Source organism: Danio rerio, chromosome 23 (assembly GCF_052040795.2).
Source record: "Danio rerio strain M-AB ecotype USA chromosome 23, GRCz13ab, whole genome shotgun sequence".
Classification (NCBI taxonomy): domain Eukaryota; kingdom Metazoa; phylum Chordata; class Actinopteri; order Cypriniformes; family Danionidae; genus Danio; species Danio rerio.
In genome coordinates this window covers 21,233,593-21,377,771 of record NC_141043.1, presented here as the reverse complement: position 1 = coordinate 21,377,771, position 144,179 = coordinate 21,233,593, and the positions used below count along the sequence as shown (strand labels likewise).

General features: G+C 37.0%; 1 protein-coding gene and 1 long non-coding RNA gene across 5 annotated transcripts; one reads left to right on the top strand and one right to left on the bottom strand.

The window, feature by feature from the left end:
- Positions 1–30,337: 30,337 nt before the first annotated feature.
- Positions 30,338–122,208, bottom strand: LOC141380478 (uncharacterized). Its single transcript, XR_015523415.1, has 4 exons — positions 121,937–122,208; positions 116,766–116,870; positions 34,328–34,545; positions 30,338–30,813 (listed from the first exon to the last, which is right to left on the bottom strand). It is a non-coding gene; the product is annotated as an uncharacterized LOC141380478 (long non-coding RNA).
- tafa1a (TAFA chemokine like family member 1a) lies at positions 33,388–143,267 on the top strand. 4 transcript variants are annotated; one of them, XM_087304987.1, is made up of 6 exons: positions 33,388–33,759; positions 34,354–34,483; positions 125,903–126,040; positions 139,510–139,634; positions 142,345–142,420; positions 142,664–143,267. In XM_087304987.1, the coding sequence occupies exons 2-5, from the start codon at positions 34,366–34,368 to the stop codon at positions 142,369–142,371; spliced, it is 408 nt and encodes a 135-aa protein (XP_087161113.1). In that variant the 5' UTR covers positions 33,388–33,759; positions 34,354–34,365; the 3' UTR covers positions 142,372–142,420; positions 142,664–143,267. The 4 variants fall into 4 exon arrangements, with proteins under 4 accessions (XP_087161113.1, XP_087161112.1, NP_001373487.1 ...); NM_001386558.1 differs by having other exon boundaries at positions 33,402–33,759; positions 125,900–126,040; positions 142,664–143,265; XM_087304986.1 differs by lacking the exon at positions 142,345–142,420.
- Positions 143,268–144,179: the final 912 nt, after the last annotated feature.

The following is a 144,179-nucleotide window of genomic DNA, read 5'->3' as shown; positions in this document are numbered from 1 at the left end:
CAATTATAGGCCCAAACACGTTTAACTGTGGTTCCTGGTCGACTATTATCCTGCCTAAAAATTGCAGATCCTGCGATGTGTCTACTGCAGATGTGCACATTGTGATATTTATGTTGAAGCAATATATTGTGCAGCCCTATTTAGTCTTAAGGTAACAGATAAAAGAATGCCATATTTGTCAAACTGCTCAGGTTTTCCTTTTAAAAACTACCCAATTGGAAATCATATCTCTGAGCCATAGTTTACATGTGGGAGCATTTTCTTTCCTAAAACTATGCATTAAAAAATAAATAAATAAAAGTATGGAATCCAGCAGTAACTGCACCCTAGAAATCTTAAAAAGCACTTCAACAATTCTATTCAAGTAGCTCTGTATCTTGGAGCAAAAAATAAAACTGGAAACTATGGGACAGATCGGCATCTACTGAATAACATTTGTCACAAAGAGTTAAGACAGTTTGGAAATTTCGATGACGTTTTTGAATATTGTAGTCTTTTCAAATTCAAAATTTAAATAAAAAGAAAATGGGACAACCATAGGAATTTGCCTTTGGTAAGACATACAATACGAAGAAAGGAAAGGAAAACAACCAACACCGCACTACAACACACGTTTAAAATAATAAACATCAGACTGAAGCAGGTCGCACACCAGAAGCGCCGCTCGGCGACACGCTGCACAGCGCCACTCGTTTCGGCAGCTGTCTGCGGTGCCCAGCTATGAATAAAGACACTGTTCATGATTCTGCCTCGCCACAGAGTGACATCCAATTAGTTTAATTTCAAATAGCATGTATATGTGCGCATCCGGTGTGTGACGCCCTTTAGAGCACAAGACCCTGACAGTACCGTGTGTCCTTATTTCAAATAGTAATTGCAGTAGAAATAAAATAATTATTTTACTTTTTTCTTGCCAATTAAATTCTAAAATGACAACCTGACAAAAGGAAAAAAATTGATTAAGTGTTTGTTAATGTCCTTAAAACGTGTCTGCCACATTGCTTCTGAAAGTTACACTCCTAGTTCTTTCTCCCATTTTTCCTTAAAGGGCACCTATGGTGAAAAATCTACCTTTCAAGCTGTTTGGACAGACATGTGTGTATATATAGTGTATAGACCGTCATATTGGGGTGATATAAACACACACAGTCTTTTTATTTCAATTTAACAACATAAAAACGGTGGACCAATTGGAACGGTTTTCAGGCCGACTGCAACTTCACAAAGGAGAGCGCCCGCCAATATTGATTGACAGCCTCGGGTCACGATACTCTCCTCAGTTTCTTGTTTCAAGTCTGCGTTTTTCAGCGTGTGAGTCAAAGCGATATCACTAAAGGAACACCCTTGCTCTATTTTTAGATGAAAGGCTCATTGGGCTCAACACAAGATCAATATTCTCCATATTATCGCTCTAATCAGAATTATTGCTTGTACCTTTTGCGTGGCGAGGCGGTGTGCATTTGGGAGTTCCGGGTGTGGATTTCTGTCAGGGTGCATGAGGCGGAGCTTCGGGTTGGCGGCCGCGGCGCCGTTGTGTTTGCGCTAGTGGAGGCCTGTGTTTGGAGTTCTGGAATGCGTGGCACGACGATTCGGGACACTTCATGTTTCTCCAGCGCCTCTGAGAGTGTCTGGGGTGGCGTGTCGCGGCGCATTCAGTGCCTCAGTCAAAGTTAATTCAGTGTGTGTCGTTATCAGTCTTGGTATACAAGCTCGGCACTTGTACACCAAGATTTTACAAACTATACAAAGACACAAATGATTTTGTACTCTCTGCTTGGTCTGTGTCCGAGTCGTACATGTATGGCTGAATGCTGAGCCTAGCTTAGCTTAGCTTCCCTTTCTCTGTCTGTCAGCCTGTCTGTTGCAAACACAGAGCGTGTGAGCTTTTGGCTCTGCTCCCTTGTTATGTTGGGCGGCAAGCCAAAACAAATTTTCATGTGAATCAACACACCCCCTAAAACAGCAAACTGTGTAAACGCCCCCAACATGACACTTTTTAAAACATTATAATAAAAACATCTAAACTGTGTGTTGAACTGAACCTAAACTGGCACACTCAGAAGAATCATAATATTAATATTAAATCATAAAAAGGGGTAAACTATGTGCCCTTTAAGAAACCTTATGGAGGGAGAAGTAACAGATTGTACACTGTAGAAAAGCTTGCCAACAGTTTTTACTTCCACACAACGTGATTCCCCCCCCCCCCCCCCAATGTATTCTAAATGTCCAGAACATCTGAAAAGCACTCTAGAGACTGTATTTCACTCGGAGGAAAGGCATGACTTCCAGTCCGATGACATCATCAAAACATCTCCTGTACGCCAAACAGTGTTGACGTGTCCCTGTCCACTCTATCTGATCTTAAAATGTCACTTAGACCTCTTACACGCTCACATCACTTTGAGACTTTCACTTTTGCAGGCCTCTTAAAACCCATTTAGACGAGAGTCAAAGTGAGATGGGTAAAAACTAACTCAACTTCAAAGGACACCCAATGGTGTAACAAACATCCTCCTCAAAGCTCTTCTCGGAGTGGCACGACATGCAACAGTCCTTACCACTTTCTATAGCCTGCACCCAAATAATATTAGTTGTATTAGTATTGTTCATAAACATACTGTTTATTTATGTCATCCTGTTCTAACTTAATGCCAGCATCAAAGCCATCTCAGAATGCTTTAGACCTAAACTGCATTGCGTTGTCTTGTCCTTGTTGCCTAGTACATGTGTAATGACAATAAAGTTGAATCTAATCTAATCTAATTTAATTTACAACAGGTACAGTTGAAGTCAAAATAATTAAAAATCTTTAAAATGTTTTTTCTTTTTTAAATATTTTGCAAATGATGTTTAACAGAGCAAAGAAATTTTCATGTCTGATAATATATATACTATAGATACTATATACACACACTATAGTGTATAGTAGACTATATATATACACACACACACACACACATATATATATATATATATACGTATACATTTATATATATATAAAGGTCTACATTATTAGCCCCTTTAAGCTATATATATATATATATATATATATATATATATATATATATATATATATATATATATATATATATATATATATATATATATATATATATATATATAGCTCTTAATAAATATCCATATGATTAAAAAGACACCTTGCAAAAGCTTGATCATACCTAGATTTAAAATAAGTAAAAAACATTCTTACACTAGAATTTAGTTCGCAATACATACAAAGTTTGTAACAACATTATTAGCGCTGTTAACTGTATTTTTTAATCAAATATTTCCCAAATGCTAAATTTTTTATCACATTTTTCAACATAATAGTTTTAATAAACATATTTTTAATTCATTTTGTCCCACGATGACAGTACATACATTTTAATAGTTATTTTGCAAGATACCCGTATTCCGCCTAAAGAGAAATGTAAAGCCTTAACTGGGCTAATTAGGCTAACTAGGCAAAAAGGTTAATTAGGCAAGTCATTGGGCAACTGCGGTCTTTTTTGTAGACAAAAAAATAAAAATTACATTTTTTTTTCAACATCATCCCAAATGATGTTTAACAGAGCAAGAAAATTTTCACAGTATTTTCTAATATTGTTCTTGTGGAGAAAGTCTTATTTGTTTTATTTCGGCTAGAATAAAAGTAGTTTTTAATGTTAAAATAACTGAAAAATATGTAGTAAAATATTATTTACTGTCATCATGGCAAAGATAAAATAAATCACTTATTAGAAATAAGTTATTAAAACTATTATGTTTAGAAATGGGCTCTGCATTAAACAGAAATAAACAGGGGGCTAATAATTCTGACTTCAACTGTATATATACTGAGACATTCCAAGCACAGGTTGGGTCTTCCTGACGTGGCAGAGTTCCTCACAGCTCAAATACACATCTCTGCCATTTGCTTACAGTAACCATGTGCTCTTCACCATACACAATTCATCTGCTCGTGATCTTTTCACATTAACTTGTCATGTGTTGTGTCATTTGACAGTTTATGACTTCAGCATTGTAGTGATGAAATCAACAGATGATATATATCAATATACAATCTATTTACTGCTGTTGAGTCATGGCCTGAGGAGAGTATGTTCCCAGCAAACACACGAGCCTCAACGTAACGACCTTCCTACAATGTTGTTCCAACCTTGTAAAAAGGTTGAGGCTCTACGGTGTTGCCAAAGGTTGTCACAACGATGTCATAATGTAACGTCGTTACTTTAGGTTGTGGCATGGACGACCACTGTACAACATTTACTAGTCATCAATGAATCCGTTTAAATTTCAACAAACTATTCAGCATCTCATTCAACAACGACTGAGAAGTGGTGAGTATTGCTTCATTTCTTCTTGATAAATAAGTCATCAGTGGTCATTTGTGTAGTCCGGTTGTGTCAAGCTCTGATATGTCCTCTTGTTCACTGCCTATTTTGACGGGGCTGCTGTGGATCCATCTCTGAATTTGATTCTCTGTTGCATTTCTTTCTCTGACTGCTTTCTCCTTACCAACAACTACACCAGGTCTTCGGCTGCGCTCTCCGGTCTGCTGTATTCTCCAGTCCAGAACTTCAACGTAGTGTCTGCATTTTAATTAATTAAATTTTTTTTTTATATTTAATGCTTTTTTGTTAATTCTCTTGTTTGTTTACCTTCTCAATTTACATTTTAATTCAGCCTAACCATTGAGATTAATTATATATAGTTAATTATTTAATATAATCTGAACTTTATTTGATATGGTTTGCTTATAATAAGATGTGTACTGTCTGTATTAAATGTTGTGAAATATATATTAAAATGTTAGATCATATTTGTGTGGCCTTTTTACACTTCAAAGCTTATTACTGACAAAATTAATACTGCTCATCCTGTATTCTAGCCAGGAAAAAAATCATTTTTATGTGTAGTAAGAACGTCTCTCACAGTTGCTGAATGTCACACGACAACGTTGCTACAGCCTTCATATGTCTTCGATTTCTATGTTGTACCAATGTAGCGAGCACGTAAGTAGCGAAGTTGCCTTTAAAAAAATGCAACTTTGTACAGATATCGCTACAAATTAAAGGTGTTTGTTGGGTTAATGTTCTTCTCCCGCACTTTATCTCCTCAACTTTGATTTCTTGTTCAGCTAGATTTGGGGGTTTGGTATTCCACTGATGTTTGACAATGCTTTGCTCGGAGTATAAGAAGGAAAGGTAATTGTTGATCGGGAAGAATGGCTTTTATCTGCTTCTCCCGCACACCGGTGTGTAGCCTCATATGCTAACAAAGGCGGTTTTACTGTCTTTGTTGCTCAGCAGTTCATATGTTACAGTTAATTTTCTCTATACAGTATGTAAGTTTGTTTCATTATACTGTCTGTATAATTAAACATGTAACTTAATAAACAACTTTGTCTGCTTTAAGGTGATATAGTCAGATAAATAAATGATTTAAACACGCCATCCTTCATCTTCATTCTGTTTTCGATTATTGGTTCAGAATAGCAGCGTAAGCTTCAACATAAATTTATTTATTTATTTAATCAGGGGGCTAATATATATATATATATATATATATATATATATATATATATATATATATATATATATATATATATATATATATATATATATATATAGCTAAAAACACTATTCAAAATAAAAAAATACTTAAATTCTAAATTAACTTTGCTCTTGTAAACTTATATACATATATAAATATTTGAAAGAAATTCACAGGAGGACTGATATTTTTTCTTCAACTGTAGCTTAATTTTGTGATATTCACATCATTTCAATTGCCACATATCACCAAGTTTATTTTCCAAAACTAAATCTATGACTGAAAGTAAACATTTGCTATGTCGACCAATTTGGCATCGTACGATGTCTAATGTGAAACATTGCGATGGAAGATGGCTTTGTCTTCGTAGGCGTTGGTGAATCAATTATTTCTGAACAATTCATTAATACATAACAAATTAATTATTTGTAGTTTACCGTCTCAACTACCTGACCCACATGGTCTTTGTTTTATCCATAAAAAAATCATAAATAAATAAAGATAAGTTACACACAATTTACCACCTGTCAATCACGTTTTCAGCAGGACTCTGGCATGAATAGGCAGAGAGATCTGTGTCGTTATGATGGCGTCGACAATTTTGGTTGGTAAAAAAGGTGCACAAACAATAGCAACCAACCAACAATATTTGAGGTTTTCACTTAAATTACTAAGTACAAGCGTGAAAGCGAAAGATTGAAGCAGTGTACTGACGCTATGAAACGTTACCTGATTCAAAAGGTCGAAGAGTCGTTAGACAGAGACAAGATAAATTAAATATTACGTTTAACAACTATAGCGAGACGCGATCCAGCGGTACATCCTGCTGTAGCTCAGAGTCAGACACGCGCATAGCCTGCACTGCAGCGCATGACAGAGTGAACGTGTGGTCATGTGACGTGGGTTTTCAGCGGTATAGTGTGGAAGGAGGGCTTTTCAGAAATGCTAGATGAAACGCCAGTTTGAATGTGGATAATTTTTTTTTCTAAAAAGGCATTTTAAAATTAATATGTATTATTGTAAACGGGGCCTGGGTGTGTTTCTTTGCGAGGGGGTTGCTGCTTTGAAGGAGGTGGGGTGGAGGATCGCCATGCCAGCTCAGCATCGTGATGTTTATCGTCCATCAGTGATGGACAATTGCATCATCTATCAATCCAACCCTACACACAACTATCAACGACTGTCACAAAACATTTTTATTAACTAAAAAAAAAATTGTGCTTAAAAATGTATAAACAATTACTATGGCTGTTTTATTTGTGGTTTTGTACATCATTCAAGCACATGTTTGTTTTAAGCTGTTTCAAACTGTTTAAATGTATGAACATCAGGCAAAATTGTAAACTAGGAATGTTTAAAAATACATTGTCTTTATTTTTAATAAACTTTATGTTATTTCATTTTTTTTGTTTACTTTTGTCAATTTAAGTTGCAGTATTACAAAGTGGGTTTCATAAAAGTTAACTAAGCTATAATTGCTAAAAATAAAACTGGATCTAAATATATAAAAAGAAAAAAGAAATGTGTTCACAAAGTAAAACCTAAATCATTAAGAAAAGTATTGATGAAACAAACTAAAACCAAACTGAAATGTACAGCAAATTTATCTGTAATTGCAATAAAAAAAAAAAAACTAAATTAGAAATCCGAAATAACCTAGCATGTGAACGTAATAAGAGTTTGATATGCATGGTGGAATGAAATATTTGAGGTTGAGTGCCTCATAAACACACAGTATGGCTTGTATGAAAGGTGATATTGCGGCAGAAGCGGCTGATAGTGCGTCTGATTTAAGGTTCATTAGTGTGGAGCTGGAGCAGATGCTCTCTCTGGAGATGTTGATCAGCATTCTGGAGTGAGACTCTACAGTCATATTCCATTCCATCTGCCTGCTTCTGTCTTTCAGCTGCAAATGGAGCACCGAGGTCCATTAATTCCCACATAACTGCTCCGCGCATTCAGATGCTCTGGAAGAAGGACATCCATTGTGGACTGTCCATTAAAGCGCATTATCTGTGCCAGTCTAAAGTGACAGCAGTGGAGGGACTCGCTAGCAAGAATGAAGCAATGTAGTGTGACGTGATATGAGCTGGAAAACTCTTTTGGAAACAGGACGGGATGAGATGGACTTTGACTCGGAGGCATGATTGGTGGAGCAGATGCGAGACTCTACAACAGTTTACCCTCAGCACTGGGATTGGTTCAATGATATGATGCTTTTTTTTGGCAGGAGATTAAATAGTTTAAATTACAATTATATTTACAATTACTGCAAAAGCACTTCAAAAAGCACTTTAAATCACTTGAGTGTTGCATTGTATAAATGGTATGAAAAGCCGGAGTAATATTTATTTATTTATTTAAATGAAAAACTACCATGATGATATGTTGTAATTATGGTGGCTTCTTCTGCTTCTGAGACTAATTTTAAAGTTTATCTCCTCTTAAGCCTTTCAAGCTACATCCTTCAAACTTTCATCAAACCTTCAAACTGATCTGACTCAGATTGCTATCTTTTCCAACTGATCCGACTTTTGGTTTTTCCAAAAAATGATCCAGAAAATCCTCAAAAATTCCATTGACTTAACCTTGAATCGACATTTGTGAGGTAATACCTCTGCATCAGATGCAAGAATGACCTCATTTAGTCTATCTCAGTCTAAACACCGATGACCTTACTAGCCACTCCCTAGTAAGTAATTTCAGCAACCCTAGCAACTGTCCCATAGACTGAATAGCTGTTCTAATGCCTCATTAAGCGTCAACGCTTGACAGAGGGCGTGTCTGAAGTTGGGGCTGACGCGATCGCCATAGCAGCGTCAGCCAATAAAATTAGTCAGCAATCGGCTACTGTCTGAACTGGTGTCTTTGCATACAGCAATCTGACTGGCTGATGTTTGCGGTGAGTGCGGTGAATGGTAAGTGTTGACGGCGTAACACATAATTCTAAAATCCTACTGACATGCTAATCTTGCTAGAAATATGCTAGCAACATGCTAGTCTTGCTAATTCATCCTAATGCAGGCTAGAACCATGGTAATTTGTGCTAGCAACATGTTAACAGCATGCTACATAATTCATGTTGGAATCATGCTAACAACATGCTAATTTATACTAGAAACATGCTAACAACATGCTATTTTATGTTGTTTCCATGGTAACAACATGCTAACAGCATGCTACGTAATTCATGTTGGAATCATCCTAATAAAATGCTCATTCATGCAAGAAACATGTTAATTACATGCTAATCCATGCCAGAATCATGCTAGTTACATGCTAATTCATGCTAGAGTCATGCTAGAAACATGCTAACAATATACGAAATCATGTTGGAATCATGCTAAACACAAGCAAATTTATGCTAGAAGCATGCTAACATGCTAATTTATGTTGGAATTATGCTAACAACATGCTAATTCATGCTAACAACATGTTAATTCATGATAGAAACATGGTATTTACATGCTAATTTGTGCTAACAACATGCTAATTCATGTTGGAATCTTGCTAACAACTTGGTAGAAACATGCTAATTACATGCTAACTCATGTTGGAATAATGCTAGTTACATACTAGAATCATGCTAAGAACATGTTAATAATTTATGTTAGAAACATGCTAATTTTATAATTTTAACTTTTTATTTTTATTTTTTAAAAACTTTTGTTTATAGCAGTGATTACAAAAGTGGGGATCTGGACCCTCGGAAGGGTTACAGGATAAGGGGTTCCCTTGGTGATTTCCAAAAGTCAAATAAATTTTATTAAGCTATTTGAATTATCATATTTTATCCACAGCCCACAGAAGATAAAAATAGTAGTTAATAGTTACATAAAAAAGCAACAACATGCAAAACAAGCCATCAGCCATTTTCATAGAATTGGTGTGTTTACATTAGATTAACAACACCGCAATAGCGCCTGCTGCAGCAGATTGATTTTATAGCACCAGGTTAAACTTTCTGACTCCTTTCTGGCAATCAAGTACATTCAAATAAATACAGGCCACAACTGAACATTGAGGATGATCTCTGAGTGGTGGTCTCCAAAATTAAATCAAGAATAGACTTTGTGCCCACCAGTCTCTTTAGCTGAGGTTAATATTAAATTACAAAAATTTTAACAAAATTGCAATAAAATACAAATTAATAAGCGAATTAACAAATGACTATAAAAATGATATGATTGTTAGACTTTTTTGTGTTATTGTGTGTTACTTTTGTTTGTGTCATTATGCTTATGTTTATATAGGCCTATTATTGTATGTGCAAAGTTTGTATATTTACAACTACAGTGCCTCCAAGAAATGTGGAGGTCACAAGTCACTGGCATTATTATTTTGAGGGTTGCAGGCTGAAACGTTTGGGAACCCTTTGTGCCTTTTTTGTTTCATTCCGTACTGACAACATAAGACAAAATAGAGCTTCATCAAGAGTAAGAATTTTACAGTCACTAGTTTTGTGGTTCTGCTTTTTCTGTAAGATTTGTTAATAATTGGATAATTTACCAATTAACATTAGACAGAGTCCTACCTTTAGCACAGTTCAAGCTGTATTTGAAATGCTGGTTAAAAATTGGAAAAATCCCCATTAGAAGATTGAAAGGGGAAAATTTTTAGGAAACTGCATTGGCATAATATTTGATTATTATTCCGCAAATAACACAACAGAAATATTATAATTAACCAAGAAAAATCACAAGGTCAAAACAACAAAAAGAGCATATTAGACAATTTACACGACTGTTCAGGCAATAAAATGTCATATAGAATATAAAATATGTTGTACATTCCATTAAAAACATTTTGATTAATGTGTATAATCACTATGATTTACTTAAATACTCCAAATACCAGTTCTGTCTATTTAAATCTAAATGGCATGGCTACAAATATGTAGTCTTTTACACTCAAATGTCAATGTGTTCTTGATGCAATGTCAGTGTTACTGTGAATCTCGTCATAAGCATTTAAATGCCCAATTCCCCCCTGGTGTAATTGTGCACATGACAATTAAATGACCCTTTCCTGAAAAGTCCTGCTTAAAAAAAACTACTGTTTTTGATGCTTACACACACATGACATTTCTAAAGTATCTAAACCTTCCCAAATCTTTCTTTAAAGCATATGCCATAACCACAATGAGCCTAAAGGGTACATTCCCACAAACTAGATTTTTAAACAATCTTTCCCTTTTTTCGCCCCTCACGGACACCCCTATTTGTCATTGACCCGATTGCGCGGGATTCATTGTGCTCTATTTCCTCTGCGTGACCAAATACCGATTCACTGCCTGTGGGAACACGAGCAAAAGGACAAAGTGTAATGCTTTATTAACGTACGGCATGTGCTCACACTCTTCTCTTTGACATTGCAACCAATTAGAGCTCACAATAGCATGTATATGTGGAGCTGTCCACTCGAATGTGGTGCTAAAAGTGCTGCTGTCCGTGGTGCTGAAGAAGATCTCCAGCCAGCACTAGCAAAAATGCCCATTGACAATCACTCCAAAAAACTCATCCGATCCATCATCCATCACATATTTGCCCTTGGCTTATCACTACTCCTCAAGTCCTCATTCGCCCCAAGCCCTCTTCCATCTTCCTCTCTCTTTACATCAAGTCGCTCTCATCCTTTCTCAGACACCACTTGTCAGTGAGATTTGCTGTGTGGTGGGACGAGTGTGTGTGTGCAAGGCCCACAGGGTATCTATCCCTCCATTGAGAGATCAGAGCAGGTGCCAGATGCCTGGAGCTCATAAAAAAAGAACATCTTGCTTTTTAGCTCACCTTCAGCTTCTCGGTGCCCACACATATCCGGTTAACTCACTTACTGCACACTGCACACTACATTCGCATTGGCACGCGGTTGCAGGATTCTTGTCTCACGCGTCATGTGGCGTGAGCGAGTCTCAAGGCTGCTTTATGTCGCTCATAATGCTGTTTGACAGAGGTCTTGAGTTCATGAACACAGCATTCTTATGCCACACAAAGTACAAAGCCACTTCAGGATAAACGGCGATTTATCATTTGTCAGCAGACTGTGCTTTAACGTATGGTGTGTGAGCAGACGAGATATTCAAACGTGTTACATTATTTAACCAAGCCCTCTTGACCCAAACACGCTCAGTAAGACACGACGCGCAGATATGAGATGTTTAATCAGATTTTGCCTCATAGACGGCTGCTTAGGTGACTGTCGTTTCTATTTGAATTCACCTGTCGTCTACAGACTTCCATAATGAATATAAAGTAGTGAATATGTAGAGAAGAATGGATTCAGATGGATGACGTCCACATGGAGAGTGAAATACAAATATATAACCAATGCAAATCCCTGACATACTGTACCAATAAAAATATGGGTAGTTCCACTTTTATTTGTCACATACAGAGTCATAGACAGTATGATATGCAGTGAAGTGCTTACACAACCACTCATGACCTTAAAAATAATAACATCAACAAAAGTAATAATAATTACAATCTACATTTGGAGAAATACACTGCAAAAAATGCTTTTCTTACTTAGATTTTTTTGTCTTGTTTCTAGTCCAAAATATCTAAAAGTTCTCAAATCAAGAAGCATTTTCTACACATGCAAAACATTTTGTCTTGTTTGAAGAAATAATATGCCAAAAGTTTTTTCTTAAATTAAGAAAATTAATCTGCCAATGGAGTAAGCAAAATAATCTCATCACAAATTGAATAACAAGATTATTTTGCTTACCCCATTGGCAGATTATTTTGCTTGATTTAAGGTAAAACTCACTTCCTTTTGGCTTAATATTTCTTAAAACAAGACAAAATGTTTTGGTTGTCTAGAATACATACATTTACATACATGTAAATCTAACAGCACTGTAAAAAAAAATATGATCAATTAGTCAATCAGTTAGATAAAACTAACCATATGATTTTGTTGGCTAGTTTTGTGGTAAACATTTAATCTGTGCATGTCATTAAGAAAAAAAAGTTTGCCCTTCTAATTCTCAAATTCTCAGATTATGAGATTTTGAGCTAATGGGTATGGCTAACATACTCAACCGCGCTGATTCAACTGTCAGGTTTGCCAACAAACCGAAATAGTGAGCAGGAGGTGTTTAAACATAAAACACAATTTATGTTTAAAGCTAGGAATATTACTTTCGAAATGCATAGAATTTTATTTTGAAGAAAGACATGGGGGCATAATCTGAGAGATAAACAATATTTTAGGAGGCTGACAACTTAAAAATGTGTGTAGTGTATGTCTTTATGTGGTGTGAAATTATGGAACAGTCTAGAACAGATTCGTAAACCATGTCCAAGTATTAATCAATTTAAAATGTTGTAAACACATATATTATTAAAGGAATATAATGATTAACAGAGGTGATTTTAAAAATATGGAAAATGTATAAAAAAACATAACATATATATATTTGTTAAAGAAACATGTTGATGAATAGAAGTGATTAAAAAAGACGAGAAACGAAGAACGGTATGATGAAATTTCAGTTAATGGCTGTTTGAAATACTATGCTTTTCTGGAGTCTATGTTATAAAATGTACAAATGGTAAATTAACCATATAATATGCCATTCATTCATTCATTCATTCATTCATTCATTCATTCATTTTCTTTTTGGCTTAGTCCCTTTATTAATCTAGGGTCACCTCAGCGGAATGAACCACCAACTTATCCAGCATATGTTTTAAACAGCGGAGGCCCTTCCAGCTGCAACCCATCACTGGGAAACACCCATGCCCTTCGGTTTCCCCCACAGTCCAAAGACATGCGGCATAGGTGAATTAAAAAAATAAATAAATTGGCGTATGAGTGTGAATGAGTGTGTATGGATGTTTACCAGTACTGGGTTGCAGCTGTAAGAGCATTCGCTGTGTAAAACATATGGTGAATACGTTGGCGGTTCATTCTGCTGTGGCAACCCCTAATAAATAAAGAGACTAAGCCGAAGCAAAATTAATGAATAAATAAATCAAATCAAATATAGTGCTATTTATTTTATATTATATTATGAATAATAACATTTTTGGACTTGTCAGACTTTTTGGATATTTTCAATAAATAGCTGTCACACCAAATCATAACAAAACTTAATTTTATAGTGGCTCTAAAAAAAATTCAATTTCCAAAATTAGTACAGGTGCATGTCATGGGCTTCACAAGCTTCTGTCACATTTTGAATGGGGTCACACCAGAGGGCATAGTTTTTAATGAAAAAATATCTGAAGTTCTGCTTTTAGACCCACCTTTGGACAGTTTTGAGAGTTGTTCCAAAAATATAAAACATGTAATAACACTGCGGGTTTATAACAAGGGGTCCATGGAAGACAAAGAAATGTTTAACCATTTACTGCATTTGAAAATTATTTATATACATTTTTGCCATGTGTGACAGTGAAAACAACGCGCAAATGCAACAACCCATATATACAGTACTCTCTAATTGAACATATGAACTGCAAAGACGTTTGGAGGAAAGAGAGAAGCTGTTTTTTTCCGCCTGTCATTAGTAATCTCTTCAGGGCAGGTATAGGAGAAGTCACTGATGGGAGGATCGGCTGAGAGACAGACTGTATTAGAGGTGAGATAGTGTATCTGGCAGGCTCACGGTGAAATGTAACTGTCAGCCATTAGAAAGAATCAGAGGAGAGAGATTTGTGCTCATGAGATAATGAGTTTCAATCTAATTCCGTTCCATACAGAAATATTCTCATACCACTGACATTCAATTCTCCCACAAGCGGCGGAAGTATTGACGTACGCGTTTCCTTTGATTTCCCTTTTGTTAAAATCCACATCAATCACACCCCGAAAGGTGTAAATATTTAAAAGTTTCACAGCGCTCATTATGAAAAGCCTGCTTTATCAGCACTAAAGCACATTTCTGTTTCTCTCTCTCTATCAAACGCCTCAAGTTCTCTAGTTTTCTTCAAACTCTGCTTGTGGGATTTGTCTTACATGGTCCCTTGGTTTTGCTGAAATGTCTCTATTTCAGTGTAACCCAAAGAATAACATCTTGATTTTGCATTCCCTCAGCTGTATCCTGGTGCTCTGTCTCTAAACACTCCTCCCATAGATAACAAAGGAATCAGGAGAGATGCTGATGCGGTGTTATCTCAGCGTGTTTATCTTCCTGAAATCACTGAAGTGCTGCTCTCAAAGAAAAGCTTCAGAAAGGAAACACTAGCAATTCAGGAGCTCAGAGATTTTAGAACCGTTCACAATTATTTATATTTTATTGATATCTATTTAATTTATAATAGGCTAAAGCACTGAAGGGGTGTAAGAGAGGATTGTTTCCATCCTAATTTGGCTTTCGGAGGGCATTCACCACATGTAAAAATTTGTGAAAATCTGTACACTAAGGCCCGATGCCAATTCTACCCTTTAGCCCTTTCTATTACCCCTCATTTTGCGCGTTCACATGGAGGGGTAGGGGTGTCCCAATTCTCTTTACTTGAAGACATAGTGCTAAGGGAAGGACTATATGGCCCTTGAAACTGAGATTTTTCAGGACCACATTTGAAACTAAGGGGTAAGAAAATTTCCCAGAATACACCACCTACAACGGCAGCATGGCAGCACACGGAAGTCAGGAGATGCACAAATTAGTATTTTCTGTTAGTATTAAGACTTTAAAACCTCACCTCGACATGCCATAGGCTGCTTGCAGCATGATGGACACCTCAAACCATGAATCAGGTGATCGCGATCACCATAAGGTCCAATCATTTCAGCGACGTACTGCCATAGCTATTTGTATAGAACTTACGATACCAGCTACAACTTTAGTCAGGCAAAAACATAGAACATAAACAGAAAGAAGAAGCAGAGTGGGAGCGCATGAAAAGAAGAAAAGCCCTGGCCATAGAAGCAGAAAAATGCAGCAAAATCACAACTAGGTTTGCGACCAAGGGAGCAGGTTGGTCAGAATCCAGCACATTTACAGTTAAAGTCATAATTATTAGCACCCCTGAGTTATTAGCCCCCCTGTTTATTTTTTCCCAATATTTTGTTGAACAGAGAGAAGATTTTGACAACACATTTCTAAACATAATAGATTTAATAATTCATCTCCAATAACTGATTTATTTTATCTTTGCCATGATGAGAGTAAATAATATTAGACTAGATATTTTTCAAGACACTTCTATTCAGCTTGAAATGACATTTAAAGGTTTAACTAGGTTAATTAGGTTTACTAGGCGGGTTAGGGTAATTAGGCAAGTTATTGTATAATGATGGTTTGTTCTGTAGACTATCGGAAAAAAAATATAGCTTAAAAGGGCTAATAATTTTGACCTTAAAACGGCTTTAAAAAATTAATAACTGCTTTTATTCTAGCAAAATAAAACAAATAACAATTTCTTCAGAAGAAAACATATTATCAGACATACTGTGAAAATTTCCTCGGTCTGTTAAACAACATTTGGGAGATATTTAAAAAAGAATAAAATTCAAAGGGGGGCTAATAATTCTGACTTCAACTGTATATAATCAGTTGGCAGATTTCCGGGAGATTATCCTTCATTTGCGGGCATCCGGGAGTCTCTGTGCATTTGCGAACACTCCCGCAACTTCTGAGAGACTTGGGATGTCTGGACTGGACTAGAAAAATTGTTTCTACTTTATAATTAATGTTCTTTAATCACAGCAATACAACTTTACAATGAGTGCAATTGTTTGTATTCAATACTATTGAATACAATTCAATAATATTGTTATTATAATTATCCAATTTCCATATCTGCAATGCCTGTATTATTATTATTATTATTATTATTATTATTATTATTATTATTATTATTATTATTTTTGTAGTCCACTTAGAATCCAACTTGGAAATAAGTTTTTTCTTTATTGGCATGAATCGTTTTAAAATTCAAATGCCATTAACCTGCCTGTGTTTTAATTTCTGTTGTAATTATGGCTGTCAAGCCAGGATCTTGATAGTTTATTGTGAGTATGTTGTTTACATGAAGAAATCTGTGTTACAAGTTAAACAAAAATTCGATAAACAATTATATTTTGAATTTAAATAGTTTTTGTCTTGAGTTTACATTAATTTTACATTTGAATAGCCAAAATTACACAATTCAGTATTTTAAATGTGATTAATAGCGATTATTTTTCCAAAAAAGTGTGATTAATTTGTTAATTTTTTTAATCGATTGACAAGCACTAGTTTTAATAGATTCATGAAATACATTTCCATTGAGGTGACAGCAGTGTTTATGTTGTCAAGACGACTACAGAGAACTTTTTTTAAAGATGGAGGAAAGACTAGTAGTTGCTGTTTCAAGTTATCCAGAGCTTAACAAATCTTGAATATCAGAATATTATTAAATATTCCAATTATAACAACATTGACAGCAACACTCGTGTACAATACCCAGCTGATTCAGTTGTTTCCTAGTGACATAAAAAAAGAGCACCGTGCTTCTTTTTTTCTTGTCAACAAAAAAAGCAGTGAGGTGCACCTGATGTTTTTTTAAGTTAAAGCAAGTTCGATGTTAATGGCTCCTAAAAGTGCAATGCATATTTATTAACTCGCAGGATGGTAACACGAGCAACCACACATGCCAACAGACGTATTTTGACAAAGAAGCAAAATGAAAAAAGGATATTGCTGGTCACAGTTTGACACAGACGATCTGTCCTGGATTTGCGTCATAACCTTAACAATTAGGCTATTGATTATTTACTGTACAACCAACAAACTGACCTTTTTTTCTATTTGGAAAATTACACTTATTTATAGTTCTTATAATATATAAATTTTTAAAATAGCCTTCATAACCTACGAATCAAACAAATCCAAAGATTTTCTTGATTTTTGCATAATGACAACTCTGCACCAAACTGAGGTAGAGGTCCGCTGACTAGATTTCTGCGGCGCGGGAATAAATTTCCGACTAAAGCGCGGGAGCGGTCGGTAACTGATTTAACTGTGGACAGGAGCAGGCGGTCTAGCAATATCGCTCCCGACTCCCGAGCGAGCAAGCACGCATATGTATGTGTGTGAATGAGATAGCATGATGCTGTTTAGCTTGTTTGTTATGCGTGCGCGAATGAAAGAGAGAGACCTTTGTCTGTGTGGATCGGGCACGGCAGGTAGAAAACGGGGCTAGTTGGGCAGCGGGACAATAAATGCTGAACATAAGCGGGATCGGTCGGGTTCGGGCTAAAACCTGGCGGGAACGGGATTCAAAATTTAGTCCCGCGCAGATCTCTAAACTGAAAAAAATTGTTATATGCTATAGTAGCCTATACTTTACAAAAAGTCACCATATGAGCTTTTGTCATTGTCTTTCATCACACGCAGCGCGAGCACATGAACCGCGAGTGAGATAGGAAATAAGCAAGCTCTACAGAGAGGAAACAAGCTCTACAGTAAAACCAGACTCTCAAGACACAATCTTTAAAATAATGACTTCTTTTAAAAATGTTGACAGAGGTTTGTGATGTAAGAATAACAGCAGAGAATTAATTAAATGCATTTTTTTAGTGGAGCGATCGATTTGAGGTAGTGAGCTATTTTTATTTGACGAAAGAAATGACATATGATTGAACAAACAGCCTATGCTGGTTCTTAAAAAAGCATTCTGTCAGTGTTTTTGCTTTTGTAATCTAATTTTGTAATTTTAGTGAATATATTTAAATATCAACAAATTTTTTTCTTTTTATGTAGTTTAATTTTGTTTCTATGCAGTTGGAAACACTGCAGGTGCGTGAACAGAACAGGGGCCTCATGTATGAAGACTTGCGCTGAAATCATACTAAAACATTGCGTACGAACAAAGCTGTAGATGTGCGTAAAAAATTTAGATGTATGAAACACTGCGTACGCTGAACCCCACGCATATTCTCTTTGTACATCTGAATGAACGTGAAACTGAGTGCAACATGCACGAACTTTGAACAGAATGTGACCTGGAGGTGCAGCTTTCGGAGGTAGACTGGAGAAAAACAGTGTTATTGCAAGTTTGTCCTCCGGAATTAATAACAAAAGAAAAAAATTGAGTGGGAGAGTTTAGATGATGCAGTTAACACAGTTGGGTCTGAACATCGCACTGAGTGGATTAAAAAAGAAATAGAATGATTTATAGGTGTAAAATTTTGCAGTGTCTTTAGCAGCGTGAGTGGCGTAGCTCGTAAACACATTCTGTTTTGACACGTTCGAGCATGAACTCGGTTCGAATCCAGCGTCTGATGAACTCTTTTTTCCCCCCACTACATATCAGATTTTGCCTATACTCTTCATCATGAGGAAGATAAGTAGGAATCATTAATAAGTCTGTGCATCATATTTTATTTGCACATTTATTGAATGGAAATGTTTCTGATTCACGTATGCAAATTCATCTTCAAATGGTGCCTTTATAGCAATGTGTGTGCAGAAGATTGCTCCGATTACTTTGGGAAAAATGGTGACCGCTGCAAATTGAGCTTCGATGTTTGGCTGGTCAACTGCATAGTACGGAAACCTTATATACCTGCTAGACATGCAGATAAACCCAATTCATACAGCTGCTATTGCACAGCTAAAAGACACTTTGTAGGAGACTGCCTCTAGGAGTCGCCAATGGAAATAAAACAGACACACACAAGAAATGTGCGTACGCCAGGCATGAAGTTGGCGTGGACCAACGCACATTCACACATCTATTTCATTGTTAGTAAATCCAAACGTGAGCGATTCTGAGCGTGAAACCTGGCGTACGCAAAGTTTTTGTACGTACGCAGCGTTGATACATGAGGCCCCAGATCTTCTGTTGTTAATATGTTCTTTATGCTGCTGTTCACATGTTCAAATAAGTCAGTATTTTAAAATGTAATATTTAATGTGTCAGACACAAAATAGACAAGTCATTTATTTATTTTTTTTAAATAAAAAATTATTTAATATTAATCTGACCAGTTAACAGTTAATATTAGGTTAACGAACGTCGGTTGGCAAAATTAACCAAAATGAGCATTCCTAATTTGGAGCAGCACACCAAGATTAAAAAACTTTCCTATGTCTATTTTGTAAATTGTATAATTTGAAAAAAAAGAATAAATAAACAAACAAATAAACAAACAAATAATAATAATAATAATAATAATAATAAAAGGCACCATCTTAGGCACCATGACCTAAAGAATTCAGAAAATAAATAAATAAATAAATAAAAAATCTACTAAAATGTTTAAAAGCTGTTAAAATCTTTTAAATACTTTTGCCTATTTTTACAAATCTTGCCAGATTGCTTGATTCATCTAAAAAAATATGCAAATTTTCAATAACACTTTATTTTAATTTATAATTTACACTAATAACAAACCATTAACTAAGGCTATTATCTCAGTACACAAGTAGAGAAGTTGGGTTGGGTAGAATCTAGAATATAATTAAACTTTATAACTACTTATATACCGTTATTATCTTAATGATAGGCAGGTAAGTTAAAAGCGTGAATTGTGGCAAAATAAAGTGTTAGCAAATTAAAAAAAATAAATAAATAAATAAATCAACTAAAATCAAACATTTTAAAAAGAAGCAAAAATAGCACTCTCTAATACACTCTGTTAATTAACATGAATATTAAAAGATTGTTACGTAATCCCACTTCATTTATTTACAACACTCACAACATAATAGGCAAGGTTTTACTTCTAATTAGTGCATTGAAAAGCACATTTCCTCCAAACACCTCAAAAACAGTGTTGATTACAATCCCTAAGCACAAAACACTCACCTTTTCTGTGATACACAACCTGATAGCAATGAGCTTGCTTTAAAATGAACAAGAACAAGGAATAAAAAATTACTAGAAACATGTTGCCACTTAAAAACACACCATATGAAAACAATATCTGATAATACCACTATAATTAGTTATCATTCATTCATTCATTCATTTTCTTTCAGCTTAGTCCCTTTATTAATCAGGGATCACCACAGCGAAATTAACCATCTAAATAAATATTATGATTAAACATTTATAAAAATCACAAAATGTTAGGTAGTTTCAAATAAAATACTGCGTAAATGTGTCAAATGTAAGTATGTGATGCTGGTACTTTAATGCTGCTAAAATCTGGAGTCAGTCCAGATTTTATAAAGATAAACCCGATATGATTTAATGTAGTATTATTTAGCTGTAAAAAAAAAAAAAAAAAACGTTCACCCTTATTGCTCGACATCATAACAACATAAATCATTATTCTATGATGAAATGTTTTTTTATAAAACACAGAAAAAAAGGAAGAAAAAGTTAGATTAACGGGGTAATTATTGCTTAAGATGGCTTATAATATTGACCCTAAAATCATTTTAAAAAAATAATAAAACAGCTTTTATTTTAGCCAAAATAAAACAACTAAGACTTTCTGCAGAAGAAAAAAAATATTAAATGAAATACTGTGAATAATTCCTTGCTCTGTTATTTATCATTTGGGAAATAAAAAAAAATAAAAATAAAAAAACACATTCATTGTGACTTCAACTATATATCTTTTATCTCTCTATTTTTATATGTAAAGCACTTTGAGATGCAACTTTTAAAGGTACTATAATAAAATAAAGTTTATTATAATTATTATATCACACAAACATGATAATGTCCATGGGCTTAAATGTCAAAATAACTGAATTGCAGCCTTGAAAACATCTAGAGAAGTGTACTGTTTAAAAGTGTGTTATTTTTATTCTTCCTTTTAGTACTGCCCTTTGGAAAAAACACGTGCACGTTTCCCAGGAGAAAATTAATGAAAAAATTTTAATTGATCTTTAAATTCAAATTTTTAAGCCCTCTTAATGCATTGTCTTTCCTTCTGGAGTTTCAGTGAGCATGTGAACCTTTTTTAACTGTTGTGTTTGAGTCCCTCAATTGTCCTCAGTGTGAGAAGAAGGATCTCAGAATCACAGTCACTGCTGGAAAGGTTTCAAATATGCAAAAGATGCTGGAAAACTGAAGACTCTGCAGGACATGGAGGATGTTTTTTTTTCTAAAGAACAGCAGGCGTTTCAACCGTTCGGAACAAAGAAGGGACTCGAAATCATAAGGTAACCATATACAGTATTAAAAACCATGGTGCTATTTAAATAATTGTAGCATTTATTGCCTTGTGAACTACATGCAAACATCTTTTATGTAAAATATCTTACTCAGGACAGGACTAAATAAATAAAAAAACATGCATTTTGTATGATCGCTCTAATTTTGTTAAAATTATTCACAGATGCTGTAAGAGATAAAACAGGACATCCAGTAGATTATAAAATTTTATAGTAAAATACTGCTAGATATACAGTTTTCATTTTTTTTTCTTTCCTCTTCAAGTTGTTAAAACTGATTGCATTATTTTAAAATGTTTTGCTGCTGCATTTTTTACGGAAAGGTTATGGCAGGGGTATCAAAATTCGGTTCTGGTGGGCTAGTGTTCGAGAGCAGAGGTTCCCAAATCTTTTTATTCCGGGACCCACATAGGCAAGTAATTCAATCTCAAGACCCACCATAATATTTTGATATGGAAAAATTTTTAAAAAATGTATCCAAAAATATTGGCTCATGTCATTCGTTCTTTCAGTTCTTCGCAAAATAAAAAATCCTGAACAATGTCAGTTGAGTCCATGTACCTGACATAAGCCCGCAATTGTGCACTTTTTGCAACATCTGTGCTTATGTTAAGATGTAGAGCAAATGCAGCACTACTGCAAATTTTTTCACTTGTTTGTTTGCGTAAGACATTTTTCAGTACGCCATTAACTGTATTCTCAGAAAGTGGAACTTTAGCTTTCTTTATTACAGCATCTTTACCCAGCATTTCCTCAACGATGTCTATGCAGGCCGGCAGCAGAACCTCCTCTCCTATGGTGTGTGGGTTTTTGGATTTTACAATTCGATATGCAAAAAATGAGGCTTAAAGTGCTTTTTGTGGGGTGCTGGCTATAACTGGAATCATTTTTTGTTGACAAAGATACTCACAATGTTTTAGAAAAGAATATGATCGACCTTTGTTGACATGAAGAATGTTTTGTTGTCAGGTGCAGTTTAGGATTTGTGGATTTCATGCTAGCACTTGCAAGCTTTTCTAAGCATAAAAGACAACGCGGGACATCCTCACCCTCCGGACCTCTGCCTGCATTAAAAACAAGATCGAGGTAGCACTTATATTTTGCTGTGTGGTTCCTTTTTAGATTTGTTTTGATTTAAAGACATATCAGAAGTCTGCGACACTTTTAGGTTTAAAAGCTTTTCCATTTTACCAAAGGTTTCACGGCTGTGGTCATGAATGCTGTATGTTAATGACGTAGACACATGACATTTCAACACAAATGAATCAGACTCAGTCATTAATGAATGCTCATTCAGACTGTTTCAGCTCATGTGTTTTAACTTAAATGATTCATTTGAAAAACAGAATCATCTCTGAAGAGTCGTGCACTCATTATCTATTGCTACTTCCGGACGCCTCCTTAAGTCGCTAGAGAGACAGTGAGGGTTCTTTGCATTTGTGACGCGCTGGTGGCTGACAGACACACTGAGCCCAAGATGTTTGAGCAAAACTTTATATATACTTAAAACCTGACAAACAATACAGCAATTTGTGGGTTGAATACCTGTTGTGTATGGAGCCGATTATTGCGTTGTAATGATATATGGTTGTTGCATGTGCTGTTGCGTTGTTGTGGTGCCGTTGCATTGTTGCGGTGCCGTTGCGGTCAACAAAAAATACAACTACCCCATTATCATTCTCTCCTCCTAACACCTGTGTGATTGTGCACGCGCTATATTTGCTATAGCAGGTGCCAGGTATGCCCACGTGACCAAAACATCAAACGTCACTGTGAAACCCAAAACTAATCAGTATACAAATAAACATTATAATTAAATGAAAAGTAATATGGCTCCTATTTACCAGCCCCTAATTATTAGATCAACACATAATAATTATCCAAAATTACAGATAGGAGACATAAATTAAACACACGAAAGTTCACTGTAAAGTCCAACAGTAAAATGTCTATACTTTTTAACAAAAAAAGATTTTTAACTGTAGTTCATATTTAACCAAACTTAGCCTCCTGCAGCAAGCAGACCTTGGTAAAAGGTCTTTTCAAACAGCTGGTTTGTGTTTTAATCCGTACTTGACGAACAAATCCTCTTCGGTCTGAGAAGGTTTGGATCACTCGACCTGTTGGCCAAGAATTTCGAGGAGCTGTGCTGTCCATTATGATCACAAGATCTCCCACAAAGAGGTTTCTTTTAACTCCAACCCATCTCTGACACTTCTGTAGCTGAGGTAAGTATTCCTTAACCCATCTCTTCCAGAATCGATCAGACATGTATTGTACCTGTTTCCACCTCCTATGTGCATACATGTCTGTCGGTTGGAACAACCCTGGGAGTAATGATGGTGAAGTCTTTAACTGCAACAAGTGGTTTGGAGTTAGTGCTTCCAGGTCATTTGGATCCATGGAAGCCTTGGTGATTGGACGGCTGTTGATGATGGCGTGGTGATGAAGCCTTCGGCTCTTAACCTCAAAAGGTCCAAAATAGTCCACTCCCACTCGAGTAAATGGTGGTTCATCTGGGATTATTCTTTCATGTGGCAGGTCTGCCATTCGATGGTAAACTGGCAGAGCATTTAGACGACGAAACATGATGCATTTGGATAGTACTTTCCTTATGGCTACACTGACACCAGTTATCCAGTACTTCTCCCTTAGTTTGGACAGCAAATAGCATATGGTTCCGACCACCATGCCCCACTTTCTGATGGACTTGTCTCAGCAAGAGTTCTGAAATGTGAAGATCCTTTGTCAATATTATAGGGTGTTTAACTTTCACAGGCATAGCCAATCTAAAGAATCGAACACCAACTCTCAGGATTCCATCTTGCAACTGTGGACAGAGCTTATGGAGGTGACTGGATATTTTAATATGTTGCCCTTTCTCCAAACTGGCTAGCTCTTCAGGAAATCTCTGTCCCTGACAGAAATTAATGATGGCAAGGTCAGCACAGTCAAAGTCCTTCACTGTAAGTTTACTGCTTGTCCCCCTTTAAAGTAATCCATGTCCTCTGCCGCTGAGGAGCTCTGCTGTTAATTTTTGTCTGACTGTACAATGGTCTGATGTAAGTGCCTCCTTTTATTTATACAAGACATGAGCCAATCCTTGATCCTCAAGAACCATGCCACTGATTTCTTAAGACGTGTTCAGGAAGAGAAATATTGGATCAGGTAAGTGACTGGATCCTCTTTGAGTGGTGTAACGTTTGTTGCAGCAACATTTTTGATCTGAGGTAAGTGAATGTGTTTTGAAGTAAGACCATGTTTTAATATCCCTATTAGTTGGAATATGTGCACTGGCATAGACTCTTGTGTATAAGCTTTTGGCAGCTCAAGTAAACTGTCTCCTTCTAGTGCCGCAACCTCCAGACCAGATACAATGTTGCTACTCACAACCTTCTCCTGCCCCATGGTTCGTAGGAGAATACGCCCCTTCCTTCCTGTAAGGTGAAGCTTGTGCATCAGGTTCTCTGTACAAAACACTGCAGTGCTCCCTTGGTCCAAGAATGCATAGGTAGTAATAATTTTGCTTTTTTTATGAGATTTTACCTGAACCGGTACTATGGTAGCTTGCAGTCCTCATCACCAGCCCCTGTAAGACCACTTGACACCAGCATGTTGTCAACAGGCACCACCGTGTTCCTCTCAGTCTCATCAGTAACATGTGCAGGTTCCTTATGAAGTATTGTGGGATATTTAAGGTTACACTTTGAACTGGAAATCCTTTTACGGCAATTTTTACTGATGTGTCCTGTACACAAACAGCCAAAACATATACAATTTTCCCTTAAGAAGCCTATCTTTTTAACTTTTGCTATCAAATATCCTCGATCTGGATTTATAAAATGACAGCTCCTCACAAATGATTTAGCATGGCCCCTTGTATATTGCTCCAAAAATTGCAATTGGTCACAGTTGTCATTTGTGTTTTTTCTCAATACTATTCTCAAAAGCTCTGATAAAAGAGTGTTATTTCAGTGGGTCACCATCAAATGTGGGTATTTCTCTTTTTGGTAAAGCTGAAAGCCCCTGTTGCTGCATCAACAGTGTTGTTACCTCATTCTGTTTCTTCATGAGACCAAGAACATAATTTTTGGTTTTTGAATCCATAAAAATATCTATATTGAAATCATGCTGTCCTTGTGAATATTGTGTGTCGATAGAATCCAGGTGGTTTTGCGGAAATAGTGGGACATTGATGTTTGATTGAGTTATATTGTCCAACACTGGAGTAAGCTTGACTTTGGGTTTAGCTCCCGAATGTCTTTCCTTATTTGAATCTGATGGAATAAATTCACCTGCATCAACATTAAGTGGTTGTTTAGACTGTTTTGCTACATAAGAGTTCATCCCATCTGAAACATTTGATGTCATTTTCAAACTTGTTGTTCTGTGTGTTTTAAAAATCTCAAGTTTTGCCTGTTCTCCTCCAGTTTCAGCCTCCAGTTACAATCTTTCTTTCCTTTTATGTAACCGTTACTCCTCTTCTTCCAGAGCATGTCTTTCTTCTAATATTTTTTTCTTCATGGCTAAAGCAGCCAACTCAGCCTGGGCTTTTAAACGTGCAGAGGAGGTTGAAGAACGTTTTGACTGTGATGATTTGTTACTGCTCATGTTTGAGACACTATCACATGGATTAATTTCATCCTTAATTTCAACTTCATGTGATTTTGCAGAAATCACCTTTTCATTCATTTCTATTGCATTCTGTGAAACACCCTGGGTTTGCTCAGTTTCACTGATCCATTGCTCAGTTCGGTTTTGAACACACTGCTGTAATTCATTATGCTTAAAAACCATTCCTTTTGTTTCAAATTCATCCTCAGGAAGTTGAGGCATTAGTTCATCATGTGCATTAACAGCACTCTCACACAATGTGTTTAAAGTCATTAAGCATTGCTTTATTTGAAGGATGTTTGCCTTTTGTTTCATATATTCTTTCATTTTTGGTATCAACCCTTTAATTTTATCAACAGCACGTTTGCGTTCACATTGCAATCTCTCAATTTTATTCAGCAAGGCCTTTTGAGTGAGTTTGCTTTCCTTTTTCTTTCCCGTCTCTTCAACAAAGCACCGGGTACCACCAGTTTGACTCATAGTGACTCTTTTGATTCAGGGTGCTTTAACACCTGTGAATCGATTCAGTTCCGAAACAGAGATTACAATTGTTACATTGTTGCTCTTTGCTCTTGGTGCGGTTTGCTTTCACACTGCAAAGTTTCTAATTGGACCAAAAGAGCTAAAACAAGTCACATGTGAGTAAAGGCTCCTCACATTGGTCAGTGTCAGGGTTTATTTTCCAGAGTCCCGCTCAGCTGTCAGGAGAGGTGGTGGTTTGGTGGTGTTTGACAAGGTGCGCGCGTCGTGTCTGAATAGTGATGAGAGATGCGGTGGGGAGGGGTAAGAAGGGTGCGCGACGTAGCCTATTTGAGGACCGGGAGGGAGACGCGAGATTACCGGGAGATTATCACTCGTTTGCGGGCATCCTGGAGACTCGCGAAACTTCCTGCCCAACTCATAATTCTCTCTTCATATAGCCATATGCCTATTACATAACCATAAAACACTGTGATATAATCGTGCTCGGGTCGTATCGCTTTCTCACTGCAATCAATCCGCTCCAGAGTTCGTTTCAATCGAGCCGGGACAACCTCATTCAAGCAATCTCAGAGCGATTGATTTGGCGCATATCCTAGCGCGATTGCTGGTTTTACATATGCCAAACGAACCGCGCTAACTGGGCAAACGAGACAGGTTCTGAAACAAAAGTGTAGGTGTGAAAGCACCCTCAGTGTTCAGTGAACCGCAACATCCCAACGCAACGTTTTAACATGCTCAAACGATTCAATTCAATTCGATTCAACAGCGGTTCCTGTTCCTTTCAAACAACATCACGGCATCACACAAACAAGCCGCAAAGTGCAGACTTCCTACAGACACCAAAGTAAGTAGCACGACCTCGCGAATCCGATTTGCATTCCAAACAACTTCAACATGCATCAATGACAAACAAATTCCTTATCCACGCATATATGCTCAAATAAACTTATCTGTCCTACGTAAACAAACACATGACATGGCCCATTTGGTTTGCAAATTGCTTCACTTACTTGGCGTCTTCTTGATTTGCCTGTGCGCTGATTTTGCAAGTGACGCTTTTCCTGATAAGATGCCGTTTTTGTTGACAAAATATTGCGACTTCCTGATTCCTCCTTAAGTTGCTAGAGAGACAGTGAGGGTCCTTTGCATTTGTGACGCGCTGGTGGCTGACAGACACACTGAGTCCAAGATGTTTGAGCAAAACTTTATATATACTTAAAACCTGACAAACAATACAGCAATTTGTGGGTTGAATACCTGTTGTGCATGGAGCTGATTATAGCGTTGTAGTGATATATGGTTGTTGCTTTTGCCGTTGCGGTCAACAAAAAATACGACTACCCCACTATCATTCTCTCCTCCTAACACCTGTGTGATTGTGCACATGCTTTATTTGCTCTATGCCCATGTGACGAAAACATCAAACGTCACTGTGAAACCCAAAACTATTCAATATACAAATAAACATTATAATTAAATAAAAAGTAATATGGCTCCTGTAATATCGTACTGTTTTGATTCATTCATTCATTCATTCATTTTCTTGTCGGATTAATCCCTTTATTAATCAGGGGTCGCCACAGTGGAATGAACCGCCAACTTATCCAGCAAGTTTTTACGCAGCGGATGCCCTTCCAGCCGCAACCCATCTCTGGGAAACATTTACTCACACATTCACTCATGCACTATGGACAATTTAGCCTACCCAATTCACCTGTTCCACATGTCTTTGGACTGTGGGGGAAACCGGAGCACCCGGAGGAAACCCACGCGAAGGCAGGGAGAACATGCAAACTCCACACAGAAACACCAACTGAGCCGAGGTTTGAACCAGCGACCTTCTTGCTGTGAGGTGACAGCACTACCTACTGCGCCACTGCCTCGCCCTGTTTTGATTCACCGTAACTTAAAATATAGCTGCAACTAAGTGACGCTGTGCGACTCGCCTTTCCTTACTGTGCATACAGTTTGAAAACCCCTGTCCTTGAGACTTTAGTTCCAACCCTAATCAAACCCTAACCACACCTAAACCAGCCAATCAAGCTCTTACTAGACATACTTAAAACTTCCTGGCAGATGTGTTTAAGCAAGTTGGAGCTAATCTCAGCAGGACTCCGGCCCTCCAGGACAGAGTTTGGACATACTTGGTATGGCATTCACAGCTGCTCAGTTTAACCAGAAATATTGCAGATTTCCTAACAGGAAATGCAATGATCATAAGCAAATTGTGTACACAAACGCAAGCATCTCTTGGTTAAATTTTCAGTGAGTCGGAGAGGGTTTAAATAATTAAATGTTCCAGAAGAGAATGAATGGAGCAGGACTAAAGAACAGTTTGATTCACATTCTGAAAAGATTTGAATTTCACTTTCTAAAATGAGCCCAAACTGTTTAAGACATTGCTATAAAACCCATTTCACAGTTACATCTGGGTGAACTTGTACATCAGGCTTAAAAGGGAGTAAGTAAGAAACATTAAGACTTCAGCACACAGTGTTCTTGTACTCTCCAGCTTGTCCAAAAAAAAAAAAAAAAATTAACTCTAACTTTGCAAGAAAAGCAGAGAAATCTCCAGCTGGCAGAGAGTGGCTGAAGGTCTCAGTTCAGACAGTTTGAAGAGTCCTGACAGATCTACTCTACTCTACTCAAGTGTATGCAGCTGCTGCTATTGAAAAGACAAAATCCACTCAGGGAAACGCAGGCTTTCTGTAGATCCCTGTTATTGAGAAGCAGCAGAAGTGACTGGTGTTTAGTGGGAGGAATATCGGCAGGTGGAAGGGATCGGGCCATGAGGGGAGGCAGTAGGCAGGCTGAGTAGGAGCTCTCTATATGGGAGTGATGCCTTCAGTGCATTTAGTGCATTCTTCAGCTTGTACTGTAGATTTTACAATTCCACATATGGAAAACTGTAAATATATCTGTATAAATGTATATTATTACTATATATACACACACACACTATTATACTGTATATATACATACAGAATTTATTAACCATTCTGATTTATTATTCCACTGTATATTTATTTTCCCAATTTCTAATAGGAAAAAATTTGAACACATTTCTAAACATAATAGTTTTATTAACTAATTTCTAATAACTTTTAATTACTTTTTTTAATTACTTTTATCTTTGCCATGATGACAGTAAATAAAATATTACTAGATATTTTTAAAGATACTAGTATTCAGCATTAAGTGCAATTTAGTAGCTTAAATAGGTTAATTAGGTTTTAAGTAATTGTAGAAGGATGTTTTGTTCTGTAGAAAACTGAACACATTTTGCTCAAGAGGGCTAATAATATTGACCTTAAAATGGTTTGCAAAAATTAAAAACTGCTTTTATTCTAGCCAAAATAAAACAAATAAGACTTTCTCCAAAAGAAAAAAATATTGTAGGAGATCTTGTGAAAAATTCCTTGCTCTATTAAACATCATTTGGGACATATTTAAAAAAAAAAAAAAAAACTTACAGGAGGGCTAATACTTTTGACTTCGTAATAATCACGTAGTATAGTATATCAAAATATACAGTATGAATATACCAAAAAAATTAATAGTTGATAATAATAATAATAATAAATATTAGGAACATACCAATGTATTAGCTGTCAATATTTATCACCCGATGTTGGATTCATTTATTGTCATAATTGCAATAATAAGATTAAGGCTGACACTGTTAGTTAATTACAGGGAGAAAATGAGCTGCACATTTTTAAAAAATCCAACATTTATCTCAGAGTAAAATAATTAAATTCTTGCAAAAACAATTTCACAAGAAAGCAAAAGACACTTGCATGTTTCCCAGGAGATAAATAGTGAAAAATGTACCTTGATCTTTAAATTCAAAAAGTTTTCAAGCCCTCCTAATGCATTGTCTTTCCTTGTAGAGCTTCAGCGAGCATGTGAACCTTTTTTGACAGTTGTGTTTCAGTCCCTCAATTGTCCTCAGTGTGAGAAGAAGGATCTCAAAATCACAGCCACTGCTGGAAAGGTTTCAAATATGCAAAAGATGCTGAAAAACTGAAGACTCTGCAGGACATGGATGTTTTTTTTCCAAAGAACAGCAGGCGTTTCAACTGTTCAGAACAAAGAAGGGACTCGATCAGGTATTCACATACAGCATTAAAAAAACAATAATTCAAAAACAATTCAATAAAAAATAACCTAAATATACCCAGTACAAAATAACATATCTGGACGACCAAAGAAGCTGAATGCACTTTAATGAGTTTTCTAGAGCAGCAAATTTTAGAATTTACGTACAGCAACAGCACTGGCTTAATTTCTTAACATTCTTAAATAATTAAGTTGTATTATAAGTCAAACAAAAGTTACTGTTGCTATAAAAAATATTCAATAGCAAAAAAAAAAAAAAAGACTTCAGTTTAATGTCTCATCCGAAAAACAGCGCTCACCGAGCAGTATAGAGTCCCCATCCATATACAGGGTTGTTAGGACCCACACAGATCACAAGCTGAGCACCCCCTGCTGATCTTACTAACTTCACTTCTGGCAGCAACCTAGCTTTCCCATGGGGTCCCCAATCCAGGTACCGACCAGGCGCAGCCCCGCTTAGCTTCAGTGGGCGACAATGTGAGAGTTGCAGAAGCTATACACATACACTCACCGGCCACATTATAAGTTATACCTTACTAGTACCGCTTTGTGCATAGATTTAAAAAGGTCTGAAAAATATTACCCAGAGATTTTGGTCCATATTGACATGATAGCATCACGCAGTTGCTGCAGATTTGTCAGCTGCACATCTATGATGTGAATCCCCTGTTCCACCACATCCCAAAGGTGCTCTATTGGATTGGGATCTGATGACTGTGAAGGTCATTTGAGAACAGAGAACTCATTGTCGTGTTTAAGAATGAATGAAAACTGAGATTCCAGTCTGAGAAGATTCGCCCTTTATGACATAACGCATTATCCTGCTGGAAGTAGCCATCAGAAAATGGGAATGTTGTGGTCATAAAGGGACTCAGCAACAATACTCAGGTAGGCTGTGGTATTGACAATGCTCAGTTGGTTCTAATGGGCCCAAAGAGTGCCAAAAAGTAATCCCCCACACTATTACACCACCAGCAGCAGCCTGAAACGCTGATGCAAGGCAGGATGGATCCATGCTTTTTCACCCTACCATCTGAATGTTGCAGCAGAAATCGAGAATGATCAGACCAGGCTAAATTTTTCCGATCTTCTATTGTCCAATTTTGGTGAGCCTGTGTAAATTGTAACCTCGGTTTCCTGTTCTTAGCTGACAGGAGTGGCACTTTGTGTGATCTTCCACTGCTGTAACCCATCTGCCTCAAGGTTTCAGTGCATTTAGAAATGCTCTTCTGTATAACTCATTTGTAATGAGTGGTGATCTGAGTTACTGTTGCCGTTCTATCAGATCAAAGCAGTCTGGCCATTGTCCTCTGACCTTTGGCATCAACAAGGTATATGCACCCACAGAACAGCCGCTCACTGGATATTTTCTCTTTTTTTTTTGGACCATTCTCTGTAAACCTTAGAGATGGTTGTATGTGAATATCTCAGTAGATCAGCAGTTTCTGAAATACTTAGACCAGCCGGTCTGACAGCAACAACCATGCCACGTTCAAAGTCACTTAAATCACCTTTCATTCCCATTCTGATGCTCGGTTTGAACTGCAGCAAATCATTTTGACCATGTCTACGTTGCTGCCATGTGATTGGCTGATAAGAAATTTGCGTTAACAAGCAGTTGAACAGTACCTAATAAGGAGACAGATGAGTAATTTTTTATAGTAAATATAGTAAATGGAAGTAAAACTATTACAATATAGATTTAAATATGTAATTATACATACATATTATTACTTTATTTCCATTCCAATCTGTTTTGTACTGTTTGCAATAATTGGTATTTTGCTGGTAAAATTCAACAAATTGGTTATCTTCATATATTTTTGTAAATTACATTTGTTAAATATATTGCGACACAACAAAAAAACAATAAATTTTCTAATCTAAAGATGAAATTGATTTCGAGCATAAATGCCAATTAAACTCTACAAAAACAAGTAATAGTTTTTTTTTTTTTTGTTTACACAGTATATATTAGGTATGCTATCTTGAGGATGGCTTGATTTAAGGAAAAAATACCCTGCAAGGGTGTTTTTTGTGCATTGTTTTTGTTGTGCAAAACAGTGTAGCTCCTGCAATTTGTTGGTGACAAGCAGGTGACTCCAGGTCTGTCAAGGTCTGAAGCTCAATTACAAGCTGAGGATAGAAGAGGCTTAAAAACCGGCGAGTTCCCAGATCACAACCACAATCTGTTTGCGTGCCGAGAGAAAAATATTGAATCCTCGGCTGCTTGAGGGGAGGATTTGTGTTGCACAAGAAAAAAGAAAAAGAAAAAAAAGTTAGTGATAAATGTCAGTTCACCATCACCTATTCGGAGCGATATATTAAGATACAAATGCCCGGCATCATTTCCCAAGTTTCCAGCGATTGCTCCATCAAGGCAGGTTTTAGATGAGAGATCACGTACAGCTGGAAGCCAAGAGCTCTCGTGTACTGGGAGAAATTATTACGCGCAAGAGGGGGAGAAGGAGAAAGATGGAGTGAGGGACTAAGAGAAAGAGACAGAGAGAAAGAGATGAAATGAGGGAGAGAGAGAGAGAGAGAGAGAGGGAGGGAGAGAGTGTGTGTGAGAGAGAGAGTACCGCCCTTCAGTTGTGTTTAAATGTGAAGCGGAAAATCATCTCTGTGGCTCAGGGGAGTGAAGAGGCGATTCTAGTGTTAGATGAGCGGGTTTGCCGTGCTTTAAATCAGAGCGCTCTTTCTTTCTCTCTCTCTCTCTCCTTCGCTCTTTGTTTGTCCTGCACTGTCCCTGATTTCAGCTTCAGGCATCAAAGTGAGAAGACAGAAGAACTGAGAGTTTCTACAAGACAGCAATACCTGGACGAAAGGATATCCGGACACCTCACAATGAATGGATTGAGGACAAAGTGTTGAGTTTTACATACAGCTGTCCCTGGACGATACAGGTAGATATTTCTATGTTTTAGCTTTGTTTATCAACATATTTCTGACATAATGCATGGAATTTTTATTTTTGTTTTATTATTGTTATTATTATTTTCCCTCTGCATGAATACTTTAAGTCTAATCTGGCTTTTGGTGATTTTTATACCCTGTTACGCATGCGGCAAGACCAAACGCATGGCTCTTTTCATAAGTTCTCCAGACGCTTTTGTAGTTTTACAGCCTGGCATTCAGGTTCAGAATGCGCTGTGTGGAAGTGTAAAGAAAATGTGGCTGCTTAGTCATAACTCTCACATTCAGTTTGAATAGGCAATTGAAGCTACAGAAATTGGAAAACAGACTGTCAGGTAGCTGAAGAAACTAATTGGCACTTTCATCGCTAAACGTGGCCTATCTGACAAACTAAAGAGCTAAACGGTCGATATGAAGTCTGGAGCCGTGAAAAATTTCTGTCACACTCACATAATGTCTGATTTTAGATTCAATTAAAAACTATTTCAGATGTGAATGTGCCCACAGCATTTGCGTAAGTAACAGTGAGTTTGAAAGGAGAGAGTGTGTGTTGCTGACCGTTGACGCTCTCTTTGTGTCTTCAGAGGAGTGTTGGGATGTCGTGGCTGCTGTGGGTTTGGGTCAGTCTGACAGTCCTGCTGATGTGTGAGGGCACTTTCTATGAGACCATCCAGCAGCACCTGGCACCGCCTGGAACCAACATACAGATCCTCGGTGAGTCCTTCCTTCTGCCCATCTACTACAACGCCACGCCGGCTTGATTCTCACTTCAGTCTCTGAGGAGGGAAATGTTTAAGTGTGCAATATCTTAGGAGCAATTAATTTAACATGGATTAAATCAAGTTTTATCCACTACTTCAGGTCACACTTTAAACACCGGAAAAATGTAGCCTATTTCTCTTATTTTATTTTCATTTCGTTATGTTGGATGCTTTCATTCTATCCTGCCTTAGTTGTAGGCTTTTTTTTGTGAGGCTTTTTAAAATCTTTATTTTTATTATTGCCAATGTGTATAGGTTTCTAACTAGAGTCTTAAAACTTCCCCGACTTCATGGATTGTCATGTAGACTGATTATTATGTAAAGGTTATTTCATAGATAATGAAAAGAATGTGACATTTACTTGCATTCCTGAGAGCTTCTCTTCTGTTCTTTGACATATGAAATAAATGCTTATACAATAATCACGCTGAAAGTACCCCACAGTACTGTTATGTCAACATGTCATCAAAAGTAATGGGTTTAATTCAAATGGTTTTCACAAATCTACACTGTGAAAAAAAGTAATTAGTTGACTAATTTTTTCATTAGTTGAAAAAAAGACTAAATCCTTAGATTTCCCTTTTCTTGAAAAAGTGAGTAAACACTTGCTTTAAAATACGCAAATTAACTGTGCATAAACTTATAGATTATATTAACTCAACTTAAAAGTTTTGAGTTACAACAGGTTTTGCTTTTTATAGAGTACTGTAGGTTGCTAGATAGAGAATATAGCAGCCAATTTATATGTTGGGGATGAAGATTAATAATTAAATATAAAAGTCTGGTGTGTCAGAGGAAGAGAAGACTTAAAGATGCAATAAAATGAAGAATTTACTAAAGATAGTTTGCGGTTTTAATGGCAGAAGGGCTTCACACTCATGCTGAGTTCGCAGGCTGATCTGACTTACAGTAACACAGCAATTATACTCTTTACACAAGACCAGAAATGGCGTAATTCAGGTAAAAAGTTCTGATTGGTTAAAGCAAAGAATAACAATTGTAAATATGTACGTCAATGCAGAGTTGTATCTAAGTACAGATATGTATGGAGTCATGGTTCTTTGGGGTCAGGCCGAACCAGAACTATTCACAGCTGATCCTAGCTGACCCCTCTGCCGCATATACAAGGTCTACATAGTCTATGGTGTAAAATAAACTTCATAATCAACAGCATATTTCAACACCCCACTGCACTGAAAAACATAATTCAAAGATAATTCCTTGGATTTACTAAAATTTTAAAGTGGTTGTAAAAAAATATTTTTTGCTGAATTTAAACAAACAAATTAAGTTGAACATTACTAAATGTAATTTATCTATTTAAATTTAACACATTACTTGTTTGCATCATTTTTTTTAGTGTGGTCACAATGCTGATGAATCGCAGAGCTGTTGCATACTATGCTATGACAAAATTCTTAACTGTGGTCTTCTCACTGCTGTCATTTTTGTTGCACTGTATAAAATGCTGGGTTCCACACAATTAATTTGTGTTTGGACAACTTGAAGGGATTGAGTAAGCCTAATGGTTTTAGCAAATTTAGGTAGATTGAACATAAAACAATTAAGTTGTTCCAAAAAACTCAAAATTCGTGTTGTTAGAGCTCTACTTATATACATAGTTTTTTGAGCGTGTGTTTATCTGGTTTGTTGTGTTATTGAGAGGAGTTACGTTCACTTATTCTTCTAAATGTTACACTCAGCAGCATTGACACCATCTGGACATTCATTATCCATTCATAATCACTGCAAAGCTATTTGCAATTTCAGTTTACTTCTAATTAAACAATGAAAAGAATTTGCCTTGATTGCTGTATGCTGTTGCATTGAATCATGTTCAGTTTTTTAAAGGTTACGAATGTTCGCAAGCACAAGCAATAGGTTGATGGGTGCAGTTCACTTAATGACCACCAGTGTCACTAACAACAATTGATTTTAATTTCTTTAAATATATAGCTTAAAAAGAAAATAATGTCACTAACAAAGCAAATATTTTGCTTTCTCAGGAATATGTGAAAAGTGTACCTTTAATGTAAATCAAGTGGCTTAAATACTTCAAACTTGTTTTGTACTTTAGCTAAAGGATTAGGTCAAATTAAATGTTAATAAAATCTAAAATTAAATTTTCTGGAAAGATGAAATCTCTTATAAAATGAGCAGACTTAACTGAGGCTTTCATCGACATATAACAATCAAATACATGAAGCACACCAAATATCTCTCTTACAGGTTTTTATTCATAAAGCAAGCATGTTTGAGCTTATTTATTGCTTAAGCTTAGATTTTTTTTCTGAGCAAGACACTGTGTCTATCATTGATTTTTACAGAAGACCAATTTAAATGTTAATCAGTGTAATAGTGGTTTATATACCAAATAATTTACATATTTACTGTAAAGTAGCAAGAAAAATTTGATGACATTTTAAAAGTCTAGTTTTAAGGATCATAGTACAGCACCAAAAAACTCATTAATTGTAAATTTTGTTTCTTCATGCTCTGCCATTATCCTTAAACTACAGGAATTAACTCATTTGTCTATAAGAACAAGAAATGTATCATATTTGATGTATGGTCTATGATCCTGTATTCAGTACACATATAATTGTATTTTTGTTTGAATGAAGAATGACATAAGCAGGATATAATATAATATAATATAATATAATATAATATAATATAATATAATATAATATAATATAATATAATATAATATAATATAATATAATATAATATAATATAAGCGCAACGTAGTGGCACAGTAGGTAGTGCTGTCACCTCACAGCAAGAAGGTCGCTGGTTCGAACCTCAGCTCAGTTGGCGATTCTGTGTGGAGTTTGCATGTTCTCCCTGCGTTCACGTGGGTTTCCTCTGGGTGCTCCGGTTTCCCCCACAGTCCAAAGACATGTGGTACAGGTGAATTAGGTAGGCTATTAGGTAGGCTACATTGTCCGTAGTGTGTGTGTGTGTGTGTTGGTGTGTTGGTGTGTGTGTGTGTGAGATGGGTTGCGGCTGGAAGGGCATCCGCTGCATAAAAACATGTTGGATAAATTGGCGGTTCATTCCGCTGTGGTGACCCCGGATTAATAAAGGGACTAAGCTGACAAGAAAATTAATAATTAATTCATATAATATAATATAATCTTATAATATATAATATTATATAATTAATTTATTATATAAATAAATAAATAAATAAATAAATAATATAATTCACTTGGAAAAGCTATTTTTAGAAACTAAATTGAAGGATGGCCCGAATATGTTTGTATTTATGTATGTGTGTACAGTATGTACAGTACATAATATTTAACTATAATATTTGACACTTCTATAGAGTTTAAAGTTACTTTTAAAGAATTAACTAGGTTAATTAGGTTTACCAGGCAGCTTAGGGTAATTAGGCATCATTGTATAACGATGGTTTGTTCTGTAGACTATCAGAAAAAAATATAGCTTAGAGGGGCTAATAATTTTGTCCTTAAAATGGTGTTTAAAATTTTTTAAAACTGCTTTTATTATAGCTGAAATAAAACAAATACGCCTTTTTCCTGAATAAAAAAATATTATCAGACATACTGTGAAAATTTCCTTGCTCGGTTAAACATCATTTGGGAAATATTTCTATCTATCTAGCTACTTCTGCCATTAAACTACTGTACATTGGTTAAGATTTTAAGCAAAAGTTTGTTAGACATTAAAACAAAATCAATGTTTAATTGACTTCTCAGGGGTGCAGCTCAGAATCATGATGCATAGAAAATATGTATTTTTAACACATTGCTTCTGCACATGATGTTGCTGCAGGACCCAGTTTTGGACATTTATCAAGTGGAAACCCAACACAGTACCAAAACAGTTTTGAAGACTTCTAACTCTTGGGAGCCAATAATTCACTGCACACAACACACTGTGTTTGGTTTTTAATGAAGTCTGGGTCTTATTTTTTGAAGTTTGCATAGATCTGTTCATGCTTTGAGGAAAGGGGATGTCAGGAAACTCCTAATTTGGCTAGCTTCCACCTACTGTAACCGACAGATGAATTTGCACCAAAATACTGTATCACAGTAGTACTAGAGACTTTTTTGACATCAACAACAAAATATGTAAGACGAATTTCCCCTATCCTATTAAAAGTTGAAAAAACTCTTTGTTATGCTATTCTATCTTTGCACTTTTTGACATTAATTGTTTCTAGTTAGTTTTTTTCTTAGTCAGGACATGCCTGCAACCCACCAACTGAGAACCATTGCTCTCTGACCTCATGGTTAAGCAGGTTTACAGAAACTATAATCAGCTTGTTAATGTGATATGAAAAAAAAAATACTAAAGATCTACCTCAAAATTACCAATGTTTAAACATAAAGAGACATGTAAGCAACTAAAAAGACCACCCATCATACAGGTAGTAAAAATCAGTCCATTTCAAACATCAGGTCAAAAGAATATCATGCTTTTTCAGAACGTAATTCTATAATAAACACTGTTCATCAAATACCTCAACATACTGGGGTGGTTTTAAGGTTCGCCTCAAATGAAACTGAGCACAAATGCTTCTGGTAACCTCACACCTTGGAATGAGAGGGCTAAAAGCAATCTGAGACCGCACCACTTACCTTAACTAATCTTGCTAGAGGCACTTTACTGGGATTGAATCCTGAATTGGAATTGATTTTATTGTACATACTATAGGACAATTATAGAGGTACATGCTATTCTTGATTCAAAGCAGAAGCTGGAGATTTGCCTCTGTTGACAATAAATGCTTTGACTACTTAAATCTGACCGATTTGACTTCAGTGCCACTCAGGACATAAACAGAGTAACATTAGTAAAGCTAGTCCTGATTAAACAATTGAGCCCCAGCTGAGAGTCTTATAAGAGCACAATGATATTGGTAACGATCACATGCTCATGCTAAATGGAGGGATATACTGAATGATGGCCCACCAGAACTGAGCACAACCCCCCTGATCTGAATATCACAGCAGATAAACAAACTGCACAGACTGGGCTTTTATGAGCTTTGGCGACATTATATAAAATTCACATTTGGTTCTGGATGGAATGAATGGACAGGGATTACGTTTTAAGTGTCCATATGTTCTCTCATAAGATCAACAATACTGAGGCATTTAAGCCTCTGTTTACATCTTGCGTTAAAATAAATCACTGTCAATCTGATCACAAGTGGACAAAGCTATTACTCTATACATACAGGTAAAGAGAGTCTAAAATATTCAGATTGTGTCCATTTGTGTTTAACTAGAGGCAGTTAAAACACATCTGATTGGATTGCTTTCATAGTGCAAATACTCATGTGGTTAAATGCATTTAAACAGCCACAAAATATAATTTACTTTCTTTCTATTAACCAGAACCATAATGTAAAAGAGTGCACCAAAACAGGGAACTTTGAAGCATTGTACAAAAACACATACAAACCTAATCAAATCCACATCCTTTTCATTGGCTTGCATTTCCACACCTTCGTAACAAATCACATAACATGAGTCCATTCATTTGATAGTGCTTGTGAATAAGGCAGGCCAATATGGCCAACACTGGCTGATTGGAAATACAGGATTCAGCCAACACTTTTGTGAATCTACATATACGGACTTAAACATTTGTGTGACTGCAATTCCTAGGTAATACTAACACTACGGGCAGTTTGATGTCAGCAATTTTTGGTATTTTACATATTATTGATGAACGCAGTAATATTTTCACGCAGTTCTTTGCACAACACCAAATAAATACCACAAAACTTAAAGGATCACGAAACTCCAAAATTCATTTTTTGAGATGTTGATAGTTTTGTAAATGTCCCATGTTGCTAAAAACATTATTAGGACAAATTCCTAATTTGTAAAGGGCAAATTCATTCTTCCAGTTTAAAATAAATTTTTGAGCAACAGCACGGTGATGAGATCATTGTGTTCCAGCGTGGGGATTGGCTGTCTGTACAAAGTGACGACATTGAGTTTTCAGCACATCTATTCATCAATTCATGATAAAAACTTGTTTCGAACCAATCAGCTCGCTCTATTGTGAACGAGATGCAACTTCATTAATATGCATGACATAGCTTCACAGATGTCTGTTTTACACCACAAGCATAAGCAGAGCGTGTTTTTTTGGAGTCCATGTTAACAAATTCGAGCTTTCGTACTGCATGCAGAAGCAGCGCGTCAGCACGAGACATGAGCGTCGCTAAAACAGCAGTGCCGCAATAGTTATGGTGCTGTGTCTATTTTGATAATGACCAAAACACATTGAATGACAGTAAAAAGTATTTATTTATTTTTTACAATTTTACCCAATAAATGCATCAATAATATCCACAGTTTTTTTAACTTAAAGGGCACCTATTCTGTCGGCCTGTCGGGGTGCACGCGGCGGAGCTTCGGGTCAGCGGCTCGGCGCTGCGTGGATTTCTGTCGGGGTCAGCGGCTTGGCGCGGTGCCGGTATGTTTGCCCTGGTGGAGGCTTATGTTTGGAGTTCTGGAATGCGTGGCGCGACGATTCGGAACACTTCATGTTTTAAAGACACAAATGATTTTGTACTCTCTGCTTGGTCTGTGTCCGACTCGTACATGTACGGCTGAATGCTCATCCTAGCTTAGCTTAGCTTAGCTCTCTGTCTGTCAGCCTGTCTGCTGCAAACACAGAGCGTAGGAGCTCTTGGCTCCGCCCACTTGTTACGTTGGGTGGGAAGCCAAAACTGTGATGCAACACGCCCCTAAGACAGCAAACTGTGTAAACGCCCACAACATGACACTTTTTAACACATTATAATAAAACATCTGAACTGTGTGTTGAACTGAACCTAAACTGGTACACTCAGAAGAACCATAATATTAATAATAAATAATAAAAAGGGTTAAACTATGTGCCCTTTAATAAAACTAATAAAACAGCAACAAAAATTATTTGGGGTCGAACTGAAAAACTAATTTTTATTTTTATTTTTTTAAAGATTTATTTTTTGGCATTTTTTGACTTTATTGGATAGGACAGTATTGAGACAGGAAGCAAAGATTGAGTGATGGGGGTAGTGTAGGGAAATGTCCTCAAGCAGGGAATTAAACTCAGAACACCCTTACGTGCTACTGCACCATACGTTGGCACGCTAATCACTAGGCTATTCAGTTGACACAAAACCAAATTTAAAACAATTTTAGTATTAGTTTAAGTTGCACACAAGTTTGATCATGTTTAAATATCATTATAACCATTTTTATAAATATGAGTATAACTATTGGCCTAAATCATCCTGACAATCAAAAACAAAATTACATGATATCACAGGTGATTGTCTTCTGACTGAGTATACCTTAAAAGACATGAGTGACACTCCTCATAGAGCGTGAGAAGCAAGCGGTTCTTTAGGATCTATATAATTTGTAAAATAAAGACTTGCAGGTTAAGGAAACAGCATAGGAGGAAGTTGCTGCGGGCCTTGGTGCAGATAAAAAGTAAAAAAAAAAAGTGTATTTATATATAGATAGATACATAGGTAACTAGATAGAATAGAGAGAGATAGATTGGTCTGTGCAAAAGCTGCTGATCCGCTGCGTGCTGCTGACGCAGCTGGTGTAAAAGTCAAACACCTGTGCACTGTTTCTGCTCTCCATACATGCTGTGCATGCACTGGTCACACTTGCGATGTGAAACAGACATTACAGTGATCAAAGAGATGTCACAATGTGTTGCCAAATGTAATTCAAACAAGTAGATAAAAGTTATCAGTGTTGGTTTATAAATGTGCCGCAACAAAGGTTTTGTTTCTATTTCCAACTTGCGTGTGGACCCAAATGTGTGGATTACAGTGGTCTGCTAACACAAGACAAAAATATGTTTTTAAGGAACATTTTTTTTACCCGAGAGCTTTTCTAATCTGGAAATGGTGAAATCCGGGTTTGCCAGTCATCTTCTTTTAAAAAAAGATGTGGTTTCAGTTAGTGTTCATTGTCCTGGCTCTACAAATTTGTTAAGTCTGTGATCAATGTTTTTTGTTTATGTTTATTCAGATTGCAAAGTTAGTTAGTATCATCAGCAGAACTTTTTCAGTATTTAAAGACATACCTTAGTCAAAATGATTTAGTAACTGAGTTTACAGTAATATTCAATTAAATTCAATTCACCTTTATTTGTATAACGCTTTTACAATGTAGATTGTGTCAAAGCAGCTTCATATAAAAGATCGTAGTAAATTGAAACAGTGTAGTTCAGTTATTAGTGTTTAAGTTCAGTTCAGTTCAGTTCTGTGTGGTTTAATAATCACTACTGAGGGTCTAAACCATTGAGGGCAAATCTATCGATGCGTAGCTCTACCGATCCCAAACTATGCAAGCTAGTATCAACAGCGGAGAGGGAAAAAAAAACATTACAAATTGGCGAAAGTGAAGAAAAAAAACCTTGAGAGAAACCAGACTATCACTGCACTATTATGGACTGAAAATCCTCCACTTCCACAGAGCTCTCTGATTCATTGTAAATGCTGCTCTCCGAATCACTGTCTATCTGCCCTGCATCTGTGTTTGTGTTGCCGGTGTGAAAATCAGCTGTAGTGCACGTGATGAAAATCCCCTTTTCAAACCCTTCCCTCTTTCACCACTCAACACTCTTACCTAAACAAAGCTGGATTCCACCACTTTCCTGACTTCTTTCAGACTAGAGGTGTGAAAACACCCTGTTGAGACAGGGGAGGTTTCATAGCCCTTTAAAAGTGTCTATGATTTATATGATTTATATGTTTGCCTCTCGTAGACAGTGTCCCTTAGTGAATGTACTGTATCATCTTAAATCATTTCTATGAGTATTTTACATTTGGTGAAAATGTAGGCTGAGACATACTGGCTTGAAAATGGCCAATAAAATAATATCTCAGTATTTTGGGATAGAAATGCGATAGCCTTTATGATGTAAATGTTTTTATCTATAAAAATGCATTTGACTAATTTTCTCTTTAAATCCTGCCCAACGTTGTCAAACAAAGCAATGTTCATTTTAAAGGCTGTTAATGTAATTGATGTATCTATATGTAAGCTATGCTGCAAAAGCTTAAAATCTTATGATGTTTACTTTACATCTAAACAGACAAAATGAAACTATATGAAAATTTATTTGATCACCACGTTACAATAATCTACAAAAGTACATTTGAAAACACTACACTCAAACACAAAAAGTACAGCAGCCTATCTGTCAGCAGTACACATAACTATGTCTTACAAGTTACTTTAAAGCCTTCATAAATAGCATTACTCATGTTTAGGACAAATAGGATTATGCACTTTCTCCGCAGCAGCTCACTGTGTTCTCTGCTATTCTTCAGATGCGCTTATAGAAAAATGTTGTATATTGATATAAATGGAATTGTTTACAAAAAAATATATATTTATATATAGTACAAACTCGCTATACTGGCCTGTTGTACTCGTGCATCACACTGAGCGCTGCACTGAAAGTGATGTAGAGCGGAATGAAATATATTAGAAGGGTCTTAAGCACAAGTGGTCACAAGAGACGCATTTGACTGCATGTTAATACCAGGGGGAAACAGTAATGGATTCCAGCATAACACCTATGACTGGATCGTTGAAAAAGCATCTTATGGAAAATAAGATACTTCTTGAATAATTGTGAAAAGCAGTGCAAAATAAATATTATTACACACAAAGTATAAATTTGCATCTACATTAGGTATGCACAGCTTTTCATTTGAATGTGTGAGGACACATGCACACTATAAAAAAATCATCTTTGACCAGAGTCTGTGTATTTCTCCAAAAGATTATGAGCAATAAAATATATGTACAAAATATTTAGTCATTTATCGAGTCTATATATTTCATTCTTCATGCATAATCAAGGGTTCACATATAGTGAGCATTTGGCAAGCTGTTTTGACATTTAGGGCTCTATTTTGAGGATCCATGCGTGAAGTGCAAAGCGCAGGGCGCAAACATATTAAGGGCATGTCAGAATCCACTTTTGCTAATATAAGGATGGAAAACTTAAAACGACTTTTGCGCCAAGCTGAAACTAGCAAACAACAATTGTGTCGTGCCTTGCGCCACATTGCACCGGGTGTATGATAGGGCCCTTAATCTATAACCTGTACTAATGTTACTAGTGTTTATTGTTTACATACTAGTATCTTTTCCATTGAGTACTTATTCATTAAATACTAATGCCTATTCTTTAGATACTTAGATACTTATTAAATAGATACTGGTACCAATTTATTAGATACTAGTAACTATTTAATTATACAGATATTAGTACAATTCTTATTTTACTAGTCAGTTTTGCTTTTTTACTCATCTTATGTTATGAATGGTCGAAACGGAAGAGTTGATTTTAATTAAACATTTTAGTACTAGTAGAAAGTAAAATTTCAAACAAATACTAGTATAAGTTATAGTACATTCTAGTACACATTTATTATACTAGTAGTTATACTGTATAACCAGTACTAGTATAATAAATGTGTAGTAGAATCTTTTATATAAGTTGTAGTATCTTCATAAGTACTCATATATAACTAATAAGCTCTATATATATTAAATAGATACTATTATCTAATGAATAACTACTATAAGTACTAGTATCTATTAATTGGGTAGAAGTCTTTAATTAATAGACGCTACCTAATGATTAAGTACTAGTACATAAAAATATGTACTAATCCCAGCTGGAATACATATAGTCAAAACTGATTAGTTATCTCAATGACAGATCCCAGAGAAGGCAATGGAAATTTTTTTTAAATTGTTACTAGTAACAAAACAAGTAATAGTATCTAATAAATAAGAACTAGTTTCTATTTAATAAGAATTAGTATCGAACGAATAAGTACCTGTATCCATTAAATAAATACTAAATTATAATGAATAAGTAATAGCAGGGCTTAATTTGTACTTGAATTAGCCAGATCCGGTACCTCTATAATCTGATACAGCACCTAATTTTTCCGATCACGCCCGCCCTCTTCACTTTCGTCTGCAACACCTCTCCTTACTTTGGTAACATGCCAGATTCATTACCCCGATTTGTTCCGGGACCTTGCAACTTACAAATTAAGCACTAAGTACTGATATGTAATGAATAAGTACTAGTATCTATATAATAGGTACTAGTATTTAATAAAAAGAACTAGTGTCTAATGAGTAAGCACTAGTATATTTTTAAAAAGCGCTATTATCTAAAGAATAGGCATTAGTATCTAATGAATACATTTTTATGGAAACGATACTGGAAGGGCATCCGCTGTGTTAAACATATGCTGAATAAGTTCCACTGTGGCGACCCCACATTAATAAAGGGACAAAGCCAAAAAGTAAATGAATGAATGAATGAATGAATGAATGAATGAATGAATGAATGAATGAATGAATGAATGAATGAATGAATGAATGAATGAATGAATGAAAATGATACTAGTATCTAAATAATAAGCACTAATAACATGAAAAGAGATATTCGTTTGGGCTATAGATTAAATGTCAAAACGGCTTGCTATAGTGAGCATGACAATTCTATACTATACTAATTCTACTTTATTCTATACTATACTAATTCTACTTTATACCCCTTCACCTACCCCTAAAAAATAGTACACAAATAGTGTCGACATATTCAAGGCATATGAAAACAATGGCTGTGTCTGGAAACTTTAAAATGTCTTCGAAGGCAGAATTCTAAGATAGGATGATCCAGACATATCTGAATCCAAATTCTACCTCACTTCCTCTCTTTAGGGAGGTTCCTCCTTCTGATTGAATTTCAAAAGCTTCACAGATTTCGACCTTCACTTCCCTCAATATCCCACAATTCTGCGTTTTTTTTATTTTTGATTGTTCGGATGAAAAAGGTCTTGAAGCATCACTCATATATAAAATATCATATGCAACATCTATTTTAAAATATTGCAAAAATACTTGCTTTCCTATTTATCATCACATGTTGTAATTAGAAATATATACAGGGGTTGCACAATGATATTTAAACACCTGGAATTAGACAATAATTCATTAGTATGGTGTAGGGTCTCTTCACTTTCATGTTCATTAAATCACTCTGTCACCAGTCTTGATGTGTGTATTGTTGCGTTATCATCCTGATATTATATCTCCTCCAAAATGGTGTGGTAGTCCATGGCAGTGACGTGCCCATCTAGCACAAGTATTGGGTCTAGGGAATGACATGATATTGCAGCCCAAACCATCACTGATCCACCCCATTACTTTACTCTGGGCAAGTAGCAGTCTGAGTGGTATGCTTCTTTGGGGCTTCTCCACAACATAACTCTCTCAGATATGGGAGAGACATGAAGGTGTCATCAGAGATCAATACATTTTCCACACTGTCCACAGCCTAAGATTTTCTCACCATTAAAACTGACGATGGCTCAAGAGACCAAACGCTTGGCTATAGCAGTCCAACTATGTATATTGACCCTGTAGAACTCTCGTTGAACAGTTTTGGGGAAAACAGGAAAGTTGAGGTGCACATTTAATTCTGCAGTTGGGCAGCTGTGGTTTAATGTTTTTGAACACAATCTGGTTTAGCACTCAAGCATCCCTTTCAGACAGCTTCCCATATGTCACCAATAATTTTCTGTGCATTGCAATATTTTAAGCAAAACTGTGCTGTTACCACTTAAATGTTGTTAATTAAACCTTTAAGGAGCAGTGACACTTCACTTTCCAACCCATAGACTTTTATTTGGGCATGTGAACGCAACAGACCAGAAACGCAAGCTCATATGACAAGTTTCATAAGTCACTGCATTGCAAAATGACCTGCGAAATCGCATCACGGGACTGCATGAGACCAATTGAAGATCAAAACATGACCTCTCAGTACAAAAATTTTAAATATGGACCAATCGCTTGATTTTTTATTTTTTTTCATATGTCTAACCATCTTGTTTAATTCCACCCCTTGTTTAATTCTCTGCTGCCAGACTTTTATTTCTGAAATAGTATTAAGTCAAGTCATTAGGTCTTATGAAAGTTAACAGTGGTTTTATAATAGTAAAAGAGAAGCAATTATGTTTTTTGGAGCATTGAGTATAACCACAGATTTATTCAAATTTCTTGGCAAAAGTATAGTTGGTGTTGCCAATCCAAAGTTGATTTGTGGTTACCATAGTTTAACTAAACAAACCACAAATTATTATAACTATTTGTGGTTAAACCACTAATTATTTCCATATGCAAAAAAATAATAATAATAAAATAATAATTATATACAGCATCACAATATTGTGATCACTGCCCTAAAATGTCTTTTAAATGTTAAAAAAACAAAAACAAAATACTCCTTTTGAACACAATATATTTTATTTTGTGAAAGATTTTAAATATTTTGGAGCAGTAAACAGGCTAAATAATGAAAATGAATCATAGACTTCTACTGCCATCATTAGTTTTAACACAGATTTCTTTACAATTTAAAACGGCATCTTTGGATATATTTTCAGCTGGAGATACTGTTATCCTAAAAAACAAAAATGTAAATAAAATATGTATATACAGTTGAAGTCAGAATGATTAGCCCCCCTGAATTATTAGGCCCCCCTGTTTATTTTTTCCACAATTTCTGTTCAACGGAGAGAATAATTTTTCTGCACATTTCTAAAAATAATAGTTTTAATAAATCATTTCTAACAACTGATATATATATTTTATCTTTACCATAATGACAGTAAATAATATTTTACTAGATATTTTTCAAGACACTTCTATACAGCTTTAAGTGACATTTAAAGGCTTTAATAGGTTATTTAGCTTAACTAGGCAGGTAAGGGATATTAGGAAAGTATTTTATATTAATGGTTTGTTCTGTAGATGATCAAAAAAATAAAGCTTAAAGGGGCTAATAATTTTAACCTTAAAATGTCTTTAAAAATGTTTAAACTGCTTGTATTCTAGCCGAATGAAACCAAATAAGACTTTCTCCAGAACAAAAATATTATAAGACATACTGTGAAAATTTCCTTCCTCTGTTAAACATCATTTGGGAAATATTTAAAAAAGAAGGAAAAAAATTCAAAGGGGAGTTAATAATTCTGACTTCAACTGTATATTATTGGGCTATCATGCAAACAGTTATTGGTGTTAGCTTCGAAAAGAATTCTTTGAATAACATGACTGTAAATATGACCCCAGTACTGAATGCAGCATAAAACTTAATGCACTCTCTTTGGTCACCTGGGCAGTCATGTAGCCGCTACAGCCTGTGTATACTGGAAAATGTTTCACACCCCTGCCCTTTGACATAAGGTTCTGTAAAGTCTTTGAATTTATCTAGTTCTTTCACCAACCACAGTCCCTGCAACTAAAACAGAATCAAGAAAAAAAAAATCAAGAAATGAGAAATAAAAGGCAAGTGGTCGAAACGGAATTTGGTCTAAATACACCACTGGATTTTCGTTGGGCTGTGTACACACACACAGCTCACCCACGCAGAAAAATTAGTTTGTCCAAAATGTGGCAACACTGGCCCAGGCCCTTGATTCAAAGAAAGAAAAAAATGGAGACAAAAAACAAGAACAAGAAAATCAACAAACTTCGGGCATAAAAAAACTCTACAACTCATTTTAATATGGTCAAAAATGTCTTCATAGTATTCTAGTTTTGAAGAGTAACAATACTCTGGACAAATCTTTCTAATGTGTTCATCCATGCTATCAAATGAAGTATACTTTAAGGCTGTACATTTGTCTATCTGTGTGTTTTAAAGCACACGTTCTGGCTTCAGAAAAGTCACACTGAATTGCACATGCATGCTGCAGAGATAATTTGTGTCAAGCCATTATACACATACTCTAGTGTTCCTGAAAAAAATGGCAGTTATTTTAGGCTTGAAATCCCCCAACTTCTCCACTTCATTATTTCTGGTCATATGACACTTTTAATACTTCATTTACAAAAGATAAAGCTGAGATATCACTGATTTTCACAGCCATTTCCTTTTATCACTTGCATTGACATTGTCCTGCATAAAAAAAGCAGTAACATGACTGGAGCTCTGGGATACATCTGCATGTTGTAAAAACGTCAAGCTCAGCAAACGTTCTCTCAACCTGTCAATCATTTAAGAAAAAAACGGTTAAAAGGTCAGCCAAACTGACAACATCTGCTCTGCTTTCAAACCTTGTGTGATTATGCTGACATGTTTGATGTTATGACAACTATGTGCTGAAACTGTGATGCTTTTTAAAGTCAGGGTGAGATTGTGGCTTTGGAGAGAGTGGGAGTGAGTGCATGTGTGTGTGCTGTGTTACAAAGAGATATTTGTTTAAATATCGAGTGCTTTGAGGCTGGTGGATTGTCCTGAGTATCAGGGTTGACGGGTCATGAATTGTTGCGGCTCCATTGCCTTCACTGGAACCATCAATGCGACTAGTGACTAAGATCACTGCAGGAAATTGTGCTGGAAACAGATTTTGCTTAGAAGCTGATGAATTGAGTTGCATCCATAACCAAGAGGTTTTTCCTTATTGAAAATGTGCATTTGAATTTCAAAGAAGGTCAAGGATTTTAAGTGCATATGTTTGATTTATACAGTATTGATTACTACGTAGTATACATGCACAAGTTAATGTTCCAAGATACTACGTCGCTTGGCAACAGCAACCATCTTATAGTTAGAAAAATGAACTAAGTAATACGTTTAGAAAATGTCAGCAGTCACAAGTAAATTTAAAAGATTTTAAAACAACTATAATGTGATTGCTAAAAACACAATGCAAATTTTAAGATAAACTATAGAATTTTAACAGTCAAAATTTTAACCACATACATTTTACCAAAAAAAGAAAAAAGAAAATATTACAAATACATTTTTGCTTTCATTGAAACTTTTTTTGTACTATAAAATATATGTGCAGTTGATAAACAATCCGTAAAAATACTACATAAATACAGAAATAATTTTTATATTTATTTAATCTGAAGTCTAATGTTTGAGAAAACATAAAAAGTCACTGACTGTTTTTTAATGATTTTTTTTTTACTTTTCACTGAAATGTTGTCACAGCAACAATTATGATAATGCATATAAATTTACATGGCTTGAGAGAAATTTATCTTTATTGTTAGACACTTTTTTTATATAATGGTATTTATTTTAAATGACATATTGGACATGTTCAATAAATAGAGGTGTCACAACAAAGGACAACAATATTTTACAATTTTAAAGTGGTTTCAAAAAAGTTAACCAGGTATGAAAAAAACAATCTAAGACAAAAACTTAAGAGGTGCACACGATGGGCTTTAAGGGAGGCTTTAGTCAAATAATCTTAAATGGGGACCTCAAGTTTTAATGAAACTGCATAATTAAAATTAAAAGCATATAGTGTCCATATGTAAAATTAGGCCTGGGGTTTATATTAAGGATTTTAGAAATAAATTTTTAATTTTTAACAGTGGAAAGTTTCGAGATTTGGCAAAAAAATTACAGTAATGTACATGCAGAGTTCCCAGTTTAGTTTATACTACACTGTAAAAAAAAAAAAAAAAAAGTTGACAACTTAAAATTTTAAGGCAAAAAACATTTTTGAGTTGACTCAAGTTAAATCAAGTCAAGTGCAGAAATTGGGTTGAAAGTTGAGTCAACTCAAAAATGCCCTGAAGTTTGTTGCCTTAACATTTTAAGTTGAGTCAACTTTGTTTTTTTAAAGTGTAGGTGAGGGATTCTTTTTCCTTGAGAGACATTAAATACTAACCATAACAAAAATCAGACATAAACACATCAAAAGTCAGTGCTGAGTCGAACTCAATCTATGTCAGAAATTAATAGAAGCTGATGAATATAAATTGAATTGTGGAGTTTGTGCCAGTGCCCAGCCCTATTAAAAACACATACGCAGTTATTCTAGAAGTTGGTCTGTTGATGTTGATGACTTCAGATGCAGGATGAAAATCGAAATTTTGAGTTTCAAGTTCATTAAAAAGACTTTTTCAAAACCTGAATTGATTTTCTTGGCTTAATTAGTTTTCCTTTGCTTATTAATCTAACTTACTGATTGATGAAATCTAACCAGCGATTTCTCAATTCATTCGTCTAACAATAGTTACATCAATCTAAATCCCTAATTTTAAATATTTATAAAATGACATAAATTAATGCTATATTTACTGCATATGGTTGTCGATCATAGTGCTTTAGCTGATTTATTATTAGCTCAGTATCACGCAATATAGATAAAATTAATGTAAACCGCTTTAATAAATCAAACCCTATCATTTAAAATGACTACATGTCAATCTGTCAATCACAAAAAATTCCACAACTGTTATAAAACACTTGAGGAATCTAAAATAGATTGCATCTTCACTCGGGATTGCATCTGCTTTAATTTGCTTTTAAAATGCTCTGTGGGGTCAAGGGTCCTGATTTACTTGATGCCGAGATGCAAATCGATGATTATATGTATTTGAAATGTAGAGAGGAGTGAGAAGTGAAGGACGGAGTGAGTGAAAAGCACAGAGCGTGAGACAGACGGAGAGACAGACTGAGCGAGGAGCGGGTGGCGTTTCCCACAGATGTGCTGCCGGCTGTTCTTGCAGACAGACAGATGAGGATGGGTGATTCATGAGACCAGGTCTTTATTCAGCACTGACAGCTGCAACGGCACTAAGCAAATTGTGTTTGTCATGCATGCATAGCTGCCATGTTTATGTGTTATGAAACGGAACTCTCCAGATGTAGAAAATAACCCATCTTTAACAAACCGAGACCTGAATCAAACCTATACAAACCAAAACAGACACATTTGATCGGGCCCCCAGGAGACCATAGCTAAGTCCAAGGACAAGTAAGCTGTCATCAAACCAACCAAAACCGGTTGGATCGACCTGTGTAGATCAGAGACTTAAAGTGCAAGTGTTAATAGTAGACTGGTGGCTAACTGCATTACGTTGAACATAACAGCACGTTAATCTGATAACTGCGGTTCTTCTGTCTCTTTACAATAACGGCAATGCAACTTTGACTTATGAGCACCTTGCTGTCGTTTTAGAGGGCAGATATTATATCAATCACGCTGAGATTCTGGGAAATATAGATTGTCTGTCAGATTCACTTTACTTGGTAGTTCCTTGATCAATAAGGCTCTTCCAGCACATGAAGCTGTGAAAATGTATAACACACTCCTATGCATCAACATACAACCAGACATGTTCTTATAAGGCATCGCACGAACCTCATGCCACATCTCCATTCATCATGGCTAGATGTGACTTGAACAAGTTATGATACTGTATATCTACTACTATTCATAGATAGACAGATATATCAATCTATCTCAAGGTCAGTAAGGACAGCAATTCTGATATACACTTACTGGCCACTTTATTAGGTACTTGTTAACGCAAACTTCTAATCAGCCAATCACATGGCAGCAACTCAATGCATTTAGGCATGTAGACCTGGTCAAGGCAATATGCTGCAGTTCAAACCGTGCAGCAGAATGGGGAAGAAAGGTCATTTAAGTGACTTTGAACGTGGCATGGTTGTTGGTGCCAAACGGGCTGGTCTGAGTGTTTCAGAAACTGCTGATCTACAAGGATTTTCATGCACAACCATTTCTAGGGTTTACAGAGAATGGTCCAAAAAGAGAAAATATCCACTGAGGGGCAGTTCTGTTGGCACAAATGCCTCGTTTACACCAGAGGTCAGAAGAGAATGGCCAGACTGGTTCCAGCTGATAGAAAGACAACAGTGACTCAAATAACCACTTGTTACAACTGAGGTATGCAGAAGAGCATCTCTGAACGCACAACACGTCGAACCTTGAGGCAAATGGGCTACAGCAGCAGAAGACCACACTGGATGCCACTCCTGTCAGCTAAGAACAGGAAACTGAGGCTACAATTCACACAGGCTCACCTATATTGGACAAATAAACAATTGGAAAAACCTTGCCTGGTCTGATGAGTCTCGATTTCTGCAGCAACATTTGGATGGTAGGGTCAGAATTTGGCGTCAACAACAAGAAAGCATGGATCCATCCTGCCTTGTATCAGCAGTTCAGGCTGGTGGTGGTGGTTTAATGGTGCGGGGGAAATTTTCTTGGCTCACTTTAGATCTATTAATACCAAGTGAGCATTGTGTAACTAAGTATTGTTGGTGACCATGTCTTTCCCTTTATAACCACAGTGCATCCGTTTTCTGATGGTTATTTCCAGCAGGATAACGTGCCATGTCATAAAGCGTGAGTCATCTCAGACTGGTTTCTTGAACATAACAATGAGTTCACAGTACTCAAATGGCCTCCACAGTCACCTGAACTCAATCCAATAGAGCATCTTTGGAATGTTGTGGAAAGGGAGATTTACATCATGGATATGCAGCCGACATGTCTGCAGAAACTGTGTAATGCTATCATGTCAATATGGACCAAAATCTCAGCATAATATTTAATGATTAAGGCAGTTCTGAAGGCAAAAGGGGGTCCAACCTGGTACTAGTAAGGTGTAGCTAATAAAGCAACTGGTGAGTGTAAGTCTTGATTTAGTCTTGAAATTATATATATATATATATATATATATATATATATATATATATATATATATATATATATATATATATATATATATATATATATATATATATATATAGATAGATAGATAGATAGATAGATAGATAGATAGATATAGATATAGATATAATACATTTAAGTAAAATTCTGTAAATATATACACATGATAATATAAGAGAACAGGATAAGCACATGAGATCTATAAAGATCATTAAACAAATCAAATAAAATGTGGTTAATCCAAATCTTCTAAAATACACAATCACTGTGATGAACAGATTTAATTTATAATCTCATTCACATAAGAACAAGTCTTTGTGAGACATCATTAGCAAGGTGATACAAAACAGGGTATATGTCTCTAGTTGAAATCGCTCATTTCTCTGGATTTGATAATTCTTTGAAACATTTGGAATAATGTAAGTACATAAGTCAGTAAAGTATATTACACTGTTTCAGAGGTATTTTAATTCATATTGAGAATTGTTTTGATGTGCTTATATTAAGTGACTGTGTCTTTTCAGAAGACTTGGATTAAATGCTTAATTCAAAGGAGTTATTTCTGGTCTCTTTAAGGACATTTTAAAGCAAAAATGAACAAAGTGTAGTCTACTGATCTATGTAGGTCTTGTTGTGCAAGTACTCCAGCCCATTTTTAAATGCATCTACTGTCAGTACAGATTTATCCTCGCAGTTAAATATATACTAGAGTCTCTATTGAAATTATTATTAAATATTTTAGTACCGCTGCTTGGTTGAGCACATGGTGTAAAGCATTATTACCTATTGCTCCATAAGCATCTTCATAAAATGATGAGAATAAATGTTCATTAAAAGGAGCCTTTTCAGATTTATTTTTGCTGGTAAAAAGTATTAAAGGGAGATTAATACTGAAAATAAATTGGAATTAGCCAAACTGATCCAGCATCATTATTTTTTGATTTTATTGTTTGGGAAATATAAGAAAACTTGATCATTAAACCGAGATATATAATTTATTTTTATGTTAAAAAACATTAAAAACTTTAAGTGTAAATTACTTAATTAAATGAAATCAAAAAACAAATTCATTCTAGCAAAATTAAGTGTGAAGAAGGGAGATGTCTGCAGATTGTAAAAAATATATAGTTCAGAGCGGAAGCATGTAATAAAACTTTTTATTTCACTACATAACTGTAGAAGCTTCAAAAGAGCCTAATTCTTTTTAAGTGTCTCCTAAAATGCAAATGAACATAATTTTTCGCTGCTTCTGTCGACTTCTCAGCTCAAGATGAAGAGTTTGGGACTGTGTGCGTTCTGTTTCCAATCAGTGTGTTCATGACATCATTTTCCTCTGGGCTCTACAGTCATTAGTCACATGCCATTTAAGTTCAGTTAATTGGCTCAAAATAACCTGGCAGCAGAACTGAGCGCCCATGAGGATGGCAGCCTGCAGGCCACGCACTTCCAGGCCTGGCCCTACGCCAGTGAGCAATTGCCTCTGAGATGAATGAGAAAGTGATCCCTCTCTCTCTAGGTATCAAAAACCCATAGACAGACAAACCCAAATTGGATTAAAAATACCTCTATTGTTGGCACCAATCGCCTAGTGATTAAGTGCGTCAACATATAGCACTGTGGTACTCATGGCAACTTAAGCTCAATTCCTGACTTGAGGTACTTTGGTAAACCTTCCCCTCTCTTTCCACTCCCATTCATTGCCATCTCCCTCTTCACTGACCTATCAAATAACGATTAAAAACCTCTAACAAACAACAGTTTAGTTTTTGAATATTACCAACTATCGCGTTGTAACATAGTTGTGTTTGGGAATGTAAAAGGTCTGCTTTAAGTTTCAAATCAAGACATCAAAATGACAGCAAATCTGATTTGTTGCTGATTACATTACAGTGCTGAGGAAGCACAAATTAATTCAGATATAGTGATGAGTGTTTGGTTATAAACATAAGCTGTAAGCGATAACCCAATCACAAGAGACTAAGACAATCTCTTCCCAATCAGAGTTAAGCAAGCTCTTGGAAAGGGTTTAGATAGACCAAACCCTTGAACTAACCATTTCACACACTGTGATAGATGACAATGCTGTGAAATTTATTATGAAAAGTGGTTTTGACACTGAAAGAATCCAGACTAACATTTGAGAGTACTGATAAAGTTTTACAGAAAGCGAAACCGATGGTTGATTTGGTAGCCCTGCACATGTAACATTAATAATTTTGCAAGGTAAGTATTTTAGAAACACATTTGAATTGACGCCAAATTTGATTCCCCACTTAAGGTGCTTTGCCAATCCATCCTCTCTCTCTCTGCTTTCCTGTCTCCAATCACCTGTCTATTAAAGCTGAAACCTCCTTGAAAATCAATAAAAACACATTTTAAAGTAGCTTGACAAGAGTAGCAGGAGCGAGAGTAGGGATTCAGATTTATGCTCATTAGAAAAACACTACCAAGTGTAAAAATCCTAACAGCCTCATGTTATACACTACTGGTCAAAAGTTTGGGGTCAGTAGGATTTTTGGGGTCTGTAGGATTTTTTTAAAATAAGCTTATCTTACTCACCATGACTGCATTTATTTAATCAAAAATACTGTACAAATTGTGATATTGTGAAATTTTATGGCACTATAAAGTAACGTTTCAAATTTAATTGAATAATTTATTCCAGTGATTTTAATGATGAATTTTCAACCGCATTACTTCAGTCTTCACAGTCAAATGATCGTTCACAGATCATTCATTTTCTTTTTGACTTAGTCCCTTAATTAATCCGGGGTCGCCACAGCGGAATGAACCGTCAACTTATCCAGCATGTTTTTACGCCGCGGATGCCCTTTCTGGGAAACATACACACACACTCATTTACAATCATACACTACGGACAATATAGCCTACCCAATTCACCTGTACCGCATGTCTTTGGACTGTGGGGGAAATCGGAGCACCTGGAGGAAACCCACAGGAATGCAGGGAGAACATGCAAACTCCACACAGAAACGCCAACTGACCCAGCCAAGGATCGAACCAGCGACCTTCTTGCTGTGAGGCGATAGCACTTGCTGCGCCACTGTGTCGCCCAGATCACTCTAATATTAAATATTATTATTATTATTATTATTATTATTAATGGTAATAGTAATAAAAGCAATAATGACTGGACTCATAATTCCATTAGAAAATACATACAAAAAGTTAAAAATAAAAGTTAAAATAAAAAGCACAGCAACTTCACTACCACAGTAAAAAAGTACAAATTAAATGGGGATAGTGACATACAGTATCTATCATGCTTAAAAGTTTCAAACCAATGTGTCAAAGAGAACAACCTGACTTCCTGATAAACTATGAACAAATATCAAAAAGAAAAACTGAATTTGCTGTGGAAGGAAAAGTCCCTTTCTTTCGTTTTCTAATAAATTACTTGTGCATCAGAAGGCGAAGACATAATGCTATAAATGCATAGTGGATTTTGGAGGCGTGAGACCTCTTTTTGGAAGTCATTCTGTCCATTAATGCCTTCCTGTTGCGCCAGTTTATAATTTTAACAGTGCATTTATGTTTGTTTTTTTTTAGTTTATGCACATTTTTCCTTATGGAATAAAAACAGTTTATCCTACTTGGTTTTGTGCATACTTTTAATTGCCATTTTTAAAATGTATGTGCATAAAAATAGGTGGATGAAAACATGGCTACTACTGTTTCATTTGGATTAGGCTGCCTTCATTTGTGATTTTTAATAGAAAGTTTTATTTAAAATCCTAAAATCTTATTAAAAGATTCAACAAAGCATTTAGTGGCCATGTACTTTACATGACTGGTCCAATGAAGCTGATAGATGTTTTGTTCTGCTTTATGTGTTTTAGCATTGTATTTCATCATAAGTGGTTCCGTTCTCTCATCAGTTGGAACAGAATAACTTTTTCTCAGATTAAGATAAAGACATTTTCCTTTTGTCTGATTACTGGCATGTGCAGGAACCACTAAAATAAACTACAGCAATCAGATCGCATCCTTATGTGGCTTATTATAACACAAACAACATATACAGTACAATTATTTAAATCTCTTTCAACATTGTTTACTAAAAATTCAAAGGGTTTTCCTTATAATGATACTAAACTTTTGCACTACACCTCTGCCTGCGGATTTATAAAGCTTTTGAATTTGGGTAGGCAAAATCCACGCAGAAACTTCAAAACAGCACTGGATATATATATATATATGGATATATATATATGCTGTATAGCACCACTGTGACCTCTTTCAACATTTAGTTGCACTGGCAGAAAAAAAGGTACCAAAATTCTATTTTTTAGGTGCAGTCTTGAGCTCTAACTTTACAAGAATGTAAACCAGTCCTAGGAGACCACCAGAGCAAATTTGTAACCTTTAAAATAGTGTAAGGTGGCACTTTAACTGGGGTAACCGTTTGATTCACTTATTGTGAGAGATCTGAAAATATATCTAATCCTTCCCAGGCTATAGAAAAGACATGCCCGGATCTCTTTGAATCAAAGTGTCATCTGGTTTCCGCTCTGCCATTAGAGTTTCTCCAGAGGAAATATCCAGGAGGGCTCAATAAAGCTCAATAACAGAGGTGACGTTGGATGCCGTTTCTCCATCTGCAGCTCTAGGCTGCCGAAGCCGCCCCAAGTCTTCCCAACAAAGTGCCTCTGACAGAATCAGGGCTCGACTGCGGCACGGCATCCTGCTTGTCCTTCTTTGTATTAAATATATCTCAGCGGCATAAGAGAAGACAGTCATCTGTGATAATTCCCCCCACACGCACCGACGGATGCAGGCCATGGATGTTACTACAGCAGAACAAACATGGAATGCGTTTTTCATCTGCTGAAAAACAAAGGTTATCTTCCCGCATGTACGCCAGCACACACTGACAGTTTAATAGCCTTATATAATGCAGCTCCTAAAGGCACATTATTTTAGCAGAGACGTTCCGTCCATCTCTCCCGCTTCCATCCAATCTTCCTGACAGTGCCAGCTCGCCTGTAGGAACAATGGGAGAGTCGTACAGTCTCAGCCCCTGGGCCGTCCTCCATCTGCTCTCTGTCACACTCACGCTCGCTCTCTCTCTCCATCTTTCTCTCTCTCTCTCTCTCTCTCTCTCTCTCTCTTTCGTGCTCCTATCCAGACAGCGGTTCTATGAATGCCAATCTGACCTCACAACACCTGGAGCCACCAGACACACACAACCACATATTACCTCCAAACCTTGCCAGAGCATGAAGGAAGTGCTACTGTTTATCAACTTTATCACATCAGCTTTATGAGTTTTTTTATTACAAATGTGACATCTATTAATGTCTCTGAACAAAGACAGATTTATCTTTCTTATTTTTTTCTTTAAAAACGCATTTGTAAATTGTAAGGCAAACATATATTTACGAATGTCACACACAGAATCACAAAGAAATCATGAAGTTCTCAAGTGCAAAAACAAACATTTTCACAAATTAGTCAAAATGAATTACAGTTGTGCACAAAATAAATATTTGGCACATTCAGAAGTTTTGCTGCATTTGTGCCATGCTGTAATTACAGTCATTTCGAGATAAAAACATGTGACAGTCCATTTAGAACTGTTCTTGGACCCAGAAATGTATTTCTATGTGTTTTATGTGGTACAAGATTGAGCTCCCAGAATTTAATTATGGGAATTAGCTTGGACATGTCATGAATGCACCAATTTTTAATTGGTAAACAGAAACAGAAACATTTCTAGAAATTATTGAACAAATTAAATACTTTTGGGAGTTTTTATGACTTATTATTTATGCTTTATTTATTATTTTAAAATAAAAAATGTGTCTTGTAAAGTACAAACTTCAACAAATTGGTAAAAAATGATTATCTGCGGCTGTAATTCAACCGCTGGCAGTCAAGTATTTAGTAAAACAGCCTTTGGCAGTACTTCTAATCTTGGAGCTGTGTGGATTTGGATCTGGCCCTGTATTTCTCCCCATTGTTCTTTGCAAAAGTGTTTGGGTCAGGCTGTAGAGAGATTTGAGAGCGGAACCTTTTTCAAACCACTAATAAATTCTCAAATTGAGCAGAGACCTGGACTCTAACTAATTCTGGACATTAGCATTGTTGGTTATAATTGGGGTCACCGCCTTGCTAGAAAACTAACTTTCTCTCAAACTGCTGGTGCCTTGTTGTCAATTTGAGTCTGTTTTTATAAAAATAAAACACTAGAAACTCAAATCAAACATTTTAAATGCTGTAATGATGTTATAAAAATGTTATAGTATATAAATAAACATTCACATTTTAGTTAATATTAAAGTGAAATTAAGTTGTTACAGAACGACATAACAATGGGAAAAATGAGGATTAAAATGCAAGATCTAATGAGAAATACAGTTAAAATAAATAATACTATGATGTGCACTAATATAAAAGCAGAAAATACTGTAGAAACATTAAAACAATGGTACAGACACTTCAGTGAACATTTAAAACTAAAAACTAAAAATTTTGGTGAGACTGAGGTCACAGCCTTTGCTTGAAAACCAACACGGGCACATTACGGATACGTACACAGATATACATTTCTGGGAAGAGTTAAATACGTAACTAGAGGTACGTCTGCTCGCAGTTTTTGTTTTTGCAAATTCACCAGAGGCTGCTGTGTATGCTTTTTGATGATCTCAAATTTCTCTCGCCTGTCCTCTTCTTGCATAAATCCACCAAAAGGCGTAATAAATACTTCAGCCGACGAGGTCAGGTTGCTGTCGAGTGACTGACCGACTGATCTACCCACCACAATCCCTAAACGCAATCGATAGTGTTTTCAAATGGCTCGTTTCCACTGAGTGGTTTGCTAAGGTTCGGTGCGCTTTTATGACCATTTCCAGTACCTTTTAGGTACGTACTGTCAAAAGGTACCTAAAAGTGAACCATACTGTACCACTTTTTAGGTACGCTTGGCAAAGGGAGCAACAAGCCAGGAGAATGAAAACAAAGGTATCATTCAAGTACACAGCCAAGACATTACACTGTAATAATATATACATATAATAATGAGCCATGGTCGACCCGAGCTAAAAAAAAAAAAAAACCTTGTCATCTTGATGAACACCCACAAAGCCAAGAAGTTTAGAATCTACCCTGTGCCCAGTAGTTTTTTACAAGGCAGTGACATGCGCGTGATTATTGAAGTGCTTCTGACATCCGATCCTTTTAAAAATGGACAAACACGGGAACTGACACGCGAAGAAACAAAGGAGAAGCTGGAAAAAATCAAATGATACTTTCAGCAACCTAAACCATAAACAAACTGCCATGTTTAACTATTATCATCACCTTTTGGACTATTATGAAATAATATGAAATGACGGAAATCCAAGCCTGACAAAGGTGACCCATACCGACCTGTACAGTACCGTACCACTCCCAAAAATGAAAAGTAGTCGCAGTCAATGACAATGATGGAGAGCAAACCCCATCATCATAGACAACTTCATCAGAGTATGAGGCAAGCCACTATAGTACACAGGTAACAGCGGAAAAGCCGTCCATTTAGAGGAAAGCAGTCAGCTGGTATTGTTAAAAGGAACAGAAGCTCTCAGCGGCATCATACTGCCCCTTACTGTTCATTTTAAAGACAAAATGCAGCCATACTTACTGTACCATTGACCACATAATTTGCTTTCTCGAGAAATGTAGACAGGGGTACATATCCACAATGAGCATATGCTGCAGAACACACATTTTCTCTCAAACTGTAGATGCCTTGTTGAGTAATTTTTATAGAAATAAAAGACTAGAAACTCAAATGAAACATTTTAAATGCTACAATGAAATTACCATGCTAACATTACAATTTACAGAATATAAATATACAGTATATTAAACGTATACGATTAAACCACAGCTATCATTTAATTATTATTTTTTATATAACAGATTTCAGGTTTCACTTTATTTTATAACAAATATAAAATAATTTGTAGCTTTCTTATTATTCAGTGTCTCCCACCACTGTGATTCAATGCTGTAAACGAATAAAACAAGTCAGAATACTGACAATGTGTTTAAAATCTGTCATAAAGAAACCTGAAGCGTGATTTAGTGGAGCTGAAGTGTGAGCATTTCTGCCTCCGTATGTTGTGTTTTAACAGACTTCATCACTGTCGGGTCGTTTTGGTTGAATGTGTTTATGCTCTCCGTTTCTCCCATGATGCCACGAGTGTAGAACTTAAAATGACATATCGCTGATGTTGTCATGGCTACAATATACTGATGATACAAAGCTGATTCTCCATTTGATGATTAGTGGTTTCAAGGGGGATTTTCTGGGGTAATCAAAGTCTTCACAGCCCAGTAAAAGAAGGATCTGCTCTATCCATTAATCTTCTCTAATTGATTTCATATCTCGCAAACAACAGAAGTTTAATAGGCTTGTTTGTGCCATCAGTTTCAGAACAAACAATTTCCAGCGAGCGAGTGAGGAATCTATATTGCAGATGAGCTCAGGCTGATTGTTCAGATATTCAGCTGGGAGGAAGAGAAACTGAGCTGCTGATGCATGGCCAAACATTGCCCTTATTGTTTTTTGTTTTTTTGTTTGTTTTTTTGTGGTAGTTTTAAATGTATTCTTTCTGTGAAACAAAACTTGACAGTTCCAAGCTTAAAACAAATATAGACAGAGCAACAGAGTGGAGTGTGGAGGATAGTGTGTTTCGTGTTTCGGTTGCGCATACATTTTAAGTGCCCTACCATGGAAAAAAAATCGGAATAATTTGTGTAGGGAAAGGAAAAGGAAAAGAACGAAAACAATCCAGTCTTGATTATTCTAGGAATAGCTGATGTGAATCAATACACGTCCAGAAGATGCAGACAGAATTTTGTTGTTTTGTGTTTTAGCTATTGTTAAAATATATTTCACATGACATTATTATATAAAGCATTTAATACATTTAATGTCAACCTCAGACCAACATAACATTTCATAGTTGATGATTGCTAATGAATGCTAATGCATTACTGCATACAGCAGTTCAATGCTGTGTGTTATTTTGTGCGCTATCACAATATGGTCAGTTTTTCTCAGTTTTCCTTTGTAAATATTTTTTTAGAAATCCAAAGCAAAACTGTTCTGCATCTCCAATATACACACAGAAGGGTTTTGTTTCTGTCTGAATTCATACTTTTAACAAATCAGGTGCTGGAATGATTCAGTATTTTGCTAATAATTTTGGTTTCATCCCACTATCAAACACCATCTTTAACAAAATAACTATATTAAATTAAATTTCATTTTAACTATATCACATTGATTTACACTCGCTGGCCACCTCAGAGATTTGGTCCATATTGACATGATAGCATCACGTTGTTGCTGCAGATTTGTTGGCTGCACATCCATGATGCGAATCTCCTGTTCAACCACATCCCAATGGTGCTCTATTGTATTGAGTTCTGGTGACGGTGGAGGTCATTTGAGTACAGTGAACTCATTGTCATGTTCAAGAAACCAGTCTGAGATAATTCGCGCTTTATGACATGGTGTGTTATCCTGCTGGAAGCAGCCATCAGAAGATGGGTACACTGTGGTCATAAAAGCATGGACATGGTCAGCAACAAAAGTGGAGATGACACAATGCTCTATTGGTACTAATGGGCCCAATGTGGGCCAAGAAAAAATATCCCCCACACCATTACACCACCACCAGCCTAAACCGTTGATTCAAGGCTTGATGGATCTATGCTTTCATGTTGTTGACGCCAAATTCTGACCCTACTATCCGAATGTTTCAGCAGAAATCGAGACTCATCAGACCAGGCAACGTCTTCTCAATCTTCTATGGTCCTTCTTTTGGTGAGCCTGTGTGAATTGTAGCCTCAGTTTCCTGTTCTTATCTGACAGGAGTGGCACCCGGTGTGGTCTTCTGCGGCTGTAGCCCATCTGCCTCAAGATTCTATGTGTTGTGCATTAAGAGATGCTCTTCTACATACCTTGGTTGTAACAAGTGGTTATTTGAGTTACTTCTGGCATCAACAAGGCATTTGTGTCGACAGAACTGCCCCTCACTGGATAGTTTCTCTTTTTCAGACCATTCTCTGTAAGTTCTACAGATGGTTGTGTCTGAAAATCCCCGTTAGATCAGCCGTTTCTGAAATACTCAGACCAGCCTGTCTGGCACCAACAACTATGCCACATTTAAATTCACTTAAATCACCTTTCTTCCTCATTCTGATGCTCGGTTTGAACTGCAGCAGGTCGCCTTGACCATGTCTACATGCCTAAATCCATTGAAATACTGCCATGTGACTGGCTGATTAGAAATTTGTTAATGAGCAGTTGGACAGGTGCACCTAATAAATTGGCCTGTGAGTGTATTTCATCAGTTGTCAAACATATTTGATTCAAAGTTTTTACAAAAAGTTTTCACAAAAAGTTTTCAAAAACATTTAATAGAGTTATATTAGGCCAAATCAAAATATTTATTCTTTAATAACAATGACCTCGGCAGAAAAAAACTGCTTCAACTATTTATTAAAAAGACTTTCATATCATTTGACCATTTTGTAAGTCTAAAACGTCTTAAATTCTGATTAAAATAACAGATTTTCTTAAGATGAAAACAACATTCACAGAGCTCACATTTGGTTTGGGTTCATCAACACAAACTGTGCTGTGACTGTGCTGTTAGTCCTGTTTATTTGAAAAATGTGAGCTCTGCCATTAACTCTATTGAATACAATTACATGTGCACATATAGTATTTAGCTAATTTAGCCTAGCACGAAACATAGTTTTAGATGTTCTGCAAGTTCTGTCTCAAAATATCCAAACAAACTGAGAGAAAGGAACTAACACCCTTAAATAAAAACGACTTTCTATACTGTATGATAGAGAAGAAGACTATTTAGGATCAACCAATTCACTAGAATAAATCCGATAGGTTACATAATTTATAATAAGGAACAATAGTTTCAACAATCAGTTACTTCTCAAAAACAGAAAAGCTTCTGTAAATCTCTGAAACCTCTACAGCAGTCACCAGTTTGAGCTTGTGGCTCTGCATCAAAAATTGCTTTTGGAGTCGATGAATAATTCAAACGGTGCATCAAGAATGTGTTTGTGTGTAATTGTTTAAACAGCAGGAGTAATTGAAAGTGTACAGGCGGTGGTTGAAGAAAAAATGGATTTCGGTTGCCTACAGCTTAATTAATTACACCACACTTTGTCCTCTCATGTCGCTCACAGCCACAAAAGAGCCAATAAGAAGATCCCCGTGCAATAATTAACATGCCATCTCTCTGTACGTCTCTCTCATTTTCCGCCTTCCTCTTTTGCACCTACTCTCTCACGCACTATTCCTCTTCCTACCTGCAGCAGCAGAGGTGGCAGGGCAATTTAACTGTTTTGCATGCGAAAGTTGCAGCCATCAGCCGTGCAGAGAGGTAATCAATCAAAAACTGTCGTGCAGGCAGGAAAATAAAAACCACATTGAGAGGAAGCAAAATCTCTCACAATGAATTTTAAGCTGTTGAACAACACTTGTAGCTTGAAGCAGCTCAAGTTTCTAGCAGTTTGAGTATATCAGTGCTCAGTGTTTGCGTGAGTACGGTTTGGAGCTGTGTGGATCAGTGAAGCAGCTCTACATGCTCAAAGAAGTGCTTGTTCAAACACTGCATTGCACGTTGATGGACTGTAATCATATAAAAGCACAACCAGTAGTCGGGTTTCCATCTTAAAGTACAGCAAAGTTCACAAAAAAAGAAAAAACCCAAATGAGAATTTTGCTAAGTTTTTAGTGTGGCTGACTGTAGTATTAATTGGTACCCTCTACTTTATAACCAACAGTTAACAAGGCAAGCATTATGGAGACAGCTGATAGTTGAGTGAGGGTAATGTTTGCTACGTCAGAGTTAATTCGGCAGTTCCATAAACATTAAGCATTATTCACGTTAACTCCTTCACACAAGTTTAAAACTAGGGCTGAACAATATATTGTTTGATCATCGATATCGCAATGTGTGTATCGGAAATAGTTACATCGCAGGATTGGTTTATTTATTAAAGATGAAAATATATAATGAAAATATTAAAGCAGTGGGTAGCGCTGTCACGTCACAGGAAGAAGGTCACTGGTTCGAGCCTCGGCTGGGCGGGAGTTCTGTGTGGAGTTTGCATGTTGTCCCCATGTTCACATTTCCTCCAGGTTCTCCAGTTTCCCCCACAGTCCAAAGACATGCAGTATAGGTGAATTGGTTAAGCTAAATTGGCCGTAGTGTATGTGTGTGAATGAGAGTGTATGGGTGTTTCATAGGTTGCAGCTGGAAGGGCATTCGCTGCATAAAACATATGCTGGATCAGTTGCCGGTTCATTTCGCTGTGGCGACCCCAGATTAATAAAGGGACTAAGCTGAAAAGACAGTAAATGAATGAATAAATGAATGTAAATATTACTATGTTTTTTTGTTATTTATACAATGACACCCATGTTATTTTACATTTGACATCCCCAGAAAACCATTAAGCACTGTTTATGTATTTTTGTTTGTAATTTATTATTATTAATGCAGATGCACTGCATAGAAAAAGTATTGATTATTCCAATCGATCTAAATGAATCAAATCATCTGATAAGACTATATTCATATCACAACATAACATCATTTATAGTGCAGCAAAACAAAATCGCAATGTCAGATTTTTCCAATACCTTGCAGCCCTATTTAAAAAGTAAAAACTTTTGTGAATTATAGAATTTTTATTCGATTGCTTCCCTTACCATTTTAATTACTCATTTCTCATTTCAAAATGTGCATTAAAGGTCCTGTGAAGTGCTTTGAAATGTGCATTTTTATTTGATGTTTGTCGTATTCTCAACCGAAACATGAAGAAAGGATGGAACAGTGTAGTTTCTCCCCTTTAAAAAACAGTAGCAATCTCCGATCTGTCAGTGGGAATGCTTGAGCTCAACTGCATTAAATATAAAAGCAAATGAGAAGCATCTTGATGGAGGCGGGGCATGTCAGATACTAGAGAGCATTTGATTGGTTATGACATGACGAGAAACTGTATGAGGTGACGTAAGAACAACCGTTGTTCCATTTACATGTTTATTGATGTTTTATATCTTCTAAACAAACTAGCTGATAAATATCTTGAAACTAACAATACTAAAACTAACATCTAAAAAACTAAAAAACCTTGTATTTTTGGACCTTTTTTTTTTTTTGACCTTTAATACAGGGTGATGGAAACCCAGCCAGCTGCATTTCCCCAAAGACAAAAATGTTAAATCAAAGATTTTTATACTATGTTATAGGAATGCACAATATTACAGCAACAATTTATAAATCATCTGATAATCACTTAAAAATCTAAACATATGGAAATCCATGCCGATATCCATAACTAATGAGATGCTGTGTAGATTATAAACCTGCAATAATTTACTCGATGGCTGGGAGTGCCAGAAATAAGATCAGTTCAGCAGTTGGATCATTCTTTAGCGAACATCTGCATGAATGGTGATTTAGGTTCACTGTCTAGAGCAACTGACTGGAAATATACTGATAATATACTCCAAGTAAAATATGCTTTAGGGAGTTAATGATTAACAGTCCTTTGTGTACCATGCAGCAACTTAAAATTAATCAGGCTTAGTTTTGGTAACACTTTATTTTGATGGTCCATTTGAGTATTAGTAGACTGCGTGCTTAATATCTGCTGACACTGCTCTTTCAACAGACATTTAACTGAATATTAGAAAGTTTGCAAGTACATGTCAACTTACAGTAACCCGAACCCCAACCTAACAGTCTACTTATAATCTAATGACAATTAGTTGGAATGTAGATGCAATGTAACTTAAATTCAACAAATGCACCATCAAAATAAAGTGACCCTTGTTTCATATGAGAGACTGTTTAGAATGAACTGGTTCACTTAAACTAATCACTCGAAATGTTAGAAACGATCAGGACAAATGGATACTGACTATGTTTACATGGACATCAGTAATCTAATTATTTGCCTTAATCTGAATAAGAAAATAATATGATTAAGGTGTTTATATGAGTAGCTTTTTGAATGATCCTTTCATGTTTCAGTTTTACGTGTTATAGCACATCGTTCAATTAACGTCATTACCTCACCATTCAACACTAGTTTCCCCATGTTCATCATGGCACCGTACTGTACAGGTATGTGATTTTGGGTGTTCCGTGTTTAATTTTGCCCAAGTTCAACTGCAGTTAATTTCTTACACTATGCCTGCAAACAGACAGTCATTTTATTCACTAAATTTTCATTCATGTACTCGTGACAAATTCGGAGGTACTGGATGAGAGCACATCGTTTTTTTTGTTTTTTTTTTAGATTAGATTAGATTAAGGTTTAAGGGGGCAAAAGAGTCCGCGAGGGGCAAAGTTCAGAAGGAAGACATCGTTTACCTCTTGCACCAAATATGTGCTTTCCTGCTTGAAGCCATTTTCATTTGTTTGCCATCAAACGCCCGTCAGCTTCTGCGTGTGGGTCCTGTTAGTTTGGTTAGTTACTGGACATCAATAATATGACTAAAATAGGAATGCTACATGCGTCTTTGTTTGATTTCTGTTTAGTTCGATTATGACTTCAGACGAATTAAAGTAAATCGCTGCTTACATGGTAGACTCTTAATCAGAGTATTGCTGTAATTGTATTAAAATCAGATTATTAGAGTTAATAACACAGATGATGATTCCTCAAAGCTTTAACAAGCGCAATATTTCTGACACTGATGAACAGAATATAAATGAAATCAATAATCAAGTCAAATTATAAATAAAAATCCAAACTTAAATGTCCATGTAAACGTACTAACTGAGAATCAAACATCCCAAATTTACATACAAGCAAAAAAAAGAAAAGAAAAGAAGAATATTCCAGACAAGCCGATTACCTAAAATCTACATAGACAAAAATAAACATTCAGGACAATGCGACTAGACTAAGCCATTGTGCCAGTACACATTCTTTCAGTCTGTGAGCGAAAAGCAAAGCAGTTGTATTTGAAGCTGCAGACTGTCCTTCTTCAGAGAGGTAGCATGGAGGACATCACTCTTAAGCACACATCTGAACACACCGAGAGCTCTTCAGATCAATAGAGAGAGTGCTTTAGTACTTGTGCATTTGAGGGCAATTCTGGACTCATTTACAAGCATAATGACTCACTTCAGCAAGGACAGGACTTTTCTCCTCCTGTCTGGATGCCACCTTCAAGAATTCAGTGTAAGGTAATTAATTCTACAGTATACAGTATGGGATTAGAAGCGGCCATATCGTTAGACGCCCATTAGCATATTCCAGATATAGAATGACAACTCGGTAGAATTCATTCGCACACTGTCTGGAAGAGAGTAAACTGTCCCAATAAGATAAGAATTAACCGCTACAGGGGTTCTGAGGATGAATCACACAGTTGATGATTCCTCAAAGCTTTAACAAGTGCAATGTTTCTGACACTAATAAACAGAATATAAATGAAATCAATAACCGAGTCAAATTGCTTTGCAGCACAGCATGTAAATAAAAATCAAAACTGAAATTACCATAAATGCCTGCTGTGTATATAAACAAGAACATAAAAGACGCAGGACTGATGTAACATTTTGTTTTAATGCGTTTAGCTCGGTGTGTTTTTTGTTCTATGCGTTTCAAGCCTTTATATAATATACCTATATTTTATGCGCTCTTCATTCTACTCATTGGTAAACTGTATACATTAGTGCCAAGTACAGAGTGTTGTTGCTACAACCTACCACAATATTGGAGCTGAAACAATATTACAAAACCTAATTTTAAAGAGTATATGTTACTATGTCATTGTTCAAAATGACATATTCTTAATTAACCCTAAGTATTGTTCAAATTGACCTCCCTTTCGCTATGCTAGCGGTTGTTTTTGTCCTATGGACTTCCATTATAATGACATTTTTTGACTGCAAAGCTATGACACCATATAATCATGCATTCTTCATTGATGGTGGTTTTTTCTGTTGGGAAGAGGCGTCATTATAATGGAAAAGAATAAATTATAATGGAAGTCAAAGTGGCAAAAACAGCCACAACCACAACAAAAGGGTAAATTTGCCCAGAGTGTATTGAGTTTTTGAAAATGATCAAAGGATTTTTCCAAAACATGTCAAAATAGGATTTAACACCAAAATTATTCCATTTGCTGAAACACGGAGAAATTCGTGGCCAAATTAGGGCTCTAAATCACCACAGAGTGGATGAAAACATCCTTTACACCACAAAAGGATTAATTGTATATACGGCTGCAAAAAAAATTAAAAATTATAACAATATCATGTTTCAAATTATTCAAGATTGATAATTATTGAATATTTTTTAGCAATCCATTTAGGTATATTTTTTTTATTTACCCACTTTATTTGATTTACCATCAATCCTAAGGGAAATAGTTTTAATAGTCAAAAATTAGGATATTTCAACAAAATATCTGATCTCTTTATGATAAAATAAACAAAAGTGTTAAAGAGACTCTTAAACTTGATAAATAAAATGTTACAAAGTGTGTGCAATGGTAAAGTGTAAATGCTGCACAATCAAAGCAATTTTTAAGGTGTGAATAACACTGAATAATAACAGTAAACCTCAAACTCTGTCAACAACACAAATTATGATAATCAAATCTGAGCTTTCAAGTAAAGGAACTAACCATAATTATTCAAATACACACTGAACATTACAAATTATGAAGTTGAATGACTATATTACCCCTATGCTAAAAAATCTTTCAGATGAAAGCTAGTGGCTGGGATACACAAAAAAGAAACCAAAAAGCCACTCGGGTGACAATTTAATTATTCTTTTGTTATTACTGAAATGTGTTTATTCCATACAAAGTGTGAGGCAGATAAGTTAGTTTATGAATTGGTTGGTTTCATATGGACGTCATGCAAGTCGCGCACCTCCATTGGAAATAAGAAACATACACCCTAAACCTATTGGCATTGCTTCCAAGATGTGCTCTCAGAAGCTGCATTTTAATAAAACTATAGCGTTAAAACCGAAACTGCATACAGAATCTTTGTTTTTTGTTTTTTTTATCGATATTGACAATGGTGTTTGGTCAATATCAACAATTTGTGATGTTGTCAAAGTTTGAGGTTTATAATCACCTGAAAAAATTCAATTAAATGTACTAACATTTCTAGGTTTCTAGGTTAGTACTAGGTTAATATTATCATAAATATTATGGTACCATCAGAGGATGGTTGCAAACGGCAATTTAAATTTTATGAAAATAATTAATAAGTTTCTTTTATTAAATGTGTATATTTTGTTAGTTTAACATTTATATTGTGAATTTTGCTGTGTATGTTAGTAATGAGGCAACAAGCACATGTAAACAGCTGAAAACAAGTGTTTGATGAACATTTATGCATTGTGCCATTTTACTCTCTTTCTGTGATTTTTTAAGATCGAAAAAAACTTCAAAAACTCAAAAAAATTGACAACTAAAGTATATATAATTATAGTAATTATTTATTATTATTATATATTTTAGTAATTATATTGTATTTAAGAGTACATCATGCTATGTGTGTGTGCAAGCACTGACATGAGCTGTTGGAGTGTAATATTCAGTAATAATATATAACATGTTTTGAGGGATTTAAACGTTAACAATGGTCCCGACATATTTCCTGTTTTACAATGTAAATTTCTACACCTTCTGAGAATCCAAAGAAAGTCACATATTGATAAATAGTGTTATGATAGCAGTTTTAACATTAAGTTATGATTAAATTGCCTCTTGTTACAGTTATGAAATAGATTGATGAAATAGATTTTTTTGCCACATACCTTATATTTAGATATCAGAAAACAAATTAGCATATAGTGTCAATGTATTCTAAGGCATAATTAAAGAGCATAGTGAATTTCTTTTGTACATAAAACAAAAAAGGCAAAACAAACAAACAAAAAAACATTATCAGGGAAATTTGAATGCATTCATGCCTTGTATTGATTAATGCTGTTCTGAAAGATTTTAAAATATTTTACTGTATTGTTAATTTTAAATGCCACCCTGCATTATTTGTGATTTATCATTTGAAAAGATAGTGTAAGATGTTGACTTCATCTAGGCAGATCATTTCTAATTGCTGGAAAGGATGATGTTAGAACTCATTCCATGTTGCATCACTCCCCAGTTGCCAACACAATATAACATTCTCATATTACAAGAGAAGATAAACATGATTGAGATAAACATTTCAAGCTATATTCAATTAAAAAAAGTGAAAATAAACATTTATATAAATTGCAAAAAAAACCTATAACATATTTCCACAGTGGAGGGAAAAAAACGTACCACATCAAAAAAAAAAAAAAAAAAACACTAAGCTTAAAGCATCAGATAATGGGAATTGAGCAGAGCTGTGAAATCTGTGTTAAAATTAACACATCATTCAGTTTTCTTCCTCCAGGCCATGTGAATATTTGTAATGAGAGTTTAAAAGGTCCACTGTGACTTGTATTTTGTAAGCCCTCCAAGCAAAATGTTGAGTTTAGCACTACCTAAATCAAAGCCAGGGTGCTGTTAGTGTTTCTCTGATGCTAAATTATTAGCTTGTTAATAATACATGGCGATGATGGTTTACGGCCAAAATCTCTTTTGTGGAGTAATTAAACTGGACACTCACACAAATATGATCTCCTGACTATTAATGATATTTTTTTATGAACCAAATCCTTTTTATTCCTACCCACAGTGGGTACAGGACTCATTAGAGCCGAACGTCGTGGGATTTTAAGACAAAATGTGTGTTAAACCGTGTCACAGCCGCAAATAATCATTTCAGTTCAGTTATGCGTTATGTTTTGCTGAGATATGCTTTTATGTTCTGTTATTTTCCACTGGGAAGCTGCAGATAAATTTCAAGGAGACGCATTTCCACTGAATCCGCATTCCTCCAAATAAGACTTCTCCAGGAATACACTGCAAAATTAATTACCATTATTTCATATATATTTAATTACCTTATTATTTCCAAAGAAAACATCTCGAGCTGGAAACGGAGCCCAAAAGGGAGGGAAACTTCATAAATTAGCAAGATAATGAGTAACCCAATCTGGGGCTCGCTACGTGATTAGCGCCGCTGTTCTTTATTCAGATCCTCATGTGAGTTTTAGCACCCACACACTCTTGCTCTCACCTTCATCAAGTTATTGCAGCCCGAGCTCATTTCTCTCATTATGAGAGGATGAAGGGATTAGACAGAGGTTTGTTGGAGGTGTGAATGGTACAAAGAGGAAAAGCTGAGCGAGTGTGTTAGATAGCGTTAACGTTGGACAATTCGAGCTCGACGCATTTATACGGTGCGAGTGGGCCGCTTTGATCACTGTGGCAGCACTGAAAACAGATTGCTCTGTCCATGAAGACAGGTATTCAACAGGGTTCAGTGACTGTGTATTTTTAGAAGAAGAGTAGATAATACTTATGTGCTTGAATGCATCCAGGATAGCAGAAAACCGAGAGCGGCTTAATTTGGTTCTGGCGGTTCAAGCTCTCATCTCCTGCTTATTCATGCATGTGGGCAGACAATCCCGATGTGTAATTGTGTTTGTCTGAAACACTTCTTTGCCACATTAATGGCAAAATTACTCAGGCCACAAGGCTGTCTGTCTAGGTCTGTCATGTCGATGTTTCGGCGCTGGTGATTGTGCTTGAGAAGGAGACAGCTGTGTGAAGAGCGGCCAGGTCTGAATGTTCCTCTTCTGGAGATGAGTTGAGCTCGTTTTGGCCTCGGCGCCGAGACTGGAGGACGCTGGAGAGCAGGAGATTAGAAAGAGGACAGGGAATCGCTCACACACAGATCACATACTAATCAAGAAGATACTCTGGGACTATTTCAGCTGCAAATGCGATATCCCTGGACAGAGATTTACAGGATCCAGAAGCTTAGTGAATTTCAATGTGGCTTGGTCCAACTGAAGTGGTTAACTGTAGTGGAGTCAATGAGGCCATTGGCACAGAAAGCATCTTTGTGTCTAAAAATGCAAGATGCAGCACTCTCTTAGAAGACTTTCCTCCACCATGTTGCCATCAAATAAAACAGTAAACAGAAGTATGCAATGCTTGCCCTGCCTCAGTGTTCTTTTAGTTGGTCCACAGTCATTTATTTATTATTCCTTTATTAAACCAGGAGGTCACATTAAGATACTATGTCATCTCTTCTTGCAGTGAGATCGAGATAATTTTGCAGCACATAAAAGTTGCATATGAAGACTCACAAAGAAAACCTTGCAGTTTACACTTCAACGTCCACAAATCATAAATTATAAATTATAGTTCATATGCAAAAACCTCTGTGCTTTTAGAATTTTTCTTCTAAAATTAGCATTTTTCTTAAGATCCTATGATTGTGTTCAGTTATGTCACTTTAAAGGCAATGCAAAGAACATATTATTTGCTATAAAAGTGGATTTACTAAACATACACACAGGAGCTTGAGAAAAATTTGCTTTTTAGGAGAATATTTCAGAATGCATTTAGAGATTTTTGCATCTGAACTCTTCAATTAATACTGCCATTTAAAAGAGTACAAAAAGACATTTTAAAATATTTATAGTTTGCAATGTAGTATGGCTAAGTGTATTTTGCCATTGATGGCAGCATGTAAAAGTTCAAATTTGTTGAAACTGAGATTATGACTCAGCAGCAGTTGCGATTTTCATGCAAATCTTGTCAGGCAAACAGAGCTCTGTGTGTAGAAAGTCTCCTGCAAAAAACCAGAGGGCATTCTCGCCAGAAATGCAGATATACAAGACAATTTAAAATATGATATGGTAGTGGACCACCCCTTAATAAATCTGGTATTTTCATATCCATTCAGATCAGTAGCAACACAAAGAAATATATATTACTGAAAAGCAATGCAACAGATGTCAAATAGTAGGTTACAATCTTTTGCGTAGTTTTTGAGATACTGGAAAACAAACAAAATAGAATATTTAACTGCTTTTATTGATTCAACGTGACTAATAAACATGCACACAACTATGAAATCATCTCACAGTATTTATTTCAGACACTTACTGAAATTATGAGGTGAGTTAGGATTAAAAACATCTTAATAAATCTGGTATTTTCATATGCATTCAGATCAGTAGCAACACAAAGAAATATATCAATAAAAAACAGTGCAACAGATGTCAAACAATCATCCACAATCTTTTACGTAGCTTGTCAGTGAACTTAGCTCTGTTTCAGATGCTAATCCATCTGAAAGCAGCGGCTGGATATTTGCAGGTGATTACAGAGCTGGTTTTACAGCCAAAATCCCTCTGATTAATTGGTGCCTTAAAGGGGTGTGTATTTTTAAGGGTTGATTGTGTTTATAAGATGCAAAGAAATGTGTGCTCATGCTACATTTGTAAAAAATAAAACCACGTTATTTTTTTCATATATCTTACTTTAATTATATACAGCTACTCAGCTAACATGAAAACGACTATCATATTTCCTAGTTCCTCTGAAAGGCCCGCCCTCAGGAGGCTCTGATTGGTCAGCTAGCATAATATGCTGTGAAGTCGACTCCACGTTACAAGGAAAAGTGTCACACCTCTACTAACACACGCTGTGCCTCTGCTGGGTAAATACTGTCAGTCAGAGTAGCTGTTATGCTGTGTTCACACCAGACACGGAATGCGCGGATAGCCGCGTGAACATGAGTTTACTCGCTTCATTCGCGCGTCAAACCCCGCGTCATTCAAATTCACTTCAGAACAGACGCGGATTCGCGTGATGGGCAGGGCTTCTGTCTGCCCGGTGTCTCTAGCTTCGTTGCTAAATGGCTAACATGGATTTTAAGAAGAAAATAACAGTGTTTATTTGCTTTATGAAGGCTGAAAAACAGCATTGATACGTTTAGGACCGTGTCTGAGTCCACTACATCCTTTCAGAGGAGCATCCAGCTCTGTGAGCTCATAAACTCCTCCAGAAACTGAGCCTGGATGATGGAGGCTTTCAGCGGTGCTTCTGACTGAGCCAAGCCCAGTTTGATGACTTGTTGTCGGTGTCGCCTGGAGGATTTCCCCCGGGACACCATCAAGAGGTTCTATGTCACAATCACGCCCCCACAAGAGCAAGCTTCTGATTGGTTAATGCGGCTCGAATGTCCGCTCAAGTTCAGATTTTTGAACTTGAGTGATTCGCGCAAAACGCCCATCAAACGCGCAAAACGCTCAATTCGCGCTTCACCATTCGCACAATTTGCGTTATTCGCGCGTATCGCGTCGCAGGATGTCTATTTGCGCGTTTGCATTGACTTAACATGTAAATCACTCACGCTTGATGCGCGTTCCGCGTCTGGTGTGAACGCAGCATTAGCCGTATCAGTTTGACCCTGAATCAGAAAGAAAATGAAGAGGACACAGCATTATAAGCATGTGTAAGTAATATGAAACATTCACATATCTTTTGAAAGTTCATTATTTGCGATGTAGATGCAGGGAAAGAGGCCACATAGAGAGACACTGCAGATTGTAGGTGTTTACAGTGGTTTGACGGATAAATATGAATTTGTAGGGTAATGAAGGTAAATTGTTAACAGTGCCAAACAGCATTTCTCGTTGTTTACATCCTTGTTTACGTCCTCACTACAAGATACGCTAGAAACTGTTCATGTAATAGATAAATTTTAACAAATAAAAATAATTTACAGGTTGTGGCACACTATCCACAGCTTTGTCTTGTGGTTGGAGCTGCTCTTTCCTTGAGGAGTTTTCAGCCGAACCCTGCACTGAACTGGGAGACTCTGGAATCTGTCCTTTGTCAAATGCTAGAGTTATATCTTTATTGTAATTTTCTGGAACATAATTTAAATTAAACTGTAAGCACTTCACTTTTTGTGTCGTGTCCTTTGGAATCCTAAATACAGAAAAAAAGTTCAACAAGCTCTAAGAAAATTAGGCGGCATTTTAGCTTTCTCTCTAATAACATTACAGCGTTTCTGGCTCCTTTGCTCCTAGTGGTGAATGCGTGTGGTGAATGCATGTAACCTGAAGCATTTGTGATCTCACTAATGTATTTTTTGTAGTTCCCAAACTTTGTTTGCTATAGGCTTTGCCAAGCTAACGCTGTATAAGTCCAATTTCTCCCTTTGCATTAAACTTTGAGCGTATTATAAGATGTTGTTTATGTTCACACAGCTACTGTAGATTACACATCAACTGAAGTTTGAAATATGATATTGTAGTGGACCACCCCTTAAATAAATACCCCTGGGGCCTCATGTATCAACGCTGCGTACGCACAAAAACTTTGCGTACGCCAGGTTTCACGCTCAGAATCGCTCACGTTTGGATTTACTAACAATGAACTGAACGTGGGAATGTGCGCAGCTCCACACCAGCTTTCTGGCAGGCGTACGCACATTTTTTGTGCGTGTCTGTTTTATTTCCATTGGCGACTCCTAGAGGCAGTTGTGTTAAATTCCTCTCTACAAAGTGTCTGAGCCTTGCAATGGCAGCTGTATGAGACGGGTTCAGCAGGTATATAAGGTTTCCATACCATACATTTGACCAGCTAAACATTTAAGCACAATTTGCAGCAGTCGCCTGTTTTCCCAATGTAATCTGAGCGATCTACCGCACGCACATTGCTATAAAGACACTATCTGAACTGAAGATGAATTTGCATGTGTGAATCAGAAACATTTCCATTCAATAAATGTGCAAATAAAATATGATGCTTATTGATATGAACTTATTGATGATTCCTACTTGTCTTTCTCGTGATAAATAGTTGGCAAAATCTGATATGTAGCGGGGGAAAAACCAAGAAAGAGTTCATCAGACGCTGGATTCGAGCCAAGTTAATGCTCGAACGTATCAATTCATGACCACAAGCGTCTTACGAGCGCGCCACTGAGACTGTTTAGCGTACTTCAACAGTTTACAGATATAAACCACACTATTTCTTTTTTTTAAATGCACTCAGTGCGATGTTCAGACCCGACTGTGTTGACCGCATCAGCTAAACTCTCCCACTCTATTTTTTTCTTTTGTTGTTAATTCCGGAGAACAAACTTGCAAATAACACCGCTTTTCTCCGGTCTACCTCCGAAAGCAGCACCTCCAATTCACATTCTGTTCAAAGTTTCTCTTTTTGCTTGCTTTTGCCATTGCTTTTTCGTTGGGTTTTGCCATTAGCATAGTCATTAGCATATTCATACGGGGGAGGAGGCAGGGAGGGGTTTTGTGCTCGTGCATGTTGCGCTCAGTTTCACGTTCATTCAGATGTACAAAAGAATATGCGTGAGATTCGGCGTACGCAGTGTTTCATACATCTGAATTTTTTTCTGCGTACGCACATTTACAGCTTTGTGCATACGCAATGTTTTAGTAAGATTTCCACGCAAGTCTTCGTACATGAGGCCCCTGGTGTTTTCATATCCATTCAGATCAGTAACAACACAAAGAAATATATATTACTGAAAAACAGTGCAACAGATATCAAATAGTAGGTTACAATCTTTTACGTAGCTTGTCAGTGAACTATGGCTCTGTGTAGTAAATGCTGCTCCATCTGAAAACAGCTGCTGGATATTTACAGGTGATTACAGAGCTGGTATAGCTGCCAAAATCCCTTTTATTAATTGGCACCTTAAAAATGACACTTATATACAAGACATTGTAAAAGCCACGAGACGCAAGCATAAAGGTAATGCGCATCTGTCGATTAGGTTTACACAGAAAAACAATGGAAAAGTAGCGCATTAGAATGGAAAAACATGTTCTGTGTGAATGGCCCCCCAAGGCCACCAAACAGCTGTAAGATGAATTTGCAGCGCTTGACCTCACTGATGCTTGTTTCTGAAAGGGAGCAAATCTACACAGCAGTGATCTAGTGGAAAGCTTTCCCAAAAGAGTGGAAGCTGTTATAGGACTAAAGGAGGATCCGCTCTCCATTAATGCTTGTGGTTTTGAAATTAAAATGTTCAACAGCACATGAGAGTTATGGGCTTCACACATGAGAGGGCACTTGTGGATTTCAAATGCAACTTCAAAAAAGAATACTAATCATTCCCACTAAGTTGAACAACTACTTTAAATAAAGTAGTGTTTGTCTAAAAACTGCATCAGAAATCACATCCACACGTCAATTGGTCTGGCCAGTCAACTGCAAAACATAGATACTGTGTAAAATGACCAATTACTTCCTCTAATTTTAATAGAAGTATTGGTTTAGTCATGCAGTGGTTACCAGAGAAACTGTGTGTAAATACACAGCTTCGAATTGTCCATATCTGATAAGGTCCAAGTATCTGAAGTTTTCCAGCATATAACCATTTTAAACTACGGAAGTAAGCAAGCTTCTTTTCAGTCTCGAAATAATATCTTGAAATTGCATGAACACTTAGTAACATCCTTCTTCTTGAACATCAATTGAAATGAATTTAAAAAAAAAATAAAAATCTATCTTCTTAATTCTAATTCTAGCTCCACCCCTTCAAGATGTGAAAGAACAATGCAAGAAATAGATGTGAGGACAGAGCAATTGAATGAAAAGAAATTATATATCCTTGCTTCCTTTAGGACACTTCAAATCATCCTCATTTAATAGTACTCTACTCAAATACTCTTCACCACTGATTTTACTTACACGTCAGCATTCCTGAATATTAAACATAATTATTAATATTATGTTATTACAAACAATTAATTATTTTGTTTCTATTTTATTTATTAACTGTTTTTATATTTTACAAATAAGAAAATGTAAATACTCTACATTAAAATTATATGACAAAAAGTCATGACATCAAATGTTAATTGTTGCTTTAACTTATTTTAACTAACTGTTTTAAGTTATGAAAAGCTTAACTTCATATTTTTTGTCCGTTTGATTAAGATTCTTTGAGATGACTAGTAAAGTTAAAGAATTTAAAACAGCAAGATTTTTTTAAAGTGAACATCAAAATGAAAAGAACTGAAAACATAACTCACATTTACAATAACTTCAAGCCTAATACTCACGTTTACATGCGTTTGTATGTTCTGCTGTAGTTAGCAGTTTTTGGTGTAGATATACATCATGTGTGTGTTGTGATGTCTTATAAACAAATTTCGGGTGGAGCATGCGCAGATGTTTTGATAAAATTAATTCATTGTTGACAATCATTCTATTATCCAATTAGACCAAAGTCCTATAAATAACCAAATATGTCCTACCTCCACTTTCTTTAAACATTCAGCATCTCTCCACCCACCCCCCCCCCCCCCAACTCCACACCTTTAAACCTGATTCCTTAATTCCTTACTTAAGGGTGCTTGAGTTGGGTGAGATGTCATACTTAATGGTAAATGTGCATTTCATGTCGAATACGAAAGTAAAAGTATGCTGAACTATAAACAAGAGGAGTTTATCCATTAGGAAAACTGACCAAACTGCAGTCTTGGTTTATCTATTGTTTCTCTCTATAATGTAAAGCCTATAATGCACAATTCTAGCCAATGGCTATGTATGAGAAAGTCTAAGTTCGCAAATGCGCAGATTAGTATTTTTTGTTATTATTTCGAACTTTTCCCAACAAACAAGCATATGTTTTAATACATTCATAATCATAATAAATCCTTTATAATAGTCATACTTTAAAAAAAGTTACCCTCCCCCCCTTCCCTACTAAATTTCGCTTTCCATTAATAACTCCTGTATTACAGTTCTACAACATACTTTCACATCTGACACTCAATGACACTCGAATACCCTGTCAGAATATGCTAGTGTCTGCTATAATGTTAATGTTGTTTTCCTGTGATTAAACAGATGAATGGCCACTGTGTAAATGCACAGTACAGTTATGATCTTGTTGCCACATTTTATGGTTATGATAACATAATAATGTTGCCTTCAGTGATTTCCTGAAGATAAATACCAAACAATATGCAACCGGAATCACTACATCAGTCACCATTGTCGATCTCATATAAAGAGATTGCAATGACATACGATGACGTCTGCAGGTGTTTTAGTGGTTTTCCATTTCTTAGGCGTAAATTTTGAAGCCATTCCTCTTGGCCCTTGAGTGTGAAAGGATACAAAAATAGAATTAGGATTGGGTCTATGTCTGTAGGTGTCACCATTCAAAATTAAAACAAAGCTTTTCACTTATGTCTTATTTCTCATAGTCATAAATTAAAATAAGGACGCATGACAGCTGAGCAAGACTCTAAAAAAATAAACCGTGGATCTCTGACCATTGTGAAAAGCATTTACTCATACTTGACTTGTTTGATATGTGAAAGCAAGCTACACCAAGAACAGAGAGCAACATTGAAACAATTCTAATCCCAGTTTCAGAACAAAACCATCGATCTACAGGTGTGAAACAATCTTATATCAGAGCCAGTTATGAGGCCAGACTCGGATCTCTATCTTTTTCTCTCTCTTTTGACAAAGAGAATAACACATTTCTGGTGACTTTTCAAACTCAGAGCCTTCTTCTCAGACAGCACACCAAATGTGCATATTCTATTCATTTCTCCTCAATTACAGAACTAAAATGTCCTACAAGATAGCTGAGCTCAATCGCTTTCCGGGTCATAGGACAGAGGAGCGAGGAAAGATACTGAGAAGCACTCACAGTGTTTGGGTGTCCACATTAAACTTTAGTGCAGCTTCCTCACTCCTCCCATCCCAATTAAATCTCCCATGCTGAAGTTTGATGTAAAACCACTAAAGTGTTGTTGAATATGCTAGTATGCTGGTGAATCCTGTGCACAAACACAGCACCCACATATATTCGATTTTATTTTTGGGGGCGACTGGCTTCTCTTAAGGTCCTTTAGGAGAGTCAGAATTTGATTTCATGCCCCAGATCAGTTCCACTGTCTGAAGCTTCAGCCCCCTCTGAATGTGACAGGCATTGACGGCCTTTGAGGAAACGCATACTGATGTGGAGAGATTCTTTCTCTCTTTTCTTCACCTCTCCATCTTCTCCCTCTCTCCTCTTCAGTCCCCTCTCTCTTTACCCCTTTCATGCCATTCTTATTCATCTAAAAACAACACCAGCTCTCCCCTTTTGTAGTTGCACGGCATTTTAATAAAACATTGGCAGTTTTATACAGGCCTCTCTTGGCAGGCTGTTTTTCACTCTGCGCTTGGATAGTGGTGCTCGGAGGCATGTGTAGTTTTATAAACCACCAGCTTTCATTTGTCTTCTGCGACTCGTGCTTTCAGTCCCGCTATTGATATTTGCTTCACCCATGTGTAAAATACGTGTTGTAAAAATCAGGGAAAAAAAAAGCCTAGCTGTTTGAAAGGGCATTGTTTCGGAAAAATGAATCTACGGTAGAGATAATAAATGGAATACGTGGCCATTCACAGTTTTTTTGCATAATTTCAGCAGTGATGTATAACCATAAGCCGCTGGAATAAACTGTGTATTTACACGTGAGTTCCTTGCAGAGATGTGGTTTAAAAAAAAGTGCATTAGCCGCTAGTCAGCTGAAATATTTTATTTTTTTATGGTCTGGGTCAGAAAATGGCCTAGCTTTGCCTCGGCGCTCAACTACACGCAGGGCAGAGGTGAATAGATGCCTGAGCGGAATACAGCTGCCGTTTGTTTACTGGAGAAAAAGTATTAGTTCAGAGTACACCTTTTAATGCGATCCTTCTTTTGATTTGTGTTTTGTTTAAGACACGACAGCGTGCTTTTAAAAAGGAGGGATGCGCTGGGTCGTCTCTGTCTGTTTGCCCTTCATGTGAAATCTCTCATTGTGAATCAGCTTCATCTCAAAGCTCTGAACAGCAAGACTCCATCAGACTGACATCATGCCGGCAGCGGCAGCAGAGAGATTGAACATTTGACAAAAGTGTGTTTTCAGTTATAGCGCTAGCGTTTTTGGGAAATGTGTATTGTTTGACATAAGAGTGTGTAAAAATATAGAGTGGTATTGTTCTATTTACATGATGGAGCAATGGTGATATATGAAAGCCATCCTATAGGCTATTTCTAGTATATAACAATTGTGTTTTATTTTTGGTTTAAGTTCTGCTAGAATCTTTTTTCAAATAAGTCTCTTTATACTCACCAAAGCTGCATGCATTTGCTCAAATACAACAATAAAAATGTGAAATATCCTTAGATTATAAAGTAATTGTTATGGTGGCTTGAGAAAGTCAACATACTGTTATACAACACAAACTTCTTCTTCTTCTTCTTAGACTATTTTATGAATGCATCTCCTCCTAGACAGACACGCATATATATATATATATATATATATATATATATATATATATATATATATATATATATATATATACACACACACACACACACACACACACACATATATATATATATATATATATATATATATATATATATATGTATATATATATATATATATATATATATATATATATATATATATGTATGTATGTATATATATACACAGACATAAATTTTTTTAAGACACCTCTATACAGCGATATAAAGTGACATTTAAAGGCTTAACTAGGTTAATTAAGTTAACTAGTCAAGTTAAGGTAATTAGGCAAGTTATTTTATAACAATGGTTTTTTCTGAAGACTTAAGGGGCTAATAATTTTGACCTTAAAATTGTTCATAAAAAATTAAAAACCGCTTTTATTCTAGCCGAAATAAAACAAACAAGAAAAAATATTATCAAACATACTGTGAAAATGTCCTTGCTCTGTTAAACATCATTTGGGAAATATTGAAAAAAGAAGAAATAAATCAAAGAGGGGCTAATAATTCAGACTTCAACTGTGTGTATATAGATTATTTAATTTAATTTATGTCAGCAACTGCCTTGCAACTACTCAGAACACATTAGAAACCGCCTAGGAACTCCTTAGCAGCTTCCTAGCAACACCTTAGCAACTACCTAGCAATGCCTAAAACAACTATCTAGCAATCACTCAGAACACCATAGCAACCACCTATCAACACCTTAGCAACAACCTAGAACACCTTTGCAACCACCTAGCAATTCCTTAGCAACCACCTACAAACACCTTAGCCACTGGCTAGCAACACCTTAGCAATCATCTAGCAACACCTTAGCAACTGCCTAGCAACACCTTAGCAACCACCTAGCAATGCTTTGCTTTACCCATAGCCAAACCATAAATAAATTAAGTTACAAACAAATTACCGCCTGTCAATCATTTTTTTTCCGCGGGGGTCTGGCATGAATAGGCACAGTGACCTGTTTCATTCTAATGGCTTTTCCCATAGCTGGTGGAGGAGACGAGAGTTCACTATTGTGCATACATTTTCTTTGTTTTCACTGCAAAATCTTCACCGCGTGCGCAGATTTAGGAGACATTTATGCAGAATGCATCTTTGCCAAGGCAAGGCGAAAAAAAAACACAAAAAAAAACCTTAAAACAAATAAAATGTGTTATAAAAGAATAAAAAAGAAAAGAAAAACATAAGTGCAATCTGTCGGATGTAGCACAGTGCTCATTCATTAAAGGCACAGCTAAACAGATGTGTTTTCAGTCTTGATTTGAATGTGCCTACTGTTGGAGCACATCTGATCATTTCTGAAAGCTGATTCCAGCAGCGAGGGGCGTAATACCTAAAAGTACCTTTGCACCTACAGTAGTAGTACATTTGCACCTAAAAACTCCAAACGCTGCACTCAGGAACAGATAAACAGTTGCTATGTAAACTTGCTGAAGTAAAAAGCCTGCAATGCTTGCCCCGCCTTTGTGCTCTTCTTATTGGCCCACTGCTCTAACTGAATGCAAATTATTAGTTAATATCAGCCGTCAATCCTTCAGTCAATGCCTTCTGCCTTCATATGACAGGAGCTACAACCGCGAAAATGTGAAGCGCTGAAGATAAGAGAATGAAAATTACTTACAGATTTACCCACAGTTACTAATAATGGCACATCTTCTTAGTGATCATGTGCTGAATGTTAATCCACCATTTACACTTTTCCAAGAGTGGATAAAAGACTATCACAAATAAAATCAGAACTAACAATATAATTTTGTTGGTTCACATTGCTAGTTTTGTGGTGAATAATTCATCTGGGCATGTCATAAAAAAAAAAAGCTTGCTCTTGTAATTTAACATACTTAGATACATAACATACCTGTACTTAACCCTGCCCCTCCAATGGTCAGTTTTGACAGCAAACAAAATGGTGAGAAGGAGGTAGGGTTGGGTGAAATGGTAAAAATTCAATCTCGATAATTATCCATATTCCAACAATATAACAATATATATTTCGAATTAAGTTGTTAATGCCTCCGAATTTAAAAGAGTACCCCAACAATGACTGAAGCCACAAAAATGACATATTATGTAAACATATTTTCGGCCGATAAATCTTCGGTAACTAAAAATTTGGTACATCTCTAATATTAATACATTTTAGATTCGCATTGTTACACATTTCTGCTCTGTCATTGGCTCTTAGATCAATATAGGATTAAAAAAGTCCAGAGCTTATCACTGTTTTTGACATCAATTTTATTGTGATTCAATATAGTATAGTTTATTGGCCCAGCAGTAGATGGAGGTGTCTGTTATGTGTCTGTGCCAAACTTTTTTGAAGGGAACACAAATAATACAGCCGAATTGTACTAATAAAGATATGTCCCCACAGTTAAAAATGGTTTCATCATTATTATTGTAGCATGAAGACTACGTCATTATGATTATTTTCAAAGTTTAACACAGGTTCAATGACAAAACAATTTTTTCTTCAAAACCATTTATTGCATTGTTTGTTGTGTTGTTTACAGTCAACAGACTGACTCCTGAAGCAGAATAAATGCAGGAAAAGACATTCTCATACCATTAAATAACTAACTTGTTTACATTACACTTGTTAAACTGACCGATCATATTGTAAATCAGTGAGCCTGTGAAGTTCATCTGCTAAACAGCCACAACTCTAAAAAACATTAAAAAAAAAAAAATTGTTCTCCATCCAAAAGAGTTGTCATTATCCCTTCAATTAAAACCACAACACTCTTACCTGACACTGTACATCTGACATCTTTACCTGTGATTGATAATGTGACATTAGTATTTAAGCACTCCTTCTGAAAGCCAAATTGCTTAATATGTGAACTTTTTTTGTACTTGGCCTTTAGCTGCACTGAAAAATGATCTCATGTCCATTTTCTCTGTCATTTTATCCAATGCATGACACTGCAATGCAAGTTCATTTATGCTGTACAATATTTTATACACAATGGTAATTCAAAGTGCTTTACATAAAGAATGCAAAACTATCATAAAAATAATCACAACAAAAAAAACAAAGAATTAAAAAAGGTTAACATTTTATTTTCAAATCAATTGAGTCACTTAATAACAGAATAGAAATTGATCATACAAAAAATACAGTGAGGCTAGTTTGGACGTAGCACAGTGCTCATTTAGCAAATACACAGCTTAACAATATGCTAATTGGGGTCGTTAATGTTAAAATTATGTGAAGTCGTCACAAATGAAACAATGCATGGGAAAAGGCTTTAGCGTGTTAAATTGCAGTTCACTTTGCAACAAGCTAACGTTAACTAGATACGTAATTTTACCGGCCAATAAAACAGATTAATGGACAATTACATCAGTAATCAGCATTTTTGCCGCAACTAATTTATGAACGAGTCTTTATTAACTACATTGCAGAGAATCACTTTATTTAAGGTGAATAAAATCCCCTACTTAATTACTGAAATTAAACATTAACTGAGAAGCTGATTTACGCCCGTGGGAGGAATGCATGAAATGTTTTTGAATAAAAGTAAAAGTGCCAAACTCCAGTTAAAGTTGACAAATTAAAAATGAAACACCTGAAAATACATGAATGCAATGACATTAATCGAATTATGCTATAACATGTAAAACAGGATCACAAAATTAACATTCAAAAGCATCTCAGGTAAACACATAAATCATAATATTGTCTAATTCAGACTAAGACAAATGTTACACCTTGATGTAACATTAAGGGAGACAAAACAGTAAAATAAAGTCAAAAATAATATTTCTTTTAATACAACTGAAAATATTATAATTAAAGCATCAGTATCAGTAAGGTCAATCAGTGTAAAAAACAAGCGAATGGATGTGATAAGTGTTGTCAGTGCTAGTGTATGGATGGAAAACAAAACATAAAGTCCAAATTGGAGCGCAGCTCTTGCCAACTGCCCAAACAATGAATGAACAGCAGCCCCAACAAACTCTCTCACTGAGTCTAAATTAGGGTGCTGATGAGCATCAGGTGTGCTGAAGGCACACCCTAACCTAGAACAGGCAAAACATACAAAAACATAACGGAAACAACGCAGTCCCAACAACAAGTCAATTACGGATGTCCTTTGTAAATGTAGTGATTGTTACTTTTGTCCCCACAGAAAGTCTTGCCATTTAAACCTGATTAACTTTTAAACTGAAAACTCAGATATTTCAAATTTAAGGATGTGTTATTGCACTAAATAATCTGTACATTGATCAGTAGTGTGACACATGAAAAGTGTAACACAACTCGTAATAAAAAAAGGATCGCTACAATAATTTACTTCCGGCATTTAAAAACTGAAATTCGAACCCAACTGTGGTACACGGCCCCAAAATCAGGTGATATTTGGCAGTTCCATCAAGGGTTGCATGCAGAATGTGCTGTTATAGCTTGGAAAGAAAATGTTGTCAGGGCTTTGAGAAAAATCGCTTTGTTACTTTCGTCATACGTTACTTTTATCCCTGCTCTCTCCTACTATTAGTGTCTAAAGTAAAACTTAAAACTACTCCACGGTAACTGTATATAGTTATTACATTAAGACAGTACAAATAAAACAGAAGAAAGAAAAAAACAATTTATAAACACCCATGTGACCGACGAACAACTTTTATAATTAATAGTTAATTACCCTTTGCCAAGCTACACAATGACTTGACAGGAATCCATTTTATTGTTCGGAGGTCTTGTATTTCCAGAGAAACACAACACCAAGCAACACTAAAAGTAATTATGAGGCGAGGTTCTTGAAAAAACACCAGCCAGCAGAAGGCAATACAAAAAATTGAATGCACCTCTGAGCAGAGAGACAGCCATCATTAAACTGGCCTGGACATGAGGAACGACTACAAATCTGTCCAGGACTGGCTGTTCTCCAAAACCGAGGCGCTACAGAAGCAGAGGTCATTAAGAGAAACACAAACACGGCAGCACTAACCGAGTTACACTCCTCTGTGATCCACGCCGAAGACTGTACATGCCAGACAACAATAGCAAACACAGTTCAGAAATCTGCCGTGCCGTAAAGATGGGTGGCAACCAAAACCACTTTGTTGGAGGGGAAAAAAAACACACACACAAACATCACATCTCAGCAGGAGTTTTGCCCAAAGGCGTGTGGGAGAGACTCACAGTTTGGAAGAGGATTCTTAGTTAGACCAGATTCCAACTTTTAGGCCTTAATACAAAGTGCTATATTGGAACAAACCAAACACAGCACATCACAACCAGCTCAGCATCCCTACTGTGAAGCAGCATCACGCTTGAGGCACAATCCTCTGCAGCATGGACCGGAAAACTCATAAAAAGCAGAAGGAAAATGGATAGAGTACAAAATCGAAAGCAAAGTAGAGAGATCCTGGTGGTGCAGCGAGGAGCACTGGGACGTGGAAGATCATTCATCTTCCTACAGGAAGACACAAAACTTACAACAAAAGTCACCGGAGTGACTTAAAACTGAAAAGTGTAATGTCCTGGAGATGCTCAATCAACGATTAAACCTCAAATATGTATCATATAACTTTAATGACACTAGGGATTTGCAGTTAAATCTCTACTTATGCAGAAATGTTACACCTAAAGTTATACCTACTGTATATGAACATTAAAAGTTCCATACAAGGAAAAGAGCATATTTTATTGTGCTGAATGCCTTTAAGAGTAGACAGACTTTATATGTGTGGTCATTCATTTCTTTTTATTTGATAGTCAAGTTTTGGCCTATTCTTAGATGTCCATTAGATTTTCCCTGACAGCTCAAATTTATCCCTGCTTTAGCCAAGACAACTATGTTTAGACGTCTACTAGACACCTATTAGACATTTTTAAAAAACAAAAAAAATGCTTCTGGGTAATTAAGTACCAGGACCCTCTTTTCACTATATTTCTTAGTTAGAGACTTGTTTAGGACCATCTTTGGAAATGTCTAAAAGGAATAATTAGACTCATACTTTACCACAAGGTATCAGGATGGGTTCTGTGAATGAAGCAATTGTCCACTCCAAGGAAGAAGATTAATAAAAATACACTTTCATTAATCAAATAAATCTAGTGAAAAAGATAAATAAAATAAAACAAATACAATAACAAAACAAAATTCTTATCCTCCTTTGAGAATGAGCGGCCTATTAGACTTACAATATATAGAAGTCTAGTATGCTGCTGATTTGTATGTTTTAGCCTTTTATACATGTATTCAAGCCATTGAATACAGGTGTGCCTTTAATGCTAAACGTTACAACTTTTTTGATATACTTAAGTGTACACTACCATAGACAGTTTGTAATATTAATAAAAAAAAATGTTAATACAGATAAGAAATCCCTTTAATCTCTAAAGCAAGGGTGATCCACTTGTTTAGACAACATAGCAAAGTGTTTCTTTTATTATATCAGCATATGGGCAGTCTGCCAGGGGTCTTGTCCTTCAAGGCCATAGCTCCTAGCTGGTGAACAATTTCTTCCTCTGCAAATAAAGCACCCAAACTTCTTCCAGCTTTTACTTGCAGTGGTTGATTAGCAGTTTCATCTGGACCTTGTCCCATTTTATTGCCAATTCACCCACTTCCCTACTTTGCCCTTGACCTCTTCAAAGTGTCTGTCTAATACGTCTCTGTCCCCTCTTATGTTTCTTCTCATTTCTAATAACTATATTTTCAAGCATGGGAATATCAGAATATGTAAGTGATGATTTGTTCTTCTTACAATTAATGTCAGTAACCATCCCAGCATCACAATATGCAAACTCCAGGCTGTGTTTAATTGGCCACAACGTTTCCTTGTGAGATTACAAAAATTATAATTTTCCCCCTTATTTTTTATTAAATTTGTTTGACTCTTATTTTGAGAACAAAAGAGGCACAAAGACTTACACCAAAGACTACTGAATAAAATGATTTTGCTAAAGCCCACCATGCCATGTCTTTACATTGTTTTCTTTATGGTTTTCAGCAACGTGAAAAAATAAAAATAAAAATGTGCATGCAGTACACTCATGAAAACAATATTTAGAAGTTTAAAAGATGTCGTGCTTTGCATCCGATGTGCGATGATAGGCTTTAATAAGGAAGAGTTCTTCTCAGCCAGCCATCTCTTCATAGATGTCAGAATGTAAATTGCAGGATACAGATTAAAATGTATTCAAAGCTATTCTGAACTGTTTAAATGTATATTTTGCTTGTTTAAGGTGTATATTTAAGATTAAGATTTAACAAGACATCAAGACACTTAAATTTGTTAAAATGTTTTAGAGCAAATGAAGTATGATTATTTTGTACATGTTTATTTCAGAGTGCATCACACTGCATGGTGTGTGTGAGAGACTAAAATATTTGTTTTTAATTGATGGAGACAAAAATCACGAGCAATTCCACGCAAAGTTTTCAGCAAAATAGAGAAACACTTTTTTTGTGTAGGCTTGTATTTTACAGTAATGTAAAAATACTCATAAACACTCTGTCAATGCTTTTAAACAATTCTGTTTAATTTACCAAAACTACAGGAGTGGCAATTTCACATCTGTCACATCCATAACAGAGAGATTTCCTCATAAATAAAAAAGTTAAAATAAATTAAAATCAATCATTTTTGTTTAATAGTGAACCACCTCTTCTCCTTTTGATTAGAATTTTTGCTATTGGGTTGTGCAGTTTAATTCACTGAATTTTTACCATGTATGTTGTAAACTGTAAATTCGCTAACTTTTTGGTCACATCCATAACGCATGTTTATTTCCCTTATTTAAAATATAAAAAATGTTTTCAGATTGATATTTTTTTGATCCCTTAACTCTGTGGTTAGTAGTTTTGGGAAATATGAACAGATGTTTCCATATAATGTTAACATACACTTTCTGTGTGAATTTATGTTTTGAGTTTGTACTGCAAATGTCACATCCATAATCCTGGAATTGCTCACATAGCTCAGATTTGAATTACAATTCACATGGTAGTAAGTTTATTAAAAGTGCTGCAATGCATCTTTTTTGCAAATTATTCTATTAATAATACTATAGTAATTTATTTGATTTATATAGCTTTAGCCAAATAACTTTTATTTTAATTTAAATCATCCCTGCAGGCACAGGATTTCAACATGATGTCATATTGATGTTGTACCCCAACGTACCCTAACACCGTGGAGACATTTGATTTTGTATGGAAATGAAAATCGGGTTGACGTTCAATCAATGTCTAATGTCCAACATTAAATCAACCAAATATCAACATCCCATTATGTTACACCTTGACATTATGTGGACATTACCATTACATTTATTAATGACATTATAATCTAGACAATGAAACATTAATTAAAAATTTATTATTAGACAGTAGATTTTGGTCACTTTCCAACACAACCTAAAATTAACCAAATATCAACGTAATTTGACGTCGACATTGGACATCAAAATAACGTTGTCCTTAGACACTGGCTAGATATTGGTAAATAAATTTTGGTCACCTGATATCATGACCTAGATCTAACCTAATATTAACATCTTATGATGTTGTGTGCCTGCTGGGATGCCTCCCTCTTTTCCCCATTGTATTTTCCTTCCAAAAGACACACTTTTTAAATAATATGAAAAAGGGTACTTTATTTACAATAAACACAGCGTACTATTTTGTATGGTAGGCCTATTTAATTGCATTTAAAAAAAAAAAAAACACTTGTTACCAATTAATTCCAAAACATCATGATACTGAAGACGGGAGTAACGATGCTGAAAAATCAGCTTTGAATCATCAAAAATAAAAATTGGAAAAACATTTAGCATTATAATAATATTTAGTTGTTATTGTAATTTTGATCAAACAAATGTAGTCATAAGAGAAAAAGAGCATAAGAGACTTTTCACAAAAAGTTTCAATTCTAAATGTTATGAGTTATGTAGTACAGATCGTTACGAAAAATGTTTTTGCTAAAAGATTTCTGCAGTTTATGTTTTTCTTCACGGGGCAATAATTCTGCTGTATTGGTAGGTGTTTTTTCTGTAGCTGTAAACTTCGGTTAGCCTTTATTCCACTGGGTAAAAATACACTGCTAGGGATGCATTTCATGTGCACTGGAATAGATAACCTCTGTTCTTTGCCTCAGAGTTCATTCTTTGCCCTGGTGGAAACAGCTTGGTTGTAAGAAACCTTTTCTTTTTTTTCCTATCGGTGACAAATTTGTTTTGAGGGTTGCGAGGATAAAGCAATTCATCAGTGAACGGTACTCACCAATTTCAGCTTTTCCCAGAAGAGTGACAGTTTCTGTGATGCAACACCCAGTGGTATAAACACCGCTGGTCAGTGTGGAATAGCAGAGGAGGTTGTGATTTTTTTGTGTGTCATCAGTTGCTCTCTCATCAACTGCTGTTGACAGCACTGTCAGGGTGTAGAGCTAAAACCTGCGTTCTGTCAAGGTCACCTTAACAAAACCGGATGGTCTTGGCCATTGAAACATTCTTGTTTGCTGGCATTTAAAGGGAAAATAGTAACAGTTAAAAAGATTATCGGCTTGAATTTTCAATTATGTAAGTGATGATTTGCTAGAAGACTTAAATAAATAAATAAATAAATAAATAAATAAATAAATAAAGAAAGAAATATGATTTGAAACGCCCAAGGCATAGACACAACCAGGTCATGCAACAATGATCTAAAAGGTCTTGCCAAAGTATTTTGTTGAATCCTTGCAAGGCATCTTGGATCGGGAATGTGCAAATCTTTTCTTTCCAGGGCAAATACAACAGAAAATCTTTTAAACCAGCCAAGAGCCAACAGCCATTCAACAACATTCTTCCTCATTTTCATTGAGGTGGTGATATCTCACATATATACACAGTATATACATATTGTTATACTCCAATGGGGACTTAAAATTAACAGCACACACACTCATGGGGACATCTGTCATTATGGGGAATTAGGGGACCTAAACTGAGATGCCCAGGGGCACAGATACTTATAAATCTGTTTTTTGAAAATGTAAAAATTGCAGATTGTTGCCTGTGAGTGTTGGGTTTATACAGTACAGAAGAAAGATCATTATTTTCATGGAGAACTCCAACTGGGAAAGCAAAACACACATGTGGGGTTGTGTGTGTGTTTGTGTTTTCCCCCATACCTATTTGTCAGCAGGTTTAATAGTTTCTTCCAGGTACATCTCTTTTTGTCTCCCTCTCTTTGTCTGTTTGTATTGAACTATTTCGTCACCTTAGAATGATTTTGAGATATTGAGCTTCAAAGTTTTTGCAATTCATATAGCAAACAGTTTGTGTGTAACAGCTCTCTTTCATTCATTAACATGACTGAGACCCTAAGGGTTCTCTAAATGTAAATGATCAAAGTTCTCTTACATTTGCAAATTTGAGTAAAAGAAACATGGTAAATGCAGATAGAACCTTCTCATTCTGAATAGTCATTTTCTGCTTGAAATTATAAGGTTCTATCTGGCAGATAATTCATTGAAGCATAACTTTTCAAGAAATACAATCCAAATATATAAAAGTTGGTGTTGTAACAATATGTTGATGCTTGAGAAAGTAAAATTTTTGCTCTTTATAGCATTTATTTCATGTTTAAGGTTGAATATTTTTTTTTGTTTAAATTAAGCATGCAAGGATAAGCTAAATATTTATTATTTATAATTATTTATAATATTATATTATTTATAATTAATATAATTATATTTCACATTTAATATGTACAATTTTAAATATTCATTTCTCTTTCAACAATGTAAAATTTAACATTTCATCTCAATGTCGGTGACATATACGATCGCCTCACAATAAGAAAGTCGCTGGTTTGAGCCTCAGCTGGGTCAGTTGGCATTTCTGTGTGGAGTTTGCATGTTCTCCCCGTGTTCTGTCCAAATATAAGTCCAAATACGTGTGGTACAGGTGAATTGGGTAAGCTAAAATTGGCCATAGTGTATGTGTGATTGAGTATGTATGGGTGTTTCCCAGAGATGTGTTGCAGCTGGAAGGTTATCCGCTCCGTAAAACATATGAATACATATGATCCGCTGAATAAGTTGGCGGTTCATTCTGCTGTGGTGACCCCAGATTACCACGAATCTCAACGGCAAGAAATGCTTCTAAATCATCACATGTGGTGTGGCATTATGTAGCTGACTCTGATTTTGAGTGATTTTGTCTTTCTGGTGTTTCCCGCTGTCAATGGACCAGTCTGGCGAAATGACAAAGAAAGCTGATCCTGATTGGTCCTCGTGCCTGCATTAAAAATGCTGATTGGCTCACAGAAAGAACGTTCGAGGTTACTAAAGTAACCCTTCGTTCCCCGAGGAGGGGAACGGAAGCACTATAAGTGGATTTGATTGTAAAATCTACGCATTGGGAGGTTCGGTTCAGAAGCTACTCGTCTGAAAGAGTATTGAACGGGCCAATTAAGAATGAATTGGCAGCGCAAGCCTGCGCAGGTGAGCGGCATAAGCAATCAACTAAGTATATAAGCTCACCTGGCGCCAGCAGACGCTATCCTTTTTAAGCTGAAGAGACTTTTAACAGCTAAGTGACAGTCATTATGGCGACGGAGTATAGTGCTTCCGTTCCCCTCCTCGGGGAACGAAGGGTTACTTTAGTAACCTCGAACGTTCCCCTTCGGGGGGAACTCCAGCACTATAAGTGGATTTGATTGTAAAATCCACGCATTGGGAGCCCATTGAAAGCGCCATAATGACTGCACCTTACCAACACCCACCATGAGAGAGCGGTCAGGCAAGCGTGACGCACCCAGATCACGAGAGGCGTGGTCCTCCAACATGCCCTTGGCCCTAACTTATCCTACTTCAAAAGAAGTTTTACGGAATAGGTATCTTTTTTGGGAGTCGCTAGCGTCTAGATAATTCTAGGAATACACGACAGTACGTTGGGAAGCGTGCAATCCCGATAGGGAGGACGCTGTGGAGGCCATCCGTTACCCAAGGGGGGATAGATGGCAGAATTTACATATGGACTAACCCTAAAAAGGGGGAGTACGCATAGCAAAAAAGTGGTTAGCGGGGAGGGAAGACACGGGTCCGCCCAGGGGGGGGGGGACTTAACCGTGGCGGAATAAGCATATGGGATCGCCTAGTGGGGATCACGCATAGCAGGCACCTTTACCCAAAACGCGGGCTGACCTGCGGGCAGACCTACAACGTAGTGGGCCAGCAAGTGACTCCTCCGCTGAGTCAGTGCTGGGGGCCACGGAGGAATCTGCAGGGCTCACCTGATGGGGAACTTTACTGACAGATAAAAAGGCGCACGTATCTCCGTGTTAGGGAAAATGGCGCAGCAAGCGTGTTTCAACACCCTACCGAATTGTTTCCTCAATCACCAAGGGTTACCTAATACCCTTGAGGAAACCGGCTCCACTCGCAGATTGTAAAACCTTGCAAATGTGTTGGGTGTCACCCAGCCCGCAGCTCTACAGATGTCTGTTAGAGGGGCGCCGCGTGCGCGCGCTCGAGAGGATGCGAAGCCCCGAGTGGAGTGCGCACGCGCTCTCGGGGGACGCGGCTCATCTCGGCTCTGATAGTGAAAGAAAGGCATCCACAATCTAGTGGGAACTTATTTCGGTACGGCACTTCCCTGCTGCCGACCGCTATAACAGACAAAGAGCTGCTCAGATGATCTAAACTCTGAGTGCGGTCCGGATAATACGCAAAACGCGAACTGGACAATAAAGAAGGGCTGGGTCTGCCTCCTCCGAGGGCAGCGCTTGCAGGCTCACTACCTCGTATTAAAACGGAGTGGTAGGAACCTTGGGCACATATCGCGGGCGGGGTCTCAGGACGTGAGAGAAGCCAGCCCAATTACAGGCACGAGTCACTGACCGAAAAATGCCTCCGGGTCCCCGACCCTCTAATCGATATCAACGCGACCAGCAGAGCTGTCTTCAGGGACAGAAAGATACTGAGTCGAGGATCGAAGGGATCTGACGCGGCTTGTGTAGCGAGGGCGAGATCCTAAGAGGGCATGAGAGGGGGCGGGGTGGATTAATTCGCTTAACGCCCCTGAGGAACAGGACGATGAGGTTATGCGTTCCCACGGTGCTGCCAGCCACCGCGTTATTAGAGCGGAGATGGCAGCCAAGTAACCTTGAGTGTGGAGGGCGACAGCCTGCTCTCCAACTTCTCTCGGCGTAAAGAAAGCACAACGCTGATCTGGCAAATTACGGGGGTCTTCTCAGCGAGAGACACACCATTCAGTGAATAGACTCCACGTCAGGGCATAGGCGCGCTCGGGGAGGGGGCTCTAGTCCGAGTGACGGTATTAGCCACCGCAATCGGAGGTTACCTAAGTCTTCCTCGCGTCTAAAAATCTCTTCAAAGATCGGCGAGGGTGCCAGGTGGTGCCCTGTCCCTGAGAGAGTAGGTGCTCTCTCGAAGGGACTGCCAGGGGAGGGCTATCGCGAGGGAGAGCTCTGATATCCAGGTCCGGTTGAGCCAGAGGGGCGCAACCAGCAACCTGTTCCTCGTCCTCCCTGACCTTGCACAGTAACTGCGCGAGCAGGCTCACTGGGGGAAACGCGTATTTGCGCGTGCCCCGAGGCCAGCTGTAAGCCAGTGCATCCGTGCCGAGAGCACTCGGTCAGGGAAAGAACAACTGGCAATGAGCGATCTCGGGGGAAGCAACAGATCGATCTGGGCTTCCCCGAATCGCGCCCATATCAGCTGAACAGACTCGGGGTGGAGTCTCCATTCTCCAGGACGCAAGGCTGCCGTGAGAGCGCATCGGCTGCACGGTTGAGCTTGCCTGAATATGAATGGCGTGCAGCGATTTCAGCCGCGGATGACTCCAGAGGAGCAGACGGCGGGCAAGCTGAGACATGCGGCGAGAGCGCATACCCCCTATACGGCTGATATACGCCACCGCCGCCGTACTGTCCGTCCTGACCAGCACGTGTTGCCGCTCCAGCACCGGAAAAAAACGGTGGAGAGCGAGGAACACTGCCAACAGCTCCAGGCGATATGCCAATGCAACTGGGTACCTTCCCACAGGTCCGCAGCCGCATGCCCGCAACGCACAGCCCCCCAGCCCGTGTTGGAAGCGTCTGCTGAAACGACAACAAGACTGGACGCCTTTTCTAGAGACACCGAGGCCTGTAGGAACGAGGGGTCGCTCCAAGGGCTGAGGGCGCGGCGACACAGCGCAGTAACAGAGACTCGGTGTGCGCGCGTGCCATGCGCGTCTGGGGACTCGATCGTGAAGCCAGTGCTGAAGTGGTCTCATATAGAATAATCCGAGCGGCATGAAGCGGCTGCGGATGCCATATGCCCCAGGAGCCTCTGAAATAGTTTCAGTGGGACCACTATTTTACTGTCGAGCTCTCTCAGACAGTACAGCATCAGCTGAGCGCGCTCTCTGGAGAGGCGCGCTGCCATGGTGACCGAGTCCAGCTCCAGCCCGAGAGAAGAGATCCTCTGCACGGGGGCGAGTTTGCTCTTTTCTCGGTTGACCTGAAACCCCCACAGGTGGAAGTGCCAGAGCACTTTGTCTCTGTGCATAATCAATTGCTCCGAGAGAGGGCAAAAATCAGCCAGTCGTAAAGAAATCGAGTATGCAGATGCCCGCGAGCCGAAGGGGCGCTGAGGCACCCTCCACGGGCTTGGTGAGGACCCGCGGAGACAGAGAGAGCCCGAAGGGGAGAGCTTTGTATTGCCAAGCTCGACCTTCAAACGCAAACCGCAGAAACTGACGGAGGCGAGGAAGAGTGGAGACATGGAAATACGCGTCCATCAGGTCTAATGCTGCAGACCAACCCAGAGGACGAACGCACCGGAGGATGCGCTTCTGCGTGAGCATTCTGAACGGCAGCTTGTGCAGGCAGCGGTTCAAAACGCGCAGATCTAGGATTGGCCGTGACCCACCGCTCTTTTTGGGCACGATGAAGTGTGGGCTGTAAAACCCGCTCTCCATCTCGGCTGGAGGGAGCGGCTCGATTGCATCCTTCGCCAGGAGGACAGCAATCTCCTCTCGCAAGACAAGGGCGGACAGGGGGCTGACCCTGGTGAATACACACCCGCGACTTGGGGGGCCGTTTCGCGAACTGAATCGCATAGCCGAGTCTGATTGTGCGTATGAGCCACCGCGAAGAGCTGGCCCGCGCTAACCAGGCAGGCAGAGCTCCCGCTAATGGACTCATCGCTACAATCGCTGACGTACCAGCAGTGGGGCAGCGCGGAGTGGGTGTGCTGATCCGGGAAGCTCGCAGGTCCCACGGAAAAGCTGGAGGTGAGATATTTGCTCTCACTCCGAACCCGAGCTCCGGAGGGGAGGCTCGAGGGGTGGGAGAAAGGAGACCGTCCTCCCAGCGCTCGTGAGCCACTGGCGAAACGCACCGAATCTGCAAGCTAGAAAGCATAGCGTCCCAGACTGGCAGATTTCGGGCTGTCACATCTGGGGAAGTGAAAAGTGCCCTTTCATAATGTTTTCATGGCAGTAAAAAGTGCCGTTGGAAATGGGGCCCTGCCCTCCAGCGGGGAAAGAGCAAGTTCCCTCTTCTCCAGATGGCCTGTCCCAGGGACGCTTCGTGGTCCGTTGCCAGACTTAGCGGCGTTCTGGGCAGGGGGGCTGCCTGCTTCCGAGGTGCCCGACGCGCTCGCTTCGCCAGAGGCGTGTGCGGGGGCGGAGCAGCTCTCGTAGGCGGGCGCCTTCGGCGAGGAGCAGGTATGAATGGCACGGCGGGCGGAGCGGGCTACAGACCGCCGATAAGACATCACCCACCAACTGCTCTCTCACCGCCTTGAATTCCTGGGTGAATGCACAGACGGTGTCGCCGAACATGGCTTGGGATATGGGGAAAGTCAAGAAAGCGGACTTTGTCGACTTCGCGCATATCAGCCAGGGGTGGCGCTCCTGGATCACTAATGTGGACATCGTCCTCCCCAACGCACACGCAGCGGACTCAGTAGTCCGAAGAGCTAAGTCGGCGGCGGTGCGAAGCTCGTAAGCCTGGGTTGGACCCACCCTCGTGCAGCTCGGCCAGCGCCTGCGCTAGGTAGCGCTGGTAGGTGGCTATCGCATGCAAGGCGGAAGCAGCCTGGCCCGCAGCTATGTAAGCTCTAGCTCCGAGGGAGGTAGATAACTTACAGGCTTTGGATGGGAGACGAGGCGGACCCCGCCAAGAAGAGGCGCCGCGCGGATTTACCGCCATCGCGCACTCAACCTGAGGAATCGCCACATACCCCCTGGCTGTTCCACCGTCAAGAGTGGTTAGGGTGGAGGGACACGCAGCACGAGCAGAAAAAAGTGATTTTCAAGACCGCGTGAGCCTACTGTGCACCTCCGGGAAGAAGGGAACGCCCCTCTAGTCGGGGGAAGCAGCCCGGGAAAGCACGGCTAACATGTCCGTTTCAGAATCCGTAGTGACAGCGCTCACCAGCCCGAAGGGGGCGAGCGGGTCTGGATCATCATCGGACATTGAAAGCCCACCCTCCGATGCCGCGGTGGACGTCTGGTCTCCGGTGTCATCGGGCGTAAGGGCTACCATCTGTTAGACGGATCGCTTCCCCCGCCCGAAGCTTGGATGGAGCGCTTAGAGGAGCGGGAGGTCCGCGGGCCCGTGGGCGACGGATTATCTCTCGCTGAAACCCTCAGATCTGCCCGAGTGCCCGCTGCAGAGCAGGGGACAACTGGGGTGGTTCGCCCTTTTGCAAAGGCTAGCCGCGATCTTTACTGCGCAACAGTCATGGCATCGCAATGACGACATGAACTGCCCGCGAGCAGCGCATTAACATGCTGGACCCCCCAGACATGCAACGCAGTGCTCGTGCCCATCATCCGAGGACAGGAAACCACCGCATCCAGAAACGCACAGTCGGAGCGCCGTCCTGAAAAAGACGTGCTGCACGACTGTGTTGCTCTTTCTGTGAAGTTTGCAACTTTATACGCACCGCTCTGGAGGACCGGACCCAAAGAACGCCAGGCAAGGGAGAAACCCAGCTCGACCGTCTGCCGCTGCGTGTACACACTCCGGGAGAATGCTCTCGTTCGCTCAGAATCGCTGGTCACAGCAGGAGGAACCCTCATCGACTCGATCAGAAAGTCTCTGAAGCGAAAAGGATAGCGTCTGCTGGCGCCAGGTGAGCTTATATACTCAGTTGATTGCTTATGCCGCTCACCTGCGCAGGCTTGCGCTGCCAATTCATTCTTAATTGGCCCGTTCAATACTCTTTCAGACGAGTAGCTTCTGAACCGAACCTCCCAATGCGTGGATTTTACAATCAAATCCACTTATAGTGCTGGAGTTCCCCCCGAAGGGGAACCCTATAGAGCCAAGCTAGAGTTCGACATTTTATTTAAAAAACAAAAAAGGTTTTATCTACAAAGTCTTAAAATGTAAACACCTTATAAAAAAAACATCACATAATGTAAATAAGTTGTCATTTATTAAGAATATGTCAATAACTGTCACGGTATGGGGGTGGTGAAGAGGAGGCGAGGACCCAAATGCAGGGAATGAAGAATTTAATGAAAAAATAAAACAAAAACAAAACTCAAATCTCCCCATGTGGGGAAAAACACAACATTATATTACACACTCAACAAGACAAGATCTGGAACTTTTCAAGACAATACTTTAAATCGCTGTTGTAGAATGCAAATCAGCAACAGGGAAGGGAACAATCAATAACGGACCAGCACAGAACAGAACACACTAGGAGAATAAATAGGAAAGACAAACCAATAAACAGACAGGCGGACAGGTGAAAATAATAATTACAAACAAGGTAACAAGGTGGGTGGGACAAGACAATAGACGGGAGAGCGCATGACACAGAAAGACAATACAAGCCATGCGCTCACATAACACAACACTGAAGCACACGACAAAAGCACGTGACCACAATGTAAACACCGAGCCACGTGCTTTGACAAAAGACGCAAGACACGAGCACACGATGAATGAAAACACTCACCATGCGCTCACATATGCAGCATGCATGCTTCATCCCAGCGCCGACCAAAACCGAAACCAACAAGACTGAGACGCTGGGAATGAAACACCATGCTGCTGACAGACGAAAACACAAACACGAGTACAAGAGCGCACGCGTCTGAGGGACGCAGAGCGCGCGCGCGGCCGCGTCAAGCAGGAGCGCGCACACTCTGCGTACACCCACGACGGCGCGCGCGCACACAGAGACAGAAACAGGACCAGACACGAGTAGTGTCCGAGATCTGCCACCAAAACAAGAATTTACAAGATCAGAGTGGCAGAACCCTGACACTACCCCCCCCCCAAAAGGGACGCCACCTGGCGTCCCTAAAGGGAACATCCAACAAGGTACAAGACAGACAAACACTACAAGACAACAAAACAGGCAACATCAACAGACACAAGACAGGGGGGTGAACAGGCAAGACGACATGAAGGGGGGGAGGGAGGGAAGCCAAGCCGGACTCAACAAGACAAACAAGGGAGGGATGGGAGGGCAAGACCAGGGAGGATCAGGAGGGACAGTCCAGGACAGGTGCAATGGGTCAGGGACCCCGGCAGGGAACCAGGGTGGAGCCGGAGGATCAGTCCAGGGTGGCAGAGGCATGCTCCAAGGTGGAGCAGGTGGGACAACCCAAGGAGGATCGGCCTGGGATAGCAAGGCAGGAGGCCTGTAGGGAGCTGGCTGGGATGAAGGCCTGTGGGGAGCCGGCTGGTCTAGAGGCGACTTAACTAAAGCCGGCGGGGCTGAAGACCAGAGGGGAGCCGGCGGGGCTGAAGACCAGAGGGGAGCCGGCGGGGCTGAAGACCAGAGGGGAGCCGGAGGGGCTAGGAGCCGGGCAAGACGTCTGGGGTGCGCCGGCAGGGCAAGACGTCTGGTTGGGGCCGGCAGGGCAAGGAGCCGGGCTGGGACCGGCAGGGCTAGACGTCTGGTAGGTTCCGGCAGGGCAAGGAGCCGGGCTGGGTCCGGCAGGGCTAGACGTCTGGTAGGTGCCGGCAGGGAAAGACGTCTGGTAGGTGCCGGCAGGGCAAGGTGCCGGGCTGGAGCCGGCTGGGCAAGACGTCTGGGTGGTGCCGGCAGGGCAAGGAGCCGGGCTGGGGCCAGCAGGGCTTGACGTCTGGGTGGTGCCAGCAGGGAAAGGAGCCGGGCTGAAGCCGGCAGGGAAAGGAGCCGGGCTGGGGCCAGCTGGGCAAGACGTCTGGGTGGCGCCGGCAGGGCAAGACGTCTGGGTGGCGCCGGCAGGGCAAGACGTCTGGGTGGCGCCGGCAGGGCAAGACGTCTGGGTGGCGCCGGCAGGGCAAGGAGCTGGGCTGGTGCCGACACTGGAGGGCGCTCAGGGGCTGGAGCCGACACTGGAGGGCGCTCAGGGGCTGGAGCCGACACTGGAGGGCGCTCAGGGGCTGGAGCCGACACTGGAGGGCGCTCTAGGGCTGGAGCCGACACTGGAGGGCGCTCTGGGGCTGGAGCCGACACTGGAGGGCGCTCTGGGGCTGGAGCCGACACTGGAGGGCGCTCTGGGGCTGGAGCCGACACTGGAGGGCGCTCTGGGGCTGGAGCCGACACTGGAGGGCGCTCTGGGGCTGGAGCCGACGCTGGAGGGCGCTCTGGGGCTGGAGCCGACACTGGAGGGCGCTCTGGGGCTGGAGCCGACACTGCAGCAGAGGTCTTCCTCTTTAACCTCCGCTTCTGAGTGCGGGTCAGCCCTTGAGGGCTGGACAGGGGCTGGGAGGCGGCACTGGTGGTGGTGGTGCGAGGAATCCTCTCCTCCTGAAGGATCCCTTTCTCCTGCTGCTGAACCATGTGCTCTATAAATTGCTGGTATGACCAGCCCACCATTCTCTGGATCTGCAGAGGAAGAAGGGGCTTGTCCAGAGCAAAATTTAGGTGGGTCATAAGCAGCCAGTCATTAAAATTCAGCCCCTCAGCTGCCTTACGGAATTTCTCCGCAAACTCCTCCAAATTCAAGCCACATTGCTTCAGCGACTGCAAATGCAGCAACTTAGAAATGCGGCTAGCGAAGGAGCCATCTTCATTCCGCTGGGTTCTCATTGTGGCTGGTCCGTTCTGTCACGGTATGGGGGTGGTGAAGAGGAGGCGAGGACCCAAATGCAGGGAATGAAGAATTTAATGAAAAAATAAAACAAAAACAAAACTCAAATCTCCCCATGTGGGGAAAAACACAACATTATATTACACACTCAACAAGACAAGATCTGGAACTTTTCAAGACAATACTTTAAATCGCTGTTGTAGAATGGAAATCAGCAACAGGGAAGGGAACAATCAATAACGGACCAGCACAGAACAGAACACACTAGGAGAATAAATAGGAAAGACAAACCCATAAACAGACAGGCGGACAGGTGAAAATAATAATTACAAACAAGGTAACAAGGTGGGTGGGACAAGACAATAGACGGGAGAGCGCATGACACAGAAAGACAATACAAGCCATGCGCTCACATAACACAACACTGAAGCACACGACAAAAGCACGTGACCACAATGTAAACACCGAGCCACGTGCTTTGACAAAAGACGCAAGACACGAGCACACGATGAATGAAAACACTCACCATGCGCTCACATATGCAGCATGCATGCTTCATCCCAGCGCCGACCAAAACCGAAACCAACAAGACTGAGACGCTGGGAATGAAACACCATGCTGCTGACAGACGAAAACACAAACACGAGTACAAGAGCGCACGCGTCTGAGGGACGCAGAGCGCGCGCGCGGCCGCGTCAAGCAGGAGCGCGCACACTCTGCGTACACCCACGACAGCGCGCGCGCACACAGAGACAGAAACAGGACCAGACACGAGTAGTGTCCGAGATCTGCCACCAAAACAAGAATTTACAAGATCAGAGTGGCAGAACCCTGACAATAACAATAATTTTGATAAAAATATCAGATAGAACCTTATAATTCTAAAGTGACAATTTGCTGAAACTGAATATTTAAAAAGGAAAAAACATTAGGAAATATGCAAACAATTTTAACTCAGTTTAAGTCAGCATGAACTACACTTTTCATTAGGGTTGGGTAGTGAAACCGTACCTTTGGAACCGGGATGCACCGGATCAAATCAGCATATGAATTTCGGTGCCTTATTTCGGTGCTGCAACAAGAACGTGAAGCAGGTTGCACACCAGAAGCACCGCTCGGCGACGTGCAGCGCCATGCATTTTAGAATTCGCAAGTCAGCAACTGTCCACGGCGCCCAGCCACGACTCATGACTGGTAATATATCTGCCATGCCACAGAGCGGCATCTGAAAAGTTTCATTTTTCATAACATGCGAATGTGAACGTCTGGTGTGTGATACTAAACTGTCATGTGCGCGTCGTGCCGCGGCTCTGAGCGGCTCACCCGCTGTGTGACGCCCTTAAGAAGCATAAAGGGGTAAATTAAAAGCACACATCAGTAATTGTTGTGTCACACCATCTCTAAATGTTTAATTCTAAACAGCTTTGGGGGATACGGATGTCAGGCGTTTGTTACTGTAGCTTATAGAAGGCAAAGCGAGCAGTATGGCGCATGAGGCGAGCGACTCCCTTCATTCACATGCAGGATCGCGCTCATCTAATTTGCTTAAACTAAGCATTCTAAAGTATGGTTATATATTTACAAGCAAGGATTCTGACACACCAACATGCAGCAGATGTATATATATATATATATATATATATATATATATATATATATATATATATATATATATATATATATATATATATATATATATATGTATATATATATATACAATTAATTTTGTGGCTAAAAAGTATCGGTTCAGGCACCGTTTTGGCACCGGTAATAAATAAGCAGCTAGATTTTAAATAAATCAGTCTACAGGAGTAATAGTAGCAAGCAGCAAAAGATTATTTAAAGTCTTTGTATTTAAAGTATTCATAGAAATTTTTACGGAAATGACACTGTTATAGAAAATGCATTATTATATACAATACAAATTTACCAGAGTAAAATAGCGAAGAGTGAAGTTGTTTTGATGGTAATTGTAACATGATTTGCAATATAATTTTGAGATTCAGAAATGGTCGAAAATCAAATATTTAACTAATATAGACTCACCGACCAATTAATTAGGTACACCTTACTTGTGCTGGGTTGAACCCCATTATGCCTTCACAACTGCCTTAATCCTTCGTGGCATAGAATCATCAAGGTACTGGAAATATTCCTCAGAGAATTTGGTCCATATTGACATGATAGCATCATGCAGTTCCTGCAGATTTGTCAATCCATGATGCGAATCTCCCATTCCACCACATCCCAAAGGTGCTCTAATGGATTGAGATCTGGTGACTGTAAAGGCCATTTGAGTACACTGAACTCAGTCTGAGATTTTATATATATATATATATATATATATATATATATATATATATATATATATATATATATATATATATACACTGAAGGATTCGTATTTCTTCCTTCCAATCCGTTTCATCATGGATCAACATTTATCCTTTTCGCAAGTCCTGTTTCTCATTATCTTTATTAAATATGACTGATTATTTAAATGAGTATTTAACTTTGAAATTATTTTAACTAATGAATAAGTTAAACACACTGCTTTATGTAAGAATGTTCAGTGCAGTTGCCTGTCTATGTGTAGCTTTTTTAGGAGCCACCAAACTAAATCAGAGGTCAGGGAGATCTTGAGTTGAACTGAGGGCTGGGGACTGGAAGCAACTGTTTCTATTGTTATTTCTCTGAGTTAATACTATCTAAAATGTCTAAAGTGATTGAGCTATTTTTACGGTTAATTCTTTTAAAGTGTTTCTACTTTTTATTCAAGATAGACTTTTGCATAGTAAGGATATTATTACTGCCTGAATGTAGATTGTACAGTTTTTTTTAACCAGTTTTGATAAAGGCGGCTGAGAGTACACTCAGCCTTGACATAAGAAACAAATTTAACTTCAAGTGTGTGTGTTCTATTTGATTGTGGATCCGTTTCACAGGTCTGGAGTCAGCTCTAAACAGTCTAGTGGATGTCTGACGTAACCCCACGGGGAAGTTTTCCTAGTCTATCTGTGTTTTAACCCATCAGGTTAGAACACCTATATGTATTACACAGTTAATGACGTTATGTGAGAGTGTAATTGTTGTTGATTGGTGATTGTTAGCAGTGCGGCCAGGGAACTCTTTGCGTTTGTTGAAGCTGGCTTCTGCTGATGACACTGCAAACTATCTTCAGTAAGACTTGATTTGTTTATTTAAATCTCTGACTCCAGCTTCTCTTCATCTGACAGACTGGTCATTCTTTGGGTTAAACTGTATACAATCCCTACTGTTGGTGGAGGATGCGAGCATTTGTTTTCTGGTAACACCATTGATCAATCAACAAAAAGAAAGGTAGGAAGATTTAAAATAGTATAGACTAGGGATTGTCTGTGAAGTAGTGGGTAGTAACGGAAAGCTGTGTGTAGTTCTCATTCAGACAGGAATGAAAGGCATCAGTGGATTCACAAAATTTGTGGTAAATTTATGTGGAGTCCCGTAGAGAGCTGGTGCGTTTTGCTGTACACCAATAATGATACTGATACGTATAACAGTAGTTGAAAGGTGTACCTCCTCCTCCCAGAGTTAAGTACTCAGTTGATGGGTGTGTAAGAGGCTTTTGGAACATTCACGGGGATAAAACTTGGACTGGTTTTTGTATTTAGCAGTGACTAAATTATCTCAGAAAGTGTTATAAGTTCCACCACTGCTATCTTCCTGCATCACAGACAAGGGCATGCCCGGATTTAAGAATAGTGTAGATCAGTTTATTAGGGAAAGAAATAATTGAATAAAATAACATTATAATAGAGATCCATTAGATTATAGTAGCCACAAAAGTCAGACAAGATGCCTAGAAATATCAGGGTGAGGTTGATTGATCAATGATGCACCAAGAGCAATCCTAAGAAAAAAATGACCCTAACTGGATTGGACTGGTCTGTACAGTTTGCACATCTTGGGATGGTTTGCAGATTCATCAAGCAGAAGCCAAGCGCTGTTGGTAAGATTGTCCTCTCAATTTCTTGTTACTTTTGGTGTTAAACTCTGATATAAAATGAATGAGAAATTAAGTAGCTTGGTTGGTCTCCATAACAATTATGAAATAGAAGACAGCAGCCAAGGAACTCAATGTAAGTGTTGAAGCTGGCTTCTGCTAATAAAACTGCAAACTATCTTCAGTAAACTTTATTTATTTATTTGAATCTCTGACTCCGGCTCTTCATCATCTGACAGACTGTTCATTCTTTGGGTTAAACTATATATGTATATATATATATATATATATATATATATATATATATATATATATATATATATATATATATATATATATATATATATATATTAAAGTAACTGATTAAAAAGCAGTATATGAACAGTAATACTGAACAGTACCTGCAGTACTTATTAAGCCTAAGTCTATTTATTTTACAGAACAAGGGACATAAATAAACCTAAATTACCTCAAAACTAGTTTTCATTGATGGTCCCTTTGCCAGAAGTTAAAGTCCAAACCAATAAAAATACAAATGCAAACTAAAACAATGCATCAGCTGTTTAATGGCCTGAATCTTGATGCGTTACATTCACCGCACGTTCAGCGCAAATGTCCACTAATTGTTAAACCTAACACTGTACACTTCATCACCAAAGAAGCTCACCTTTACAAAGTTTAAACTAAAACTGCGGCTCATGACATCAGTATTGTGCTCATGGTCATCTCATGGGCCAGCTGACTCGCCGGCTTTTTTCGGCTTTTTTTTCGGAGTGATGAAAATCAGAGCATAACGAGACATTTACAATGGCCAAACCGAAAGCAAAACTTTTAAAGAGGTGCAGAAGTGACACTTTTCTTCCTTTCTTTTGTCCATTCTTTTTGTTTATTAAATTGACATGCATATAAAACTATAGTGCGAAATAAAAAATTCCTACTGCAATGTTTCTTTTTTTTAATGCAAACCATAGATTTATTTTTTTTATAAAGCAACAGTAGGACTTTTTATAGCAGATAACTCATACATTCAAGGCAGAATGATATTGAGAAATGTTATTTATTGCTAGTATTATTTTCAGCTTCGTCATCAATAATATTTTATAATTATTAGAAATTTATTTTGGAATTATTAGCATTAGTTAGATAGTTGTTTCTGGTTTTTGTTAGTCCTAATTGATGTTTTCAAATGCAATAATGCAGTGGTGCTTATTCATTTTTGATGGGTGCTCCTATAATTTTTTCTTCTGCTTCTAAATTTTTGAAGTTGGGAGCACCAGCAATTTCAAGTCCTGCATTAGACAAATACTGTTTTTTTTTATTTATTCATATTTTTATTTATTTATTGTTCTGTCATTTATTTACAGTGTAAAATTATTTCTGTTTAAATGTCAAAAACTGAGCAGCAATAAATAACACTGTAAAATATAAGTTTTCATCTTATTTTCTAAACTATTGGGGTCTGAAATTAATGAATGCGTAATAATTGTGATTATTTCTCAGACTATGATCATACCACTAAAATAAATAATCGTTGCATCCCTATCTAAAACCATGTTGAAAACGCATTGTGATCTGAGCCTGCGATCCATTGCTTTTGTCATTGCTATGGTCACCATCAACTGTTCCTACACACGTACGGCAGTCAAATTTCAAAATGGGGGTGGGGGGGTCGTGTCTTCACATGAATAAAGCTCCTGCGCTCGTGCATCCAGGTTTATCATGAACAACTCAGTGCGCATGCGCTAGTTACACTATCGCGGTCTGATTATGTTTCAATCAAGGTTTATATGCATCAAATACATAACATCTGTGCCAAACATTTAACTGACGAACATATTAACAATATTACAACCGTATAGCCCAATTAAATGTATGCACTGGCATGTTACAGTCCTAACGAGTACGATTATGTGAAACTTCATATAGATACATATTTAAATGATTTTGGATACTTACTTAGCGATGCACGCACACATAATATTATATGCACAATCCTTAAATGCTCTGCTGATTTGGACTGTTTTATAACTTCAAACTATCAACAACCAATACGTTCTTCCCGCTCCATAGTGGATTTTGGCATAGTCCATTTCACGTGAGATGGTGGGGGGTGAGTGGAAGAAACCAAGTCGCGGGGGGAATATTTTCTACAGAAATAATTTATGATTTCTTATGTGGCCCGGTACCAATTGTTCCATGGACCGGTACCGGTCCGCGGCCTGGTTGTTGGGGACCACTGTTCAACATGACACGGAGTCCAATATTGTGCTTTATGAATGTCTATACCTACACCAACCCTAAACCCAACCTCACTGTAACATGATGTGTTATATTAATTCCACCAACACCACCTAAACCCAATCTACTTGCGGTGTAATCCCTCCCACTTGGAGGTTTCTGGGCTGCAGCGATACCTACTTGTTTCCAACAGCTTTTTGAGAAACTACATCTGATCACTCCTTGTTCACTGTCAGCCTACCTGTCCCTAATGGTACCTTATGAAACTTCAAAGTCTTCCGATGAGTCCACACTTTCTAGATGTAATTCCGCTGATTTCTGCTCAGTTTAAAGCTTGCCCCAGTGCACGATCAGCAGAAGTGTGCATGAAGGAAACGTATCCTACAACACCACATGGGGCACTTGTAAGCAACCTTCTGAAAGCTAAAATGATGGATGGGACATTCTATAGTCATGCAGACAGTATCCATGGCAGCCTTTGAAAGTCCATGAAAGCACAAGCACATATTAATTGGTGTCTGAGACAAAGCCTATGAGTGTTTGAGCTAACAGTAAGTTTAGCCCTAAATTTACACTACTGAGATAGAGGTTGATTTGCCAAATCAGTCAAATAAATATTTCCACAATATTTACGTATAGATTTCTCTTTACATTAAATAATGTAAAAAATAAATAAATAAAACGTTCTTCAGGGAAAAAAAATAAGTCAAATATTTGAGCATCCCAGGCTCATTGGAAATACATATCTCAGCTTACATTTTTGCAAAACAAAAATATATTTCAGATAACACATCTACTAAAAGGCACAGTTTACATTATTGTAAATCGGAATTATGTTACTTAGGCTTCCTCTTGTTATACGTTTCAGTCGGTGTGATTTTGGATGTTGGTATAACAGGATATTAATCTATTGATCCTGGAACATAATTTCTGTTAAAAATGAAAAATGAATCCATATCTAATCCCTACCCATAAATCTAACCTGTAAATTATTTTCAAAATCGAAGGGGATTTATAGTTGGATAACAATGTAGATGCACATAGCCCTAACTGTAAGCTTAAACTTAACAAAGAGTAAACTTAACCTTTAAAGTTGACTGGAATATTGTTTCAAGATCAACATAGATGTTGATGTTGGTCCAGGAACATGTTCTACTGGGTGAAATCACACTAATACAAATCCTTACATTGTACATGTCTACAAGTAGACAGGGCTTATTCTACAGATACACACTGGCCTAAACACTTCTATAAACCCAACCAGTTGTTTTCAAAAACAAATGTCATAGAAATTTATGGTACACAACTACTAGGTAGTTTTACCTTGATTGTACATTGCATTACATATCTTTGGTGGAACTGTACTTCATCAGACTCAAACCTGATCTGCATCAATCGTACAACAGCGTAAAAAATGAGCTACCGAGCAAACTGACCACACCAGAAAAGTTGTCCATATGGACAAGCAAGGTCAGGTAAATGTAAAGGATTATAAATCATACACTAGAGTTGTCACAATACTGAAATTCGGTACCAAACAATACTGAAATTTAAAAAACTTCCATTTCCCACTAACATGTGAGCACTGTTGAGGAGCAGAAATGACTGTAATTGGCTGTGAAGGCCATCAACTCACCAAACTCATCATTGTTTACTGAGTGTACAGATACAGAGACACTGGAGCGTTTCAAAGTCACGTCGATCAGGTGGTTTATTTATGAGCTGACATATAAGCAATCTGCTGAAAACAGTGACCGATCAGCTTCAGCTTTTATGGAATATACACATTTCGGTAGACTTGTTACATCAGACAACACAGAACACCCAAACACTGTGATTTTGCATATGGATGTCAATGACTACAGGTATCCAGTTTTCTTGTAAATGTTTTCTTTTGTCATGTAATTTTCATCCACTTATCTGGGGCCGAGTCGCGGAGGCAGCAGTCTTGGGAGACAACTCCAGACTTCCCTCTCCACAGACACTGCCTCCAGCACTTCCGGGGGGATCCCGAGGCTTTCCCAGACCAGTCGTGAGACATAGTCCCTCCAGCATGTCCTGGGTCTTCCTCGAGGTCTTCTCCCGGTGGGACATGCTTGGAACACCTCCCTAGGTAGACGTCCTTGAGGTATCCGAAACAGATGCCAGAGCCACCTCAGCTGACTTCTTTGGATGTGGAGGAGCAGCGGCTCTACTCCGAGCTTCTCCCAGGTGACAGAGCTCCTCACCCTGTCTATAAGGGTGTACCTTGCCACCAAGCGGAAGGAAGGAAACTTTTTTCGGCCACTTGTATCTGAGATCTTGTCTTTTTATGACCCAAAGCCAGTAAGACAGAGTAAATCGAGAGCTTTGCCTTTCAGCTCAGCTTCCTTCTTTACCACAATGGACCAGTACATCGACCGCATTACTGCTTCATCAATCCACCTGTCAATCTCACTTGAACTCCTCCACCTAGGGTAAGGATTTCCTTCAACCTGGAGATGACAAAACAACTTTTTCTGGTGGAGCACCATGACCTCGAACTTGGAGGTGCTGATTCTCATCCCAGCCACGTCACACTCAGCAGCAAACCATCCCAGTGCATGCTGAAGGTCCATGTTCGATGAAGCCAACAGAACAACATCATCTGCGAATAACAGAGATAAAAGCCTGTGGTTCCAGAACCAGACCCTCTCCAGCCCAAGTCTACGCTTTGAAATTCTGTCCATAAAAAAAAAAATATTTTTTTTTTGTGTAGAAAAAAGGCAAACAGGTTTGGAACAAGTGAACGATGAGAGAATTTTAAGTTTTGGGTGAACTCTAAGTATTTTGAATATGTAAAGCTGCTGTGATCAACCCATTGTGTTTTTCAGTAAATATTAAATTACTGAAAGAGCTGCAGTTTATTTAGTATTTTAATAGGCATGTTTTCTATGTTTTAAAAGTAACTTCAAAGTAAAGTAATTGGTAATTTGATTACTTTTTACATTAACAAGAAAAAAAATCTGTTTTTCTAATTTAACAACGCAAAAACGGTGGACCAATTGAAGAGGTTTTCAGACCGAATGCAACTTGACACAAGAGTGTGGTCCCCCTGCCCACCAAATTGATTGACAGCTGCGTATTAACATGTCCTGGTAGTCACGTGTATAATCATATCAACAAGACCAGACGTGCGCAAAGCAACCAGGAATAAAAGGTCCGTTCAATTTGCTAGGATCATCAATCATCATCAAATGTGTTCAAGAGTAAGTTTTACGCGCGCTCTGTCTGTGTGTGTGTGTATGTGTGTGTGTGTGTGTGTGCGTGTGCGTGTTTCCGCACATGAACTTTGTAACAACATTGTGTGTGACTCATCGATGCAACTCCACAACAAATACTCATTGGCAAAGATCTTACTGTAGTATTTCTCACAAAGGCTACGTGAGATCTGCTTCCTTAGAGTCTGTCTGTTGAGGACATTAAGGCACGCAGAGAGGCACGTAAAAATGGTAGACGGGGAGGACTAGCCTTAAAGGTGCAATATATAAGATCGAATCTTGTAAAATGTATAATGAAAAATCTGATGGGTGTTTTGAGCTGAAACTTTTCAGACACATTTTGGAGATGTAAAAGACTTATATTAAATCTGAAATAAAGGGGTAACCTAGGTGCCCTTTAAGTGAGTAGTAATGTAATCAGATTACAATTTTCCATTAGTAGTCAGTAATTTGTAATCTATTACTTTTTTTTAAAGTACCATATACACTGATAAGTTGTTTTATGGTTTTTATGTGGTGTTGTGCAAAGTACTGCACGAAAATAATTCTTTATTCTTTGATATTATCTCCCTGTAAATCATTAGTGTTAAAAGGAATTAATGTTGTTCTCATGCTGCCTTGTAGTGTTCATTTTACCTTGCAGTCAAACATATGTTGAAAAACGTTTTGTGCTGTTTCACAAAAATTTAGGCTGTGCCGTTTTGAGGAGAGGTGCATAAACACTAAAAAGAACGGATCTTGCTTTGCTTTCATTGTGCAGCATTTCTGCCCCTTTTACCCAGACTGGCTCCTCTTTTCATCCTGCCAGTTTCCTTCTAGCTGTTTTGTGGGGCATGTGACTAAAATCGTTCCTGTCCATGCTCATATGTTCATAAGAAAGCGCTGCATTGTGCCTGCTCATCTGTCGCTGTTTGTTTGTCCTCTGAAAGCGTGTTTGTTTGCTTGCTGTCAAGAGGTTGTGATATAACCTGCCTGTCAGGGGAAACTCACGCAGATGGCTGTGGATGAATGAAACAATTGAGGCTGAATGCATGCACTACGCCTTCACCAGACAGACACAAAACACACACACACACACACTCCAGCTGGCTAATTAGACAGCAGAAAAGTCAAAGTTATAGCCTGTGTGTAACACGCTGTCTATTTTTCTCTCTCCGTACCACGGCTGCTACAGGAAAATGAGCCTTTATTGGTCCCCGATGGCCTGGTCTCATATCCATTAAACTGAATAAGTGCCCGAAATAGCCCTTGTAGTAAGCAGTATGATGCAGGATTCCCTTCCACAGCAGCTATCAGCGCATCCGCAAGATCAATCAGCGGTGAAGCCCACACTCCCTCAGGGTGACCTTATGTTATGTCTTTTAAAAATATGAAACTCAGCACCATTCAATGATACTCTGTAGGTTTTCCAAGTTTGCTTAGTCATTAACATTTCATGGAATTACACGCAAGACTTTGAAATTGAATTTTCGGGCTGTTTTTCAGCAGAGGTTAGTGAACACTACGGCGGCAAAGTGCTTTTTGGCTTCTTCCGTTCGAATGGATATTGGATCTAATTTCAGATATATAAATTTGATGAAAGGAACCAGAAAAGAGATCCAAAAATGTAAAAAAATGGTATACGGTTTATGAAAAGGAATAGGAGAATGCTAAATGCTGTCTCGGAGTGTGGTTTACGGGATACAGTGGGGTCTGAAAGTCTGAGCTCATTGGAATGTAATTTAAATCTGTCAATAAACCGTTTTAGGACAAATAAATGTTATTAAAGGTTTGCAGGGTCACTTAAAATAAAAACAAAATGATTTGGCTAAGTAGTTAGTGCTTTTTTTTGTGCAGTTTGACATGCTTTTTTTCTAGAGTGAATTGTGTTCTGCACCCATATTAGAGCACTGTGTCTGTGTCCTGATTGGCTGTAGACCCCTGTCAATCAATCTCCTCTGTGCCTGTGTCTCCTGTATAGTACAGAATCGTTCAGCTTGCCAAATTTACATAAATCCTCTATCGCTTGCAGTGTGACTTTGAAGTGCTGTGCAAGGGTGCATTTCCGAAAATCATCATTAGCCAACTAAGTTTGCAAGTTCCATCAATACAAACATAGTTTGTTGATTTGCCGTTTCCCAAATCGGTTGTTCCAATGAACATTCGCAAACTGCGTCTCAAACTTGTATGCATGGAACTACACCTCTGGAGCTGTAGTTAGAAACATAATTCCTGGCTGTGTTCTATTCCCAGTTATCCCCCTATGCTATATTCATTTGGAACATTCTAAAATTTAAACTTGGAATGATTTAAATAAATAAATTAAGGTCATCTCTCTTATGTGTAATTTGCGTTCAAAGTATTTTTACAGCTCAGTTTAAGTGATATTCATATTTACAAATGCATTCCTTTCATAGGGCACTTTGAAAACATTGATATAATTTTGAACACAGCCATGGCTCATGATGAAAGCTATAGGTAAACGATTATTTAAAAGCAGAATTTACGTTACGTCTTCACAGCTTGTGAAAACAAAAATATATAGCATGTGTTAATGCTTTAATTTATATTAGGTTATTTATTAAGTATCTGTAATGTAGATGACATGGGCCTGTTCGTTAGAACATTTCTGCAGTGGTTTGCATGTGTCAAATTGTAAAAGTAGACTTTTCAAAAAATAAAAAATAAATTAACAAATCTAACTTATTTCAAATAATATGTAAAGCGAGTGCATGTTTTTCCCCAAAACTAATATTAGACTTTTTTAAGCGCATGTGCGTGAAAAACAATATACTTTGCACAGAAATTATGAGGTTCAGAAGTGATGAAGTTGTTTCCCGTTTAGAGCATCATTATGGATGTTTTGCGCCATAACTAACATGGTTGAAACAACGGATCTGCGAAAGAGAAACTACAGGTTTTGGGAAACACTCGTCACTACATTGTTCTTTTCCCAAACAATGCATCGTACTATGATAGTTATGTCGTTGTTTGGGAAATGCACCCTGGTATGTGTGCAAATTTTTCTCCCCAAAAAACCTCACAATCTTGACAAAGTCATCTGCGGTAGCACCCAAAAGGCATAGGGAGATGCTAACTATCGCACAAAAAGTTAGATTTCTGAACATGCTAAAGGAAGGTAGACGTTACAGGGCACATTTACAGAAATAAATGAATCGACTCAAACAAACGTTTGGGCCTGAAAACAATATTTGATCTTTGGTTTCATTCAATATATTTTTTTTTCTATGAAAGTTTGAACTTTTAATGTGTTTAAACAAGAGATTAAAGTGTGAAAATGTTTATGTCTGTCTGAGAGAAGTATATGAAGTGTGTAATGAAGGGTTTTACAGCTAAAAAAACATCCATATTGATTGTAAAAAGTAAAGCTGACTAGTTCATTATTTTTAAAACGTAACTCTGGCAAATAACGAAAAACCTCTGTAATTAAATAAATGCTCATATTGAAGCTAGGCACTATGTTCAATTACAGGAACAGCACAGGATCTGGTGTTTTCAGGATCTCAGAGCAGCTCAATCTGCATTAAACGCTGCACTACATAAGTTTGGATCAATTATAAAGTGTATAAGAGAGCATTCACCAACCATCATCCAAAAGTTGTAACAAAATGACCTTGTAAATCAGCAGGTAACAGAAAAAAAGTTTTCTTTTCATTTGAACAGTTAAAAATGCTGCAAATTATAGTAATTGTACAGTTACATTATTAAAATAATAAGGTTATAAAATGTATTAAAATATTTGAAAGGCCATTGAACAACAATGATTCACACTGCACTTCTTTGTGGAATTCTTCAGTATAGTATTCACAAATAAATCCCTGTTAATTCATGTAACTATCTAATGTATAACATATGTGCATAACCTTTAAATAGTTTTATTCTGACCTAAAGGGGCCGTTCATCCAAAAATGAAAATCGGCTGTTAACTCACCCTCAGGGATATTCAAGAATCTTTTTTTCCCCAAGAGAACCCAGAAGAAGATCTTTAGATGAAACTCTGGTCCTTCATATAATGCAGCAATTACCATCATTGACACTATGAGATTAAAACAAACATCCTATCAGGAAATGTAAATACACTTTATATAATACAGTTGTATAAAGTAAAATTATTTACAATCTTATTATCTTTAATCCACATCCTTAACAAATGGAAAATATCTTTCCTGCAATATGATTGTTTCAGACAGCTGGTTTCTGGTTCAAATAACTGATTCACCAGTTCATTTACAGATTACATCATTGTGTGATTATATAATGTATAAACTAACATATGATTAAAAGACCCAATAAAGGCATGAAACACATAATACACATATACATACCAAAAACATTACAACAATTAAAAGCGATGATTGTCCCTTTAACATAACAGCCTCTTCTACTTTTTATATTACTACACTGTTGTTGTTTTTAATTATGCCTCCTGCTGTATTTGTATGTGTACACCAGAAGCTTCACTGCCAAGAATTGCTCCTTGTGTATGCAAGAACATTTGGCAAAACCTCTTTCTCACTCTGATATTGATTTGATATTTATATTAATATTTATGATCCAATTTTCACATTGATAAAGAATCTGATTATCACCCATCTATGCAGCCCAGCAAATAAGCAAACATAGGTGTCAGGTGTATTTTTAATTGCAATTCTTATTTAGATTGTTTCCCATCAAATCATGCCGATCAATAGGATTATGCTCCTCTTCATATATAGTTAATCAAATTAAACATTTAACTTTGTACTGATATTCAGATGAAGCACGAAATGTAGTTTTTGATGCCCCCAAATTTTCGACTCTACTTTTCACTCAATTTGCTATAAAAACACATAAAAATAACAAAAATAAACAAAAAATTGTGTTAATTGCACTCAAATTTGGGTAAGATATGTACAAACAACCACTCAAAACATGACGTTTGCTGTATGTTCAAACTACTTATTTGAAATGAGCACAAACAAACATAATCTTGAGTTTTCTTTGCGACAACTGAACTGTTTTATGTTCACTTCACTTACATTTGTAAAAACTAATAAGTTAACTTTATTCCTTTGTGTTTTCCCAACACACGTCGATTGTTTGGAAATAGTTTTTACAATAAACCCATCAATTTGGTTACCAATGTGAATAACATTTTTATTGGGTTAAGGTGCATCCCAAATAGAGATGCAACGATTATAGATTTTGATTTACTATTTAAAAAAAAATTTAAATCACATGAAAACTCATTATATTTTAAAGTGTTATTTATTGCTGCCCAGTAACTAATTGATACAGCACAAAACAATATTAAAAACAAACAAACAATAGTCCATTTCTCCATGGTCCTAAAAAAAAGTGAAAAACGTTTTTGGCATTTAAACAAAAGTAATAATTTTACATTGAAAATAAAAGTCAGAACAATAAATAAATAAAAATAAGAAAAAATGTATTTGTCTAAAAGGCACTTTTGATTGGCTATACGGTATTTCAAAATTGTTTAGTATTTTCCTTTTGTATTTTTTTCTCTTAAGAGTATAAATGTGTACATTCCATACAAAGTATGAATCCGAATAATCCAGTTCTTTTCACGTGACTTGCAATGCAGTGTGCTCGCAACAGTCTTTCAACTAGATACGCCTGGAAAGCATGAGCAAGCTTCCATTGGAAATAACGAACTGTGAACTGCCCTTAGTTAATAGCCTTAGCCATAGTTAATCCAGTGTGCGTGTGTATTGGCCTTGGTGTACAAAACCGCAGTTGGCATAACCACATCACAGCCATATCACCCTGCAGCTCAAGACCGGTAACTCACTGAAGTTAAAGCAGGACTGAGCCTGTTCAGTACCTGAATGGGAGACCACATGGGAAAACTAAGTTGCTGTTGGAAGTGATGTTATAGAGACCAGCAGGGGGTGCTCAACCTGCGGTCTTTGTGGGTCCTAATGCCGCAGTAAAAGAGAAGGGGACACTATACTGTCAGTGGGCGCCGTCTTTTGGATGAGACGTTAAACCGAGGTCCTGACTCTCTATGGTCATTAAAAATCCCATGGCACTTCTCGTAAAAAGTAGGGGTGTAACCCTGTTGTCCTGGCCAAAGCCCTCTATCGGCCCTTACACTCATGGCCTCCCAATCATCCCTATCCTCTGAATTGGCTCTATCACTGTCTCTCCACTCCACCAATAGCTGGTGTGTGGTGAGCGCATTGGTGCTGTTGTCCTGTGGCTGCAGTCACATCACCCAAGTGGATGCTGCACACTGGTGGTGGTGTGGAGAGATGATTGTAAAGCGCTTTGGGTGTATGGCCATACACAATAAATGTGCTATATAAATATACACTACATTACATTACATTACAACTTTGCTTAGTTGCTGCAGTTTTGTTCAATGCAGAAACACAGTGTTAAGAAGCCTTTACGATTAATTAACCGTGATGAATTAAATTGCGGTTTACAGTGAAATCGGTTAATCATTGCATCCCTAATTGCAAACTTATGCACTATTCTACGCCCTTTTGTAGCATAAATAGTGTAAGTAGCGCATTTACACTGAAATTCTGAGAAGAATAAGTGCTCTTTCAATACCCGGATGACGCATTTATTCAACTGGTAAAATGAAGTGTGGAATAACATACTCATGGCAGGTATTATTTGGTAGTTTGGACATTTATTTAGCTAATTTGACAACCGTCAAACATCATCTAGGCAACAGTTTTTAACTTTAAAAGTTTTAAACTTAAAAAAACGTTGGTGTTCCATTTGTGACGACACTACATACATACACTATGCTGTTGAGTGTGTAAGTGCATAAGTACATAGTGCATAAGTGCATAGTGTGCCGTTTGAGATGCAGCATTTGTTCATATTTTACTCAAATTTAGTTTGAAATTAAACCGCATTTTCAGAGTGAAATTTAAAATAAAACAAAATTCAAGAAGCATTGAGGCTTTTGAACCTCAGTCAGTACATACACCCACCCCCACACACACACATGAGGTCCAGTTAATGAAAGCTGCTTGACAGTGCTTTACCACAGCTTTAAAAGTCCTCTGACCCTCTGTTTGATATGTTGAGCAGGAAGGAGGCACACAGAGGCCTACACAAGATAACGCTAAGCCCCTGAGGTTCAGCAATCAATTTCTGCAAGTCGCACAAAGTGACAGAATACAAAAAGCAATCACGTCCCTGCATGGATCTGAGCTGTCCACTGTCACCTGCTTAAATATTCAGCAGCACTCCAAAATATTCTGATGTGCAGTTAAAACTGTCGACAGGCAGCGCTCTGTTCCCGTCTCTCTTTCGATGTCTCTCCCCTCCTGCTTTGACTAACTTCAATCTAGACGTAATGAGAGCCTAAGAAGCTGGAGACAGAGAAGCTATTTACATTTTTATTGATTTTTGAAAGTGCATTTAACTTCTTTTTTCCCTCTTCCCTTTCCTCCAATCTTTTCAAATCCCCAAATGAGAGACCCACTGCTCTGTTTACGCTCATTGAGGAGTCAAGATATTTTAGTCAAGAGCTCCTACATTTTTTCCCCTCTCTTGATAGATCAAAGTGGAAACTGGGTCTGTCTTATGTAATTAAGGCTAGGCATTAAAGAAAACAAACCCCTGTGAATTTTGACTGAAGCTCCTTCGGGAAATGGGGTATTTTTTATAATTAAAGATGCACAAACAAAGCCTACTCAACAATCCACAGCAGATCTCAGTGGAGCTTTATTGTTTCCTGATTTCCACTGTGGTATTTGTCTGACTCCTCAAAGAAAAACTCCTTGTTATGGTCATGACTGAAGAATATGCCATTTTTAAAACTGGATCTGGAGAATAATTCTGACCCATTAAAACTATGCGAGGACAAGACAGGAAAATCATTTTTTTGTGTTTCCCCTTGTTTACACTTTTAGGAGGAGGGGGATTGGGGGTGCGACGCTGCTGTTCAAACTGACACCGACACAAACATATGGGGCCCTATTATACACCCGGCGCAGTGTGGCGCAAGGTGCGGCGCAATAGTCTTTTTGTAGTTTCAGCTTGGCGCAAGAGTCGTTTTGAGGCGTTGCACCACGCTGTTTAAATAGCGAATGCATTAGCGCTCAGATGTGCGCCTATAGGCGTTATGGTCTAAAAAGGAAGGCGTTCTGAGGCGCACTGCTGGCGCGTTGCTATTTTGAGAAACTAAAATAGATTTTTCATTAGACCAAAACAAACCCTGTCTAAACTCCGGCGCAGAGTTGCGCCTCGCTTACACATTGCTTAATACGCACAAGAGAGCAATAGGCAAATATCTTTACATATGAAAAAAATTAAATATTAAGGATATATATATATATATATATAGGATATAATAAGAATAGATATAGGATATAAATATAAAGGATTAAAATATTACAAAACATTATTTTCTAGCCTACATAAATATGAAAAACCACTGCTTTTATGTCTTCTTCATCTCGGGAGGCTTTTTCAGTTCATTCATAACAATTTGCTTTTGTATAATGTTATTATTATTAGCAGTATTATTTATTATATCCATATTTATATTTGTTTTATTAAAAACAAGCTTAGATTTGCCCATCTGTCAGGTTTTAGACCATATGGGGTACATTTTTTATCAGACATTTAATTTAGATGTGCATTTTTTGTTTGATTGTTTTCAGCATGCCTATTTTTCCACATACTGTATATAAATGCTATATGTATAATCTTCAAAATATCGTAAAAACGACAATTTACATAATTATGTTTTCAACCACTGGAATAACAAATATAGTCAGGTAGCTATAAGCTAATATATGCCATTTCTGTATAAGACTGCACTTGAATAAAGTTACAAGTGCAATTTGTCGATTGTTATCACAACTTCTTCTTACGACGCAAGTATAGCTTTAACGATTAGCTTCTCCAGAGCACTGGTATCTACGACAATTTTCATGTGCTTTATTGTGCTTTTGAGAAACAGGCCGTGACATTAAGATCAGTTGCACAATGATGTTTACGATCTGTTTAGGCTTAAAAGGCTATGATCGATGCTTTTGGGAAATGCAGTCCAGATTTTTTAGCACCTTGGTTACTGCTAATGATTAAAAATAGTTCCACGCAAAATGAAAATTAATATTTACTCACCATCATGTTGATCTCATGCATTATCTTTCTTCTGTAAACACCAACGGAGAAGTTTTCCACGAGAACACGTTTAAGCTAATACGAATCGTATGCCTAAATAATTTTGCATAGGAAACGAACTGAAGTGCAAGTTGTTTGTTTTCAGAAGTTGCTTTCTTGGATGCCGAGTGATTTGAATTTATGAATTGAACTCGAGAATCGAATCGGTGAAAGAATCGTTTAGACAGCCTTGATCTAATTCAATGGTTCAACGTTGATCAAAAATTGATTCAAACGATTTATCCACGAATCGGACAGCTTCTTTTGTTGAAATGACAAAGAAAGACCAGACAAATAACAAACATTTACCTAAAGCGACTTAAATATTTCCTGAAATAAATTCCAGTTTGTTACTCACTTAAATCTGTTGTTTGTTGTATTAGCCTTTAAATAAAAGAAGTAAATAAAATGTGATTTTTTCATGCATAAATAAGTATTGAGCTATAAACAGACTAAATTAAAGTAGTTTTGCTTTTATTTACTATTTCAAGTAAGTGAAACAAACTAAATTACACTGTTTTAGAAGTAAATTTAAATGTTTTCACATGGTGGAGTGGGTAGCCCTGTCACCTGACAGCAAGAAGGTTGCTGGTTCGAGCCTTGGCTGGGTCAGTTGGCATTTCTGTGTGGAGTTTGCATGTTTTCCCCGTGTTGGCGTAGGTTTCCTCTGGGTGCTCTGTTTTCCCCCACAAGTTCAAAGACCTATGGGTGAATTAAATTGTCCATATGTGTGTGAATACGAGTTTGTTGGTGTTTCCCTGTCATGGTTGCAGCTAGAAGGGCATCCACTGCGTAAAACATTCTGTAAAAGTTGGCAGTTCATTCCACTTTGGTGACCCCTGATTAATAAAGGGACTAAGCTGAAAATAAAATGAATGAATGAAGTTGTTTTAGTGAGCACTGATATAATGCAGAAGCTTTGGTTTTTGTCAAAAAAGTCACTGTTCTCAAAAACCTGTTCTGAATAAGCTGCAAGTCATCCTATTGCTACCGTTTAGTTTATTTAATGAATACCTTTGCTAAATTACAGTTTCTGTTCTGGCAACCTTGAATTTACAGAGCTTTGTAAATGGTGTTCAGTATTTAATGAAGAATAGCTGCAATCTGTTTATGAACTTGAGATTTCCAGTCTTGAAATGAGAAATCTGTCTCTAAAGGTTGGATTACCAGATTGTTTGGTAATATTTCACTGTGACTATGTACAGGAATACAGGTCTATTAAAGGACTTGGGTTCATTTCAGATCACTCATTGTTAAAGTGCTCTTACAGAAATTGCAGCTGCCTCAAGGACCTCTGCATTTCTCTTTAGTCATGATCTCTTAGAGCGCCTTTTTTATTTTTTAAGTTTTATTGGCATGATCGATAGTTTACAATAGATAATGCAGAAAATAAATACGGGGATATAAATAAGGAAATCTATACAGAAAAATGAAAGATAATGTAAAAGAAGGGAAGTAAAATACATAAAAAGAAAAAATAATGTTGTGTAAGTAAAGAAATATAAGACCTGAAGGACATCTGAACAAAATTAAGTAAATAAAACAATATTAGATTTGAACAAGAACATAAAAGAGAAAATAATGGGAATATAAAGTAAATAGAAATATAGTACAAAAACTGGAAAAACAAGAAAATAAAAAGAGACAAGCAATGAAATGGATGAAGGGGAAAATAAATAAGTTGATAAAATAATATTTCACCAGGAACATAAAAGGAAGGCAAAAAGTAAAGAAAAAGACAGGGGAAAATATAATAAGTTAATAGAAAATTGCTTGATTTTAAGAATCTACTATAAACAATGCAGAAATAACATAAAAATAAATGATGGAGAACACAGTAAAAAAGGTACAACAGAAGTACAATAACGTAAATACAAAAGAATATAAATATAAAATAATAGTATAAGAACATAAAAGGAGAGATAATAGTTTACTCACTCATGAATTAATTACTCAAAGATAATAGTTTTACTGCAGGCTAATCTCATGAACACCTTATAATAGTAATTGTGAAACAAACATCTCTACTTTTACATATACACTCATTTATTTAACAACATACTTTACATGCCATTGCTCATTGCAGCTGCACACATAACACTAATATACACCTTTATATACTTGTCAGTTTTTATATTTGCATTCACTACTTACTTCTATTTTTAAAATTTATTTATGTCAACAATCTACAGCAAAGCACAAACATATGTTTTGGTCTTAAATATTCTTTATTTTCTCATCGGCTTAGTCCCATTAATTACCTGGTGTCGCCACAGCAGAATGAATCACCAACTTATCCAGCATGAGTTTTACGTAGTGGATGCCCTTCCAGCTGCGGAAGTCAGAATTATTAGCCCCTTTGATTTTTTTTTCTTTATAAATATAACCCAAATGATGTTTAACAGAGCAAGACATTTTGCACAGTATGTCTGATAATTCTTTTTCTTCTGGAGAAAATCTAATTTTTTATTAGTTTTATTTTGGCTTAAATAAAAGCAGTTTTTAAGTTCTTTAAAGCCATTTTAAGGTAAAAATTATTAGCCCCTTTAAGCAATATTTTCTCAACATTCTACAGAACAAACCATCGGTATACAATAACTTGCTTAATTATCCTTACCTGCCTAGTTAACCTATTTAACCTAATTAAGCCTTTAAATCTCACTTTAAGCAGTATAGAAGTGTCTTGAAGAATATCTAGTCAAATATTAATTACTGTCATCATGGCAAAGATAACATAAATCAGTTATTAGACTGTTATGTATAAAAATGTGTTAAAAAATCTTCTCTCTGTTAAACAGAAGTTGGTAAAAAAAAAAAAAATAAACATAGGGGTTAATATTACAAGGGGGCTAATAATTCTGACTTCAACTGTATACCGCATATCTTTGGAGTGTGGGACAAACAGGAGCACCCAGAGGAAACCCACGCAAACAAGGATCGCACATGCAAACTCCACACAGAAATGCCATCTTATAACATATCAGCCTTTACAAACCCTCTAACGGCACTAATTGGAACTATTCGGCTTTTGAGCCAGATAGGGAATTGCGTATTAGTAAGGAAAGTGGATACTTTATTGGAGATTTGGAGATTATTATTATTATTTTTATTATTATTATTATTATTATTATTATTATTATTATTATTATTATTATTTATTTTATTGTTAGTTTTTTTGTTATTTATACAATGATTTTTATAATGTTTTTTGTTTATATTTACTGAGTTATATGTTATTAAATAACTATATTGTTTTTTTTAATGGTCATTGGTTCTTAGTTGTGAAAGAGCAGAACAGTGTATTACATATTTTTGTATGGATATGATATTGTATCTGCACAATATGGTAATAAATATATTTGTCAAAAAGAGAAGAAAACAAAAGAGGGTAAGAAACAATAAATACAAAAAAAAAGAAAATGTTATTTGAATAAAGATAAAAATGAAGGGTAAATAAATAAGAGATGGGAAAAAATAGAGCAAACAGCAATATTTCAAAAAGGAACAAAAGAAAAGATAATAATAATCAAAAGAACAGAATGGATGCTCCCAACAATAAGAAAATAAAGTAAATATGAAATTTTAAGTAAATGATAGAAGATAAAAATAAATAGATTATAAACTGGATGTAAAATAATAAGACTAGAAAATAGAAAATAAATCTTTGACCGAAAATGTGGTATATCATGTGCAAATTCTGTGTATCATCCTTCATCTCGCTCCCACTTGTTTCTGTTTCTAAAGCAGCACTTCATCTTCCCTAAGGAGTGTCTGTCGTGTCTACATTGAAATGCATGATGAATTATGAGCCAATATAAGCAGACCATGAAAGATGACATGCATGAGATAATGATTGTAAATGTAGATCCAGCAGGCGAGTCAGGAGTTTTTCCTCTGTTTCCTAATGGCTTTGTCTTTCGACAGAAGGAGGGACATGCGAGGTGATCGCGGCGCACAGGTGCTGTAACAAAAACAAGATTGAAGAGAGATCTCAGACAGTGAAGTGCTCCTGTTTACCTGGGAAAGTGGCAGGAACCACCAGGAACAAACCCTCCTGTGTTGACGGTGGGTGAAGAGACATAACATCCTACAACAATGAACTGTCGTAAAGGGATTGTTCACCCTAAATTGAACATTTTGTCATGGTTTGCTCACTTTTGACGTTACAATTCAGTTTGAGCTTTTTTTTTTTTTAGTTCTGTTGGACAAAAATAAAATTAGATTATATAAGACAAGATATACGGAATATTGTTGGAAACTGGTAACCATTGCCTTTCATAGTATTTGTTTTTTTCTACTATCAATGTCAATGGTTACTGGTTTTCAACAATAGTAGTGTTCACCAGAATTAAAAACCATACAATTATTTCCTAGTGCTGGGTTGCAGCCGGAAGGCCATCCGCTGTGTAAAACATATGCTGGATAAGGTGGCGGTTCATTCCGCTGTGGCGACTCCTGATGAATAAAGGAACTAAGCCGAAGAAAAATGAATGAAAGAATGAAATAGAATTAGTGAAGTATGAGTAAATGATGAAAGAATTTAAATTTTGGGGTGAACTATGCCTTTAATTTCCTGTAGCTGCATTGTGTTATGTTGCATGAAGTGTAACAGATGCTCAGTGGCTGAGAACTATTTCAGTGCAACCCTGCAGTGTTCAGACAGGTTAGTGCAACTGTGCTGTCACTGTAATAAAAAAATGATAAACGTGAGCCTATAAAAAGCTATCAAAACTTACTGAGTAAATGTGCAAAAAAATATCTATTTTCTCATCATATATTAGAATTATTTGAATGATTACATTTTTTAAGAAAATAAATGTATAATTCAATGGACAGTATTAAAGGGATAGTTCACCCAAAATGTTATGTATATATGTATAAGTATTTTTTTATAAGTATTTTAATTAATTAGTGTTGCAGTAGAACATTTAATTTTTATTTTTTTCAAATCTTTTTAAACATTACTAAAATATTTGTACATTCATTTATGTAATATTTAGATTTATTATTGTCTTGCAGTATTATTTATCTAAGTAATATTGTACCTCTTGAAGATGAAACTGCTTCAGTATTACTCTTATTGCTCTTTACACTAATTAAATATATTTTTACAGTAATATATGAAAGGGATAATTAATGCTAAAATGACATTACAATCTCCATTTACTCACCCCATAAATAGTTTTAGACCTTGACCATTTTTCTTCTTTATTCAGACACAATAGAAGGCATTTTAATGAATTTTGGAAACTGGAAGCAACTTAATACTGTATAGTAAATATTTTTCCTTCTTTTGAAAGTCAAAAATTACCAGTTTCCAACATGCTTCAAAATATCACCTTTTTTTGTTTAACAAAAGAAAAAACATTCAGAGATGTTTGGAATAAGTAGAGGGAAGGTAAATGAGGAGTACATGTTTGTTTTTAATTAGTAACTTCTACTTATTATGTGAATATAAAACTATATAAATATATCAAAACTTGATATATTTTCAAGCAAAACTACAATGTATCATATTCTCATTCATGTGTGGATGTGCAAATATGTGCTCATTTTAAAAATGCTTTTATTGAGATTTTTATACTTTTACTGTATATAATTGCATAAGGGGCGACACAGTGGCTCAGTGGTTAGCACAATCGCTTCACAGCAAGACAATGGTTGATTCAAGCTCCGACTGGGCCAGCTGGTATTTCTGTGTGGAGTTTGCATGTTCTCCCTGTGTTCGCATGGGCTTCCACTGGGTGCTCCGGTTTCCTACAGTCCAAAGACATGTGCTATAGGGGAATTGAATAAACTAAATAGGCTGCAGTGTATGAGTTTGTGTGAATGAGTTTGTATAGATTGTCATTCTGCTGTGGCAACCCTTGATAAATAAAGGGAATGCTGAAAGAAAATGAATAAATTAATGAATGTAATTGCATTTTTAAAGAACATAAATTGATAATTCGGGGTATTAAAGGGGTAGTTCACCCATAGTGAAAAAAAATCATTAAAAAATTAAGATCATTTAATCACTGTCAAGTCATCCATTAATAAAGGAAGTTTGTCTTCTGCAGAGCATTTAAAGATGATTTAAAAATCATTAATCGCAAGTTTACTTCTGGAAATCAGAAAACATTCATTCATTCATTTTCTTTTTTGGTTTGTCCCTTTACTAATCCGGGGTCGCCAAAGCTGAATGAACCATCAACACTCATACACTACGGACAATTTAACCTACTCAATTCATCTGTACTGCATTTGGGGAAACCATAACACCCTAGGGAAACCCACATGAACACAGAGAGAACATGCAAACTCCACACAGAAACGCCAAATGACCCAGCCGAGGCTCGAACCAGCAACCTTTTTGCTGTGAGGCGACAGCTCTAGCTACTCCGCCACAGCATCGCCACTTTAGAAAACATAAATACACTAAACAAAATAAACATCTGTGGCTTTTATAAACTAAGCTGAACATTTCTTTTACACATTTAGGTGACTTTGTTTTCTTCAGTTGAACATTAAAGAAGATTTTTATCTGAAACCACAATCCTTGGTGAATCCCAAACTGAAAGTCAATGACTACAGTTACTTTTGAGATTAAAAAAAAAAAACATAGAAGCAAAAATAAAATCAATACCTGTGGCTCCTGACAATACATTGAGGCCTTATGAAGCAAAACAATCGATCTGTGCACAAGACTGAAACTTATAATATTATCACCTCTGATCCACAGCCTCAAGATGCATTGCCACTATAAAATGTCTGGCAAAAAATAACTCAAAGTGTAACAATTTGGTTAAATCTCTTAAAAATAAAACAATTCTTGCTGTACTAACATAACATTTGTTTAGAAATCCCAAAACTGACCCAAATACAATATTGATCATACACTGCGCATCACCACAAGGTGCTCAAAAGGACTGTGCCTCTGCTTTTTTTAAGGTGTGGTACTGTATGTTTGAAGAAACTCTGTTCAGGGTCGCTCTTGCAGTGTCCCTGCCCTAGAAAAGCTCAGATCCTCGGGGCTTTTCATTATTAATGCTCTGTCCTTATGACAAACGAGCTGCTGTAAACTAACACTTCTGGGAGAACATCTCGCATCGCAACGCACCCGAGATAATCAAAGAACATTAACTTTGACTGCGTCTCGCCGAGGAGCCTCCCACCTTTCCCTCAAGTCAGGCTCGTTAGCATAGTCCTTTCTTAAAGATGAAGTGTGTCATTTGTTGAACGTTAAAGCACTTAAATTCACAGCTCAAAGCCATGGTGTTATCATTTACTCATCAGCATGTGGTCCCAGACCTGTTTGACTGACTTTCTTCCAAGAAACGGAGACAGAATGACAGCCTCAGTCACCATTCACTGTCACTCTATATGGAGATAAAGATGTGAACTCAAAGTGAACGCAGACTGAGGCTGTATTTCTTTAAATGGCAAAGGTGAAATGGAGGGTTAGCAACCGAGTTTAATGCAAGCATCACATGAAACAACATGTTGTGAAGATTAAAATTAAAGGAGAGCCTGTGTAGAAAATATCCATATATTGGCAGCTTTCTGTATTTTGTGATTCATGTTTTAAATTTTTTATTTACCCCCATTTACCGTGCATCTGGAAAGTATTCATGGCACTTCACTTTTTCCACATTTTTATGTTACAACCTTATTGCAAAATGTTATAAATTAATTTGGAGTTCACCTGTAGTAATTTCAGTTGATTGGACATGATTTAAAAAGGCATACACCTGTTTATATAAGGGTTGACGGTGCATGTCAAAGCACCAGAGGTGGGAGTAAGTCACACATGTGCAAGTCACAAGCAAGTCTCAAGTCATAAGCTTCAAGTCTCAAGCAAGTCAAGTAATTTTTTGTCGGACTCAAGTCAAGTCACTGCTTATTTTAAGTCACGTCAAGTCATCGCTTGGTCTAGCAAGTTACTTTCAAGTCAATCTACTTATCAATCTAATTAAATAAATCAGAATCAGATGGTTTTCTGCTCAGGGAAATGTGTGTGCCTATTTCAAAGCCATTAAAATATTATACTATTAATAAACAAGACCCTAAATGACAAAAATTTTTGGGGAAAAAAAAATTATTAAATCAAAATTATCATGTTTTCTTTTGTTAAAAAAAACAAAACATTATTATATTAAAAGTAAAGATCATCTTCCTCAAAGGCATTTTGACATGTCAATAACTCCAAAAACAAAAAATGTTTTGATTAGTAATATACTTTGCTAAGAATGAACTCTGAAGGCAATTTTGAACCTTTAGATTCCATATAATATATATAGAACATTTCACACATATGTTACAGACAGATTTTGAGATCCATGGTACGAAATGGGTTCTTGATTTGCCAAACTTAATTCTTACTTTTTTTATAGCATTTAGAATATAGCATTTAACAGATTGTTTTAATAATTTTTTTTTGAAACTTAACCCCTAACTTGTCAAAAACCTAAACGTTAAACATTAGCATACAAATACAATACTATTAGTGCTTCTCACAGGTTTGATATATACTTGCGGTATGAAGGACAACCCTCTGTGCAGCAATCCACCAATCAGGCCTGTATGGTTGGTAGAGTGGCCAAACGGAAGCCACTCCTCACCTGAAATTTGCCAAAAGGCATCTGAAGGACTCTCAGACCATACGAAAAAAAATTCTCTGGTCTGATGAGACTAAAATTGAACTCTTTGGAGTGAATGCCAGGTGTTACAGTATGTTTGGAGAAAACCCGGCACCACTCATCACCAGGCTAATACCATTCCTACAGTGAAGCATGGTGGTGGCAGCATACTACTACTCTTGAGTACTTTTAGAAGGGGTAATTTTTACTCATACTTTAAGCAGAATTTAAGTTTATTTAGTAGTATTTAAGACTTGCGGTTACCTCCTAAATTATATTAAATTAAACTTAGACTTAAACTTTAAAAGACCGAAAAAACAGCAGGTTGTTCAGATGAAGACCAAAAGGAGAGAAGATGCTTGAGGGAAGATGTTTGTTTCATATCTGTAAATTCTACAGTTCTACTCAAGAACAACAAGAAGACTGGTCATACATGAACGACAAATACTTGAGAGAAAATGTGGAGAATGTCACAATTTTTTTTTTCCAATTTTGAACAGAGAAGAAAAAAAAATGTTCTCTAATTTTGCTCTTATCTGGTAACACGTATGAGGATAGGTTGCCAAGTCTTTCAAAACATTCAGTATTCAAATAAACAATACTCAACCACCAGAGCTGCTTAACTGTGGCCATATACAACATATTTATCTTTTGTGATAAGAATTCAGCAGATATTTGAACAGTGCTCAGGCAAGATTGAAAGGACTGTGAAAAATGAAAATTAACAATGCGACTACATTTCAGGAACAGAAAACAGCATCAATAAAAACAAAGACAGATGTAGCAGTGTGTTGTTTATTCTGCTGAGATCTAGTGAAGTCCAGAGGCAAAGACATGTGTTCGGAATATTTCTTTTTTTAATTGTATGTGTATATGTGTTATTCTGGGCTTACTGTTTTTCCTATTCTGTAAAAGAAAATATCCAAGCATGGTCTAAACCTTTAATTTATTTAAAGCAACAAGGAATAAAATACAGCCGTTTGGCCCAAAGCCATTTTTTAGTTATGTTCTTGCTGCTGTTCACAATGTTTTACAATGTTGCTGTTTCTGCCAACAAAAGGAATTAACACAACAACTGAAGATTCTGTTGCATGTTCTATTATTTATCATTAGGAACATGAACTAAATTAACTGTTTATATTACTGTATGAATATTACAATTGAGTATTGTTGCAGTAGATAGATACTGTGATATATATTTTGAAGAATGAAGTATTTTGAAGAATGTTAGATAGATGATGGATGGATGGATGAATAGATAGATAGATAGATAGATAGATAGATAGATAGATAGATAGATAGATAGATAGATAGATAGATAGATAGATAGATAGATAGATAGATAGATAGATAGATAGATAGATAGATAGATAGATAGATAGATAGATTGATTTGAATATATTATGGTCTTTGCGGCAGTATCATACTGAAGCAGCTATAATATTTTATCAGTATCTGGCATTTAAATGTTAAGTTATGTAGGCTAATTCTGTTGCATTTTATGTTCTCTGGTTCCTAGCTAAATCAACCTGACACATTTACTGAAGTTTCATAGAGACGGTGGCCATTAAAATGAGTCCATGTTCTTGTTTTCCTCTTGGTATTTCTGGATGTGAGGCTGAAGGCTAATGCTCTTCCTGTCGGAGGAGCACACGACATTGAAGAATACGTGTTATGTATGAGCTGCTTTGTTTACTTTTTGGAGGAAAAGACTAAAGTGAATTTTTATCAAAACACAGAGCTCTTGCCCGAGGTTATGTTTTTCATGGACTTTATTTATTTTTTATTTTTAACCTAGCGCTGAAAAGACGCATACACTTACACCAATTTAATAAACAATACGTGCTCTAATTTGTTACAAAATAATTAATCCTTTTGTCTCCAATTATGTTTTATATTTTAGATTGTCATTGAATTAATCAGTCACATATTGTTCAACATAAACAATTATTTATTTTAAAAGAACATCTGCTAAAAGACAATTGATGTTGGGTTTGCCTTTGCATTTCTCCATCTTATGCAAAGCTTGCTATAAATTATTGTTTAGATTATATGTTTAAGACTAGTTCACATTCCTTTTAAATCATTTATTTCGAACAAGAATTGTTTGATGACATATTAAAACTCTGTTTAAAGACTCACAGTGCAGACCCAAAATTATTAATTCAATGTCATTTAAATGTTTTGTTATATACTTTACAGCTATCCTTTAAACCACTAGGTTTTACATATTTGTAAGAGTTTTAATATCTTAAAATATAATACTATTACTTATTCTACTAATACAGCTCAGGGTAACTTGCTACATATTTTTATTCTTCATATTTATTTTTTTTACACTGAATGACAGTGGAACATTATTTCACTCATCTTTTATTTCATTGTCACAAATGTTACTTCAAACATTAAAGCAATTACTCAATTCAGTTCATTTAATTTTGATTCTCAATGTCATCATATTTTAAATAATAAATAAATAATCATAGGTACTGCAAAAGGTTTAAGCCAAAGCTTTATTTATGTGCTTGATCAATGACACATTCTGCTAAATGTGATGATGCACATTAAACAAAATTACATAGATTTTTTTCCAAAATGTACAAATATTATTCCAAACATACATGTTGGGTTAATAAATAATATCCAACAATTATTTCAATATTCAGACTTACAAATTTTTTTATATAGTTATTTAGTCTCTTATATTTATAAAAATTTTATTTGAAAAAGTTTGGATAAAATGTTGAATACTATTTGAAAGTTAGTTCTAGCCATTACGTTTTTTAAAACATATACATTGCTCTTAATTTATATTGTTTTTCTCTTATTTAGTATCTGAATACTACGGTGGCCGAGAGAGCTTAACGTGCTGCAATTTAAGAAAAGACATGCAATTACAAAAAAAAAAAACGCCAGCAAATTAAGAATAGATCTTCATCCATTTGACAGCACATGCTGCAAATCCTCACAACACAAACTCATTTTTAAAATACGCGCTGCATTTTCACAACAAGCAAAAAGTTTACGAAAACGTACTGCATTTACTTACAACACAATGGAAATGTTTCAAGAAGAACCTAAAATGTGACAGACCCCATTATTTAGGTTATTTATGCTAATAAATACTAAAGACACTGGAGTCGGGATATTAACAAACAAAAAACTCACCTTTCAATGATCACAATTGTACTGAGCAATAGTCACGGCACAGCGACATCCGTCACGTTTTCGCTCTATTTGTGTTGTGAGAAAATGCAGCACGTTTTTGCAAATTGTTTGCGTTGTGAGAAAATGCAGGGCGTTTATTAAATTGTTTGCATTGTGGGAAAATACAGCGCGTTTTTGAAAATTGTTAACGTTGTGAGACAATGCAGCACAATTTTTAATGTGTTTGCATTGTGATGATTTGCAGCATGTGTGCTATCAAAGCGAACAAGACCTTTTCTTAATTTGCTGGTGTTTTTTGCAATTGCATGTGTTTTCTTAAATTCCAGCACGTTAAGCTCTCTCGGTCACCTTAGAATATTAATTGGAACTGTAATGTTACTTTGCATATTATCTGCACTGTATATGAAGTAGACACTTTATTTGCAGTTAATATGCTTTTAATGTGTTTTTAATTTCTTCCATTACTAAATTTTATACGGACACAAAATTGGATTTATATTTTTGTATCTTAAAATCACCCAAAAAATTGCTCACTGCTTAAATACTTAAAAAAAAAACTCATATTTGTTCGATTACAAACAACAGTCGCTTTGTTTATGTATTATAGTGTCTTTGTGCTTTAAACTAGTATTGGTTTTGTACAGAACTACAGGCAATGTTGTTGTTTTGTTTTGTTTTTTGTATTGAGATGTGCTAAAAAGAAAAAAAAAGCTTGCATACCAGAAAATGAATAAAATCTTGAATAATTTCTGTGTTTTGCACTATTTTAAATTTAAGTTTTTTTTGCTTTTACCCAAAATGAATGAAACTGAAAAATGAATGTAAAATAGAGAACAATATTTAAAGGGCACCTATAATGAAAATCATCTTTTAGAAGTTGTTTGGACAGAACTTTGTGTAGGTAGTGCATGTGTCCACAGTTATAATGGGGTTATTTAAAGACAATAAGTCTCTTTTTTTAATTTTCTGACATTAAAATAGGATCCAAACCCCTCTCATTTTTAAGGTCCACCACAACTTGACGTAAGAATGCGGTTTCCCCACCCACCGAATTGATTGACAGCTGCATATAAACATGTCTTCGTAGTAACACATATTATCATATCAACAAGACAGGACTTGTGCAAAGCAACTGGGATTAAAAGATCTGTTCTGCTCTCTGTGATCATCAATCACCAAATGTAATCAAGAATGGGTTTAAAATGTGTTAAAGTTTAAAATGTTTTTAAAACAATGCATGTTAATGAATTACATTGATTTTACCATCTTACTTTATCACCACAGGCGCACATCAGTTCAATTATAAAAGAAGATGCTTCAATCCCGGTTTGTGGAGGTTAAATCAGGTTTATTTTGTACATTAACATAACAGATATCCATACAGCAGTTGATATTAACGTGTATCATGTCACGTTTGCCATGCAAAAACAGTGTAAGTTAAACGTGCTGTGTGTGTGTTACTTTGTAATGACATTGTTGGTACTCACCGATGCAGAAAGTCTTAAAATAACTTCACAACATCAAATAATCATCGGGAAAGTTCTTACCGTAGTATTTCTCATAAACGTTACTCGAGATCTGCTTCCTTCATGTCTGTCACTGTGCTGTTTATCTTACTCAGCCGAGGTGGAGATTGAGGCGCACTCTGACAGGCACGTGGGAACAGTGGGTTGGGAGAAAGAGCATTAAGGGCACAGGCAACAAAAACAGCTACATTTTGTTCAGAGCTAAAATCCCAAATTCTGAAAGGTATAATAAATAATCTGATGGGTGTTTTGAGCTGAAACTTTACAGACACATTCTGGAGACACAAAAGACTATTTTAAATCTTGAAAAAGGGGTAAAATAGGTGCCTTTCAAAAAAGATTTTTAAATAAACTATACAAAATTTGACTTTTTTTGCAGTGTGGCATACCGAACTGTCAAAAAAGTGTTGAATTAGCAAGTGCTGTTACTATTGTAGATATGAGCACACCAGCCTATGATGCTTGAACATTTATTCACCCTTTTAAAGTATCCATGGAGGAAAGTGTTGAGCACCGGCAGATAAATTTTTAAAGGCCTATTCACAAAGAGACAACTACGGCTTGAGTGCTTTTACATTTTATAATATTGATGAATGTGACTTCAGTTCAGCACCGCTACCACAGACATGGAGTAAGTCACAAACTTGTCTAGTACTTGTCAGAATATTAATAACATTTAAGTGCCTTATAAAGATCCTAAATGTTTGATGTTCACTGTGATAGCATTACCATAATGCATTAATGTATCATATTGTAAAAGGTTCATATGATGCAAAGATAAGATGTTCTGAGTGCCTGATTCCTTAATGGTCTCTATTCTTTCTCATACATTTGACAAAAAGTGGGACAAATTGATAGTTTCACAAGGATGATTTTCTCTAATGCCGCAGAAATGACGTAAAACCTTTTTGTAAGGGCAGAAAATTGACCTTCATTATACACTTAGAATGTGAACAATGTCATTTTTCACATGATTTTCGAAGACTGCAAGGTTGAAGCGATTGAGGTAAATGAATTGGCATGGGATTTCATTTGAGAATATAATACTTTTCATAAAATGGCACTCTGTGCTCCTACTGACCGCACACATCCACTGAGGCTATTCAGACACATTAGAGTCGACTCAGTTTTATTTGTATAGTGCTTTTCACTACATGTAGTTTTTCAGAGCAGCTTTACAGGAAATTGTACCTTAAAGGCCCAATGAACAAGACAAAGGTGACGTGGCAAGTTTGTAACACTTTAAGAGGGAGAAAAAAAGCTTTCCTGAGAGGAACCAACCTCCCCCTTTGATAAAGCACATGTTACAATAAATAAAATACAGACTGTCAAAAACACGTAAATAAACATGGGTGCAAAGTTTTGCCATTAATGGAAACATTAATAGGACTCTGACATGTTTACAGAGCAACATGAGGAATTGTACACTGACCATACAATATATTACATAAATTTTCCTTCGGCTTTATTAGTCCCTTTATTCATCAGGGTCGCCACTGCGGAATGAACCGCCAACTTATCCAGCATATGTTTTACACTGTGATTTAAGCTGAAACATCCAAACAACTACATGTCTTTGGACTGTGAGGGAAATTGAATCATCCGGAGGAAACGTGGGGACATGCAACACGGGGAGAAAATCCCAACTGACCCAGCCAAGACTCGAACAAGTGACCTTCTTGCTGTAAGGCGACAGTGCTAACCACTGAGCCACCGTGTTACACAATATAATTCATTACAACACAATATTTCCATATGCACCAGACACTTTCTTATAAACACTCCACATTTCTGTGGAAGCAATGTACAATTCTTAGTGTACTTCAAGCAGGTAAAAGGGCTTGACAAAATACTTGTAGGAGACCATTTGTGTGTGTGTGTGTGTGTGTGTGTGTGTGTGTGTGTGTGTGTGTGTGTGTGTGTGTGTGTGTGTGTGTGTGTGTGTGTGTGTGTGTGTGTGTGTGTGTGCATGTGTATTTGTCTGCATGTAAATAATAGTGCTTAACTAACTCAGACTTGTCATGGCATCCATATACCGCTGCTGTCTGGTGATTTGAAGTGCTTTTTTAATTGCTTTGGGGGAAAGACATCTGCTAAATTAACGAATAAATATATACTTCAATACAATAACCTCAAATGAGATGTTTTGTATAATTAAGAAACTTGATTATATCATTACATTAAATAGCATTTTGAGAATTTAAACATTTATTAAAACCCTTATCTAATTAATTGTGTTAGCTGTAAATGTAAAAAAACAAGATTAAATAGTTACTTAAGAAAATGTGTTGATTGTAAAACAAAATAACGTCAAACATTATTGAAGAAGTACTGTTTTAATAACTTCCTGTAGAATCTACAGTAACTTACTTGCAGCAGTTTGCCAGTAACTTACTGTAAATCAATTACAGCATTCACAGTGTGATTTTTCATGTATTTACAGTATTGTATATCTTTACTGTAAAATATATGGTACGGTATAATACAGCAACATACTGCATAACTGTTCTACAGATCATATTACAGTTAAATACTGTGTAATTTACAAAAATTTGTTTACAGTGTATTTCAGAAAAGAACTGAAATGGACCATCAGTTTGAATTATAAGTACAGCTCTTTATGTAACAATTGACCCTAAATTAAAACAAAATGTAAATGTTTAATTTGTAAAAATAAGTAACAATAGTTAGAAATATAACACACATATATTATGATTTTTGTTTATAGCTGCCTGTAATTTTAAAATGGATCTCTATTGTATGACAAACAAAACACTGAGACATTTGTCAACAAATATTACAGTTTTTTTCTCAGTGGCTTTGGTGCATTTCTCACAACACTATTTACATTTGCACAACAGTTAATGCGTTTCTAAAACAATTAGTACAAAACCTAGTTGATAAATACAAAACCCCGTTGATAACCTGCAAGTGTGTCACTTGCTCAAAATGGATAGTTCATTCCTCAAAAGCAAGGATTCACGTCAATGAAAGTGTCTGTGTGATCAAGATAAAAAGTCCTGACACCATAGTTTATAAACAAGATAGTCAAATGGCTTTTCAATTTTTTTTTCCAATGTAATAAAGTCAAATTTTAGTGACACTTCCTGAACATGCTAAACACAGAACTATATACTATTAGCTCAGCCATTTGAAAACTACAGTAAAGTTAGACATCACTGTATTCAGTGAGGCAGCTGAGTACAAGACTCTGAATATGTATGTTTTACATTTTTATGCACTTTAAAATTCTAATTTATTCCCAGCAGTATGCAAAATAAGAAATACACCCTTATTTACAACAAACATTAACTTCCTTCAGGTAAAGCCGTGCACAACTGTAAACAATATTGCAGATCATATTAGAACTGAACCTACAACATACACAGGTCTGTAAAACATTCATGAACTGTTCAATTTAGAAGACATTTTCAGAAAAATAAAAGATTTGAAAATGTTTATAAAATTTCCTTGACCGATTTTGACAACTAGTTCAACATTTTTGTATGTAATGGCTCGAGTAATGAAATGAGAACTATTAGTTTTATATGGAATGACTATTCAGCATTCACGAGTTTATGACATATGCAAATAATAATGTTATAAACCAGCAAAGAGCAAATGATAATGTTATAAAACAGCAGAGAGTTGTATGAAAGCATTCGATGCATGTCCAAAAGCATTTACAATTTGTTAGAACAAATGAGAAACAGCTAATATGATGTGCACAAAAGATTAATTGTTTTGAGAAATGCATTAACTGGTGTGCAAATGTAAATAGTGTTGTGAGAAATGAGCCACTGAGAAAAACTGTAAATCAATTAAAGCCTAAATGCTTAAATCTGTTTAATCTGTCATGGATGGATGGATGGATGGATGGATGGATGGATGGATGGATGGATGGATGGATGGATGGATGGATGGATGGATGGATGGATGGATGGATAGATAGATAGATAGATAGATAGATAGATAGATAGATAGATAGATAGATAGATAGATAGATAGATAGATAGATAGATAGATAGATAGATAGATAGATAGATAGATAGATAGATAGATAGATAGATAGATAGATAGATAGATAGATAGATAGATAGATATCAAGTCATGACAGGGTATTTAGTTTTAGATATTGATAATCTCGGTGGATGATGAAACTCCACCCTGTTTTGAGCCGGCTGTGAGAGTGAGTCTAACCCTGATAATGATCTGCTTGCAGCCTCCATTGTGATTGGGAAGTGGTGGTGTGAGATGGAGCCGTGTCTGGAGGGAGAAGAGTGTAAGACTCTACCAGACAACTCCGGCTGGATGTGCTACTCTGGAAACAAGATCAAAACCACCAGGGTGAGACTTCCTTAAGCAACTTACATCCACTAGGCTCCAGTTATGTATCAACACATATGTTTGTGCCTAATTTACTGGAATAATTTATTAGTGAAGAAGTGAAGTGAAGTAAACAAGCCCCTTCACCAGAATGGCTGCAGGTGGGAGTGCTGGACATAATGGATAAAAATAAAAAATAAAAATGCAAGAAAAACACACTGTTGCAGCTCACAACAGATCCAATATTTATGGACACAGCAGAAATTTGGTCAGAAATTGTCTCTCTGAGCAACAATCATTTATTTTCAGAGGAATAACCTTCATGTCTTTTCAAACCTCTGACATTTTCATTCATCTTCAGAACAGAAATGACAATATTTTAAATGAAATCCAAGAGCTCTCCGACCCTCTGAAAACAGCAATCGTACCGAAAAGTTTAAAGTCTAGAAAAGGAACCAAAAACATTGTCAAAACATATCACATGTGGTTTAACTGTAATCATACAAAGCTTCAAGAACACTTTTGTGTTCCAAAAAAATCCTGTAAAAACAACTTTGACTGCTACTGTGTTCCATATGAGGTCAGGGTGTGTGTTTATTACAGAAAACAACAATACATCGTACTGAATTGCACCCATGAGGAAGAAAAGATATTACTGAAGTCACATGGAATTTATCAACAATAATTTTGGTTCATTTTCTAGTCTCGTGACTGTCCACTGGTTAGATTGTAATGTATAAAATACTGTTTCCGGGTCCAAGCCCGATAAAATCATAGTGTACACATCAATCTCTGGGCTGGCTGCATCACAGACATTTTAACAATTTATAAAAAAAAATTATCACTTTTTGGCCATCTGATAAAAGGCATGGATATACAGTTAAAGTCAGAATTATACACCCCCTGTTTATTTTCTTCCCCAATTTCTGTTTAATGGAGAGAAGATTTTTTTCAACGTGTTTCTAAACATAATAGTTTTAATAACTGATTTCTAATAACTAATTTCTTTTATCTTTGCCATGATGACACTAAATAATATTTTACTAGATATTTTTCAAGCTACTAGTATTCAACTTAAAGTGACATTTAAAGGCTTAATTAGGTTAACTATTTATGTTAGGATATTTAAGCAAGTTATTGTATAATGATGGTTTGTTCTGTATTCTATTGAAAAGATATATAACTTAAAGGGGCTAATATTTTTTACCTTAAAATGGTGTGTAAAAAATTTAAAACTGCTTTTATTCTAGCCGAAATAAAACAAATAAGAATTTCTCCAGAAGAAAAAAAAAACTATCAGACATACTGTGAAAATTTCCTTGCTCTGTTAGACATAATTTGGGAAATATTTAAAAAAGAAAATAAATCAATTCTGACTTTCTATTCTATTCTATTCAATTCTAATAATTCTGACTTTAACTGTATATTGTGATTGTGAATTACGTGAAACTATTACATTACTTTGTAAACATTTATTATTATAATTTTTTGAGCCTCCCATAAAGTTTGATCTAGCACTTGATCACACTTTGCAAGCGGGTTGTTGTATACAGGGCCTACTGAAAAACCTATTGGGCCCAGGGGCTATAGGAAACCCAACATTTTAATAAACTAGTTTAGATATATCTTAAAAATCCATGATTCTTATTTTAATCAATAAGAGTCAATCAATTACAGAAGGTTAGCATGTTTTTGTTTTGTTTTTTACTTCAGATATACTGATGAAAGCCAGCACCAATATTTCATTGCTCCAGATTATTACTGTTGTTTTTATAAAGGGGGAAATTCATCAATTTAAAAGTTTGCTTTCTAGCTGGTTCAGTAAGACTTAAAGCATGTATTAAAGCAGCGATGGACATTTGGATAACGGTCTGTGCTATTTGATTTGGTTGCACGCTGTCTCGCATGGGCGCGAGGCACCGTCCAAGACAGCACTTCAGTTATGAGTCCATTCTGCGTGATTCTGCCTATTCTGAGCTTTCTTACTGCACGTTATTACCAGATACTGTTTAAGTTGTATTTTTTGTTCTATGATGTGCTTGGTTGGCCTACCTTTGACTGGAGTGTTCAAGAGGTAAAGCTGAAATAAGGAACTGTCCTGGAAAATAAGGGACTTTCTGGGAAAAAACAGGACAGCTCACCCTTACTGGGAACTAAATAAGGCTATTTAAAACTATGATTGAGCTACAGCCACTCCTAGCCATAGATTGGCGGCATCACTGTTTTTGAACAGTGGCGAGTCGAAAGGAATACTTCACATTATCGACATGCGAAAGCATAACAGCAACAGGCGTTTCCCGCGTCATGACGCAAACTAATTCATCAGCAAATCACAGGCTCCCTCCTCTTACAGGCCCTGGGGCTTCACCCCCACCTATTAATCCGGCCCTGGCTATACATGGAGGTTGAGGGAGCTCTTTGATTTCATCTAAATATCTTAATTTGTGTTCCCAAGTAAATAATGAGAAAGGTGAGTCATTTTTATTTTTGGATGAACTAATGCTTGAACAGGCCATTCAAGATGAGGGTGAGTACATTACTAGATGTTCCGCACTGTCACCTTAAGTATAAGTAGCAAGTAGAGTGATATAGAGTATCACTATAAAGTATAAGTATAGAGTTAGCTATAAAAGAGGATGTTAAATACCACTTGGATGGTAAAGCACCTCCTGGGATTAGGAATAAAGAGAAAAACACTATTTGATTTTTTCTCTTATATTATTTTTTCCAGAATACCCACCCATACACATCCTTGTAGCAGAGGTAGAATCACTGCAAAGCTCAAAATGGAGGAACTTTGAATGAAGGTTTTTGATTTCATTCCTTCTTTTTGCCTGTTTGACTTGGTGATTCAGTGAAGACATAAAATGAAAGAAAACAAACAAATCAAGGATTTTGAAGGCAACGGCACTATAGCAAATTTGTGAACGAATAAAAAATTCTCATTAGAGTCACATTACAAACAATGTCTGTCTGATATGTTGCTGCTGTAATCATTGTTAGATTAGTTGTATATTACTCATCCATCTTTTATTTACTGTTATTTCCAGGGAAACATCCAAGAGGACAAGCTGAAATAAGTTTTCCCAACTCTGACCCAACAACCATGTGTCTAAAGACTTGAAATGGAATCCTCGGCTCATAAATCCATCTGTCTCTGAGTAACACGGACAACAGACTCTTTAAGAAAGTCGTTGTGGGCGTTGAACACTGCTGGCTCTTTCTTTCCTCTGTTTTTGTTTGACAGCTGTCAAATATTTGTTTCCTCTCAGTGGATAATTAAACTCGTATCCCTTTGTGTGGAGTGCACTCAAACCAGCTTTCCTTGCCTGAAATTATCTGTAATACTCTTGGATGTTACTATGTCTCCAGAAGAACATTACTGGTGAAACTGGCTGCCTGTTCATGTGGATTTCCAGAAAGGGAGTGATCCTCTTCAAGCAACTTTATTACAGACACAAAATGCGAAGGAATGACTGATCCTGCTTGACTGGTCTGGAGATGTTTCTGGAACATTATATATGACTGAGCAGGTTCTGAATGATTTATGGTGTGACACTAAAACCAAATAAGTCTTTGAGCATGATTTCTGGAAAGTTGTAAAAAATAGTAAATGAAAGAAATGTTTTACATAAATAAAATTAATTCAAAAGAGGTGAGAATTTCTATAAACTGTTTAATTAGCAATAAACAATATTTTAAAGGGATAATTCACCCCAAAATGAAATTTTGATATTAACTTGCCTCGGGACATTATATAGGTGTTTTTTTTTTCTTCTGTTGAGCATTAAATATTATTTTTGGCTGGTATTAGTGATTCGTAAAATGCAAGTCAGTCCCACTTTATTTTAAGTGGCCTTAACTATATGCACTTGCATCAAAAAATAAATACAATGTGCACCTGCTTCGAATGTAATCATTCAATTTAATGGGTATTATCAGTAGTTATCAGCTGATAGATATGGGCCAGAGCATTCTGTGCTTACTAGTACTTACTTATCCACTGGATAAATCAGCTGTACTAATAGAGAAGACTCCAGATCTGTTTCTACTTTACTGTGACGGTTAGGTTTAGGCTTAGGGTCTTAGTAGATGTTAATAAAATACAAATAAGGGGAAATGTCATGAATAATAAAAATAATTCTTGTTAACTTCCAGCCTCAGCCGTATGTCTATGATCTATAGCTGATTAGCCATCTGGATGAATGATAACAGCCTTTTAAGCCTACCGGTAGACACAGAAGACCCCTACAGGCCCATATTTATCAGCTGATAACTACTGATTCCTACTGCCCATTAACCTTGAGTTAAGGTTTAACGGATTGTCAACAGTGTAAAAACAAATTTAATTACAGATGTAGGTATTTGCATGCAGCTATTTTATCAATCATAATTACAATGTAAAACATGTATTTACAAAATAAGTACATAGTAACAAATTATTATTTTCAATTTAATGTAATGTAACATATTGGTTATGAACATCTAATATAAAGTGGGAACCGCATGTCTAAACCTAACTGCACTTAAAGAGTCAAAAACACATACAGGCAAAACAAAATGAAT

Coding starts and splice junctions, on each gene's coding strand:
- tafa1a (NM_001386557.1), top strand. CDS start 34,366: ATGTCGTGGCTGCTGTGGGTTTGGGTCAGTCTGACAGTCCTGCTGATG. Junction 34,484..125,899: donor AACCAACATACAGATCCTCG/GTGAGTCCTTCC, acceptor GTCTTTCGACAG/AAGGAGGGACATGCGAGGTG. Junction 126,041..139,509: donor CAAACCCTCCTGTGTTGACG/GTGGGTGAAGAG, acceptor ATCTGCTTGCAG/CCTCCATTGTGATTGGGAAG.